The 131696-nt window shown below is 38.9% G+C and overlaps 4 protein-coding genes across 5 annotated transcripts; 1 reads left to right on the top strand and 3 right to left on the bottom strand.

Moving 5' to 3' along the window:
- Window positions 1–32156: 32156 nt before the first annotated feature.
- auh (AU RNA binding protein/enoyl-CoA hydratase) lies at window positions 32157–48386 on the bottom strand. Its single transcript, XM_044144706.1, has 10 exons — window positions 48115–48386; window positions 45475–45542; window positions 44601–44688; window positions 44360–44446; window positions 38357–38449; window positions 38204–38260; window positions 37868–38055; window positions 37715–37765; window positions 35942–35989; window positions 32157–33180 (listed from the first exon to the last, which is right to left on the bottom strand). The coding sequence occupies exons 1-10, from the start codon at window positions 48320–48322 to the stop codon at window positions 33103–33105; spliced, it is 966 nt and encodes a 321-aa protein (XP_044000641.1). The 5' UTR covers window positions 48323–48386; the 3' UTR covers window positions 32157–33102.
- A 1069-nt stretch (window positions 48387–49455) lies between these two features.
- nfil3 (nuclear factor, interleukin 3 regulated) lies at window positions 49456–55690 on the bottom strand. Its single transcript, XM_044095884.1, has 2 exons — window positions 55424–55690; window positions 49456–51077 (listed from the first exon to the last, which is right to left on the bottom strand). Exon 2 carries the CDS (start codon window positions 51000–51002, stop codon window positions 49842–49844), a length of 1161 nt encoding a protein of 386 aa, XP_043951819.1. The 5' UTR covers window positions 51003–51077; window positions 55424–55690; the 3' UTR covers window positions 49456–49841.
- Window positions 55691–61725: 6035 nt separating this feature from the next.
- On the bottom strand, window positions 61726–82813 carry sptlc1 (serine palmitoyltransferase, long chain base subunit 1). 2 transcript variants are annotated; one of them, XM_044144726.1, is made up of 15 exons: window positions 82703–82813; window positions 78016–78123; window positions 77838–77932; window positions 76992–77085; window positions 76825–76897; window positions 74289–74421; window positions 74056–74185; window positions 72483–72572; window positions 68707–68814; window positions 68058–68153; window positions 67543–67639; window positions 67314–67368; window positions 66601–66718; window positions 64158–64231; window positions 61726–62362 (listed from the first exon to the last, which is right to left on the bottom strand). In XM_044144726.1, exons 1-15 carry the CDS (start codon window positions 82754–82756, stop codon window positions 62269–62271), a joined length of 1419 nt encoding a protein of 472 aa, XP_044000661.1. In that variant the 5' UTR covers window positions 82757–82813; the 3' UTR covers window positions 61726–62268. The 2 variants fall into 2 exon arrangements, with proteins under 2 accessions (XP_044000661.1, XP_044000662.1); XM_044144727.1 differs by lacking the exon at window positions 82703–82813 and adding an exon at window positions 82387–82643.
- Window positions 82814–86806: 3993 nt separating this feature from the next.
- On the top strand, window positions 86807–113963 carry lmnb1 (lamin B1). Its single transcript, XM_044144285.1, has 11 exons — window positions 86807–87373; window positions 89102–89258; window positions 89341–89466; window positions 92799–92969; window positions 99388–99513; window positions 104908–105128; window positions 105220–105448; window positions 108853–108957; window positions 109181–109300; window positions 109453–109557; window positions 112792–113963. The coding sequence occupies exons 1-11, from the start codon at window positions 87021–87023 to the stop codon at window positions 112831–112833; spliced, it is 1755 nt and encodes a 584-aa protein (XP_044000220.1). The 5' UTR covers window positions 86807–87020; the 3' UTR covers window positions 112834–113963.
- Window positions 113964–131696: the final 17733 nt, after the last annotated feature.

The raw sequence follows: 131696 nt of genomic DNA, 5'->3' as shown, positions 1-131696 counted from the left end.
TCCCCACTGTAGACAGTGTTGGTGCTGCACTGCTTCCCCCTCCTGAGACTGAGATGCCGGATGTTGGACCAGAATCACCTCGAAGCCGTACGGAAGTCTTTCTCCATGGCCTCTCCAAACTCCTCCCACACCCGAGTTTTTGCCTCAGCAACCACCCGAGCCGCATGCCGCTTCGCTCGCCGGTACCCATCAGCTGCTTCCGGAGTCCCACAGGCCAAAAAGGCCCGATAGGACTCCTTCTTCAGCCTGACGGCTTCCTTCACCGACGGGTTCGAGGGTTGCCGTCGCGATAGGCACTGACAACCTTGCGGCCACAGCTCAGATGAGCCGCCTCGACAATAGAGGCACGGAACACGGTCCACTCAGACTCCATGTCCCCCACTTCCTCTGGGACGTGTTCGAAGTTCTGCCGTAGGTGGGAGTTAAAGCTCCGTCTCACAGGGGATACCGCCAGATGTTCCCAGCAGACCCTCACAACACATTTGGGTCTGCCAGGTCTGACCGGCATCCTCCCCCACCAGCGGAGCCAACTAACCACCAGGTAGTGGTCAGTGGACAGCTCCGCACCTCTCTTCACCCGAGTGTCCAAGACATACGGCCGCAGATCCGATGAAATGATGACAAAGTCAATCATCGAACTGCGGCGTAGGGTGTCCTGGTGCCAAGTGCACATATGGACACTCTTATGCTTGAACATGGTGTTCGTTATGGACAATCCATGACGAGCACAGAAGTCCAACAACAGAACACCACTCGAGTTCAGATTGGGGGGGGCGTTTCTCCCAACCACGCCCCTCCAGGCCTCACTGTCATTGCCCACGTGAGCGTTGAAGTCCCCCAGCAGAACAAGGGAGTCCCCAGGAGGAGCACTCTCCAGTACCCCCTCTAGGGACTCCAAAAAGGGTGGGTAATCTGAGCTGTCGTTCGGCCCGTAAGCACAAACGACAGTCAGGACCCGTCCCCCCACCCGTAGGCGGAGGGAGGCTACCTTCTCGTTCACCGGGGTAAACCCCAACATACAGGCGCCGAGATGGGGAGCAACAAGTATTCCCACTCCTGCCCGACGCCTCTCACCCTGGGCAACTCCAGAGTGGATATATGTTCAGCCCCTCTCAAGAAGACTGGTTCCAGAACCAGAGCCATGCGTCGAGGTGAGACTGACTATTTCTAGCTGGAACCTCTCAACCCCACACACACTAGCTCCGGCTCCTTCCCCACCAGAGAGGTGACATTCCATGTCCCAAGAGCTAGCTTCCGCAACCGAGGATTGGACCGCCAGGGTCCCCTCCTTCGGCCGCCACCCAACACACATTGCACCCGACCCCGTTGGCCCCTCTCATAGGTGGTGGGCCCATGGGAGGGGGGACCCATGTTTCCTCTTCGGGCTGTGCCCGGCCGTGCTCCATGGGTAAAAGCCCGGCCACCAGACGCTCGCCGTCGTGCCCCCCCTCCAGCCTGGCTCCAGAGTGAGGCCCCGGTGATCTGCGTCCGGGCGAGGGAACATGTAGTCCAAAGTTTGTCTCCATCATCGGGGTCTTCGGGCTGCACTTTGTCTGACCCCTCACCTAAATAGAGCTAAATAAATAAATAAATATAAAATCCATATATTTCACCAAGAAATTACCTAAATATTCTACATGGCCAGGACTACATCTGCAAAAATATTGATTTATCGCCATGTCCTTAATTTTACTATTGCCCATGATATTTATATGAGTGTACTAATTTGGAAAAATATTAGTATTATCAAAATATTTTGATGATAATGTATACATGTGGAATCATGTATTTCAATGTTCCTAGTTTCAGTAGTATTTCAATAAAAATGTTAACAGTCATTTTATGTCACACTTAGCCAAGTGAAAAAATTCCATAATTCATCAAAAAATACCAAAATATTCTCAAACGGCCTTGCCTATTTGTGGTATTAAATACTTAAATCTTGATGTCCTTGAGTCAAATGCTTTTTTAATGAAAACTTGTTGAAATCAACCTTGACACCCAGCTAAAACAAACAAAACATTTTTAAAAATTCAAACCTTATCATAAAATTACCCAAATATTCTTACATGACCATGTCTGTATGAGGAATGATATATGTATATGCTTCATAAAATCTCTACACTCAGTAGGGTCTGTACAAAAGTTGTTTACCATCAATGTTCACAAAACTGATATGTAGTCAGAAATTTGTTAAAAATCCATGATGCCTAAAAAAAATCTCAAAATATTCTTAGGTTATTCTTATTCTGTCCAACAACTACCGAAAATTCTCAATCATAGCCTAAAAGATAAAAACTGCCGATGTATACAGTGGATATGAAAAGTTTACACACCTGCTCAAATGTCGGATTTTCATAATCTAAAAACATGACAGCCCAGGATTTTCACCAAAATCTTGTTAAGCCCGGTGATCAGGGTGTCCATTCAGTCAACCAGCGGTCCACTGTGTTTTTGTATTAAAAGATGTTAAATAAACAGGAAATGTAAAAATATTACTGAGTAATTATATGTTATGGGAAGACAGTGTCAGTGAAACAATATCTTAACCCACAACTAGTCTTAAAAACAACTAATCAAAAAATACAATTAAAATGAATGTTAAGTATTTGCACTTCTGTTTAATCCAAATTCAATCAGATGCTCCATCATCTGATTGAATGATGATGGAGCATAAATGCTAATAGCCATAAATGCTAATATTTTAACACAGAGCATAGATACATAATTATAACATTTGTTTATTCAGATTATCAATGGTATTAAATTTGAATCAATGGTTTCAGCATAAATAAATTAAAATATTTACAATTGTTTAACATTTATATGTAAGATTTTTAGGAGCTGGCAAGTTTACTTTGTAAAAGTTCTAAGAACAATATTCATAGTTATACTGTTTTGTTACCATGGCAACAATGAAACTACTCCCCATGTCTCAGATTTCACTAAAACACAGAAGCTGTTAGAGATGCTGATGTTTTTAGCAGCAAGAGGGGCCCCTAATCAAATTCTGTTCAAGGCCTCATATAGCCTTGGACTGGCCCTGTAGGATGAGTAAAATCAGCTGCACTGCGCACAGAGATAAGCAACAAACAGGAGATTTAATTCAATGGTGCTAATGTGGTTTTAATAGCTTTTCTATTTCGTGTCTTTTGATTTCTTAATAAGAGTAAGAAATTGTTCTGGCTGCTCAAGTTATGGGACAACTTTCTCAGATCTGAGGTTAAGTTAAGACATCCAGCTGCTGCAACGCGCAGAGGCAACGCGCAGAGGCAACGCGCAGAGGCGCCAGCTTTGTGATTGGTCCGGCTTTAAATGCGTAAACTACAAATTAATTTTCTATAAACATATCTTTTAGGAATAAATTTGCTCCACCAGTGAAATGCTCAGAACAACAGAGATGCTTCCAATTCGGCTTTAAAGACAAAAAAAAAAAAAAAAAAAAAAAAAAAAAAAAAGGAATTTTTTTAATTATTATTATTTTCCTAACATAAACAAGAAAGGCTTAGCCTGGCTGTGGCGCTAGTAAAGCATGGCGGGCCGCCAGGCCTATAATACACTGGGGGAAACCCTGGAGCAAGACAAATAATTTCACTATGTTTTCCACTTTAATATGATATAAAACCTGTGCAATTCATTTGAAAACAAACTGAAAACTTTATAGAGGAAAAATATAAAATAAAACACTTAAAATAACCTGGTATGATAAATATGCACACCCTAATATGTTGCAGCAACTTTGGCTTTTAAAACAGCATTCAGTCTTTTTGGGTGCCTATCAGAGTGGCACCTCTTGATGTGGCAATATTTTCTCACTCTTTTTTGCAAAACTGCTTCAAATCTGACAGATTGCGAGGGCATCACCTGTACACAACCTTCTTCAGATCATCCCAGATGTTTGATGGTCTGGATGGTCAGGTCTGGACTCTGGCTGGGCCATTCCAAAGCCTCAATCTTATTCCAGTGAAGGCATTCCTTTCTTGATTTAGATTTGTGCTTTGAGACATTGTCATACTGAAAGATAAAGTTCCTATTCAGCTTTCTAAAGGAAGGCTGAAGGCTTTGTGCAACAGTGGCATTTGGAACTGTTCATAATTTCCTCCACTCTGATTAGGCTACTTCCTAAGTGGAACAGATTTTATTCTTATAAAGATTTATATCTGATCCATAGGGACAAAAACACACAACTTCATTATAAAGTTGTGATTTTTTTTTTTTTTTTTTTTTTACAATATACAGTATTATATTAACTGAATTCCATTAGAAGGTGTGTCCAAACTTTTGGTCTGTACTGTACGGAGCCCCCTAGGGGACATGGGGAATTTTTTTTTTTATTATTATTTTTTGCGTTACCTCGCAAAACTGTAGCTACTGATCAGTTGTGCGGCATAATTGAATACTGTAAGACTTTCTTACAGTGGCCGCCGTACTTTCTGATTTAATATAAGGTTATGTAAGGTTTTTCCATGAATGTTAATATCTCGTTGTGAAATATCTGAAGTTTTATATCTTTCTTTAGAATACAAAGGCACCACAAACCTATGATATAAACAGAAACCTTCTGTAAAGAAATATAAATACTGTACATTGAACTATATTCTGAGTTATTATCGCGGCGTAATAAGTCATCTGACAGTTTTGATCGTGTCTCTGTTGTGTTTGTGCCTAAATGGTTTAAAGAGCTGCTTTTATGTTCAGTTCCATCTCAACCCTAACAGACATAAACATGCAGTAAATAAATCGATTTTCAATCAGTTTTTTGCACCAAAGACTTCATAATAATAAACACGTTTTCACTTAGGCTCTGTAAGAGTCATATGAATGAAATAAGTAATTATTGATATGATAGGAGCACGCGACTGTGGTGGGTGTGTCGATGTGGGAGTGACGTCATCAAGTATGAATGGGAAGGTTACTGGCCTGCTGGTTTGTGTGTATGAGGAAACGGTGAGCGGGTTGGTCAGTCCTTGCAAAGTTTGGAGCATAATAATCAAAATGAAATAAATCGATAAATGTGACAGAACAAAGAAGTGGTTTGGAGCTAATTGATACACGGACAGATGAGATTCCCCGAGTTAACCTAATACGGCCCTTTACCATAATTAGTTTGTAGTGTTTTTAATAATAAAACGTGTTTATTATTATGAAGTCTTTGGTGCAAAAACCTGATTGAAAATCGATTCATTCACCGCATATTTATGTCTGTTAAGGTTGAGATGGAACTGAACATAAAAGCAGCTCTTTAAACCATTCAGGCAACGAACACAACAGCGACACAATCAAAACCGTCAGATGAGTTATTACGCCGCGATAATAACTCAGAAATATAGTTTGGATGTACAGTATATATATTTCTTTCCTACTTACGGAAGGTTTCTGTTTATATCATAGGTTTGTGGTGCATTTATATCCTAAAGAAAGATATAAAACTTCAGATATTTCACAACGAGATATTAACATTCATAAAAAAAAACTTACATAACCTTATATTAAATCAGAAAGTACGGCGGCCACCGTAAGAAAGTCTTACAGTATTCAATTATGCCACATAACTGATCAGTACAGTTTTGCGAGGGAACGCAAAAGAAAAAGAATTCCCCATGTCCCCTAAGGGGCTCCGTAGTACTGTATATTTGATCATGTAGAAATAATTGGTTATATGGGCAAACAGAAAAAAATATATTGCTCTTGGAGGCCCCCTGGTGGCCGAGGCAGGTCACCCTTCATTGGTAAATTGAGCTGCTGTGTAATCTGCAGTGTGCATGGAGACCTGCACCAAAACAGCAGCTTTAGCCGACGTTCCTTTTCAACGTGTTGCACAAAATTTGATTAACTGATTGGGAAACTCTCAACTAAGTCTATACAATTTTTAATATTCTTTTAAAAAGAGAGCCTATCCTTTTTGAAGATAAAATGTTTTCTCAAGACAGAAAAAGATATAGCAAAATGGCAAAAACTCAACAGTCACCACCAGCAATAACTTCATGACCATTAGATACAGCTACACTAAGATGGATGAAGACACCATTTATGAAGACTTCCTTCCACTAAATGTTTCGCCAGAAGGGACCCCTTCTAAAGAACTAGCCTGTTAAAAATGTCCCTGTTCCACAAGGTGAAGACAAAAGCAAAAATTTTCCTGACATCATTGTCCAAGACAATCAACTCCCATTAGACACAGCAGAAACGATGGTCAGCGACACTTTAAAAACTGAGGGGCTCAAAACTTCAATTGATTTTGCTGTTGAGGAAATTAATAACGTGAAGAAAAGGATTGACACAATTGAAAACAAGACAAAAAAGACAGTGCGACGCTACCCTCTCCTTGAATCAGAAAAAAGAATAATTGAGTTGGAGAGGTACTGTAGATGTTGGAATCTGAAACTTTATGGTGTACCAGAGGCTGTTTCAAAAGAAGACGTTAAGAAAGAAACCATCAGGAGATTATGTCTTTCTAGAAGAAAAACATAAGTTGCCTGATGTGATTGATATTGTTCACTGAAAAAGAATGAAATTTATTTTATTTAGGTTTTTTTTTTCTTTTGGTGTTTGTTGCACAAATTTAAATATATGAAGGATATCAACCAACAATTCAGTCAGTCAATTTGTGTTTTTTCTTAAATACTCCCTCTCACGGAGACTTGCTTACATCTTCTGACAGCTAGTCCAACTTATGATAACATTGACTAGGTTTGCTATTGGTACAATTTACCTAAAAAATAAAAATTAAACATGCTCATTACACAACCATGCTCCAAGAGTTGATCACAACATGGTGAATTGTTTTGTTACCGTTAAAATATGTACAGTTTTTGTTCCTTGGTCATAATGATGCGTCTGTTCACTAATGTTCACTAACAGACAGTGCACATCTTGTAATTGATAAGCTTATAAATGATCAATGTGAAGCATCAGTATGCATTAAAGAAGATCATATCAGTCAGATTAAGTCAAATTTCATCAAACTCAAAGCAATCAAAATTCTATTTATCTGAAAGGTAATTTCTCCTTTTCAGGGAGTTTAGACTGTATGAAAGGAATCATTGAAATATACTATGAAATATTTAATTTGCAGAATCCCCAAAAAACCTGAATGGCCATTCAGTTTGATAAATATTTACACATTCAATAAATCGATAGAAATCCAGGTACTACAGGGATTTTAGTTATGCAGGCATTTGCAATATCTGCAAAAATTACAGATTTGAACTCTTTATTGTTATATTTTCTTGCCTTCACTCCCCTTTGAAATTGTCAGACCATGTAATTGGATTCTTATTGTGTTCTATATCAATATAGCAACTCAATAAAAGGACTGACCTAATGGCAATAAGAGGGTAAAAGGTAAGCGCAGTTACAAAAATGCTTTTCAGTAAAACATTTTGTTTATTGTAGATTAAACTGTTAAAATACATGAATGAGAGCAGCAGTTTAGATAAAACATTTTAAAATGCAATTTATTTGAGCAAAAACAACATAACGGCTGCGAAGAACTTCTTTGTGAATGGCAGCATGACCTATGGTGTGATTTCTGCTTTATTTTTAGCTTAACGAGCAAGAACTAGTTCAGATTGTAGCTGTGAAACTGGTTCTGTGAACACGAATCAATTCAGGTTTAACTGAATTAAGTAGTTGTTAAGAGTGACCTGACTGAAAATCAAGGTGGGACAACTCAGGCGATATGACTGCTAGTAAATACTACAGGTTCTTATATTCACAGGATTACTCAAGTATGTAAGATAATGGATGAAGGGAAAACATCATTAGGGCCAAGAAACATAGAGCATATAACTCAGAGACAAAAGTAGTGGATAATTTTAAAGGTAAAAAAAAAAAAAAAAAGGAAAAAGAAATAAAAATAATTTCCCATGTTGGAGCAACTCTTGGAACGTGGTTGTGCAATGTAAAAAAAAAAATTTCAACTTTAGGTAAAGCTAAAAGATACATATGAGTAGCTTCACGAAGGCTTGTTTAGTCGCTGTCACATATTCTTCAGAAATAAAATTACAGATGAGGAACTTTTACGGACATGTATCACATTAGCAAGTGTTACAGAAAAAAAAATCTATAAGAGTTTAAAATTTAAGTGATGAAGGAAATCACAAACTCAGTCAGCACTGACTAATCGTGCTACCATAAATAATGCAGTAAAACAGTTAAACTCTAGGTTTTCTTTAGAGGTATATGTTTACTCTTACACAGGGATGCGCATGCGCACAGATTAACACACACGCACACACTCACAGATGGTAGGGGCTGGGGGTCAATCCTTTCTTTCAGAGCCTGGGGGGTCAGCCCTGCCACACGCACACACCTATGGAAGCTGATACATGCTCTAGTTTTATTACCTCTGTTTAAATCTAGAAGTATTAAAGATTCTATTTAAATATACTACACTGTATATTATATATTATCTATCACTTATTGCTTTTTCGTACTTTAATTCCCTCACACATGGTCACATATGCACACACACGCATGGCGGTGTCCAACCAATGTCCAGCCTTATACCCTCTCCAGCGCAAATCATGAGAGCTGATAACCGTTGAGCATAATGACCACAGCCCATCATGATGGTTGAGGTCTGTGAGCTGATAGCTGATAATCAATAAGCATAATGACCACAGCCCATCATGACAGTTAGGGTATGTCCCGCATTCTGTTTTACAACCGGACTCACACGCACAAACACAGATCATCACAGCTATCGATCCTACCCAGACATGATGAGACATCCTGCTGATGTTTTAAGTTGTACTGAAAATTTGTTTTCCGAAATTATTCTCAATTATCTAACACTTATTGTATTACTATTAAAACTCATAATGTGTATTCATTCTTTAATTGTATTATTTTTAAAAGACAGAGGTCAGAAGGTGAAGGAATATCGGTTGGGGGCGGTCCCTGTCACCAGAAGGGGGAGGGGCGGGGGCATCACGTGACCGGATATTATAATCAATTGATTAGGATCTTTAATCCATGTTTAATCCATCAAACTCCGATTAAAATTTGACAGAAGGGTGCCTTTATATCTCTCTAACAGACCCAGAGGAATCATCGTACAGTTCTCTTCCTGAACATAAAGGGATAAGAAAGCTATGAAAAACCCCTTCCTGTAAAGCGCCATCTACTCAGCACACTACAACAGAGCGTTATGTTAGCTCTTAACTTAGCATATGAAATATTTTATAATATTAACAAGACTAAAATTACAAAAATTGGTGCCAGGCACACATCTAGTAAATAGTCATTACACACTATTTGTCTAAGCTAATAAAAATTATGTTTTATTATGTTGCTAACACTTTTCTACTGTGTGCTGAAGAATGCAACTCACCTCTTGTGCAGCTTTCACAGACTGGCACTGAGTACAGGGGCCAGCAACATGTAACCAGCCACACAAAGAGGGGGCACTATTTCCCCATTGCACTGATACAGATAAAGCAAGTGGGACTCTACAACCTAAACCTAAACATTGTTACACAAGCCTGGATTTTAGCATGGGCTTACCGGGGCTCCAGCCCAGCTCCCCGGCTCTTTGGGAGCCTGAAAGATGCTTTGTATTTTTGTGAATGAATAAGGTCAGAATGCCTTAATTTTATCACTGGCTAGGAGGATTTTGCTGTTGCTGTTGAAAAACTGTTTGATTTATTCTGGCAAACCTCCATCATAAATGTTTGATTATTATTGGTCCAAGTCTTAAGCAGCATCAGGAGGAGCATCAGGGGGTAATTTTTCATGATGGCAGACAACAGAATAAATGACAGCAGAGAGCAGGAATGAAAAAAAGAGAGTACCACAAGGAGGTAATAAGGAAAATATTAAAGCTAATAGGGTTTTTAAAACTTCATATTGGACATGGAACAGAACCATTGTCCCGTTGTCAGCCAGGGCCAATCTAAACCCTGCCATCAAAGCAGCAAAACATGCCTACAGTCAAAAGATTCAAGGTTTCTTTCATTATCAGACAACTGTGGCAGGACATCCAATCTGTTACTGATTTTAAAACCACATCTTTATCCTGCCAAGATGACATTAGCTTCCTTAATGAGCTCAATAGTTTCTTTGGAAGATTTAAAGCCCTAAATAAAACCCTTGCAAAGAAAGTTACCCCTTGCCTCAGGCTCGAAACATCTGCTGTGCTAAAATTCCTGAGAAATGCTAACATCCGAAAAGCTGCAGAACCTGACAACATTCCAGCAAGGCTGATCAAAGAGTTTGCAGACCAGCTAGCCCATGTTCTCACGGACATCTTTAATACATCACTGTACCAGACCATTGTCCCGTCATGTTTTAAGTCAGCTATTATTATTCCAGTGCCCAAGAAAGCAATCTTAATGACTTTTGACCTGTTTCATTAACATCTATCATCATGATGTGCCTCAAGAGAATGGTTAAGGGTCATATAATCTCTATACTGCCTCCATCATTTGACCCATTCCAGTTTGTATACAAACCTAATCGCTTGACTGAGGTTGCCATCTCCATGGCTCATCATCTGAGTCTGGTACACTTGGAGAAAAGAAACACCCACGTACAGATGCTGTTGTTGGACTTCAGCTCAGCATTTAGTACAATCCTTCCTCAGACTGAGTTTTGTTGATGAGGAAGTCCAGCAGCCAGTTGCACAGTTTGCATACCAGATCCTGTCTGTGTGAGTAATGACACCTCCAATATCATTTCTTTAAACACTGATTCCCCAAAGTCCTGATCCCCCAGCTGTTTTCCCTGATGACCCACGACTGTCGTCCCAGGTTTAACCCCAATCACATCATGAAGTGTGCATATGACACAACAATTGAGGGACTCATTCAGGACAACAATAAAGTGAACTACAGAAAAGAGGTACAATATCTTGTGGACTGGTGCAGAATAAACAACCTGCTCCTGAACGTCGACAAGAGATAATTGTCAACCTTCTGGAGGTGTCAACTGAACCATGCACCACTCCTCGTTAACGACAAAGCAGTGGAGATCATCAGCAGCATTGAGCTCCTGAGGGTTCACATTACAGACAACCTCAGCTGGACGACTCACATCACTTCCCTGGTGAAACAGGCACAGCAGTGCCTCATCTTTTGAGATGAATGAAAAGAGTTTCGTTCCTCCCTCCCATCCTCTCCATCTTCTACAGAGGAACCAATGAGAGCCTCCTGACCAGCAGTATTTCCATCTGGTCTGGGAGCTGCAACTTGTCAGACTGGAAGTCTCTGTAAAGAGTGGTGAAGACAGCGAAGAGGATCATTGGGGCTCCACTCCCCCCTATCCAGAACATTGCACACAGACTCTGCTCAGCCATAGCAAATCAGATCCTCTCTGATTCCACCCATCTTCTCCATGGTCTGTTCATCCAGTTAGCATCTATCAGAAGATTCCATAGCATCCGCTGCAGAACAGCCAAACTCAGTAATGGGATTGTTGAGCAATCTGATGGCCAGTGGGAGACAACTATTTCTAAGTTATATATATTTAGCAATACATTATTATTTGTGTGCCTGTAATCACATAATTATAGGCACACTCGTGTTTCTGTGTGTGCTCCGGTGGCCAAGTGATGACATTTCATTGCCAATTTCATTTATGTTTCTTTGTACAATGACAATAAAATAAGTCTAAATATCTCTGCTTCTCAAAATATTAGTTTTGCAAACAATGGCTCTATGCCAGAACCTGGTGCTGTGTCTGATCTGGCGCCTGTGGCATTAGAGGCAGTGGAAATGTGATATTCCTGCATGCAACGATGATTGGATAATCCGTACAGTACTGATCCTGCGCTTTGGGTAAAAACTGATGAGTTTGTGTGGACTTACTGGGCTGAGCAAGAATCAGGGAGCTGTCAAAATATGGATGTTAATTTTAAAGTATCAATTTACAAACATCAGAACAGCTCTTCTAGAGCTACAGCTCTGAAAGCCAGCTTGCAAGTGGTGAGTATATCCAAACACAGGCTGATTTGTCCATCGCAGCTGTGTTTTGTATTTTCAACAATGTTAAAAGTCAGTGATACTTTGAAACAGGTATCCGTGACTGGAAACATGCAACAGAACGATTTAAAGACCAAGAAAACAGCAAAAGTCACAGAAAAAATAAAGGACTAATGTCTCAGCCAGATCTAGAGAAACTCATCCATGTGTTTATCTTCAGTCACATTGATTGATTTGTTGGACAGACCTGTGAAGACGCCGTTGCAATAATCAAACAGCTGCAGCTGATCCAGAATGCTGCTGCTCGTGTTCTGACTAAAACCAGGAAGATAGAGCACATAACACCAGTTTTAAAGTCTCTCCACTGGCTCCCTGTAGCTCAAAGAATAGACTTTAAAATACTGTTGTTAGTTTATAAATCACTGAATGGTTTAGCACCACAATACATTAAAGATCTGCTGCTGTTGTATCAACCTTCCAGAACTCTCAGGTCTTCTGGTTCTGGTTCTGCTCTGCATCCCCAGAACCAGAACCAAATGAGGAGAAGCAGCATTCAGCATCTATGCACCACAAATCTGGAACAAACTTCCAGAAAACTGTAAAACAGCTGAAACACTGACTTCCTTTAAATCTTGACTAAAAACCCACTTGTTTAGAGTTGTATTTAAAACGTAATCAATTACAAATTTATTGATTGTAATGTCGTGTTTTGATTATTGATTCTATGCTGCATTGTGTTTCTGTGTTTGATATGATGTAAAGCACTTTGAAATGCTTTGCTGGTGATATGTGCTATACAAATAAAATTTGATTTGATTTGAAAAATAATGTGACTGCTCTGCTCGCACAGGCTCAATGTGAAGTAAAAAAAAAAAATGCAGCTAACTTTAGCCTCCAGGTAGCAGCAGTGGAAGGAACTGTTCTGTTCCTACATTATGGCGAGAGGCTAAGTGTACAAAATAGCTCAACGTAGCTATTGTGTTCTGCCCTGCCCCGACACACAGCTAAAATCCACTCATTATCGAATAAAGGTTTTGAATGGTTTTGTCTGTCAGACTTGAAATACTCACCCCGACTATCTGAACTTGGTAAAGAAATAAACCTGATAATTACAGAGAAATATACAGTTGATAAAAATTGAAAAACACAGGGAGACAGAAAAACATAGAAAAGAAGAATGATAAATAAATAGAGAACATTGTCAAATTTTTCTTCCTTAGGAATGTTGTGTTAAATATACAGACACATTCAAGACGTTCAAGTTTTCTTTAATAACTACTAAATATATTTTGTTTGTAGTAATGGCCTTTACATTGATTACAGCAATCAACTGTTCTACCGACAGATAAAAAAAGAAAGCATCTTTGTTTGCTGCCATCAGTGTTGACTATAAGAGGAGCAGTCTGCCAGCACTTTGGCACCTGAGTGTAAACCTATCTGGGTACCTTGAGCCCCTCTGAGGTTGTCTCTGAGATCACCTAGCAAATCTCTAGCCTTTTTTTGTTCTGTTTCTAGAAATTCCCCTATAGTGTCTTGGACCATTCCCTTCGTGCACTCTGAGCACCTCGGCTTCTGGATCTCCCCTTGTGGCGCCATGGTCATTACCCATTAAGTTGTCCAAGAACCCAACCTCCTCAAGCAGAGTCTCACTGAAGGATCTTCTGGTTTCATCCACTGCTGGCAACAAATTACTCCTCTTCATCCACTGCCTGCTGCTACCTGTCCACCCTCCAATGCAAACCAAAACCTTCTGTCAGCTCTCAGCTCCCTCTCCAGGACCAACCTAACCCTAGTCACCACAGTTTTTCCCCTCCTGGTGGATTCTTCTCCATCAATCCAGTAAGCCACCCAGTCTGTCATCAGATTCCCACTACGCTGTACATATCTCACCTCTGCTTTCATCTCTCCCTAGTTTCCTGGCAAGCCTGGTTTGCTGACCAGTAGTCAAGAACCCCTCTTTCTGTCATTTTTGTTACTTGTATAATAAATCACCTTTATCTGATTTCCAAGTTTCCCTGGTGTTTATCTGGGTCAGGCATCTAGCCCTTAATTTGACAGAATATGCACAGACACCACAGATGCACTTGAGGTTACTATGGTGGAACAAAACACCCTGATTCAGTCCCACAATTCAGCAATAAGAATCCTTGTAGACCATCAGGCTGAGACAAATTAACATCTCAATGAACTAGCTAACCTTTTACAAAGGATCTTTCCACAGGGTGCAGCTCCAGCCCCCGCCCCGGTTCCTGCCCCAGATCCTGCTCCTGCTCTGGCTCCACTGATCCAGTCCAGGTATTCAGAGATTCGCCCACCTACCTCTGACAAATACACAGGTGATGCAGGTTGTTGTGGAAGATTTCTTCTACAGTGTTCACTAGTCTTTAACCATTCCCCTCAAAGCTTCACTCACGATGGTGCCAAAATAGCTTTCATTATCTCCCTCCTGTCCAGCAGAGCCTTAGATTTGGCAGAGGCCAGGTTTCCCAATCCTGCAGACTTTGGACATGAGTTTGTCTGGATTGGGAGGTAAGAAGTAACGCTCATTGTTAGCGCCAATTTGTTGCAATTCTGTTAAATAGTGACTAATTAACTTTTACAGATCTCCCCATATTACCATTGCTGCTCTGTTGATATCCCGGATTCTGCGCATTATCAACCTCGGATTGTGGTGGCGGCTACACGCCCTAATTGAAGGGGTGTTTGGCGTGCGGCATTGGCTTGCGGCACCGGCGCGCTCAATTCACCTCCTGTTGCGGCGTGGCCAGAGGGTCGCACCAGATTCGGACATTTTAATTTGTTTTTCTTTATTTTTGTTCCAGCCTTTTGGTTTTGATATAACTATTTATACAGTTAGGCTGATATTGTTTTCTTTTTGTTGTATATTTTGGATTGTTGTCTTTATTAATTGTTTTTTTCTCTCTGTTGGCAGTGCTGAGGCCCGGCGGCGGTGTTGGTGTGGTGACGGTGTCTTCTTTTTTTGTGTGCCGTGATTCCTGAGTTTGGGTTGTCTCACTGCGTCTGGTGCTTTACAGGGGTTTTGTTTGCTGTGTTTGGGTGGATACCGTCCTATAGTGGCCCCCTTCCGCCGGTAACCTCAGCTACTGTAGTTACTTTTCTTTTTTTTCCCCTTTAGTGTTATAAAGAATTGGTTTTAAAAAGAATATTTTAAGAAGCATCTAATAAAAAGCTGTTTGTACATTTTAAAATTGTCTCAGATGTCTTAATCCACGCATGAGCGAACTTGTGTGTCCTATCAAAAAGGGGAGTAATATTCCTTGGGTGAAATTCCCAAGGTGGCGCTGTGAAGCAATTTTATTTGGGTTCAGAAATTTAAATTTCCCGATTTCAACCTAGTCTCGCCACATACATTTGAGGAATTCTTAAAGGAATTTTAATTGATTTTTCTACAAGGATCAGACAAAATGGTAACATCTAGAAGACTATGGACTTTAAAGCAAGGACAAAGACAGTTTCAGACTTCGCTATAGATTTCAGAATAAAGGCTCTTAAGAGTGTGTTCTTTCAGGCTCTTACTGAAACACTAAAAGACGAGTTGGCAACTCTAGATGAACCTGGAACCCTGGATAAACTCATAACATTGGCCACTAGATTAGACAACTGTTTAAGAGAGTGCAATAAAAAGAAGTCAAAACGAGCCACCTCATCCAGATTTTTGATTCCTTCAGTACCTTCACAATCTCTATCTTCTTCCCCGCAGAGTTTACCTGAGCCAGAACCCATGCAGGTTGGCCACACCTGTTTAATCCCAGAAGAACGGCAAAGAAGAGTGAGATCTAATCAGTGTCTGTATTGTGGTTCTGTGGGTCATTTGTCCCATACGGCCAAAAACCAGGGCCTATCAGTAAGAGTGAGAAGTCTGATAGGTCCAAAAGAAGAAACAAAATCTCCTCAATCATTGCTTCCAGCCGTCCTATTCTTCAACGACGATTCAGTTAACCTCTCCTTATTGATATACTGTGGATGCACACAAAATCTAATCGACTCCATTTTTGTTCAGCAGGAATCCATTGAGACCGTCCAACTTCCTTCACCTTTCCATGTCTCTGCTCTGGATGGTAAAGCCCTGCCACAGATCACCCACACACCAAGACCATTACAATTAATAATTTCTGGAAATTACAGTAAACATATCTCATTCTATGTTTCTTCAAATGCCAACTCTTCAGTTATTCTTGGTTTTGACTGGCTTCAGAGACACAATCCAAATATTAACTGGTCAGAACTTCATATAGAATCTTGGTCACACAATTGTCACTCCACTTGTCTCCAATCAGCAGTTCCTCCAAGTCCACCACCGGCAAAATTACAAGCAGCAGACCCTCCTGATCTATCCTCCATACCTACCAAATATCAGAATCTAGCACCGGTTTTTAGTAAGTCCAAAGCACTTTCCCTTTCACCTCATCGTCCCTATGATCTTCTCCCTGTAGCATCACTACCCACCGGCAGATTATACAATATTTTTCGACTTGAACGAGAGACCCTGGAGAAACACATAAAAGACTCCCTGGCAGCCAGCATCATCCATCTCCCTGGCAGCCTGCATCATCCGTCCCTCTTCAGACAGCTCTTCCCTTCACAGCAGTAAGCTCTACCAAAATCACTTTCCAATGGACACCTGAGGCTGAAGAAGCCTTTTGTCACCTCAAGTCTATCTTCTCCAGTGCCTCGGTTCTCAAGCAACCCAATCCTAGCAAACAGTTCATTATCAAGGTTGATGCCTCAGAAGCTGGTGTTGGTGCCATTCTCTCTCAAGTCTTAAATTCCAACCATAAGGTCCATCTGTGTGTGTTCTTTTCCTGCAGGCTGTCCCCTGCAGAGCATAACTACGACGTGGGCAACAGAGAACTGCTAGCTATAAAACTAGCCTTGGAGGACTGGCGATGCTGCTTGGAGGGTGCAGAGCATCCTATGCTGGTCTGGACAAATCATAAAAACCTCTCCTATCTCCAATCTGCCGAAAGATTAAACCCTCTTCAGTCCCGCTGGTCATTGTTCTTCTCCAGATTCAACCTCTCCATTTCTTTTTTTTCCTCCCCACCAGGGGGTCTTTTTGTGGGCTCCAGTGTCCCTTATATGACAATAGGCTGACAGGAAAAGGGGAGGGAGAGGGGGGAAGACCTGCGGCAAATGTCGCCGGATCTGGGAATCGAACCTGCGACGGCCGCGTCGAGGACTCAAGGCCTCCAAATGTGGGTCGCGCTATCCCCTACACCACCACAGCACGCCCAACCTCTCCATTTCTTATCGCCCCGGATCCAGGAACATCACACCTGATGCCCTGTCTCGACTCCATTCACCTGATGACTCTGAGAAAGAACCTGCCTCTATCTTACCCCCCAGCTGCACCATCACATCTATTACATGGGCGATTGAAGATCTCAACCACCAAGCTCAACAACCCAAACCTGATCCAGGCACCTGCCCCCAAAACAAGATCTATGTACCTACCTCTGTTCGTGCACGTCTCATCCATTGAATCCACAATGCGAAGTTCTCAGCTCACCCTGGTTGCACCATTAGTCTTACTAACTGCAGGTTCTGGTGGCCCTCAGTCCACAAAGATGTGAAGGAGTACATTCTCACCAGGTTGGTCTGCGCTAGGAACAAGTCCTCTCATTAGCCTCTGTCGGGTCTCCTCCAGCCATTAGCCATACCCAAATGCCCCTAGTCCCACATCTTTGTTGACTTTGTCAACGGATTACCCCCCTCTAAAGGTATGATCATCATCATCATTGACCGTTTCTCAAAGTCATGTCATTTGGTCCCTCTCAGGAAACTTGCAACAGCCTTCCAGACAGTCCAGTTACTAATCAAACACATTTTTTGACTACATGAAATCCCTGAAAAGATCTTGTCAGGCCGCAGACCACAATTCACCTCACAAGTCTGGAAACACTTGTGTTCAGCACTTTACACCAAAATCACATTAACATCCGGATACCACCCACAGTCTAACGGCTAAACCAAACACATGAATCAGAAATTAGAATCTACATTCAGCTGCCTCACCTCAACCAATCCCTCAGACCGGAGCTAGTTCCTTCCATGGGTCGAGTGTGCACAAAATATTCACATTTCTGCTGCTACTGGTTTTTCCCTATTTGAAATCACCCTTGGGTATACAGCAGGGGTCTCAAACTTCAGTCCTCGAGGGCCGCTGTCCAGCAGTTTTTAGATGTGCCTTAGGTAAAAAACACTGGAATGAAATGGCTTAATGACCTCCTCCTTGTGTAGATCAGTTCTCCAGAGCCTTAATTATTCTATTCAGGTGGTGCAGCAGAGGCACATCTAAAAGTTGCAGGACTGCAGCCCTTGAGGACTGGAGTTTGAGACCCCTGGTTTACAGTCACTTCTGTTCCCCTCTGATGAGAAGGACATATCAGTCACTTCAATTCAACACCACATCTGCCTCTGCAGAAACATCTGGAGAAGTACCATCACATCTCTCAATAACACCTCTGAACAAAACAAACACCTTGCAGACCACAGAAGAACTCCTGCTCCAGCATACATCCCCGGTCAAAAGGTTTGGTTATCTGCCTGTGACATCCCGTTAAAATCCATGTTTAAAAAACTTTTTCCTAGATTTATCAGCCCATATGAAGTGGAATCTGTCATTAGCCCATCTGCAGTCTGTCTCCGCCACCCAGCCACTCTCCAGATCCACCCTACATTTCACATATCACAGATCAAACTTGTTCAGACCAGCACATTGTTATACACACAAAACATTTTATAAATCTGTCTTTATAGGTTAGGTTCGTTAAATGCCAAAGGTTCAAAAAAATGCCACAAAATGAATAGCTTTATTTCTTTTTTCCAAACTAAGATATAGAGATTTTCTTTTCTTTCAAGAATAACATTCTACTAGTCATGACATAAATTACTAGAAAGGTCAATGAGGTGATAATCATCACCTCATATTCATCACAGTATAGGGGGGGAAGTTATGACAATTCCAACGGCCCCTGACCAACAAGGGCCACACCACAATTTTTTATTTATTTATTGTTTTGTTGTTCATAGAAATTTAAAAAATGGGGCTTTGTCAATTACAAAATTAATTATATTGTGTTTTCTAAAATTGTTTTTAGCAGTAAACATTAAATGTTCCCCCTCCAAGACCAAAAGGCAGACATCCATATTTGTCCTGAACCCCCCTGGATCTGCATGAAATGGTTCGTTGTGCTTGGAGGGCTTGACGGTGACGGTGTTCAGCAGCAGACAGTGGAAAACAAGAACGACTGTGGCAGTTATTATGCTGCTAAGAAAGATAATAAAGTAGGTTTTCAAAAAATAGAGAGACAGAGAAAGAAAACGGTAAAAGTGTCAATTTCTAAGCCAGTTTTTCTCTAAGAGAAAAACTGGCTTAGACTGTGTGTGATTATCAACCATACAGCATAGGTAGCTTAGGTACACACTGTTTGCCTCCATTTCACTAACATTTAATGAACTAAAGAAAGAAATTACCAACGTATTCGTATATTAAACCTGTACTTTTTACCACTTAACAACAGATGAGTCAGTCAGCAGCAGCTCTAACCCTCGTCCCTCCTGACCCGTCTAGTTAGCATAGCTACTACCAATGACAGCAGATAAACATTTTTCCTGTAATGATAAGTTGTTTATCCACCATTCGCACATTTAGCAGTGAGTGAATGAGCTTAATTGACAGCACTAAGACCCTCCTACTGGTTCTGATTGGTTGTTTTGGTCAGAATGTTGCATTACCTTAGCCAGTAATAGCAGCTCAGGAAGCAGGTGGAGGAGATTGTTATGAGACAGATAATCTGTGAAAACAATCAAACTGTCACGACATGGTGACAGCTTTAACAAATATGGAGAAAACATATTTTTTATTAAAGTTATATACTGCGGCTTGAATAAAATTCAACAACATAGCATTTTTGAGAAGTCTGGATTGCTTCATGTATATTTTGCATGTTGCCTATGACTGTTGCTGGTGGGGAGAGACATGTCAGTAATCTAAAACTAATAGAAAATTTAAGCAACCTACTTACATACTGTATGTGGATTGTTGCATGTAAAATTCTTGAGCAGTAAATATTGTGCGAATATCAGTATTGGACCAAAGAAAGCAAGGTTTTAAAATTGTGACGCTTTTGATGGGTCAGATAGACTCAAAAAATTGTAACAGCAGCTGCGTGGGGGGCCCAATCTAATTTCTTGTCATGGGGCCCAAGATTTCTGGTGGCGCTCCTGTCACATCGTAGCCAGCATTTGACTTGTTTTTCATCCATCCATCCATTTTCTATTCACCTTTGTCCCTAATGGGGTCGGGAGGATTGCTGGTGTCTATCCCCAGCTATCGTTCCGGGCGAGAGGCGGGGTCACCCTGGACAGGTCGCCAGTCTGTCGCATGACTTGTTTTTACTTTACAAAACAAATTTGATGGTGAATAAGTGTGATTCACAGGGACACTTTGTATTGCAATATCATGGTATTATTAATACAATTTTGATTGCAGTTAATATTTATGGTTAGAACTCAAAACAGGAAAACTCACAATCTGTCTGCCCTTGATTGCTCCCAGCTGTGTCTTGTGTTCTCTGATTACTCCTTGTGTATTTAATCCCATCTGTGTTCCCTGCTCCTTGTCAGGTCCTTGTTTATACTGTTGTTTGTCATGTGAACCTGTGTCTCCCCAGTGCCTGTTTTTTTTAGTTGTTCCAGTTGCTACCAGTTCTGCAGTCCTGAGCTATAAACCGTTGGTTTCTCTGGTGCTTCTGGTTTTCCATAACGACGCAGCAGAGTCTCCAACGCTGAACCATGGATTCGTCCCGACCGAGCTTACGTGTAGCAGCTATCAATCTACATAAGATTGATAGCGAGCATCAAATATTAATAAGGTGAATCTGTGAGAGGGAGACCAGGTTTATTAACAGAGTTTAAAATCAACCACTGATTATTGGTTATTTGCTGTGATGTATTTATGAACAAAACCAATTCAAACACAAAGATTACATCATATTGTAGCCATGGTAACATAATCAAACTATCAAGATGATTCTTTAAACTTTTACAAAGTAAACGTCCTAATTAAATCCTAAATGTACTTTTTTTTTTTCCTCAGCTGAATGCATTAAATAAAATGCAATAACAATGTCATTCTCTATAAATTATGCTACAGGTTTAGATCTATGGTCTGTGTTGATCAGCTACAGTCTCAGATCAACTCAGACCTCCAGGACTGTCAGCAGCAGAAACAGAAACTTTATACCTGTTGGGGAAAATATAGATTATATTTGCTTTGCATGTCCCTGGATGATGGCAATGATATAGTATGATCCAATTAGATTCTTGATTAATATGGGTTGTTGCTACGTTGTTGTACAGAGTTTTTGTTCAACGTGCCCCTTTTTTAAATTTGAGCCCCTATCCCTACATAGGTCTCTGCACGGCCCTGCCTAACACTCTCTCTGTTATGGTAACGTTTACACCTTTAAAATCCGCCACAAAAACAAATATTTTACTTTCATGAAAATTTTAACTCCCAATAACAACTAATGGGAGCCCTGAGCTTGTTTGCTACCAGACGGCCCATCTGAGAGCGATGAGAGACAACAACACCCGAAGTGTTGCTTATGCACAGGGTGCTTGTTCTCTAGTGGCGAAGCAGTTTGAAGGCTCATTAACGAGCCGGTTACCATATCATGCAGAGCGGGCTTGGAATGTGGGAATCATTCCAAGCTCCAGCATAAATCCATTCTCCTGTCTCTTCTCTGGGCCTTTTCCTTTTCCAAAGAAACTTTCCAAAGACATCTAATCTGTTTCTTACTCATTTTGCTGCTTGTGGGCTCAATGTTGGCAGGCAAGACGTAAGAATAATCAAACCTGACCTGTTGGGCTTAAACTACCTATCTGAGCCAGTTTTCTTTTTCAGTGAGAATGGAAATACTCTGCAAATAACATGCTTTTCATGCTCTTTGACGCATAGGCCGCTGCACAGTTACAGCTATAACAAATAATTTACAATTTATATTTGAGTGAGGTTTTCCTATAATTTTATTTTTACTTTATTTATATATTTGTGTGTTTTCCCTGCATAAGGATAAATGTGGTTATGTTTCATTGTTTAAGTGTAAACAATAAAAGATAAAAATCATGAACAAATGTCAAGTAGCTGTTTGTACAGAGTTGTGAAAAAGGTCAACTAACACGAAGCTTAACATAGTGATTAAATTAACCCCCGCTCAAAGAGGAGGAGAGGGGATCGGTGCGACAATACGTTGATTCAACATTATCGGTTTTTTCCAACCCTGGACCTCACAGTACACTGGCCTCCATGTTTTAGATCAGAGGTGTCCAAAGTGGGTCCTGGAGGACCGGCATCCTGCATGCTTTAGTTCTCTCCCTGGTTTAACGCACCTGGATCCAATGATGTCTCATTAGCTGGCCTAAGAAGAACATTGACTTGATGGAAAGGTTGACACTACCACCAGGAAGAGAATAAAACATGCAGGATGCTGGCTCTTGAGGACCAACTTTAGGCACCACTGTTTTAGATGTTCCCCCTACTTCAGCACACCCCATTCCGATAATTGCAATTGAGCAAAACCTTGATAATCAGCCATAAATTGAAATTATGTGTCCAGAAGCAGGATATGCCTACTTTAAATACTGTTTCAGGCAGTGTGCCTTGAGGACCATGGTTGAAAAACACTGGAGTAGATGTTGCCATTCAATGATTAGAATTCGACCATAAACAACATTGATTCAATGACATCTTTTCACATTAGATAATTGACTGGAATTGGATGTTGTTTGACGGATGATCCATCATCAATTGTCTACCTTAACCATAAATTCAACCTTTTCAACCACAACTCAACATAATTCAAACAAGCCAGCAGCAAAGGGGATGTGTGGCTAGGGGATAGACCGCTCAACTCCCTTTAGTAACTTGTGGATGTTTTTGTGTCAAAACATTGCAAACAGTCTGTAGCGGCTAAAATCCTATATTTTAGGCTACTGGTTGTTATTCTTCAAAGGCGTTGGTCTTACGTGCGCTCAATTTAGATTCAGTTTGACTTGTAATAAAGTCATTTATTGTTAGCACAATGTCCATTGTTTTACTATTTCTATTTATAAACACATTAAATCGACATTAATCCAAACCAAACACAGTAGAAAACTGTTGCCTCTTCCCATTATCAACACCTGAACAGAATCATGGTTGACCTAAATAACCCCATCCCCCATCAGACACACAGAATTCAAAATGAAATTCGCCATTTGAAGGTGATAAATACAAGATGGCTCCGACACAGTCAGTAATAATATTTACAGACAAGTAATAAAATGTGCAGAAAGGAATCACAACCCACTGCCCTCATGATCAAAATGTTAATCAACATTTTGATCATGTCTTTAAAACATGATTAAAGACATGATCAAAATGTTCTCACCCAGAGCTTAAAGAGGAGGAGAAGGGGTGTGACAAATGGCATATATTGATTCAATATTGATCAGAGATTGGCATTTCATTCATTAGAATTCGACCATGAAGCAACTTGGATTCAATGATATCTTTTCAACATACAATAAGTTAATTGACTAGAATTGGATGATTGATGGTTGATCAATCATCGTCAATCATCTAACCCTACTTTAAATACTGTTTCAGCAAGTCACCTTTCTCCAAATAATATGTTTCCTAGATTATTGACTATTTTAAAACTATTTTAAAAGTCTTTATGGTCAGTGATTTTTTAAAAGTATACCTGTAAAACTATGCTGGTGTGCACCTAAGAAAAAAAGTTAGGCTAGAACCCCATATGTATGCATGTATGTATGTATGTGTGAGTGTGTGTATGTAGCACCAATAAAAAGAACTCTGTCTTCTGCTTGGCAACTTTATTTTATGGTTTCTTTTCGGAATTGTTCTTTTTGGAGCAGCCAAGCATGGACATGTGTGTCCCTTTTCTTCTGCTGCTACCCATGGTAATTCAGTCTCTCTAAAATGTATGTGCCCGAATAAAAACAACAACATAAAATGTTAACAACTGAATTGCATAGACAAATAAAATGCTGTTTCATTATTTGACATATTTCCAGTGTATAGCATATACACACACACACACACACACACACACACATATATATATATATATAAAATAAATGATGAAATTTATTGAATGTTTATAGAAACATAAGGTAATACGTCTATATAGCTATAAACGTTCTCAATAAATTTCATCATCTGACAGTTTTTGTCAATATTTTCTCAGCAGCATTTCGAATGATCAAATAGATCTGAAACATTTAAATTACTGTCATTATGATACAATTTGCAGGAAAGGAGTTATGTAGCATTATAACACTGTATCTTTGTGGGTACATGTAATAGGTGTGATAGAAATTATTTTTTAGGTTTTGGCTGATTTAAAATGAGGCACTTAGTACCAAATTGTTGTGACCACATTAGCAGAAAGAGCACATATGTGCCTGAAAACAGGCAGTTGAGGCCCTGGCCAGCTGCTGTTCACATGTCTGCACTGTGGCTTCATGTTGCTGTTGCAGAAAGCTTAACATTAGAATCTTTATCCCCACTGTGGCTGGCCTCTTTCCGGCAGATGTCCCATTTCTAAGCCGGGGGGAATCCGACCACAAGTAAAGGTTGCGTAAAGATTGACGGGTTTCCCATTGCTGGAGGCCTGGACCCCAGTTGTTTCTCATGGGAAATGTATCAAGTGTAACCTTAATCGCATCCTTCACTTAAAAAAAAGTATCTATATATGTTAACTTGGAACGGTTGGTCACCGCAAAACTGTCTTCCTCTCTTAACATGCACAAGAGCTGTTTGTGTTTTAGACAATTCTCAACAGGCGGTTAAGGACCTCAGATGTGGAAAACTGACTTTACTGTGCTTTAAACAGCCTTTTAATGTTCAACGAATACAGAATACAAAATAATGATAATAAATTGGAATTGGAAATTACCTTTGATTAGGTAACACTATTTTTGATATATTCACAAAACCAAACATGTTTTTGAAATAACACGGTAGTGATCTTTTTGTTATTAAACAAATATGAAGCCATAATGAAAATGGGGAAAAGCTAAGTACACTCCTAAAACATCATATGTACAAAATAATAAAACCCTAGAATTTTGTGGTTAAAGAATTTCACTAAAAATATCTCTGATAGACATGGTGGCATGAGACAGACAGACCCAATTTGGCTGCCGCACTCCTCCTAACACTACTTGTATCCCATCAAATAGTACAAAAAGAGACAAGAAACCAAAGCCTGGAAAGGGAGAAAAACAGAGAAGATACAACAAATGTTTTCTCAAGAGCATTTCAAATGATCAAATGGATCTGAAATATTGAAATTACTGGGTCATTATAATGAAGTTTGGGGAAATAGTTATGTAGCATTTCATAGCACTCCAGCATCTTTGTGGGTACATATAACAGTTGTGACAGAAATAATTTTTTAGGTTTAGGCTGATTTGAAATGAGGCACTTAGTACTAATTTCTTGTGACATTAGCAGAAAGTGCACATATGTTCTCTCAAGTTTTGAATTACACTTGTCTTAACATCTATCATTTGGAAAGAGGTTTCACTTTTAGCAGTCTAGTCAGTTTGCAGATAGGGTACAAACGACTTTTAATGAAACTTTGAGTTTGATATATAGCTGTCGTTTTAGGGATCCTCTATCCCTTTGATGAAATTTCTGCTCAATGTGGATTTCAAAATACTAACCAAAAATATTATCTTGTCTTCTTAAAAAGGTTTTATCATCTAGATACATGTTAATCAAGCAGCCATTGTGAAGAATAGATCCTGTTCTGGGAAAATGAAAAATAGAATTAATTTAACGTGGATAGCAAAATCTGAACACCAATGCCTATCTTCCTTGATGCCGAGAAAGACTTTTGAATTAGGTCCTATTTTCTCGGTATGGGTAAAGATAATATATAAAAGCAGCAGTATTAACAACTGGGTTATATCACCCATTCTTTTGTCCTTTGGGTTCCTTATTATTTACAGTATTTCTAGAAACATCTGCCATCAAAATCTGGGAGAATAGAGGAACCATTTCATTACAAGGTTGGGGTTAGGAGCCCAAGATGTTATCTGCAGACGATATCTTGGATATGGTAACAGACCTTGAGACATCACTGCCACATTAATTAAAAAATTGGAGACTATTCAGATTTATTCTGGTTACACCATAAATTGCAACAAATCTAAATGACATCAATGTGTCATGCCTCCATTGTTTGAAATTTTTTAATTTGAGTGGGTCCCTAAAGACCCACTGGATTTGGGAATCCAGTTTAGCCAATATTTGGAGGACCTGATTAATCTGAAATTTAGACCAGCTTAACCCAAAACAGAAAGCACACTTAGGAAAATGGGAGTAAATGAAACTTGCTCGCTGGGGAAATATTAATATTACTAAAATGATATTGAGTCTAAACTTTGCTATGTATCTGTCATGTTACCAATTATTATCACACTCACTATTTGTAAAGATATGACGATTTGATAAACAGGCAAGAATCAAACTAAGTAAACTATGTTTCTCTAAAGAAGGAGGACTCAGTGTATTACACCTAACTACTGAAATGGTTGAAAGGACTCAGGTGACTAAATACTGGAAACAATCAGATAAAAAACAAGATTGGATGGATATTGAGAGCGAGCTGCGATTACCATTAAGTCCAAAGGGAAAGCGCCACCAACCCAGTACTCATTTTCATATAAATTTCAAAGTATATGAAATGTATCAATTACTAAATGTACCTGTGGTTCAAAACCTTGCCATTTGTATTGGAAAAATACCAGTATATTGGACACAAAGGAAATTTTTACTATAGGAGATTTTTACAAAAATGGACCATCTAAATCAGGGGTGTCAAACTCCAGTCCTCGAGGGCCTCTGTCCTGCAGTTTTTAGATGTGCCTTAGGTACAAAACACTGGAATGAAATGGCTTAATTACCTCCACCTTGTGTAGACCAGTTCTCCAGAGCCTTAATTATTCTATTCAGGTGGTGCAGCAGAGGCACATCTAAAAGTTGCAGGACTGCAGCCCTCGAGGACTGGAGTTTGAGGCCCCTGGTTTACAGCCACTTCTGTTCCCCTCTGATGAGAAGGACATATCAGTCACTTCAATTCAACACCACATCTGCCTCTGCAGAAAAAATGCTAATCGAATACTAACTTTTACCAAATCACTCAACCTGACGGAAATTTGTCTCCAGAAGGCAGCCACACTGGGACAATCCCAAGACATGTGCATAAAAGAGCCTGGGGTCTTAAGTGTACAAAGGTCACAAATAGGAGATGTGATCAGTCTCATTGTAAATTTATTCATAGGATGTACCTAACACCTAGGAAACATTATGCTGAGTATAAACTGGTGGTCAGGGTTTTTGGATGAGTTGTGGAGATTCTCCCAAAATATATCCCAACAGATTTCTACATTTCCCAGAAAGGAAAGGTCTCTCCCCCATGTATTTTCTGGCACAAGGATCCGAAATAAATTTATATTATTTAGAAACAATGCCACCTGCGGGCTGCACAGTGGTGCAGTTGGTAGAGCTGTTGCCTTGCAGCAAGAAGGTCCTGGGTTCGATTCCTGGCCCGGGATCTTTCTGCATGGAGTTTGCATGTTCTCCCTGTGCATGGTGGGTTCTCTCCGGGTTCTCCGGCTTCCTCTCACAGTCCAAAAACATGACTGTCAGGTTAATTGGTCTCTCTAAATTCTCCCTAGGTGTGAGTGTGTGTGTGCATGGTTGTTTGTCCTGTCTGTTTTCTGTGTTGCCCTGCGACAGACTGGCGACCTGTCCAGGGTGAACCCGCCTCTCGCCTGGAACATAGCTGGGGAGGAACCAGCAACCCTCCAGACCCCATTAGGGACGAAGGGTGTACAGAAAATGGATGGATGGATGGTACGTGCCTGACCCCACGAGGCAAGAAGTTCTTGTAAAGCAGCGGTGTCACTCCAGTCCTGCCCGCTGTCCGGCAGCTTTTAGATGTGCCACAGCTTCAAAACACTGGAATGAAATGGCTTAATGACCTCCTTCTTGTGTAGATCAGTTCTCCAGAGCTTTGCTAATGACCTAATTATTCTATTCAGGTGTGGTGCACATCTAAAACTTGCAGGGCAGTGGCCCTCCAGGACTGGAGTTTGACACTTGTGTTGTAAGGGATGGGTTGGGAGAGGCACACCCCATGGCACACCGTACGCATTCATGGCAGATCTGAGTTGTAAATAAAAGAAAAATGTGGAACCTGGTAATTTGTAGGTCACTAAAAGAACGCAGGTCATCATCATTCAGGTTTTTGAGGACATTATTATTATGTATTCTATATTAGAATACACTAAGTCCTCCAGCCTATATGGTTTTGATACATTTTCTTCAATTGGGTTCTAAGAAACAGAGGCCTCAGGATTCAACCATATAAGAAAAGGTCGGGGGCTCAGGTCTACCAAATTTCAAGATGTATTTCTGGTCCTTTGAAATTTAGAACACTTCAACGAGATAAAACACTTAGAGTGCAAACGAGGTTTCTTCCCATTCCAAATGAATTTAGAATAGTCAAATCTTCTGATGTCCCTAACCACAAAACTGGAAATAATTAGTCTGGAAATATGATGCAGATTTGATTTCACATATTTTTTCAGTATGTCTTGCCAGGGTACCCAAAATATGTGCTGCAAAAATTGTCTGCATGTTTGGGTCAATCTACCTTTGTTAACAAGTTTTCTTTGTAATAAATATCAATAAAAAATTGTGCTCAGGGCTCACATGTAAACATTTAAATGACATTCTGAGATTGGTGCTGGTCAAGACATGACACTGATACTGAGGCACTTGTGAAAACCAAAAGATGGCAAGTTTCAGGAGCAAAAACAAAGTACTATGAAAATAACTAACTTTAAGAATAAAGTACAATCAGTGTACAATCAGATGTGCTGTTGTTGTAAAATAGTTAAAAATTTACAATTTAATATAACTCAACAGCTTTACTACTGGAGAATTTGGTTAGGGAAACTCTTGTGTGTTCATGCAATGCCGTGTATTTTGTATGCAATGAAGTTCAATACTATGTTTTTGAGTTCCAAATACCTTTTGTTGTGTTTTTGTATTTGTGCAAACTAGGAGTTGCTCCAACCAGATGATTTTACTCATTTACTCTGTAATAATTTTTTACAAGGTCAGTCTACTATTTGCAATCACCTGACAAAACAGATTTTTCCAAAAAATGAATGAAGGTGAGTTTGTCAGACAGCTCAAATTGTATAAAAACAAAAAGAATTTGCCAAAGAGAAACTGAAAATTCCAGCAAAGGCTACCGGAATAAAGGCATTGCATGGCGCAGTGGTCAGCACAGCATCCTGGATATAGAAACTGTAGCACAGGCAATGCAGAGGTGGGATGGAAGAGGCTTGAGCCCCTGCCCCTTTTGTCCTTTATGCCCCTAGTGCCCTTATTGAGTTGTGTTCTTTTTTAGTCTGTGATTGTGGCTAGTATTGGCATGTAAATACTGGGTATAAATATGTATATCTCATATGCTTTACATCGTTTTAACATTAAAAAAAACACACACAAAAAACATTATTTTTAAGGTGTGGGACTTTTATTTTGACATGACGAGGCGCATCCCACTTGAGCAGAGCACAGAATTAGATTAAATAGATTTGGCCCTTATGGATGGGCTCCATTGCCAGATACCAGATATGGAATTTTTTTTTTTCTATATCAAGGCCAATACATATATTGATACCAGACTGGTGTATCTCTAATTTCCATCATGGGAGAAGAAGTGGAGGCGGTTGAGGAATATAAATACCTCAGAAGAAAGTCCAGTCTGTTGTCCAGATGAACACTATCAGTCTGTTGTTGAGAGCTTCATCTCATCTGGTTCTGTTTTGGGGACGACTGTGGAACCTCTGGAGGTAATGACTAACATATTGTTATAAATATTAGGCTTTTTAATCAATTAATGAATTTTATTCGGAAAGCATCCTTCATACTCAAAGCAGCTCTGCTGTACAGATCAATAAAAACAATTATCCACCCCACATGGAAAATCCACAGACTAAGCAGAAATTATTCAATTCAGAAAATGGAGTTAAAAAGTCGGGTCTTGAGCTGCTCTTAAAGACGGTAACATTTTCTGCAGCCCTCAGGTTTCCTGGCAGACCATTCCACAAACTGGGTCCATTATTCTGGGAAGAAGTTTCACCATCAGCATGTTCTGATGGTGAACATGCTGATGGTCTTAGAGTCTTGAGAGGTCTGACTCTAAGACTTGAGAGGTTCTGGAAGGTTGATACAACAGCATCAGATCTTTAATGTATTGTGGTGCTAAACCATTCAGTGATTTATAAACTAACAACAGTATTTTAAAGTTTATTCTTTGAGCTACATGGAGCCAGTGGAGGGACTTTAAAACTGGTGTTATGTGCTCTATCTTCCTGGTTTTAGTCAGAACGCGAGCAGCAGCATTCTGGATCAGCTGCAGCTGTTTGATTGATTTGTTGGACAGACCTGTGAAGACGCCGTTACAATAATCAATGTGACTGAAGATAAACACATGGATGAGTTTCTCTAGATCTGGCTGAGACATTAGTCCTTTAATCCTGGAAATGTTCTTCAGGTGATAGAAGGCCGACTTAGAAACTGTCTTTATGTGGCTCTGAATGTTCAGGTCAGAGTCCATCACTACTCCCAGGTTTCGGCCTGATCGCTGATTTTTAGTTGTAATAACTGAAGCTGTGCACTGACTCTAGATCGTTCCTCTTTAGGTCCAAAAATAATAACTTCAGTTTTGTTTTTGTTCAGCTGGAGGAAGTTTTGGCACATCCACACATTTATCTGTTCTAAGCATCTGTTCAGTGATTGGATGGGTTCTGAGTCACCTGGTGACATCGTAATGTAGAGCTGTGTGTCATCTGCATAGTTATGGTAGCTGATATTATTTCCTGTTATAACCTGAGCCAGTGGGAGCATATAAATATTGAATAAGAGGGGTCCTAGGTTTGAACCTTGGGGTACCCCACATGTGACCTTTGACCTCTTTGATGAGAAGTTTCCAATTGAAACAAAGAAATCCCTGTTCTTTATGTAAGATTCAAACCAGTTAATCTCTGGACCGGAGAGTCCGACCCAACTCTCCAGTCAGTGCAGCTTTTGACACTGTTGACCATGAGATATTACTGAATCGAGGTCCAACAGAACCAGCACTGTGGTTCTCCCACAGTCCGTATTTATATGGATGTCATTGAACACTTTGACTAGGCCACTCTCTATGCTGTGGAGAGACCGGAAACCAGACTGGAAGGAGTCAAAGTGGTTGGTTATCGTTAGGAAGCTATTTAACTGTTTACACACAACTTTTTCAATTTTTATATGACAGTAGGCTGACAGGAAAGGGGGGAAGACATGCGGCAACCCGGGAATCAAACCCGCGACGGCCACGTGGAGGACTGAAGGGTTGTGCTATCCCCTACACCACCACAGCACGCCCACCATAATATGGTTTTAATTACAAATTTCTGATGGAGTCTGTAAGTAATATGTTTTATGAAATTGAGATGAGGGGTAGGTTTAAGTAATACCAAGTGTTCACTTTTTCTTACTCCTTTTCAAACAGAAAAGTGGTAATTATTTGTTCTTGGTTATGCATGCACTCTCTCTCATCCTACTGATTGGTTGTTTTCAAAAACCAATTTGAAATAAAAATATAAAATAAAAATAAAAAACTCAACATTGATATCTTTCTACATGTTCTTGTAATGAATCTGTGGGACAATAAGATAATTCTAGAGCAATAACTTGGTGCAGATCAAATGAAGTATAGAAATATGATTTTGAATAGACAAAAGCTCATTTCCATCATTGTTTTCAGCATGTTGTAGAATTTTATGATGTCCAAAAATCTCATGACATTCTAGATTAGTTAGTGATTAAATTATATAAGCAATGTTAGGAGCTTGGTAAGGAAATGCTGCGGTAATGGTTACCAAACAGTGTCTTCCTAGACTATGAAGATTTTATTATTTTAGTGAAATATTAAAATATTTAATATTTTAACACTGAAGATATTAAGATATTAATATTAATAATATAAACTACACAATAATCTTACCATAAAGAGACCACACATTTAGACAAATCGTTTCTTTGTAACAAAAAAGTGAAAGTGATAAAAAGGATCAGGCATTTCTTTTAGACTTTATTGCAGCTGCTTGACATGGCCAATCTTCACACAGCATGTGACTCAATAATTCAAAGGTTTAGCAAAAGCAGTTTCAGACTAAAACAACAAAACAAACAATACCAAGAAATAATAGAAAAGAAAAACAAAAGTTCTAAATTACATGGGTTGTTTCATGACAAACATCCACAACCTCTGTTATTACATTAGGCATTTTCAAAACACAATTTTGAAAAAATGTGGTTATTATATGGCATTATATTTTTGGCACTAAATAGGAGAGAGAATTTAATTATATTCAAATCATTTCCAGCAAACTGAAGCAACAGCTCTGCTTGAAAGACCCAACATGTACATACATATATGGTTCATACATAAAGAAAACAATGAAACCTTGTGAGCTTTAAAAGCCTCATGCGTTAGTACAGCCATGGAAAACAGAAGGTCCAGCATTTATCAGTTCCAACATTACAATACAGAAATAATCTGGTCTTTGCCAGGTTCTAAACAATTCATATCTAGCCTAAAATGTCCAAAACAGTGAACTCCAGATGGCAGCTCATCAGTTCTGTGAAAAACCATGTACTAAGTTTGCAATAAAAACTTACATATCAAAGATGTGTACTTTCTATTTACCATTTCTGTATGCCATGAGTTCCCAACTGTCTAAAGGTAGACATGTAATTTGTTGAAGGAAAACAAATATCAAATTCTATTTTTTTAATAATGTACTAAATGTTTCCAAGAAAATAAAATAAGGTAAACCTACTGTTGAACTCAGACTTGAAAGAGTGCAGTAATTACAATAATAACTTTTTGTTATCATAACACATGCCATACATGTCCTCCATTCTAAGTCTTTGCAGTGAAATAGTTTGGTTGTTCAAAGCTGTGGGAATTCATCAACCTTTGGAGCAGAATTTCTTGAAATGACTCGTATGACCTCACTCCCCCTTGTAATGAGGACGCCTCTTCTCCTTAAAAGCAGCCAAACCTTCCAAACGGTCTTTTGTTGGGATCACCTATAAAATTGAAAAAAAGTACAAGAAGCAGTTTTCATTTCTGAGGTTTGTCTGTCATCTGGTTTTACAGTCTAAATTTTTTTGTATATGGTTAGTTGTGTAGCTTAAAATGCCCGGTTTTGTTTTTGCTTGTATGGAAAAGGCCTAAGAAACCAAAAAGGTGAAAGCTAATAGCTATATGCTATATGTATGCAGAATTCACTCATATAAAGCAACCCAAAATGAAAATGCTAAAATGTTTAGATATGTTAACAGATAATATATTACAAGACACTGTTGTGCTTGGTGCCATTTTGTTTAGTTGAAGAATGATCATGTCTCTATGTGATGTTGCATTGATTGAGCACTGACTGTATCAATCCACCAGATCCAACCCCGTTGTCCTGGCAACCGCTAAACTCGTCCATCAGATTGCCAGACGGAGAAGCGCAATTTGTCACTCGAGAAAACGTGCCTCCATTTCTCTAGAGTCCAGTGGGGGCAGTTTAACACCACAGCATCTGACGCTGTGCATTGCACTTGGTGATGTATGGCTTGGATGCAGCTGGTTACCATGGAAACCCATTCCATGAAGCTCTCTGTGCACTGTTCTTGAGCTTATCTGAAGGCCACATGAAAGTTTGGAGGTCTATAGTGATTGATTCTGCAGAAAGTTGTTGACCTCTTCACACAACATCCACTGACCACGCTCTGTCAGTTTATGTGGCCTACCAATTCATGGCTGAATTGCTGTTGTTCCCAAACAGTTTCTTATAATACAGCCAACAGTTGACTGTGGAATATTTAGGAGTAGGCCTGTCACGATAACAAATTTTGCTGAGCGATTAATTGTCTCAAAAATTATTGTGATAAACGATATTGTTTGTACACTGATTTTTTTTTCTCCCTTCCAGGGGGTCTTTTTGTGGGCTCTAGTGTCTCTTATATATGACAGGAAAGGGGGAAGGAGAGGGGGGAAGACATGCGGAAAATGTCGCTGGATCTGGAATCGAACCTGCGACGGCTGCATCGAGGACTCAAGGCCTCCAAATGTGGGTCGTGCTATCCCCTACGCCACCACAGCACGCCCTTTTTACACTGATTTAACGGAAATGACATAACACATGCAATTTTCTGCAAAAAATAGATACACTTCATTTTCAAAAGAACATTTAACACTGGTGTTTTTATTCAAGTACATTTTTGTTAATAGAGACTGAGGATCCATTTTATTTTTGTTTTTGGTTGTTTTGTTTATTTTATCAGTTCCAAAGTGTAAATAAATACTGCATTCAACCAAAAGAGTGCAGATTATGAAATCTGTTTACCATATTGCCCTTCAGTGATCATCAGATTTAAATAGAGAAGATGGAACATCGACTACCTGATGCAATAGTTCACAATACATGTTATTTCACAACTACATTTTTCCCTTATGACAATCTTAGAACTTTGATCGTTCTAAGATTGTCGCTTGTGATTTCATAACAGATCATCCTGTAGTGTGTGATGTGTTACAGTAGATCGTTGTGGCCGCTCTGATCTAAATCAGGGGTTTTCCCCAACTGGCAGCTTAATGCAGCCTGTTGAATGTGACAGGTAGCCAATCAGAAAGCACAGATTCTGCTCCTCGCTTTCTGAGGGGAAATTACAGAGGGGAATCCCAAACAGCTGAGCAACCCGAAGTCCAGCGGACATTGGAGATGATATGTGGAAACATTAATGTTTAAAAAACATTTTGTGCAAAGAATATAGAAATGATGAGGGGAGGAGTTGGAGTGAAATTGTTACACAGTTGATGAACCCGGTAACTTTTCAGCTGTTCTTTGTTAACATGACATAAATAGGTTACAATGATTTTCATTCATTACACTGACAGTAGAGCCACATGGGTTGCAGGTAGATTGTAGTAAATAATTGATTAATGCCTGGTTTTAAAATTAGTTAACTGGACTTGTAGCCATTATTTTGTGCCCATTGTTGGACACCACACGGCAGGATGGAACCCGATGGAACCGTTTAACTAGGATTTCTGTCGGCTGATGTGTGATCTCTCAGGATTTGAAAATGGGCCGACAATCGGCTGACAACTCTAAGATGGTGTATTGTGAACTGGACATTACACTGAGGATATGAGGCAGAGAGGGTCAGTGGAGAGCAGCGGAGTTGAGCCTTTTTTCATTCAGTGTCATCAACATAAAGAGAAAAAGGCTGGAAGAGACGATAAAGGCAATAATTAAAATGACGTCAATAGTTTTAATTTATCGTATGATTAATTGATTTATCGTTTATCGCGACAGGCCTATTGAGGAGCGAAGAAATTTCAAGACTGGATTTATTGCATGATTGGGATCCTATCACAGTTCCACGCTGGAATTCACTGAGCTTCTAAAAACGACCCAGTCTTTCACAAATGTTTGTAAAAACTGTCTGCATGACTAGATGCTTCATTTTATACACCTGTGGCCATGGAAGTGATTGGAACACCTGATTGCGATAATTTGGATGGGTGACCAAATACTTTTGGCAATACAGTGTATGTTTTCTGTGCTCTTGTTTCAGAAAGCAAGGTTAACAAGCTCTGAGTAGAAGACACTCTCTCTAAATAGACCTACCCTGCTCACATCACCAGGTTTGGCAACTTTTCTGGGGGAAGTCCTGTATACTTTTCTAGAAAGCTCACAATAATATCACATCTTCATACTACAGTTAAGGGAACTACAGAAACTCAACTGAAGAAAAATCAAAACTGGCTGTTTAAAGCCATTTATCTAACACTCACCTGAGCATAGCATGCCTCTTCAATTGCCAAACCTGTAGATAAATCCACCTGAAAGTGAATAAGGCATTTGTGAGTGAAGTACACAAGAAACTTAAAACCATTTTGTTTCAAATGTTGTCCTGGGTTGATGTTAGAACAAATACTACAAAAATGTACGGCAGAATCTAAGCAATCTCTTCGGACACACAATGACCTGATGTGTGTCATCAGGTCATAATAATTCATAGTAATTTTAGCACTATCATCCCTTGATTGTTAGGTCAATCAAGGGATTGACCTAACAATCCCTTGATTATAAAATGTTGAAAGGATATTCTATTTCAACTGATACCAACATATTGTTTCAATTTGACACCTGTTCTGGGTAAATTCGATAAATTTAAACAAATTTAACTCCCTATTAAAATTCTCAAAAAAAAATAATTATCAAAGGACATGTGGTGTGTTTCCTCTGTAGTATGAAGTTTGAACAACATATTTTGGGTTGTGTTCAAAATGTAGTTTAAGTTTACTATGCATCTTAATCAGCCATTATCCAGGGTCGGGTTGCGGGGTAGCAGCCTAAGAAGGGAGGCCCAGACTTCCTTCTCCCCAGCCACTTGGGCCAGCTTCTCTGGGGGGATCCCAAGCCCATAGATGAGAGTAGGAACATAGATCGACTGGTAAATCAAGAGCTTTGCTTTTTGACTGGGCTCTGTCTTCACCTCAACAGACTGGTGCAGCGCCCACTTCACTGCAAACGCTGCACTAATTTGTCTGTTGATCTCCCACTCCATTTTTCTCTCATTTGTGAACAAGATCCTGAGATACGTAAACTCCACCACTTGGGCCCCTTTCCTCCTCCCCCGACCTGGAGAAGGCACTCTACCCTTTTCATGCTCAAAAGCATAATAATCTTCACTTCTGATTTGCATTGTGAACTGGTTGATTGAATAAATGACATGTCAAGAAGCCAAGACTTGTTCTTCCAAGACCAGACTGTCTGAGACAAGACCGAGTGCCTAGAACTTCAACAAATATTTCAGGACATTGTGTTTTGTGTTCTACAAAATGCAAAGATAAATCTAAAAACAGTTGATTACTCAATCAAAACTATTTCTTGGCATAACACTTAATGGTCATAATAAACTAACATTTAAGTTATTAAATTCAGCCACAAACCGAAGCACTTTCTCTAAACTGCGTAAAAACCAACTTACATTGCGCAACAGTGATATGAGAAATTTAAAAATGGGGGCATAATTTTCTGCTGTCAGATTACAGGCGTTTGCTCAGCAAAAGATGAACCACACACCACATGTGAACACACAGATGTGCTCTTTTTACTTTAAGAACCCAATGCCATCTGTAAACATCCCCATGCCATCATTAGCAAAAATAACACTGAACTGTTTCTGAGACAGCGGGACACGGCTGCACTGTGATCACTTCTGTTTCTTTTAATTCACTTTCATTTTGTTGTGCGTCTGCGGGTGAGGATAAACGTTTTTGTAATTTTGACAAAAACTAGTCTTGAACCGACCTCAACTCATTTTATCGAATGAGACAAAGAGCAAGACCAAGGTGCAACAATCCAAGTCCATGAAAGAAACAGACGGTCCTGAGGCCTCTGTCCCTGATTGTGTTTGATCAGAGATGGAGATTATTCTTAATTGGTTTACAGCTAAAATCTGACCTCTAACTATTTTTCCCAATACAAACTTTGGTCATTAAGTATACATATTTATACTGGACTTTGATAACGTTAGTCCGTAAGCAATTACTATAACTCACCTCTATTCCTTGGTTGATTGCTAGTTTTGCCATCCTAACTGCAATTGGACCCTGTAAAGTCAAAATTCATTTAAAATGACAACCTTTTCACTTAGTCATGCATCTGATTCTTTTCCAATTAAACATACAAGGTTTAACTCATTGCTTGAGTACCTGAGGGTTGATCTGACGAGCAAGTTCAAGAGCGTAGAGATAGGCAGCATCTCCACTGTCATTCTGCTCTACAGAATGATTGACTAGCCCCAGACGACCTGCCTCTTTTCCATCCACTATTCTAGCAGTAAATATGAGTTCCTTGGCTAGAGACACACCAATAATCCTTGGGAGACGTTGTGTTCCACCTACAAAAAGTACATATAAAAAATGGAGCCTCAATATGACACGATCAAAACGGCAGCTAATTTTATTTTATTTTATTTTTTTAAGATTTCACGTCCTCTTTACTTTAGGAAAAACAGAAAAACTAATAAAGTAGAAATTTAACCTCACCTGCTCCAGGAATAATTGCAAGCTTTGTCTCAACTAGTCCCATTTTTGCACTGCTGGCTACAGAAATAAAAGAGAAGAAACCAACATGTATTTTGAAACATGTACACCCTTTTTTGATTATGTGTCTTTATAGCTTCAATGTAAAAGTCTTACAAGCAATTCTTATGTCACAAGCAAGGGCCATTTCCAAACCTCCTCCTAAGGCAGCCCCATCAATCGCAGCAATAGTAGGTACTGAAAGATTATCTGAAAAATAAATAAAACAAATGAATAAACCTGAAAAAACTGACTGATGTACAAATAACTCAGCATAAGAATTCCATAGGTTGATTAACCATAACACCAATATTATTTTTAACAATATATTGTCCATTCATGGGAAGTGACACCACAGAAACTAACAAGGGAAGCATGATGCATAACAGTGCACAGTTTTCACACTAAGACTTCACATACGGAAAAATATAGAAAAGCGTGGGGCGTGCTGTGGTGACGCAGGGCAGGGGGTTAGCACGCCCCAAGCGTGGAAACGTCCGCGTCGCAGGTTCGACTCCCGGCCCTGACGACCTTTGCCATATGTCTTCCCCCCTCTTTCCTGTCTGCCTACTGTCGCAAAAATACGAGCCACTAGCCCCACAAAAACTCTTCGGAGAAAAAAAAAAGTGCAGCGCACAAAAAAATTCTGATGTATAAAAACGTGCACACACACGTGGCGGCGCACATTTCCTTTTTAAATCCTAATTTGCGGGAAATAGAGCAGCAGCTGGTCCACCTGTCGCCATCATAAATACATCTTAATGGAAATGAGTAAAAAACACCCGGAAGTCTGCCACCACAAGAAACAGTAACCATGGCAACATCCTTGTTTATAGCAATACGGGTATTTATAATAATAATAATTCTGTATTTTCTGGAACATGTGGTTTCAGGGCAAAAGGTCACCTCACAAAAACAAACATAATACATTTCAAAGAAAAAGAATGAAATTAAAAATAAATAAATAAATAATCGTGCAAATGCCTGTTTGAAGTGCGTAGTGCGTTCAGCAGGGATTTAAAGACAGACACTGTGACAGAATCCTTTGAGTGGGTAACATGGACGTTTATTCTAAATAGTGGAATCATCTGCATATTTTCTACATTTACAGAATAAAGATGCTTTCTGTCCATAAGATACATTCACAAAGCAGGCCTGGCTCCACTGAAAGATGACTGCAGCTGGATCGGTACCAGTACCACCAGTACCACCAGTACCACATGGCTCCTTCTTTAAGTCCTGCTCAGAGCTCCAGGATGATCAGCCTGAATTCATCTAAACACTAATAAACCATCATCAACATTTCCCAGCAGATCATTGGATCTCTGATCAATGGCTCCCTCTGAATCCTTCTCTTGGTGATGTTCTCCATCAGAGCCAAAGCTCTGTGCCACAATTATGTTGTGCCCCTTTGTGCAGCTACTTATGTGCGTGTGACTGTGTACACACCTTGTTGGGAGTCAATCGGCTGATCCAACCCCGTTTTCTTTTTTTAGTGAGAATAAAATTATCCCATATATGCATTTCATGTGCTTTGGCGCACAGACTAATACACTATATCTTTATGAGACAAAAACTGAGGAAAAGTGCTATTTACATTAGAGTGAAGTTTTCAAGTCCTTTGACTTTTATTTTCTTTATTATGTGTGCGTGTTACCTTATTGTCTGAGGATAAATGTGGTTCAGTTTCATCGTTTACGTTTAAACAATAAAATACTAAAACCATGAAAAAAACATCAGGTTTGGTGCTTCTTGGTCTAAATAACTGAATGTCGTCAGATTTCACTGGATTTAAGTGAGTTTTGTAGTTTGTTACCCGCACATTTTCATGCCAGTGAAAAAGTGTATGTACAGTATATTTACGCAAACTTTGATGCAAAGTTCTTTATATACACGCTGACTTGTGCGTAAAATATGGCACCACACATTTTTTGTGCACGTCAGCTTTATGCATGAGGCCCCAGAACTTCACCAAAGCCCCCTTCTGACTGCAGTGCTCAGTGCATTAGCTCTTCCAGCCCGGCTTCCAGTGGCTCCACCCACTCCCTGAAATACTCTGTGGTTCCAACTGGGCCAGCCAGAACCAGGTTGGTTTGAAGTTGACTGATGCATTGGCAGTGGCAGCGGATAAAGTGATGAGTCATCATCCAGATCTCTCCGTCAGAGGAGTGTTAGCCAACTTTCATGATGTCTGTCATTTTGACAGTCTGTGTCAAAAATTCCTGTCATAATCCATTCTTACCCAAAAGTTTTAAATTATATTAATGTCATATTGAATGGCACTGTACAGGTCCTTCTCAAAATATTCGCATATTGTGATAAAGTTCATTATTTTCCATAATGCAATGATAAAAATTGAACATTCAAATACTTTAGATTCATTGCACACTAACTGAAATATTTCAGGTCTTTTATTGTCTTAAAACGGATCATTTTGGCATACAGCTCATAAAAACCCAAAAATTCCTATCTCACAAAATTAGCATATCATGAAAAGGGTCTCTAAACGAGCTATGAACCTAATCATCTGAATCAACAAATTAACTCTAAACACCTGCAAAAGATTCCTGAGGCCTTTAAAACTCCCAGCCTGGTTCATCAATCAAAACCCCAACCATGGGTAAGACTGCTGACCTGACTGCTGTCCAGAAGGCCATCATTGACACCCTCAAGCAAGAGGGTATGACAGGAAAGATATTTCTGAACGAATAGGCTGTTCCCAGAGTTCTGTATCAAGGCACCTCAGTGGGACGTCTGTGGGAAGGAAAAAGTGTGGCAGAAAACGCTGCACAATGAGAAGAGGTGACCGGACCCTGAGGAAGATTGTGGAAAAGGGCTGATTCCAGACCTTGGGGGACCTGTGGAAGCAGTGGACTGAGTCTGGAGTAGAAACATCCAGAGCCACCGTGCACAGGCGTGTGCAGGAAATGGCCTACAGGTGCCGCATTCCACAGGTCAAGACACTTTTGAACCAGAAACATTGGCAGAGGCGCCTGACCTGGGCTACAGAGAAGCAGCACTGGACTGTTGTCAGTGGTTCAAAGTACGTTTTTCAGATGAAAGCAAATTTTGCATGTCATTCGGAAATCAAGGTGCCAGAGTCTGGAGGAAGACTGGGGAGAAGGAAATGCCAAAATGCCAGAAGTCCAGTGTCAAGTACCCACAGTCAGTGATGGTCTGGGTTGCCATGTCAGCTGTGGGTGTTGGTCCACTGTGTTTTATCAAGGGCAGGGTCAATGCAGCTAGCTATCAGGAGATTTTAGAGCACTTCATGCTTCCATCTGCTGAAAAGCTTTATAGAGATGAAGATTTAATTTTTCAGCACGACCTGGCACCTGCTCACAGTGCCAAAACCACTGGTAAATGGTTTACTGACCATGGTATCACTGAGCTCTATTGGCCTGCCAACTCTCCTGACCTGAACCCCATAGACAATCTGTGGGATATTGTGAAGAGAAAGTTGAGAGACGCAAGACCCAACACTCTGGATGAGCTAAAGGCCGTTATCGAAGCATCCTGGGCCTCCATAACACCTCAGCAGACCACAGGCTGTTTGCCTCCATGCCACGCCGCATTGAAGCAGTTATTTCTGCAAAAGGATTCCCGGCTAATTATTGAGTGCATAACTGTACATAATTATTTGAAGGTTGACTTTTTTGTATTAAAAACACTTTTCTTTCATTGGTCAGATGAAATATGCTAATTTTGTGAGATAAGAATTTTTGGGTTTTTATGAGCTGAATGCCAAAATCATCGTTATTAAGACAATAAAAGACCTGAAATATTTCAGTTAGTGTGCAATGAATCTAAAATATATGAATGTTCAATTTTTATCATTACATTATGGAAAATAATGAACTTTATCACAATATGCTAATATTTTGAGAAGGACCTGTATTTCATTATGTCTAAAAAGTTTTCAACAAATTGAATGGAGAATCCACATCCTGCCATCACACATCAAGCAGAAAAATGCCTAACTGTGGTCCCAATAACTACATACAAATAATGAAATTATATGATTGCATTTAAATTATGAGCTATTCATCTACAGTGGCTTGAATGTATATAATCTCACAACTTCCTTTTAATTGAATTTTAATTCATTATTGTGTCACCCCACACACTTTGCAGATAACATTCCTGGTTTGATTATCTGAACTAGGTTCAGATAATCAGTTTTTGCTCCTGTCTTTTTGCTCCTCCCTTACACTCTCTGCCATGCTGCTTCCTGCTAGCTCTCCGATTGTGCTATTGTTTGAAGACAGCTGATTGCATCATCAACAAGCATTACTGCGGTTAGCTGGGAGAACACAGATCTCCATCCAGCCATCTTCTTCCGCTTATCCGGGGTCGGGTCGCGAGGGTAGCAGCTTCAGAAGGGAGGCCCAGACTTCCCTCTCCCCAGCCACTTCTTCCAGCTCCTCCAGAGGAATCCCAAGGCGTTCCCAGGCCAGCCGAGAGACATAGTCCCTCCAGCGTGTCCTGGGTCTTCCCCGGGGCCTCCTTCCAGTGGGACGTGCGTCCAGGAGGCATCCAATTGGCTCCTCTCGATGTGAAGGAGCAGCAGCTCTACTCTGAGTCCCTCCCTAATAACTGAGCTTCTCACCCTATCTCTAAGGAAGATGACCCAAAGCTCATGACTATAGATGAGGGTGGGAATGTAGATCGACCAGAGCTTCGCTTTTTGGCTCAGCTCTCTCTTCACCACGACGGAACAGTACAACCCCCGCTTGACGGCAGACGCTGCACCAATCCGCCTGTCGATCTCCTGCTCTCTTCTTCTCTCATTCGTGAACAAGATCCCGAGATACTTGAACTCCTCCACTTGGGGCAGGACACCTCAAGACAGATCTCCATCATAGGCCAAATTTCTATAGTTCCTACTATATATGGTATACAATAATTTGTTCAGATTCAACCATATTTAAACATTTCTCCAACTGAAGTGATCTGAAGTCAGCAGTTCTCCCGTTCCAGTGGGAGAATTTTCACAATTTGCAGCGGTAGTTCAACTGGATGAGACGGGAGTCCAGGTTGGAGACTAATGAGAATTTTGGGAACAATTTACTTAAAAGGTAAAGCTGATTTAATTATTTTCCTCTCAGACAAGCAGATACAAAAGGAGCTTGATAGGACAATGAGTAACAAATATCTAGATTGATGGCCTTGGCAGCTTCAGCAGGAAATTCATTGATAAGACGATTCTCACATTCCACAAATACAACCTGGGCCAGTTATTATTTAAAATAATGTATTTTCTGAACAAAGGATACTGCTTTTCTGTTCTACATTTGAATTCATAAAATGCTGTGCTGTGGTGGCGTAGTGGATAGCGCAACCCACGTTTGGAGGCCTTGAGTCCTGGATGCGGCCGTTGCGGGTTCGATGCCCGGACCCGACCGACATTTGCCACATGTCTTCCCCCCTCTTCCTTCCCCTGTCCTGTCCTGTCGTGTCAGTGTACTGTCATATAAGGCAGTGGTCCCTAACCACCGGGCTGCAGACCGGTACCGGTCCGTGGACCAATTGGTACCGGGCCGCGCAAGAAATAATTAAATATGTCCGTTTTATGTATTGAGTCTGGAGGAGCTTTTATTTTGAAAATACCAAACCGGAAGCTGTCGGTTACGGCAGAATGAGTAATAAACAACGGCATCGGTCTCGATCCTTACGGCGCCCACTATTGGGGACCACTGATATAAGGGACACTAGAGCCCACAAAAGACCCCGGGAGGGGAGAAAGAAAAATGGTGCTGTATTTGGTGGCACTCTGGGGAAAATGGTTTGTGTGCCATTAAAAACTTAATTGGTTGTGGTTTTTCCCATGAGCTGGATTTCTTGGTTTCAATAAAGCATTATTGATATAATTAAAAGAGTAACTCACCGTCCAAACAAAAAAATTGCTCTTAGAAAAAAAAAACAACAACCATGGAATGGCTCATCCTATCATTGATGGTCAATAAATTCCTGCAGTCACCAAACTTTGTCCAATATAATTTCTTCTGAAAATTTCTAGTTCATCTAGTTCTACTATATTTATGATAGAACATTGGTGCCAAAGCGTAGCATGAAGAGGAGCAAATAAACTGCCTTTAATGGACTCTATGAAGTTCTTACCCAGCTCTGTGATTAGGGCTCTTGCTTTTGAAACAAACGGTCCCACCTCACTTTGATGCATCTTTGCTCTTTCTTTCAGATCTGCACCTATACACAGAAACAAAATCACAGCACCAAGTTTGTGTCTTAGCCTCCAGTTGCAGGATGAACTATTCAGGGCCATCTGCTGTGGTTTCTGAACATAACATTTAAACAAAACTTTCCATCTAAAGGTAAAACAGCAAAGTCCCCAAGAGCATACCTGCACAGAAAATACCAGGAACCAAGCTGGATAAAATAACACTGCGCACTTTGTTATTCTTCTTAATATCCTCTACAGCCTCAAACATCTGGAAGAAAAGGTTCAACAACATAACTACAAAGACAATAAAATAAAAGCTGATGTATTACAGAGGATGTGTTCTGTTGTCCAAGTCTGTAAACCTGAGACACAAGATGAGACAGAGCAAAAACAGTCCATGTTCCACATTAACAGTAACATTAACACTGTTAATGTTGCATCACCATGTAATGTCATTACATGTAATGATGTAATTATTGTACATGTAACAATAATTACATGTAATGATGTTACATGTGTAGGTCTGATTTACAGACATGCAAAGCAAAATGAACATTTTAGATGGAAAAATAATTATTTCTATACTTTATTTTCTGTCTCATTAATGTATTCATCCATTTGATTGATTTTTTTTTATACTTTCATATTAAATGTAATGATGTAACGTCACATCATTACATTTTTTGCATAGGATACAAATGCATATCCAAATCAGTAGATGAAATGTCTCCCACATCGACTGAGGAAAATGAGTATCAAGAAATCTGTTGGAATTTTAAATCCAGTTTGCTTCTGTTTTCCAAGCCTTTTTGATTATATTTAGTCAAAGTTTTACACTCAATTTCAACAAGGCATCAAATGAACATTAGCAAGGAAAGACCAAATATCGCTTTGTGAAAACCCCAACAATGGATGCCTTCATATTTCAAAAGTAGCCTTAAAGCACAAATCCATAAAAATATTAAACATTTAGAAGTTGATCAAAGTCATTTAGAAATTATTTAATGAGAGTCAAGTTATTTAAACAAGAAAGGTAATAAAAAAAAATACATACCATGTTGACAAGATTTTTGCTTATGGAGTTTTTGGCTTTTGGTCGATTTATCCCAACTACAACAATTCCTGAAAATAGAGATGCATTATATTGATATAGTTAAGGATGGACCAATATATAAATTTCATTCAGAAATTGATCTTTGATATTCATATTACTGTAATGGAAGATAACTCATAATTACCCCGTTCAACAACATAAAAAAACAACAACACACGCATTGCTTCTCTGCTTCAGTAAAACAAAAAGCAACAAAACCCCCACAAAATCCAGAGGTGCATCACCGTCTGCTAACCAAACAGACCACTGAAACACAAATGGCAACCAGATGGAAAAACAGTGGTTGTTAAAATCAGCCCAGTTTAACCAAACGAGCCAAGATGTTAAAAACAGACCAACATCGGCCAATACCAATATTATTTATGTATCATGCTTCCCTATTACTATTTTTAACATGCGAGATACTCAACAAGATGATGTTATCAGGGCTGATGGTGGAAAGAAATCCTGAGTCTGAACTTTTTTCCATGTTCAGGACGCAGTGTGTCATGTATGCAACACATCTTTAACAAATAACATAATAATAAGGGGCAGTTTATGGAATAGGGGACATACAAAAGTATTCAACCTCCTGGAACTTTTCAACCTTTTGTTGCTTTTCAGGCTTCAAACATAAAGATCTAAATTTTTATTATTTTGTAAAGAATACAATTGTGAAGTGGAATGAAATTTATTGGATATTTTCACCTTTTTTGACAAATAAAAAACTGCAAAGTGGGCCGTACAATATTATTTGGTCTCCTTGCATTAATACTTTGTAAGTGCCACCTTTTGCTGCGATTACAGCTACAAGTCACTTGGTTTTGTCTCTATCAGTTTTGCACATCAAGAGACTGAAATTTTTGCCCAAACAGCTGGAGCTCAGTGAGGTTGGATGAAGAGTGCTGGTGAACAGCAGTTTTCAGCTCTTTCCATAGATCCTCGATTGGATTCAAGTCTGGACTTTGACTTGGCCATATCTTTCTAAGTAATTTTCCAATAAAATATCTGAAAATTACAATTTAAAAGATGTGATTGCTACCTCCCAGAAAGTGGGTGGTACAAACTCTGGCATTGTCAGTTTCTGCACCTCCTGCAGAATCGGCCCAAGGCATAAGCAAACTAAGCAGCCACTTAGGGTGAAGCTGAATTTGTTTGTTTTACGATTTTGTAATGTTTTCTATGTCATTATTACAAAAACACACAATCTCATTATCAAGTGATTTGTTTTTACAATAACATATATTTGATAATGTATGTAGAAATCTTTATTTTTTATGGACAAAAGGTCATGCTTCACCAGTAATATGAGCTGCAATGTGCAGAGCATCCAAACGTCCAAAGCTCCGGTAGAAGATGAGTTAGCAAAACAATGTTGTAAAAAAGGACTTATCCTTCAGGGAGGGAGAACAGAAAGAAGAAGAATAGAAAACAGCCAAGATAAAAGTTTGATTTAATGTGTCTTGGTAATGTAATATTTATCAAAAAGATTTGTGCTTGATAGCGATCTGCAACAGTTCAGTTCAACAGCCAAACATGTGTGCAGCCAGTCCACATTAGAGGGTCATAGAGGGCCACAAAACCAAATTTTGCTTAGGGCCCCATGGAGGCTTGGGCTGACAATAAAGAGCAGAGATGTGAAAAACCAGCCCCATGAAAAACCCGTCTGTTTCATGGCTCAACAGTCACAAAACACAAAAGCTTGGTCTGCAGGTCTGTCCTTGCTGCTGCCTCCTTAATGAATTCATCTCCCTATTGGTCTCTTGCAACCAGCAGAGAGATGAGCAACGCAGCAGAGTGGCTCTCTTCACGCAGGGCTGGCCCAAGGTAAAGGGGACTTTGTTAGTGAGGCTGATGTTCTTAGTAGGCAGAGAGGCTATAAATCATATTCTACCTGTGTTTAAATATAGATTTAGTTAAGTCTGTGAGAGGGGCCAGGTTAATTAAGCTTTCAAATCAGATTATTGGCTGTGATGTATTTGTGAACAAACCCAGCTCAAACACAAAGATTACAGATAGCATCATATTGTAGCCATGGTAACACAACAATCAGGGTTTCCCCCAGAGTGTGATCTGGCACCAGACCACCAGGCTTCACGTGCCTGGTGGAACATCAAATACTTATTTTCTCCACTTGACACAGGAGGTCAAAAGGGAAAACTCTAGTAGGAGGTAAGGTGATGTAACTTTTCCCTAAGTTAGAAAGCATGTTTTGTAGATACCTTGGGTTTAAAAAAGTCATTTTTGTAATTAAATCACTTTCTCTTCCAGAAATAAAACAAAATCTTTTGAAAGACCTTAATATTTAATGATGTGTGCTTATTTTCCTCATGACTATATATGTACCGGTATATATATAGTTGTTTTTTGGAGGGTGGACACAAAATATAAACTACTGCCTTTAAAATAGGATCATCCTGTCACCAGGAGGTGTTGCTCCGGCGGACTGATGAAATCTGTTTTTAGTCTTCAGGATTCAGTTTTTCATTCGGGAAGGAAGGATCTATTGGATGTACTTCATATATTCGTTGTGTCAAAACTGAATAATGTGAAACATTCAATACTATTACCACCAAGCAGCAGCACCGGGGGAAAACCTACCCGCGTCTTCCCCATCCAGATATCGGACCTTCAGGTCATCCCTGGAGTCAGAACTGTATTGCCGGGTTGCAGTTATGGAGCGATTGAAACAGCAACCTCTCTGCTGTCGGCAGCAAAGGTATGAGGCTGTCACCCTGCGCGCTCTGTCTCGATCCACGAACAGTCTGGAGGTTAACCACAGGGACGAACGTCCCACTGCAGCAGCCATGACCGTCAACTACAGAGGTCTTCTTCTTCTTCTTCTGCTTCTTCTTCTTGTTTTTGTTCTTGATTTTTATTGGCGGTTGGCAGAAAAAAAAAAAAAAGTTAAGCAGCACTACTGTCACCTACTGGTATGGAGTGTGGTTTCATGAGATAAAGAGAGTAGAGTTTCCAATCAATCATTTTCCATTCCCACATATTCCAACTTCTGGTTATGCAAGATAAAATTAGACTTTGTCTTTCCAAACAATATATATTTGTATTATTCTAAAATGTTGTTATCCAGTTCACATTCATCATAGAATTCAACTAAAGAATTCTATAGTTTTTTTCAAAGGGAGGTTTTGTTTATGAGTAATAGTTCCTTTACTTGGGGTGCAAACGCCAAAATGGTTAGAAAACAAGTCTATGAAATCAAGTCTAATTTGTTTAACCAAGTATCCTAAATTTGGAACAAGATCTGATATAAGTTGATTCAAAAACGGATTGAAATCGCCTTTTAAAAATCCATAATAATGTAAAGAATCATTAAGGAAAGAAACATGTTTACCAAAGCTGCATTCCTCTTACACGTCACCTTGACATGCGTCTTGATAACTTTCTCTCACTTTTTTTTAAGAACCTTTATATTTGTGCATTTTGTTGTACCACTTTATTTTGAGTAAACTGATCAAATATATGCCCTAAAAGTAAAGAGATAATACGGAAGTCTGAATTGCGTTTTATTCTTCGTTCCTTTTATATACATCAGAGATGTCAAATCACAGAAGCTCACACAAAACTTAAGAATTCAATTAATCCTTGGAATGGAGTTGGAGTTCTATGATAACTATGTAATCATAGAACAAATAACATTTAGTCTCACAACACATCAATACGTCTGAAGTAATATTGTTTACCCAATCTGTGTGTTTCTATGTGAAGTCATGTGGAGTGAGAAAGAGTTGTATCAGCCAACCTCTCAGTGCAACATGCTGCTCTTCTCTACTCCAGTTCAGCCAATAACTAAGAACATTTTGGGTTTGCACCGGTTGAGCAACAGGAACGTCAGGTTCTTGTTTATGTCAAATAAACAAGAATACAAGGCAAATAATTTAACTCTAAGTGTAGTATTGAATAAACCCTTCAAACCTGAACAGATATCGTCTCCTAGCATACTTTAATGAACTGTGTTTTCAAAAAAAATCACAAGTCTGGGAAAAATGTAACATTTTCTTTTTTAAAATTTACTCAATATCAGTGTTAACAATGCCACAAGTAATACTTAAAATCCAAAGTACAATAAGATAATATGAAGATTCCTTTTATTCAATGTGATATGAACATCAGCGTCTCTTTATGAGAAAGTCTACACATTGATGCTTTTGGCTAACTTTGTTTTAGAATCTTTCTCTGTTGTGGTTAATTCTGTCAAAGAAGTCAGTTTTGTTGACACGGTGCCAACACTTACGGTTAAATATCCTCAGTATATGAGTGTGCATAGGAATTTACAATGGTTTTGAACTAGTATTGAGCTTCAGACTTGTTTATTCTGGCAGCCACTGTGTAGAAACACTGCTTTCAGACCCACGGCTCCAGCCTTGCATGTTGGACACCTGTACCGACAAAGGACAGTGGGAAGGCTGCATGTATGCTGAGGAGTTCTGGGTGGTCTGGAAACACACTCCTTCTAAAACGCTGGCAGAAGACGTCTTTCCAAAGGACTCATATTCAGGGTCAGTTGGCTCCATTTTAATTTGGATGGTTCTTGATTTGATTCGTAGTTTATGTGGCAAAGCTGAAGAACTGACATCTGGCACTTTGTGAGTAGAAACAATAACGCTTCTTTGGTCAGCTACAGAAGGCACCAACCCCTTAGGGACTTGCTGCTCATCCTCACCATCTGATGCTTTGCATAAAGAATTTTCATCTGAGTTCCTGGGCGAGTTACTGGATGACCTGGCAGTCTGCATAAATGATGCTGCTTGTGAATAGACATCAGACAAATGGCTAACCTTACAATTTTTGTAGAGTTTATATGCTGCACTAGTTTCCTGCCAGGTGGAATTTTCTTCTGGTTCTTGTTTAAAATCTGCTGTCCTATAGTCAGTAAAGCTTGCTCGACTTGCAGTCCATGTTTCAGGCATGAGAGGTAAGTGTTTGATAGCTGATGCACAGCTTTTGGTGAGCTCTACATGTACAACATCTCTTTTGAATAAATTCTGGACAGCAGTGGGAGATATCAACTCTTCATGGGGGTTTACTGTGGGGGGACTACATACATTTTGAACTTCTTGGGTATATGCTGATGCGCTAACTAAGCCAAACTTCATTTTTAATGACAGCAGTTCTGCCTTGAGGGAGGCATTTTCCTCTCCAAGTGCCATCAGCTTGTTTTCAAGGACCATGTCATTAATGCGTCTCTTCTCTCTTGAGCGCTTGGCAGCTTCATTGTTTTTGCGTCTTCTCTCCCAGTAAATGGTGTCTTTCTTTTCCTCTGGGATGAACTCGCGTTTTTTGCGGCACATAGATTTAGTCTTAAAAGGAAATGATGAAATTTTGTGAGGTACAAGATTTCTGTTAGATCTGTGTAAAGCCACAGCAAGCACTAAGGCATCATCCCCACTGTATGACTCACTGGAGTCAGTGTCTTGCTTGACTGATTGCATATTCTTAATGTCAGAAACAGTCAGTATATTCAAAGGCATTAACTGTGAGCCATATTGATGTTCTGGAACAGCAGTAACCTCTACACCGAGTCAGTCCACTTGAACAGAAGAAATCTGTGAACAGACAATTAAAAAAAATTATTTATCAATATGAAGCTCCTTCCATCACACAAATATATACACTTTACAAATCCTGACAGTTTTTGAGCTTTTTTTTTGGTCTTCATATGTTAGGAATAAAGGTCAATAACTTAAAAAGGTGAATTTATATTCTCTCTGCTCACTTTTGGAAATGTCTTTTGTCACAGTCACTCTCTCAGCCAATAGAATGAAAGTGTTGTAGTGGGTGCATTTGTTTCCTTCTAGCAGGTGTGTCTGTGTGGCTACTATCGATTGTAGCAGCCTGCGCCACCCACTGATTATGGGTGGCGCACCATGATGGCCTATCATGAGGATTAAGCTGTTAACATGCTGGCTCGGGTCGGACAACAACTTCAAAATTGTAAGCTATGCTCCAACCATTAGCATCCATGTTACACTGAGCATTTCTTCTTTTAATGGCGGTTGGCAGAACACTGAGAACGCTGATGTTACTGCGCAACTCTACTGCCCACACAGGACACTTTTAGCCCATTCAGACTGCAGAACACATACAGGTTGCATTTATTTGTAAGTGTGAATGGCCATGCCAAAAAAATGCGATTTGACAAAAAGTCGGAATTGGGTCATTTCAAGCTGCAGTGTGAACGCAGCTAAGTGTGAGCAGGAGGAGAAGTTTTGAGTACAAGCTTTACAAGTTTTGAGAAGAAAGACATGTAGTCGTGCTTTCAAAGTGAAAATGTAAGCAAAAGTATTAAAAGTTTTGAGAACCAAAGACATGAAATCCTGCTTTCAGACTGAAAATATGTGCTCTTGGTTTATGGCAGGAAAATTCCCCCATACTTGCTGCAATATTTGCTGGTCCATTTTGTAAATTGACTCACAAATGTCAATTTAAAATTTCAAATGTGTACACATAAAGAGCCTCAGTGAAAATGTATTTATTATTAACTCTTTGGTGCTAAAAGCTGATTGAATGGTTTAAAGAGCCGTTTTCCTATGCAGTTCCATCTCAGCCTTACACAAGCAGACAAACGTGGTAAATAAATCCATTTTCAGACTACTAATACAAAACAGACAATCAAAACTGTCAGATGACTCATTATCCTGTGATAATAACTTAGAAATAGTCCAAATAGTTTAAATGTTTTTTTTATTTCATTCCTTTTTATGTAAAATTTCTGTTTATTTCATATATTTGTGGTGCATTTCTATACTAAAGAAAAAGATGTAAAACTTCAGATATTTCACAAGATATTAATGTACATGGAAATACTTTACAAAAACCTTATATTATAGCAGAAAGTGCCATGGCCACCCTAAGAAAGGCTTATAGCATTAAATTATGCCGCAAGAACTGATCAGTACATTATTGTGAGAGAACGCAAAACCTATTGTGAGGTAATGCAATACTTTTGCAAAAGAAAAAAATCCTTCATGTCCCTTTGGGGACTCTGTAATATGCAACTTTGTAAAGTTAAACAAGTCGATTTTACATAGTCCTTTCCCACTGCCCTTTGCCTATTCAATTTTGTCTATCCAAGGAGCCCTGCAAATTTTAAACAGAGTTTGTTATTACAGTAAACATATGACTGATTTCATGTTGGTGTTACCTAGAAATCAGCATTATTTGTACACTGAGAAATTTGCTGTTTTTATAATCATCTGTTTGAATTAGACATCCAGAGGGGTCATTTTATGATGTTCCCACCAATTTGTCTTACACTTTTTTTCCTTTATGTGTCTTCCTCTATTTCCAGATAGTAACTCAGCAGCAGCTACTCACTCCGCTCAAAGCATTAACAGCCAGTGCACGCCTGCTTTTTAAATTCCCTTTGTAAAACATACCGTAAATGACAAGTTCGCTCAGTGATTAGTAGATTTGAACATCACCTGACTTACATGTGTCATGGGGCCATTTCTTTGCATTGAGTCAAGAATATCGGTTCTCAGGAAAATGACACTATCAAGCAAAGAATCTGAAAAGGGGACGCAATGTTTTGCTATTTGTCTGCGAAAACAAGATAACAAGGTTCATGGGAATAACATTTCACAGTTCAGTAAAAGGTTGTAATTAATAAAAATATTAATAATGCAGGGAGTAAGTTATTTATGCTACAGCTTGACTTTGACAACCTTATTATGTGCATGTTCTGCACAGTTTGGTGTGTTTAGGTTCAGTTAACACAAAATAAGGCGACCCACATATATTTTCTGACAGATAATTAGTAGAATAAGTTTTTTAAATTAGCTAATCAACCACCACTAACATCAGGTGATCACTTCTTAATGATGGCAATGTTAACATTAAGCCTGAAAAATCAAAAAACATACAACTGTGAGAGTCTGAATGTTTTGTTTTGGTGTTTTTACATATTTCTTTTGTTTGGGAAATGCTTTTGTGTTTTTTAATGTTGATCCCTGATACACTTGAATGTAACTTCTGCTCTGTAAAGTTATTGGTTATTGGTTGCTATAGTAACAGGTTCACAAGTGATGGTGGCTGACTGAGAAAAAAAGAATATAACCACCAGTTTTTCTATGTTTTTTTCCCCACGGGACTAATTATATCATTTGTTCATAGAACCTGGCTGTATTCAGAGCAATGAAATATTTCATAAAGCATAGGAGCCAAAGTTTGTTCATTTTTAAACAATAGTTGCTAGAGCAGCAATTAGGTCAAATTAAATTATTAGCTAATATAAAAGAGAAATTTGTTTAGTCATCTCTTGCATCTTGACAGAACTAACGGACACCAAACTATTTATAAATTTATATGCAGAGAGAATGCATATTTTACATATCCAACAGAACCTTTCTCAGATTCCTCATTATTCTGTTTTTTGAATTCTGTAATCACATTTTGATTGCTACAGAATCTAATCTTGGTATTTTTTAGCACTTGATAAAATCTGATAATAAAAGGCAACAATATTATTATGATAGTTCTTCACAAAAAATATTACTGAGTTGTGTAACTGTTTTCAACTGTAGGCAAGCATTGAGCAAATATGCACTCATTCCATAAATTACAATGTGAAGGAAATGTTCCTTTCTTATGTTCCATCACCAAGTGAAAAATATTAGACTACTGATGTTTTGCATCTTCATATCGTTTAGTATGTCTAAAATCTGCTAAAAGGTTATTATTAAACAGTTAGTTTCAAAAGTTTATTAAATTCACATTAAACAGTTGCAAAAGTGTATTAAATTTTTACAAGGTCTGTAACACTGGTGAACTTCAAATCAGTTTAGAGAATTTTGTACAAAATAGACAAGGCAGTAGGCAAGTACACTAAAGTTACTACTGTACATTTCATCTGTAACATTTCTTAGTAACATCTTGTGTGATGTTACTAAGATGCCCAGTTAGAATCAGTACACGTTCTCCAGCTTGTGTGAAACTCACCTCATGCCAAAACTGTTATATTTCACGTTTTGTCACCCATAAAACATTTGAGGAAATTCTTACATCTGCGCAGCTCAGTCTAAGTGGCCACAGTCACCCTCTATGCTTTCTAAAGGATACTAATACTCTACTTAGGCTCGTTGTCTTATTATAGCAACAACGTAGCAATATTAGTTTAATATGCCAGAGTTTAAACTAGAGCAGCAGATGAGGGTTTCCTATTGTATATTTATCCTTCCAGCAATTTTAGCCACAGGCCGTCAGCTGACCTTATTGCTCCAGATTCCTTCATTGTGTCGCCTGTATTACAGAATAACACAGGCCTGCTTCGGCCTCCTGTTAGCGATTTCTCTTGTAGTCATGTGGCTCTTATTCAGTGTCTATAACTATATAAAAAAAACTGTCTTAGTTGCCGGCGTATTGATTTAATGATTCGAAATTAGTCACATGCAGCAGAAAGACTAAAGTAAGATTTCACTCTGTTGTATGAAATCAGAACCTCTTTCTCATGTCGCGCCTGGTTCACATACGCCCTTAAACGTAACAGCACAAAAGAAATCACTCATCCCCACAGAATAACCAGGACCTGTAACCATCTGACTCATCATGCTTTTATATGGCTATCCTTTTTACCTCTGCCACACCAAATTCTATAACAACAACGTACCTACATTTGTGACAATTAACGTCAAGCCTACGACTCTGCATACAATACCTGGACAAACACGAATCCACAGTAATGTAATGGATTTTTTTTAAAATAGTCACGAAATGAGTCAATTCCCGACATTCTCGTCTTAAGGAGGCGTTTCTTCAGCTCTCCTGTTTAGTTTACCAAGGGGCAAGTGAAACGTAAGCTAACATATGAGCTGTTGGAACTCTTTCAAGTTCGCAAATATCATCAGACAGCGTTTTCAGACTAAAAATCAACATCGAATAGTAAGATGTCTACCTTTTCCACCTCGATGAGTTTGGTCTTAGTTCCTGTCACACAGTTCAAGATATGTGCGAACCTTTCCATTGGCTTAGGATCTTGATGAAATTCCTACAAGTGACTGTCTTCCTTGGTACCTTGGTTATATTCTTAATGTGGCTAGTGACTCAGATCTGTGTTAGTAGGTCAGTTGGGAAGCGTAGGTCCAGCGTAAGCTGAATGACAGCTAAATTACCCAACCAGAACTGTTTCCCTCCGCTATTTCCCAGCCCCTTTGGCACTTACACAGGAAGTTGTTGCTCTTCTTCTTGCTTTATTGCTATGTTTACATTTACAAATAACAAGCACGGGAAAGAGACAAACAATGAAAATATAATACAAAACAGTTGATAAAGTATATCAGGGCTGGCGAACCTGCGGCTCTTTAACGGATCCGGTGCGCCTCTTTGATGGTGAAATGTCCCACACCCCTTGAAGGCAACACTGACAAAAGTGTTGCCTTTATTAAAATGTTTTGTTAATTAAATATTTTTTGAACAATTGTACAGAATCGCGTGACATGTATATACAAGAAGATATCAAATCTTACAAGTTTAAGGCACATATAAAGATATGAGATGTAAGAAAAAATGTGACATTAAACAGAGAAAAAGGAAAAACAAACAGTACAGTAGGGGCAGTATTTTTCATCAAATTAATTGAGCTCATTACATGCATCATATAGATGTTTTCTATGCTTCCTTTTCACCAGTTTAAAGGCTCTTGAGGGGTTGTCCATCAGAAGGCTTTTAAAGGTTGAAAAGTCTGGTTTTCTACTTCCCCAATGGATGAAGCATTTGGTGAGGATCAGCAGGTTGTTAAATATGAGGTCATTTCTTTTGTCTCTGAGGGTGGTTCCAAATATTACATCTTCTCTTTTTAAAGGAAGAGATAGAAAAAGTTTTTTGTTGAGATCCAGTTTCCCCAAAATGTTCCAGTGAGCACAGAAAAGGAGATTATTTGTTGTTTCAATATCCTTGTTGCAAAAGCCACAGCTGTTAGTATCAAAGTTGAATCTTTGTCTTAATAGTTCCCTGGATGGACAAACATTATTGAGAATTTTAAAATGTACTTCTTTAGCTTTCAAGGCTATCTAAGGTAAGCAGTTTTCTCATTAACTTCTGAATGAGAAAACAATTTTAAAAAATGGAGTTTCTATTTGGTCCTACAGAAAATATAAAATTTGTTAGATGCTGACACATCTGATTGTTGGAATTATGTCCATTGTTTCTACATTGTTTCACTGTTGGCATATATATCATTTGATAACCGTAGTACATGTCCAATGCATTGCTGAACATTCAGACAGGATGTTAAAAAGCATTCACTGCCCAGCATAATACCAGAAAACCATAATTTTCTCTAAATTATTTTGCTTTTTCACATTACATAAGTGAGAGCAGCTACATTACTGTTGCTGCATTTTCAATATATACTCACAAAAAATAATTTTCAACCAAATATATTCTGTAGAAGATGTAGCACACATTTTTCAATGCTGATATGTTATAAATTATGAAGAATATATTACAAATAAGGCTAATACACAAAACTTTCTCATACTCAGGATTACAAATAATTGACTCAGGTGCAAATATTGTATATATTTTTAGATCATCATACACTGTCAGATTATTATACACTTAGCACAAACTGATGGCTGTATCTGTCAGACAAGTTATATGCTGTCATTATGACATGCTTTTATTTAATCAGTAACATAACATCATGATGTTATGTTATCATGTTAGATCGTCATACACTTTGTTATTAACAGCTGTAGGACATCCCGACTTAGCAGTTAACCATTCAGACCATCATCAAGAAACAGGGAGGTTGATTAGTTGACTGCAGCTCTACTCTCTGCTCTTAATACATTTTGAAATTGCAACAATGCATGTATATACATGTAGTTATCATTTAGAATAACTGGCCTTAACTTTGTTGCATCTTGTCACATATGCTGAACTGACAGCTCCTCTAAATGCTGCAGATCTCTTAATGCGCATTTGTGCTCACTGCATGTCTTCTATTATAACTGCATATGATGATCTGACAGAGCATCTTTGTTCTATCATTTCTACCTCATCAGATTTTCTTACCATAGCATAGCTAGATAGCTAAGTCAACTTGTCAGTGTTACCTGTCTAAAACTGATACTGTCATGTTTACAAACCAAAAACTATAACGGGTTGTGTTAATATTAAAAATCATGATTGGATAGCATTCATTGAGAGATGGGACTGAAATGGAAGCTTAGAAGTTATGCTTAGCATAGCATTGGAACAATTTATATTCACGACGAAACCAAAAGAATTTCACTTCCTTCATCAGAATATCCTACCCGTTTAAAATAAAAAACTATTGCAGATGTATACACTAATCCTGGTATTAGAATATACTACCATTTAAAAATACAGCAGTTGATGTTGTTAGTAATTGTGCTAAAATCCTTAGTCGGTATGTTCTACTTGTATACAGGATAGCACATTCATCAACCTACCTTTACCTCAAATCTACCTTTAGAAAATATAGTGGTAGCATTTGTTAATGCACTTAAAGTTTGGCATTGTGATGAAACGATTAACAAAATACTTAGATAGCACATTTTGTTGCTACATTCCCTTTATTTGAATTTCCTACGTTTCATGAAATACAGAGGTATATATTGATTAATTAAATTCCTTTCATCAGAATATCCTACCTTTTAAAAAATATTTAAAAGACAGAGGTGTTTGTAAGAAGTGTTTGCAAGAGTATATGTATACTGAATCAAACAGTGTCAGACAGGGGAAACAAGTTTTATTTAAATTAAATTTAACACAGACCTCTACAAATACAGATCCACACAAACCGTTTATTGCACATTAATAAGTTGCATATTACACCATAGACATACACAGCATCTATCCCACATAATACTGCTACCAACATGCTCAATTTAGTATGGTTTAATAAAAAAGGTGTTATTAAACTGAAGTATTTTAAAGTATATGGACAAAATAGCCCACAAAAACAACATAATATTGTCCTGATTCACGTGGTTGATGCCAAGCAATTCTTGTTTAGTTTAGTCGTTACTATATTGTATACTGTAATTACCTGCCTGTCATGTAAACTAAAAACATAAAGTAATACAGCAGCTTAATGAAAGCAAGGTATGAAATAAATTAAATAAAGCTTATCATAATCTTTAACAAAATAAAACAGACAAAACAGAACTTCCACAGGTAGGATGTATGGATAAGAAATCTGCTGAGTAAGCAGTATGTAACTTAGCATCAACATGCACATGCATTTCCACAAGGTAGGACAGATTGATGGGTAGCACAGGTAGAACACCTGTTCCAAGCATCAAGCTACAAAGTAATATTAAATTTGTGCCATCACCAGTGATACTGTAACCATATTAAAAATAAAGCAAATCAAGCAGATACCTTTTTGTCTAGCAGAGAAAGATGTGGCTAATCCTGGTTCGGTTTGGAATCCTTTAAGACCTTAACAATTTGCCACAGTTTCAACAAATTGATCATGCAGAGAAACTGGAGCCACTTTGAGGTCTTATTTAGGTCGTCATTTAATTTCTCCACCTCCTTACAAAAATGAAAAATTAATGAAAAATAAAGACGTTGTTGTATTCTCATTTAGTAATGTAATTATTAACTGTGTTACCACCCCCACGCCACTACAGGCAGTAATAGACCCGAAAAGATGCAACAGAAGAGCAAATTTAGAAGTATGACAAAAGCTACAGAATTTGTAAAAAACTGAGCTGCGCTGAAGGAAAAAAGAGATAGAAGTTCAAATACTGAGAGTGAAACTCATTCCCAAAGGTGAAGATATATCACAGATTTCAAAAGAAAATAAACACGGGAGACTACAGTTAATATAGCAAATAGCGCCCCCTTCCCTTCCGGATAGCAATGGTCCCATTTCCAAATAAGGTATGAGACTGACAGCGGTCAGTCCCCGCCCCTTTCTGTTTGACGCAGCGAGGTCCTTAACTAGACAAAGAAAAGTATAAAAGTAATTTTATTAAAGAATTACATGTTTGTTGTAGCACAAATGATTTAACACCTCAAGATAAAATTAAACTTTCTGAGTTACAATCCGTGGATCACTGTACTGGACAGAGTGCAGAGATTACATTAGAACCAGGGGCGCCACCAGAAATCTTGGGCCCCATGACAAGAAATTAGATTGGGCCCCCCACGCAGCTGCTGTTACAATTTTTTGAGTCTATCTGACCCATCAAAAGCGTCACAATTTTAAAACCTTGCTTTCTTTGGTCCAATACTGATATTCGCACAATATTTACTGCTCAAGAATTTTACATGCAACAATCCACATACAGTATGTAAGTAGGTTGCTTAAATTTTCTATTAGTTTTAGATTACTGACATGTCTCTCCCCACCAGCAACAGTCATAGGCAACATGCAAAATATACATGAAGCAATCCAGACTTCTCAAAAATGCTATGTTGTTGAATTTTATTCAAGCCGCAGTATATAACTTTAATAAAAAATATGTTTTCTCCATATTTGTTAAAGCTGTCACCATGTCGTGACAGTTTGATTGTTTTCACAGATTATCTGTCTCATAACAATCTCCTCCACCTGCTTCCTGAGCTGCTATTACTGGCTAAGGTAATGCAACATTCTGACCAAAACAACCAATCAGAACCAGTAGGAGGGTCTTAGTGCTGTCAATTAAGCTCATTCACTCACTGCTAAATGTGCGAATGGTGGATAAACAACTTATCATTACAGGAAAAATGTTTATCTGCTGTCATTGGTAGTAGCTATGCTAACTAGACGGGTCAGGAGGGACGAGGGTTAGAGCTGCTGCTGACTGACTCATCTGTTGTTAAGTGGTAAAAAGTACAGGTTTAATATACGAATACGTTGGTAATTTCTTTCTTTAGTTCATTAAATGTTAGTGAAATGGAGGCAAACAGTGTGTACCTAAGCTACCTATGCTGTATGGTTGATAATCACACACAGTCTAAGCCAGTTTTTCTCTTAGAGAAAAACTGGCTTAGAAATTGACACTTTTACCGTTTTCTTTCTCTGTCTCTCTATTTTTTGAAAACCTACTTTATTATCTTTCTTAGCAGCATAGTAACTGCCACAGTCGTTCTTGTTTTCCACTGTCTGCTGCTGAACACCGTCACCGTCAAGCCCTCCAAGCACAACGAACCATTTCATGCAGATCCAGGGGGGTTCAGGACAAATATGGATGTCTGCCTTTTGGTCTTGGAGGGGGAACATTTAATGTTTACTGCTAAAAACAATTTTAGAAAATACAATATAATTAATTTTGTAATTGACAAGGTCCCATTTTAAATAATTTCTATAAAAATTGTGGAGGTTGGTCAGGGGCCACAGGGGTGGGGCTTCGGGAGGGCTGGGGGGGCCCTGCCCGGGCCTTGAGGGGGCCCTGATGGGAGGCAGAATATGACTTCAGGGATCCATTTCATTCACCTCTCATCACGTCTGATGAGAGGTGGAGAAGGCGGGCCCTCTCCTGTTGAGTATGCTGTATGTAGGATTATATAGTATGGTGCCCCAGTCATTGACCCCTGGTTGCTAAAAACTTCACAAGGCCGTGTGGCATATACAATGTATATGTTTCACACCCGAATGTATAGACTTATGGTGAAGGAGAGAGGGTGAGGTGAGAAGACATCAACGGTTGTACTACATTCTATTTTTGGTTTTGATTGGAAGACATTGAGAATAAAACAAGACTCAAATAATTTTTTCGTCTTTTTCTGCTGACTTCCACATTGGTGACCCCGAACATTTGCGAACATCTGAACATGTTTCTTAATAAGAACTCACCAGATGCTGCTGCCGTTTCTCCGCCACCTGTGGTTTTGGACCCAGTTTCTTGCCAGGCAGCCGTTGCTCCAGCCGCCGCTTCTGTTTTTGCTGCCATTATCAAGCTTCCAGAGTTCTGGCAGCACGATCCAGAACCATGGTCCCAGCATGTGGAAACCCAGTTCGATCTCTGTGGGATAACCACAGAGGAGACCAACTACTTCCATATAGTTGCTGCGTTGGATTCCGTTTCCACCCGCCGTCTGATGGGTCCCACCAAATGCTCTACCAACTGTCAGAGGCAGAGCAGGCCGATCGCTTGCTCTCTCTGAATGGCTTGGGGAATATATATATATATATATATATATATATATATATATATATATATATATATATACACACATATATATGTCTGTGTGTGTGTGTGTGTGAAAAAGGAAAGATGAGTCAAGAGATAATACATTTTACATTATATATTTTAATAAAAATCATAGCTGCAGTAACCCCTCACAAAGTACATGTATCAAAAATGAACATGTGATTCCAAAGGAACAATCATGTATTTCTAGTTAATTTTAGTGGCATTCAAACTCAGTCAGAGGACATGTTTATGTTCCAGTAGCCTGCTGACAGGTTAAACAAAAAGCAAGGTGTCCTTTTGGTCATTAGATAAAAAAGTACATCACCCGTTTGTGATAAGCAGTGGACAGACTGAAACAATTTTGTTTTAAATGCTGGGGGCCCTCATTTTCTTTTAGCCTAAAGGCCAGAAAAGTTCCATATTGATATTCATGGCAATAAACAACAATTATTGCTCTATATATGAATTAATCTCTTATGATGACATGGTTTTAAGACATGAAATAAAAATGACAGATCTTACTGTTACACTGAGTGTGGAGACTTTAGAGTTTGAATTGGAGCTTTCAGTGTTTCTCAATGTTCCCCCCAGATCTGCTTCCCAGTAAACTTGTAATTACAAGTTTGTGAAAGGTTTGCTGCTATTTGAGGAGAACTGAGGCAGCTTCTCTGATACAGGACACAGCCTTCTGAATGTCGTCATCCTTCTGTTCGACGGTGACCACTACCCTGATGCTGGGGATAAACAAGACAAGGTGATGGGTAATGTAAACACCTTTTGCTTCATACAATTATAAGCATTTTCTGAAGAGCTGATGGTAAATTAACTTCTAAAATACTTTCCCCAAACCATCTCAACTACCACAATTTTGATGTGGAAGGGCCTTCTCTTGGTAATGGATCACCTCACCTCATTTTCAAGCATGATGCCAGCTATCCTATGGAAGAAGTTAATTTCAGCCATGAGCTGAACATCTCAGTCATTTTCTCCAAGCACTTTCGTCTTTACAACTGTACCCTGAGGTCTTGATCAGGGTCAATGGGCAGCCATGAACTCAGCTTTTGCTTTGTAGCTGGGATAGCATTTAAAAGCATCTCCAGCACTCCTGGACATGGTCATAAGCTTTCTCCAGGTGCACAAAACACACCTAGACCAAAGGACTGAAATCCTATCACCGTCTCAGGAGATTTACCAGGGAAAGATCTGATCCACTGTTTCATAGGTAAATGACGGTTACAGTTCAACTATAGCAAGCATCCTTTACATCTCTGGCATATCACCCAGTTGCTAAAAGCTTTTTTTTTAGCTACAAAGTGCACCTCTGCCATGTCAATGGACTCATTTTCACAAGTTCTAAGACTGCGCCTGTAGCAAAAAACATGGAGATCTTGGGTCTCCTTTACAAAACCCTGCACAAAGTCTATGCTAAAATTGTATGTACATGTAAAATCAAAAATGACAAGCCAAAAAATACATGCATGAGCACACAGCAAAAATCAATTTCCCCTTTATAAACCGCAGCAGGCCCTGAAAGCGCTCTTCTCTGTTCAGGGGTTTTGCTGATGGGGCAGCTACTGTCCCCTTCAGGCTACAGCAGAAAAGTGCATCAGTACTTCAGGCTCCAGTAGTTCAAATTTCCTTCTTGATTTTTCCATTTACAAGGTCTTCCAGTAGTGTCGATGCATAATGTACTCATTATGCACGAGTGTCACTACAGTTTATACATGCTGACAATCAGTTTGATCACTTCACATTTTGTCACATTTTATGTGTTTACTTGTGGTTCACAATCACCCTGGTAATCTTCCAGGGAGAGGAAGGTGATGTTGAGAAAATTAATGAAATGTTGTGCAGACATTGATACAAGATTTAAAACTTATAGTCCTTTATTCAAAAGGTCCTTATGTATAGTTATGGCTGTTTAGCTGAAGTCTAAAGAGTACTGCTGGTTTGAATGCTTATGATAAAGTGCATGATAAAAATTAAATGTCTGAGTAATCATGATTATCCACCTCAACATGTGTCACGAGTTTCCCTTGTCTCCAAAGTCAGCATACGTATTGTCAAAGTTTGCATGAGGAACTGAACATTCTCACACCAAGTTGGGTGTTTTTTATAGATCACAACCATTGTATAAAAGATTTTGTATGCAAGCTTCAGGCTCTGTTCCATACATATGACATATTTATAAATGACCACAAATCTTATTCCAACATGCCCAGCAGAGTGCCACCACACATAAACTGACCCTAGGTGCGAGACAGCTGCTTCCCTTGGCCTAGCGCCAATAGAATGACCTCTTCCATCAATTCCAGGCAAGCTTTCATGCTTGTCTTTGAATTGTAGACCATGACAGGGGCCAACGTCCCAGATAACCTTTGCCTAGGTTCAGAGGAAAACAAACCCTTCTACCAAATTAAGGTGACAATTCTGTTTCATTGTCATTTTGTAATAACTGTCTTAGTCCTATTACACCTAGACACAACATACAAATTAGAGCTACACTAAATACTGTAATAGTTTCCTTACCTGGGAGGGGTAAGGAATCGCTCTTCTTTTTCCAGATACTGAGCAAGAGTCAAAGCAACTTTTCGTTCCAAACACTAAAAGAGAGAACAATGAAACTCATTGTTCAATGCATGCAAACATTAATTGGTTAATTGGATGTTTCAGTCTTAAAACAATGTGGCTAAAAAGATCTACCACAAACAGAATTCAAAGCATAAAATGAAGCTTGCAAAGTCAAAGTGATCAAAGTTTTTACTCTTATTCCTTTTTTCTTTTGCTTATGTAAGCATCTGGGTACAGGTGGAAACTGCAATGCATTTTTAAGCAGCTGCTGGGATTAAATTATAAAAACCAAAGAGGTAACAGGCCCTCGTGGCACCTGTTTTCAATGCTAAAAGGTCATTATTTAGTCCACAGGACCCCAAAGCACTTCACACATTCAGTCAATCACCCATTCATACCCAGATGGTGGTAAAGTCCTATATAGCTAGGGAAGACAGAGAAGCTAGGCTGCCATTTAACCACACCACTGGACCCTCTGAACACCTCCACCAGACAAGGCAGGGGAAGTGTCTTGCCAGGGCCGTGCAGAGACCTTTGGAGGAGCAGAGGCTCAAACTTCAGATTTATTCATATCCCAACTTGGCCGATTGATGTTGCAGCAAGTGTAAAAACTAAAAGACAAAGTATCAAAGATTTAAAAATAAAAAACATAACAAGAAGACATGAAATACAAATCAACACATAATGGAAAGAATACAGCAGTGTATTTCATTATTGACCAACAGTTGCTACAACCACTAAGTCAGGTGCAAGTCCCCCTACCTTGTCCTGCATTAAAAAGAGATATTGCTGTAGGAACCAAAAAGAGAACTTGTTCCTGTTACTTTTTATACAAGGAAGTCTGAGCCTGATGCCAGAAGGTAGAAACTGGAACTCGGCATGTAAAGGATGAGAAGTATCAGCAATAATGACTTTAGTTTTCCTAATGTTTTGTTTTTTTACACAGATTTGTAAGTGAGCATTGTTCAACCCCTAAGACCTTATTGCTAGTATATATTACTCTGCCAAGGGCATTTTTTGATCTAAATCTAAGATTTCCAAACCAACAGAGGAGGGAAAAGGTCAACACAGACTCAATATATTATCTATAAAATAGGATCATCAATGACTTATCAACTTGAAACTTTGCGAGCCTCCTTAGACAAAATAATCTTTGCTGGCCCTTTTTTTGTAGGTTGTCTGAATGGCAGGTAAATTTTTACTTAATATCCAAATTAGTCCCAAGATGTTTGTAGTTTTCTACTGTCTCCACTGTCTGACCATTAATTACCGTTCAATTTGTGTTATGGGGCTTCTGTCTAAAATCAATGCACATGTCCTTTGTTTTCTGTACATTTAATGAAAATAAAAAAGCTTTATCACACCAGTCAATTTGTCACATCATGAACACGTCACATGATGACATGTTCATCATCATGTAGAAGGCTAACTATCACGGAGTCATCTGCAAATTTTAATTTTAACCTGTTATCATGACGACTGCAACAGTCGTCTGTGTACAAAATGTAAAGAAGAGGGGAAAGGACGCCGCCTTGATGGGACCTGGTAGACAGTGACATCTCTCTAGACATACATCCATTCAACCCTAACCCTACCCTACCCATCAGCAGCTGTGCAAACCGCCTGGTAGTAACCCTAGGTCAGTGCTTCTCAAGTCCAGTCCTCTGCATGTTTTAGATGTGTCTCTATTCCAGAACAGCTGATTCTAATCATTGCATGACCATCAAGTGCTGTAGAAACCTGTTAATCTCCCATAGATTCAATCCAGGTGTGTAGCAGAAGGGAAACACCTAAAACATGCAGGGCAGGGGGGCCTGAGGTCCGGAATTAAGAAACGCTGCGCTAGGTTAACGTGAAGCAGAGAGCGAACAGTGAGCTGGTGGTAACGGGGCTTTGAGCTGCGTCACAGTGACAGTCGCGGTACCATTTCTTCAGATCAGGATTTCTGATATAAAGACTGACATTTCTTATATCTGTTGGTGGGAGAGACTCAGGCTGTCTGTAGTGAACTGGGCATTCAGTCCAGCACTGGGGCAGCCTGATAAAGTTAATGTCAGAAGTTTTCTTCGCAGCTGAAATATTTCTGTGTTTAGAGGTGAGGAGGCTTTTTCCGCGATTGAGAGGACATGAAAAATAAATAGAAACAGCTTTTCTAACTTCAACATCAGACCTACGTTTTTATTCACAAACATGTCTTGCCAAGGACAATGACTGAGACAGACAAAGCGGGTCTTGAACGTAAGAGTTCATCCTGGAAAAAAACCTTACCTCCTGAGCCACCTTACAGTGTTTTAAATTCAATGTTACTGACATTCATTTCTATAATATTGGTACTTATAGTGTGTGTCCCAAATATGATCCAGTGGACCAGAAATGGTTATAACTAAAACACAAGACTTACATAATCTACAATGGAGCGGAGCAGCTGCATGTCAGAGCTTCTGGAGCCGGAACTCTTTTCTAGTTGTAGATGAAGAGCTGGGGCAAATGGTTCTCCTACCAACTTCAGACCTGGAATTCTGTTAAACATTAACCAAAAAGAGCATTAAATACAGTAGTTTAACTGTAACAACTAGAGTTAAGGCAGATTATAGTTTTCAGTCTATGTTTTTACCATGTCTACCTCTCTGGGAGACAAGCAGAAGAATAACCCCATAGCTTAAAAACTACTGCAGAGGAAAATAACTGTAATAAACTTGTGTTTTACTGTCAAATGACATAATTACATAATGAGGTTTTTATTAAGGAAATCTCATTGATAAGTCACCTATTATTATCTGCTCTCCATTTAAAATGATGCAATTGCCTTATAGCCATGCTCAAATATAACATGTGGAGAACATGGTATAACCTTTGCCTGTTCTATAACCAAAATTGAAAATTATTCCTGCTTAATTCCTATTAAAGCTATTTGCAGAAGGAGTATTTTGTTTCTAAATTTATTACTGAGTTTAGCTACTAGCACAACTACCTGTGAGAATTTTTATATTTATATCTTAAAGATGTTTTTTTCTTAACAGTGATCTATTGATGCTGCAAATATTTGACATTCAGAACAATGACATTTTGGTGCCACTCAAAAACAAAACAAGAAAAAAAAACTGTATTACTTACCCTTGTAAAGCTTTATAAACAAGTTTGCATTTTTCTCTTAGAACAATGAAAATACCTACAAAACAAGACAAAGAACAAAATCTTAAAACACGACATCTGAAAAATTATTTTAATTAACAGGAGGCACAAATACAGAGCACTTTATTGGAGTCATTTGTTTCATGAACATCTACAACTGGGACCAAGAAATGGTGCACTGAGACAAAATTAGCTAAATAAAATCTTCTACCTGGATCCTCCTCCATGATGTTCAGAGCCTCAATGGCAGCTGCAGCCAGCATTGGTGGCAGGGAGGCAGAAAAACAATAGCCCTGTCCTGACAGACGCTAAAAGAAAAAAAAAAAAATCAAGGTAGAAGGCTAAATATGAGGTTGTTTGATGTCAAAATTAACATTAATAATTAAAATGTCTGGATGGAGGCCTTCTGCAGAAACTTGTAGCGCTCTCTCTGTGACTGTTTTGTTAAAACAAATGAGGGGGTGCAGGTAGGGAGTAGCTATATCTTAGCATGAATTGATATTTCAAGTTTAAAAAATTTGAGACTTTAGACCGGGGTAGATCATGATTAAAGCAAAAATAATCATGAATACTAGTTTTAATTCAAATTTTAAATCACATCGTGGCCCCAAAAATCAGAATTAAATTGTGAAATAGTACTCAATTTCTACTCTTGTTGTCCAGGTAAATATACCAATTCATCCTATGTGACCCACAGGCACCTCAATAAACATGTATCCTACTTACTTGATGATCAATGACAAAGGAACGGCCACAGCAGAATCCTCCAATGGAGGCCACAGCATTCTCCATGTTAGCGCTGATCAGATCGATGTCATCAATCTTTGAAGAGCAAAAATGGGTCAGATTATTATTCTACTTCAGAATCACTTTTATTTACCAAGTATGTACATAAAACAAGGAATTTTACCTCGGATCACCTTTGCTCTCAGATATTTGAGATGCAAATACATAAAAACAAACAAAAATTAAAAAAATATTTTTTGTCTTCTTATAAGCAGGCAGACAGATCGAAAGAGGAAGAGAAGGGTGAATAATCTGGGCCCTGACAGTTCAATGTTCAAATAAAAGTTTTAGCACTTTGTGTTCAGGATGTGTGGGGTCTGCAAATATTTTGGCTGCCATTTTCCTCGCCTTGGTCCTGTGCTTTGATTTAAAAAAAAAAAAAAAAAACTTGGAAATTTAGGATAATGATCAAGACAACTGACTAATACCTCTCATAAGAAGAACACAAGTTGGATTGCTGTAGATGAGAAAATGTAGGAAGCACTTTGATTTGGTGTAATTGAACAGGTAACATTGACAAAGTAAAAAAATAAGTTTACAATACAAGTTTTTAAAGTTATTTTGTTTTCTTAGATACGGATATACTCACATTCACGCCAAAGTGTTCTGTGACACCTTTGCCATGTTCACCCAACACACCAAAAGACATGCTTTCCTCCAAAAAGATCCGCACCTTGTATCTATACTTGAGCTTGACCTGGAAAATTAGACAGATAGTAGAGATCATAAAAATAAACATTCCTGGTGCCTCACATGCTTTGATTACATTTTTTATGTCTAGTTAGTTAGCTAGTTAGCAATGACACATCGATGTACAATTCAGGGTATTAGTTGGCTGGACGGACTACAGCAGTATTTGAGTTGTAAAGTCAGGAAAGAACTCAATCAGAAGATTTGAGTGGAGTTTTTCTTTTCTTACTTTTTTTATCTTACAAGAGGAAGGTTCATCAAAAAAGTAGAACATATATTCTCGTCTTTAAAATTTTTATGTATATAAAACTGCCAAAAACTGGAGATTTGTCTGCACCAATCTGAGGTTTGCTTCATTAGGCCCAAGCAGTGAAGCGCTGCAAAGGCGCTTTGCTTTTTGCAGGATTTCTTCTTATTTTTCTAATGTGCGTGGCTTTTTGGAGGGTTTAATAAATTCAAAAATTCACCAACTTCCAACTAAAAGATAGATAATAGTGGAATCGAAAATGTGTGTGGCCAAACTGCTCTACAGCGCCCCCTAACGTGAGATAGGACAACCCGTAGGTCGCAGAGATCTGAAATTTGGTATGTAGGTAGAGCCCCCAAATCAAGGAAAAAAGGGTATCTTGGAAGTAAAATTTACGGGGCACTTTTGGGTCAAAGGGCAAATTTTGGAAATTTTTCACTTTTATACAACTCGAACTTTAACAAACTCCTCCTAGGGCAGGGGTGTCCAAAGTGGGTCCTGGAGGGCCGGCATCCTGCATGTTTTAGTCTCTCCCTGGTTTAACGCATCTGCATCAGATGATGGCTCGTTAGAGGCCCAAGAAGAACATTGACATGCTGAAAAGGTTGTTGGTACCACCAGGGAGAGAACTAAAACGTGCAGGATGGCGGCCCTCGAGGACCGACTTTGGGCAACCCTGTCCTAGGGATTTCAAGCTACTGACTTCATTTTGGGTCAGTGTGCAGTTAAGAGATGGAGCATTAAAGGTTATCAAAAAAAAAAAAAAACTAACAAAAAAAACAAAACAGAGTTTTTGTATATGTTCAGGTGCCGTGGCCAAGCATCGAACTTGGCGTACTTGCAAACAAAAAAGCTATAACTTCCATATAAAAAAGTAAATTGGTAACAAACGTGGAATGAGCATAAGTGTATAAACCGGGGGGACGGGTGGGAAGTATTGGAGACAGGTGTATTCATTCCACCCAATAATTTCAATGCAGTTGAGAACATTTTTTAAATTTTCTACTCACGTGCTTTTATTTTGAAGGCGCAACACAGCATCTCTCTCTCTCTCTCTCTATATATATATATATATATATATATATATATTCATTCAGGAGAGTAGCAGTGCTAGGATAGTGAAGAAAGGTGAAGAGACTGAAGAAGCTCAGGTGAGGTCTTCAAATAGTTTATTGAAATATGTATTAACCAGCTTTAATTTTTAAATAAACTAAACTAGTTTATTATGAAAATAGCAGGTCAGGCAAAAGATAGGAGAGCCAAGCTGAGCTTCAGGGTGTGAAGATATAAAAATTATATAAATTATAATAGAACCAGAAAGGAGAACAGGCGGGGACGAATGTCAGGTTGACTTTTTTTTTTAACTTGTCAATATTTTTTTTGATTATTCCTTATGCACTATTTATAAGGCTAATTGTTAGGAGGCATGAGCAGCGGTTTAAAAATAAATGAGTGAAAACTTTTGCTATAAGAAATGGGCTACCCAGTAAACAGAGTTGAGCTGTATATAATTAGTTGGCTCCGCTGGTGGGGGAGGATGCCGGTCAGACCTGGCAGGCCCAAATGTGTTGTGAGGGTCTGCTGGGAACGTCTGGCGGAATCCCCTGTGAGACGGAGTTTTAACTCCCATCTCCAACAGAACTTCGAACACGTCCCGGGAGAGGTGGGGGAGATGGAGTCTGAGTGGACCGTGTTCCGTGCCTCCATTGTCAAGGTGGCCTATCGGAGCTGTGGCCGCAAGGTTGTCGGTGCCTATCACGGCAGCAGCCCTCGAACCCGTTGGTGGACACCTTCGGTGAGGGATGCCGTCAGGCTGAAGAAGGAGTACTAACGGGCCTTTATGGCATGCGGAACAGCTGATAGGTACTGGCCGGCGAAGCGGCTTGCAGCCCAGGAGGTTGCTCAGGTAAAGACTCGGGCGTGGGAGGAGTTTGGAGAGGCCACGGAGAAATACTTCCCTACAGCTTCGAGGCAATTCTGGTCCACCATCCGGCGTCTCAGGAGAGGGAAGCAGTACAGCACCAACACTGTTTACAGTGGAGATGGTGTGCTGCTAACCTCAACTCGGGATGTTGTGGGCCGGTGGGCAGAGTACTTCAAAGACCTCCTCAATCCCACCAACATGCCTTCCATTGAGGAAGCCGAGTCTGGGGACTCTGGGTCGGGCTCTCATATCTCTGGGGTCGAGGTCGCCGAGGTGGTCAAAAAGCTCCTCGTTGGCAGGGCCCCGGGGGAGGATGAGATCCGCCTGGAGTTCCTTAAGGCTCTGGATGTTGTAGGGTTGTGTTGGCTGCAATATCGCATGGACATCGGGGGCAGTTCCCCTGGATTGGCAGACTGGGGTGGTGGTCCCCCTGTTCAAAAAGGGGGACCGGAGGGTGTGCTCCAATTACAAGGGGCTCACACTCTTAAGCCTCCCTGGAACCTCGGATTCAGGAAGAGCAGTGTGGTTTTCGTCCTGGTCGTGGAAAACTGGACCAGCTCTTCACCCTCAGCAGGGTCCTGGAGGGTGCATGGGAGTTCGCCCAACCAGTCTAGATGTGTTTTGTGGACTTGGAGAAGGCGTTGGACCGTGTCCTTCGGGGAACCCTGTGGGGGGTTCTCCGAGAGTAAGGGGTACCGGGCTCCTTGATACGGGCTCTCAGGACCCTATATGACTGGTGTCAGAGTCTGGTCCGCATTGCCGGCAGTAAGTCGGGCTCGTTTCCGGTGACAGTTGGACTCCGCCAGGGCTGCCCTTTGTCACGATTCTGTTCATTACATTTATGGACAGAATTTCTAGGCGCAGCCAGGGTGTTGAGGGGATCCATTTTGGTGGCCCCTCAACACCCTGTAATTTGACTCCACTGTGTCCCTAGATTATTCCATCAGGAATATCTTCTTAATACATCAACCAATCTGCACCAGATTTTTTTGTGCACCATCAGTGAGCACTGCTGAACACGTAAATGTGTATCGCCTACTGGACAGGTGTGTGGGAGCATTAATGGTGGTGAGAGGGTGGCGTTGCTGGACATTTAGTTCCTTCACGCAGCTTTATTTTTATATTTTTTCTGTTTTAGTTAGCCAATCCAACTGAAAATGGCCATACTGTCAGACAGTGCATAAGGTGATGTCAATGCTAAGTAAATATTTGTCAGGAGTCAGGTTAAGAAGTGTTTCTAAACCCTGCCTCTATACCAAACACTTAACACTATTTTTAACAGCCTATAGGTCCAATAGTGCATTTTGTTTTTTTGAGCAAACAAGACCTAGTTTTGTTCTCAGAACAATTTCCATTTTACAAACTAATAGCAAGTTCTCAAACCAAGACTGAAAAAATTTTGTGGATCCTGCCAAAGGACCCTTCCCCATAATTCTGAAGCAGTGTTTCATTTAGGGGTTTATCAAGTTTATAGTACTTGAAATTTATTACTTGTGAACCTTACCAGTTCAGGGAGAGGACAAATATCTGCAGTGTTGATGTACATTCCCTCAACCACAATGAACTTCCGCGTCACTCGAGCTTTACGAGGATTCTGTAACAAAAACATTACAATTTTAAAAATGTGAAGGCAAAAAACCTCAGAATAAAAAAATTGACAAAACAGGTTTACCGTATTTTCCGCACTATAAGGCGCACCTAAAAACCTTCAATTTTCTCAAAAGCCAACAGTGCGCCTTATAATCCGGTGCGCCTTATATATGGGCCAATATTGAGCCACAACAGGTCTCACAACTACGGTAAGCAGCTGCCGACTTCAATTTACCCCATAGAAGAAGAAGAACTCCAGCCGCTAGATATTGGTGTCACAGGGCATTCAAAGCTAGACTGTGAACTGCGCGGGAACAGTGGATGACAGAAGGCAAACACACGTTCACCAAGACGGGGAGACAGAGCCGACGACATACGCCACAATCTGCCAGTGGATCGTAAATGCCTGAGCTGATAGATCATTCTCAACTGTGGTCCGAGCTTTCAGGAAGGCAGGAATTGTCACTGAACTGCTGGACAACAGCAGCAACACTGACTCCATTAATGACGACTTTGACGAGACGGAGCCGGGCATGTTGGATCCCGTATTCGCCCAACTGCTTAATTCAGACACTGAAGAAGACGAATTCGAGGGATTCGTGGATGAGGAATAAATTAATAAAATGAGCTTTACATGTTTATTTTGTGTGTTTACAGCTGAACAAGGTTGGTCATATTGTGAATATGGACATTAACATTTGAACAACGTTGACTTATTGATATATTGTTATTGCTTTGCACTATTTAGAGCAGGGGTCTCAAACTCCAGTCCTCGAGGGCCGCAGTCCTGCAGTTTTTAGATATACCACAGGTACAAAACACTGGAATGAAATGGCTTAATTACCTCCTCCTTGTGTAGATCAGTTCTCCAGAGCCTTAATTATTCTATTCAGGTGTGGTCCAGCAGAGGCACATCTAAATGTTGCAGGACTGCAGCCCTCGAGGACTGGAGTTTGAGACCCCTGATTTAGAGTGTTACTACATTGTGATTGCACTAACGTTTGATTTACCCTAACAGTATCAGACTGTTCTTTACGTGTTTATAGAATCGAGGAAAAGTTCCCCTCTACTATGTGATATAAATGTTGCACTACATGTTACCACGTCACTGACTTTACCTCGGGGAAAATAATAAAACAGTTGTTTATTCATTTTGGGAGCGGAGTTGTCAGAACGCTGGTTTGTAATCTATTAATAAAGTTTGACTGACCTATCTGACTGTTTTGTTGACATTCCCTTTAGTGCAGCTCCATTTAATGGATTCATAATGTAACCCCAGCCTCTAATGTAGCGTCTATTCTATCATATATAAGGCGCACCGCCGTATATATGAAAAAGTTTTAAAATAGGCCATTCATTGAAGGTGCGCCTTATAATGCGGAAAATACGGTACATGTGTACATTCTGCAGCTCCAAAATTATTTGACAGCTGACAGCATAATATGACACTTAAAAGTTAGAATGAAACTACCTAAACTGGTACTAACCTTCTGGTCCTCCACCTCTTGTTCCTTTAGCAGCCTCTCCAGATCCTCCATGTCATTGTGTTTGAAGTATTTGATGAAGCTGCGGGATGCCTGAAGGCCTTTCTGGATGGAGAAACAGGCAGCTTCATCCCTGGACACCAAAAACAAAACCAACAATATGAGAGTTTAAATTGAAATAAGGAACCCACATTCATATTTTAAATGTCTCTTTGAATTAAGTAAACATGACTCACACAAAGATCATGTCCCCTCTTTTTGAGTAGGCCGGAATCGCACTAGCCATAGTTGCAAAGCCATATGAATAGATAATGGCCTCCTCTGTTTTCATGAATTTGGCAAGGCGATTCTCCAGTTCTAAATGGACATCTGGGGAAAAGGGTGGTATGGAACAGGAAGAACAAGGGAAGTAGTGAAAGGAACAACACTGAGTAGATAAGATCAGGAAAAGTACTAAGATTTATAGAACTATAAATGTATGAAATGGACAAAATAAATAGAACTGGACAATAATGCCAGCCTAACCATAAGAGATACACTGCCACAGACATAGTGTACCCATTGTAAATCAAGATATTTTAACACTAATATGAAAATGAGTAGTGTTGTTGGTATACAGAAATGTCGATGTAAAATACAGCTGCAGCTAGTTTTAGATCAGAAATTGAAAATCTTTCAGTTTTGTTCAGAAGAAATAAAAAAATGCTCCATCAGTACAGATAATAAAATACTTATGGAATAGTAGTTGTGAAGTTCTCAGACAAGAGCCTTGAAGATATTTTATGCATTTGCTCAATTGCTCTCTCAATCTTGAATACTTACTAACAAAGGTATTATCTGTACTAGTGGTGAAGGTCCTTCTGGTCCTTAGCAGGAAAATCATATCGAGCGCAGATTTTTTGTTTAATCATTAAAATAATTGCAGCAATTAGGCCTGTCTCAATAAACGATAAATCAATTAATCATACGATAAATTAAAACTATTGACGTCATTTTAATTATTGCCTTTTTCGTCTCTTCCAGCCTTTTTCTCTTTATGTTGATGACACTGAATGAAAAAAGGCTCAACTCCGCTGCTCTCCACTGACTCTCCCTTCCTCATATCCTTAGTGTAATGTCCAGTTCACACTACACCATCTTAGAGCCGATTGTCGACCCATTTTCAAATCCTGAGAGATCACACATTAGCCAACAGAAATCCTAGGTATAACGGTTCCATCGGGTTCCTTCGTGCCGTGTGGTGTCCAACAATGGGCACAAAATAATGGCTACAAGTCCAGTTAACTAATTTTAAAACCAGGCATTAATCAATTATTTACTACAATCTACCTGCAACCCATGTGGCTCTACTGTCAGTGTAATGAATGAAAATCATTGTAATCTATTTATGTCACCTTAACAAAGAACAGCTGAAAAGTTACCGGGTTCATCAACTGTGTAACAATTTCACTCCAACTCCTCCCCTCATCATTTCTATATTCTTTGCACAAAATATTTTATAAACATTAATGTTTCCACATATCATCTCCAATGTCGGCTGGACTTCGGGTTGCTCAGCTGTTTGGGATTCCCCTCTGTAATTTCCCTTCAGAACGCGAGGAGCAGAATCTGTGCTTTCTGATTGGCTACCTGTCACATTCAACAGGCTGCCTTAATGGCTCCCAGTCGGGGAAAACCCCTGATTTAGATCAGAGCGGCCACAACGATCTACTGTAACACATCAGACACTACAGGATGATCTGTTATGAAATCACAAGCGACAATCTTAGAACAATCAGCGTTCTAAGATTGTCATAAGGGAAAAATGTAGGTGTGAAATAACATGTATTGTGAACTATTGCATCAGGTAGTCGATGTTCCATCTTCTCTATTTAAATCTAATGATCACTGAAGGGCAATATGGTAAACAGATTTCATAATCTGCACTCTTATAGTTGAATGCAGTATTTATTTACACTTTGGTGTTTTTATTCAAGTACATTTTTGTTAATAGAGACTGAGGATCCATTTTATTTTTGTTTTTGGTTGTTTTGTTTATTTTATCAGTTCCAGTGTTAAGTGTTCTTTTGAAAATAAAGTATCTATTTTTTGCAGGAAATCGCATGCATTATTATGTCATTTCCATTAAATCAGTGTAAAAAGGTCTTCAGACAATATTATCGTCTATCGCAATAGTTTTTTGAGACAATTAATCACTTAGCAAAATTTGCTATTGTGACAGGCCTAGCAGCAATGGATATAAACAGTTTCATGAGAAATCTTATATTCAGCATTTTCAAAAAATTGTAGTTGATGATTTAACAGAAGAACGATGGATTCAGCATGATCCGATGACGCACAACTTTTTATGAACAGTGTGATGCTGTGAGAGCTCTGGTAGAGTCAGTTTTACATTGTTGGAAAAAAACAAAAACAAACCATGAAGATTAGTCCATGTTGTCTTCTTTATGGCTTTCACTAACATCTGACTGTTGGTCCCATGACTTATGCACTTTCAACTGCTTTGTTGCTGAAATTGTGCTACATAAATAAAATTACTTTACCTTGTGTGATGCAAAAAAAATTTAAAAAAAGATTCTATTGCAGTGTCTATTTTGATACGACTGAAAAACCATTTTATCCCAGCGCAACAACTTTTTAATCGAAAAACTGTCTTTGATTAAAAGCATATTTAATGCTTAATAAATATTAAGCATATTTATTTTTGTAGTTTCAAATTGTGTAGTTACTTCTCCAGAAGACTAAAGACAACAAGCAGCACTGTTCACTTACCAAATGTTCCATAAAAGCCTCTTGGACCACATGTGCCAACACCGTATTTTTTTAGTGACATCAAAGCCTTTTCCTGTTATTAGCAAACAAAACAATGAAAAATAAAATCACAGTTGATTAATTTGAAATTCAAACTAATAAAAGTGAAGAAAAAATATTTTAATTACCTTTACACGTTCATTGTCAAGGAGTCCCAAAAAGTTAAAAGAGGCAAAATTAATGCACTCTTTTCCATTGACTATGATTTTATGGCTGGGTGGTCTAAAAATGAATAACAAGTCACATACGTAAGACACAGGCAATTTGAAGTACTAACAACACACAGAACAAGAGTTTTTCATACCTAAAAGTGTTGTGGAATGTCTGTTCTCCTTTAATTTAGGCTCTATATGCCTGAAGCATGTAGAGCAGTAATAGAAGGGCCTTTCAGAAGGCTCACTGATAACCATTTGGTTATCAGTCAACCACCAACACCCCCATCACTGTAACTCACATCCTACAGGTTGGGAATATCCTGGGCTTGTGTACCTTCAGGACATGACAGTCATGGTCTTTGAGCCTGCACCAGTTCTACAGTTATTGTAGGACTGATGTTAGCGTACACATTGTGAATAATAATGCACAGTATGTGTATTATTATTTGGAAGGTAAATAATGCATTTTGTGGCTCAACTCTTAAGCTCCAAGTCCAAATGCAAAAAACAGAACCATCCCGTGAAATGATACATCCCGTCTAAGAGTGGTGGGACACAACATTTAAAGAAGACTAACAAGTCCCAACAGTTTCCAAATCATAATTATGAAATCACTTTTGCTACACAAATAGTTGATTTATGTACAAAGTGTGATAAGCACAGAACATGAAGCAAACGTTTAAGGGTAAAACAACACTTCCAAAAAAGTTCCAATGTGCAACATAATCTATCTTGACTGACGCATATTGGAATGTTTTCTTGTCTACGGTAATTATGTGAAATTAAAGAAGAAAGAAAAGGGATAAAACATTGTTTTACCCTGAAACAATGTTGTATTTAAGGGAAGGATGGTCTTTTGAGATTAGAGGGACAAGAAGATCTGGCTGCCATTCTTCTATCAGGTCCTCTTTTTCCTGTAACAGAAATCCAGGTAATAACTGTTTGGTGTAGAACTTCAGAAACTTTAGTAATCTGGCTTTTACTGTGCTATGTTCACCCTTTCTGTCAGTTTGTAAGTCTCATGAAGTTTGTAGGTCTTGGAGAATAAAAGTCTGATTATCCATAATATCAAGATGCCCTCCAGAATTAGGTGATATGCAGGAGCCTGGGGAAGACCAGCACAAAGATTAATTTAAGGCTGATGATTAGTTCAAAGACTTAAAATTTAGAAATCAGTGGATTCAGAAAACACAATATATAGTCAAAGAATCCTGAACAATGGAGCAAGCGCTTCCCTATTTTTAAAAGTGCATGTTAAATAGTTAGTCTCTGGGGTTTTTTAATTTAATTTCACAATTTAATTTAAATTAAATTTTTTGTACAACACACAGTAGATTCCACAATGTAAAACACAATAAAACCGAAATGGGAAAGGTTTGCCTGGAAAAAATGAGTTTGTCCTTTCTGATTTCCAAGCAAGATAGCAGCCAGAGGCTGATCATCTTGATATAAATATGTTCCAGACATATTTTATTCACCACAAGGTAAACCCAAATTAGCAGGGGGATAAAAAAAAGGAACATTTACTTAGGATTTTGAGGAGTTTAAACACAGACATATAATTTGAAAATATTTCTATGACATATCAGGGTCTTTCCTCACTTTTGTAGAAACAGTCACGAACGGTATAAGTATCCTTTTGAATTTGTTTTGTTCCCAAGTAAATATATTTTAAGAAGGAAGGCAGCAGATCACATTAAATACTGAGTTTTATGTAATTATTTAACTCCCCTGCGCCTTTCGTTGACACGGATACAAAAACACTTCACCAAGAATAGCTACATCAAAAAAGATAAGTAGAGATTAAAGCTGCAAGCAGCATTGGCAGCCCTCGCAGCTCCAGCCTCATAGGGACCACCAACGTCACCCACTCACTGTCGTCACTGATCTTGCACAGTTCCCACACCAGTCTATTCCAGGGCTATCAAACTCCAGTCCTCAAGGGCCGCTGTCCTGCAGTTTTTAGATGTGCCACAGGTACAAAACACTGGAATGAAATGGCTCAATTACCTCCTTCTTGAGTAGATCAGTTCTCCAGAGCCTTAATGACCTAATTATTCTATTCAAATGATGCAGCAGCAGCACATCTAAAAGTTTCAGGGCAGTGGCCCTCCAGGACTGAAGTTTGACACCTGTGCATTAGGCTAGTGCTTTTCAATTCCAGTGCTCGGCCCCTGCTCTGCATGTTTTAGATGTGCCTCTACACCAGAACAGCTGGTTCAAATGATTGCATGACATCTTCTGCAGCCACCAAGTACTGCAGGGGCCTGTTAATCACCCAAAGATTCAATCCAGGTGTGTGGCAGAAGGAAACACCTAAAACATGCAGGGCAGGGGGCCCCGAGGACTGGAATTGAGAAACACTGCATTACGCAATGCACATCACTATTTAGGGGGCGCTGTGGAGGAATTAGGCCACACCCAATCTGTCCATTTTAGTGGAGAGTTGATCATAATAATAATGTGTGATCTTACTGTACAGGCCAGTAAATAATGTCAGAGTTTAAACAACTATTTTTCATAGTTCTACCACCACTTCACTACAATCTGTGAGTCTTTATATTAATTGGGGCCTGCCCATAGCAATGCATAAGGAGAGCAGTGACTGACTTGCGAAGCAAGTCAGTCACTGCCTCCATGCATTGCATGGCAGGCACCTATTGTTCTACACCCAATAGAACGCCTCTTTATTATTATTATTCTTAACTTATTCTTCCGTCACCGTGAATGCGGCTCGTACCGCTGCGAGCCCACCCACAAAAGTGGTATCAAAACGTGCGGCTCGATCCCGGGAGGTGTGCTATTACTTATGGTGGGATTTGGAGTTTCCATGGCGACGTAAAAAGCAAAAAACGACCCCAAAATCACTAACGAGCTCACCAGGTGCAAGTCTCGTCGTCAAGGGGACGAGGCAACCAGTAAATCCTGAAAATACCCTATTTTTGAGGATTTTCTGTGTAAATCATAACCTTATGTAGAAACGCCATTCAAACTTCATTTTGTAGATATCGTCCGTGATCTCTTTTAAAGTGAAGACAACCGTCAATATGTATTATGGTTTGTCCACAACTTCTTTCTAAGCGACCCAAAGTTTTTGATTTTGGAAAAATCAGAGTGTGAAGGCAGCTCCGCTAGAGTGAGAGTCAGAGCGACATTTTGACCCCAAATCATTTTTTAACTTCGCCCTCACGCTCACAAATATTGCATGATTGGTATCAAACTTGGTCATGACATTGATACGCTGCGTGCCTGCTCCGGTCAAATGTTTTCAAAAATTATCTAACGCTTACAGTTTTCTCTCCAGGTGCTTCAGAGCAAAGTCATGCGCCAGGGTAGCAGACAGATCTCACTGATTCACTTCCATGTATTTCTGAAAAATTTCAGACCTTGGCACACACTTTTTTTTATCTCATCGCTGTTAATACTGTGAGTGAGGTAGAGATATGAATGGCGGGACTATGTGAGCGACAAATAGCCCTCTCATATGCTTCAAGCGGTTTTCGAATATGTATTACGGTTCCCGACGGGAAACAGTTTTTTGCAATGCTTTTTTTAGTCAAACTGGCTGGCTCAAACAGAGAATTGTCTCCCCCTGGATGTCTCACTCACAGCTGGCAGAGAGGATTATTTACCATGGCAACGGAACCCAGAGCAGGGAAAGCTGCTGAGGACTACAAATACGCATCACTGTAGTTCTAACTAGTAGTTCAGTTAAAACAGAGGAGGACTGAGCTGGCCTTTAGAAAAACTTGCTGCTATGGGCTGTATATAACTAATTTAACCCTGTCACTGTTACACATGGGATGAGTTTGGCCCTTTGAAATGAAGCTTACTGAAAATTTCAAAATAAAAGCCCTTGAAAATTTTACATCAGGTCATTGCTTTTTTGAGCGTTATATGACTGATTTAATCCAATGACTGTTACACATGGGATGACTTTGACCCTTTCAAATGAAGCTTAACAAAAATTTCAAAATAAAAGCCTTGGGAATTTTTACATCATGTAATTGCTCTTTTTGGCTTTATGTGACTGGTTTATCCAAAAGCACTCTTACACATTGGATTAGTGTGGGCATTTAATATGACTTACTGCAAATTTCAAATAAAACCCTCAAAATGCCCCTCTGGACAGTGCACCGCCAGAGGCGGTGCAGTGATATCATTCTGCATTATCTGTTTATCCCAGGTTAGGGAACTGCCTTGCGCAGCAAGGCAGTTGATTAGCATTAGCCTTTTAGCTTAAATAAGCTATTTTCTATTTTTCAGACTTATTAGCCATGTTTAGTATACTTAATGGAGTAAGTAAATGACAGTAAACATTCTAATGATACCCCACATGCTACTGAAAGTATTTATGCTTACATTAGCATATTTGCTCATTTTAGCTAATACACTTACTTTATCATACTGAATGTTGCATGTCCAGCTTACTTAACATTCTTGTGATTCTCCACATGCTATTGATTACATTGCAGCTTTCTTTAGCATTGATGCTAATTCTTAGCATCAGAACGCTGGGTCCAAACCGACGGGCACACTTTGGCAGGCCCCAGTTAAATTTCTTCAGGAATTTTCTAGTATTTTACCCTCAAATTGCCAGGATCACACTGGTCGCAGATTATGATGGCCAGTGTGATCCTGGCTATTTGAGGGTAAAATTTTATTTTAAGTGTAATGTTGTGGAAAGTGCCTCCACTGTATGTGATGATAGCTCAGTAAGTCGTGCATATGTTGAGTGTGGGTCAGTGAGATGTGTGGTAGCCGTCCTCCGGTCAGAAGGGGCGCGCTGCATGCTAAAAAAAGGACTGGGATGCTGAGCTGAGGGAGCGAGGAAGAGACTGCATGGGTAGCGTGAGAGCGTAGCTGACGACCGGAGCAGCAGCTAAGGAAAAAGTCTGTGCAGTTTTCTACTGTTAGCTGGCGCTATTAAAAGTTAACTTCCAGCCACCGTGTGGTTCATGTCCAAGGCATATGACGGAGTTAACCCCGAAGTAGATTTCACTTCGACCCCGGAAAAAGAACTCCCCTGTGTCTCCCGACCACTGTCAGAAGACTGAGCAGGAACGGTTAACAGTAATATGACTGTAATGAAGAGGTGGCAGAGACTGTGTTAAAAACTACCAGAGCACCTGGAGTCATTTCTTGATCGCTTAATGATTTATTTATCGGCCACAGTTGGTTTACATATTTTAACGACAGCACAAAGGCATTCAGGACCGTGAATTTTCAAAGTCAAATACAAAGCAATACATTACATTTTCGCCCTCAATGTGACGGTGATAAAGGAGCCGTGAAGTTTACAATCCCATATGTATCAGTATTTACGCAGTTTACGTAAATACTCTTCCCGCTGATATTCAAGACATACCTGCGTTCTATCGCTCCCTGCGGTCTCAGAAAATGATGGGTCACAGATACCTGTTTGTGTACCCCGCTCTCACGTTAGTTGCTTTCCCAGGACTTACGGTATGGTATACAATTCCTCACCCCCGCTCTTACGTTAGTCCCCCGGTCCTATCGCGTTACTCTATGTTTTCCGGGGTAAGAAGATTCAGGCCTACTCAGTTAACAAATCAGAAAGTGCCAAAATATTTTAAACCGGAAGATGTGAATTAAATATCACGAATCTGTATGTGCATGCCATAAATTCTAGCCCATATGCTGGTTAAAAAGACTAACATTACCTCATAAAAAGCTTGTACCATTTCTACCAACACCCATTGCTGCCCGGAAGCCATATTCTGGTTCTGCTAATGTTTCTTCTTCTTTGACTATTGGCATCATTGAGTTTCTGTACTGCCACCCTCTGGTTCACAGTTATATTACAAACTCACCGACACAGAGACAATAATGATTTTGGCAAACCTGTAGTGTAGTCTCTTAGTTGTTGTTTTTAAATTATTATTATTATTTTTGAAACTTTATATAATAATTGAAATACTTAAATAATTCTTAAATAATTCTAAAATATTAACAGGGATGTCCAAGAAGTTGATCTCCAACTTCTTGAATGTGTTTCTTTCATTTTCCAATTTCTTGACCTCTATAAGCAGTAAATATACTTCTGTCTATTCAGCTTTACATCACTTAGATTAGACTAATCTTTATGCTATGCCGCAACAAAAAAGACAGTCAGAAAATAAAATAAAAAAAATCTGACATTTTTTTAGAGTACATCTTTCAGATATTTAATTTTTTGCTATTCTTGAATACTTTTTAGGTAGAAATGTCTAAATCTGGATGAACAAAAATCTATGGAACAATAAATGAAAATGAGACGTCTAAGTAGAACTACCTTCAAACATGTACATTCGGCTCCTGTATTTCTCAGACAAACAGGAGAAGAAGTGACGCTAATTGTGTTCTTGTACAGAGGAGTGCTGTCATAACAACAATTAAATTGGGCCCCGACTGTGCAGGTGCTGTTACATTTTTTTATATATCTGACCCATCAAAAGCATTACAATTTTACAGGCTTGCAACTGCTTTGCTTTCTTTGGTCCAACACAGTACACAATATTTACTGCTCATGAATTTTACATGCAACAGTCCGCATACTGCATGCTAATAGGTTGCTTACGTTTTTATTACTAATTTTAGCTTACTGAAAGGTCTCTCCCCACCAGCAATAGTCAGCAGCAACATGCAAAATACATATAAGGTAATCTAGACTTCTCAAAAATGCTATGTAGTAGCATTTTGTTCAAGCTGCAATATATAACTTTAATTAAAAAAAATTACATGTTATTTTCCATAACTGTTAAAGCTGTCACCATGTTGTGAGATAATTATTATTATTTCACAACATGTCAGATTATCTGACTAATTATTATTAGTCACGAATCTGTATGTGCAGATCTGACAAATTATTATTAGTCAGATAATCTGTGAAAAGATCAATCTCCTCCACATCCTCCCTGAGTTTACAAAATATTCAGATGGTTCCAAGAACACAAAAGGATGTGTGGGTCAGAATAGAAATATGTATTTCAGAGTTTAAAATATATATTTCCAAATGCTTAGCAAACCAACTATCTGTTTTTACAGCTGAAATGGAGACAGTCATAGTAAGCTTACAGTGGGTAGAGGAAGTTTGACTAGACAGGATAGTGGTATGCAGAGATTCCAAAGCACTAATAGAGAGTATTCAGGGAAGAGAAATAATAGAAAAGATTTAATATTAAAAATTCAACACAATTTATTTAGATTATACTGAGGTGTCATTGATGTTTGGTTCTGTTGGGTACCAGTGCATGAAGGTGTAAAAGGCAACAAAAAGACAGATAAATTAACTAAAAGGGCTTTAGAGGGGCAATAACAATTACAATTTCTTTTGGGGATGGGAAAGAGAATTCAGTTTTTAAGAGTAAAGAAATAGAATTATGCCAAAATATAAAAAATAAATTGGAATGAAAATAATAAAAAAATGAGTTTATATCAAAATACAAATGTCAGTGTCAGTTACAAATATTAGTGAGAGAAACAGAAGGGAATAAATAATAATGATGAGATTAAGAGTAGGTCATACCTACATAACAGACATGTTATGTCTAATTGGGAGAAAAAGATGATGATAAATTTGAAGGATGTGGAGAGAAAGAAAATGTAGAACATCTATCTTTGAAAGGTTAAAAAGTATGAGCCTGAAAGGGAGAGATTGAGAAAAACAGTAAGGGCAGAAAAATAATGGAGTTTAAAATGAATATTAGGAAGAGAAGAAAAATGGTGGATATAAATTAACTTCATTTATCTTAATACAAAATAAAAAAATAGAATTTAATGGATGTAGTGTTGCTGCTCACTCATGTAAAGTAGGTGGCGGTAGGCAACTAAAAGTTGTTTGTGAGCCGCCATAATACAAAAGAAGAAGAAGATCTAAAAGAAAAAAGAAGAAGAAACGTCGCGATACAAGTTTTCAGTTGAAAAGACAAAAGTAATGATATTCACAAAAAAAATAAACAAGGAAATAAAATTAAAATTATATAATCAAGAATTAGAACAAGTAAAGTGTATAAAATTTTTAGAAATATGGTTTGATGAAAAACTAAAATGGAATATACATATTCAAAAAGTGGTTGATAAGTGTAAGAAAATCTTAAATATTTTAAGATGCTTGGCTGGCAGTGACTGGGGAGCAGATAGAAAATCAATGAAGCAGATTTATAATGGAATGATAAGATCTAACATAGACTTTGGGTGCATAGTTTACGGTTCAGCAGCTAAAACACATCTGAATAAATTAGACATAATTCAACATCAGGCATTAAGATTATGTACTGGAGCATTTAAAACCACACCAACAGCTGCAATAGAAGTAGAAATGGGAGAAATGCCATTAAACTTAAGAAGAACAAAACTAGAAATAAATTACTGGTTAAATTTACAAAGCAATAAAATTGATCATCCAACTCGGGAAATTTTAGGTCCATGTTGGGAAAAAGAAAAGAAAGAAATGAGGAGTTTTGGATGGAATATTGGAAATAAAATAAAAGAATTTAAGATTGATAGTTTAGAAATAAGTCAACCACCAATGTCAATAATACCGCCATGGATTTTACCAGAAGCAAATGTAGACATGTCAATAATAGAAAAGAAACAAGATAAATCATACACGGTAGATAGATATTCAGTACAGATACATATAAACAAATATTACAAATATATTCAAATTTATACAGATGCGTCAAAGATAAATGGGAAGATAGGAGTAGCTTTTGTGGTGCCAGAATTCGATGTAAAAATAGGAAAACGGAGCACAGATGGGTTATCAGTTTACACAGGAGAAATGTTGGCAATATTGTTAGCTTTACAATGGATAGAAGAAATAAAACCATTAAAAACAGTGATATGTTCAGATTCAAGCTCAGCATTATTAAGTTTAAAAAAATTTCAATCAGATAGTAGGATGGATATATTATTAGAAATATTTTATACATTGTATAGAATACAGAATATGGGGCTGGTAGTTGTATTTGTATGGATTCCAGCGCATATAGGGGTAGAAGGAAATGAGAGGGCAGATAATATGGCAAAAAGGGCAATTCATAATAATATTAGTTTTAAAGTTAAAACAAGTAAATATGAGGGAAATAGTATGGTTAAAGACAAACTGATGGAAAAATGGCAAAAAAGGTGGGATGAAGAAAAAACAGGAAGATGGTTTTATAAAATACAGAAGAAAGTAGGAGAGAAAATAAATGAAAGAAGAAATAGAAAGGAGGGAAGGGTGATAACAAGATTAAGATTAGGGCATACAGGTCTTAATTATACACTTTTTAAAATACAAAAGCATAATAATGGAAAATGTGATTATTGTGACAGATATGAAACGATAGAACATGTTATGTTAGAATGCCATAAGTATGAAAGAGAAAGAAGGTGTATGAAAGGAGAGTTTGAATGTATTAAGGAAAAGATTAATTTGATAGATATTTTGAGGAAGAATTCGGGGAGTAAACATATACAAATAATTATTAAATATTTAAAGAAAACTAAATTATTTCAAAGAATATGATTAAAATAGGTGTGTGTGTGTGAATGGGTGCATGATCTAGGGGGGTGGATTATAAAGATATATATAAAAATGGATGAGAGTATGTAGGTATATATAAATAGGAAATTCATTTAGTTAAATTATATATTAAAGGTAGGAGTAGGAAGATACAAATACTTATATAAGTTGATAGTCCATTTCGAACCACACTCCATACCAGTAGGTGGCGGTAATGCTGCTTAAAGTTTGTTGCCAACCGCCAATAAAATCAAGAAGAAGAAGAACGTCGCGATACTTCATTGGCCAGCAGGATGATACGTAACATTTTCAACGAGCCGCCATGTTAGAAAGCCAACCCCTTCTTTCATTCGGTCAGGAAGAGACTGCATGTATTTTAAAGAAAGAAGTGGTAGTTTAGAGTTTGAATCTGACCCACCACACATTTACAGACGGCATATTTGTTTTGCCAGGGTTCTTTATCGCTAACAGTGACGTAGCCGCTCTCCACAATGGCGACTGCAACTCCCACCGCCCATAGAGGCACGTGCGGCGGCAGCGCCACACCGCTAAGTCCGACCAGAATAACCAGGCTGCAGGAAAAACAACTGCTCAGAGACCTCAACGACCGCCTTGCTGTTTACATCGATAAAGTGCGTAGCTTAGAGTCTGAGAATGAAGTACTTCACCTCCAGATTAGCGAAAAAGAGGAAACTAGGAGTCGGGAACTCGGTGGACTGAAAGCACTGTATGAGACGGAGCTAGCCGACGCCAGGAGGAGTTTGGATGACTCCTCCAAGGAGCGGGCCTGGCTGCAGATTGAGTTGGGAAAAGTCAAATCCGATCATGAGCATCTTCAACAGAAGTAAGCTTTCAATTCATGTTGTCATTCTGTATAACACTTAACGCAACTCCGCAAATGCTTCACAAAACGCATTACTCAAACTTTCGAGCCACTTTTGAAACATTACACGGGCAAGTGGATCTGGAGTTACAGTTGATTTTTGCACTGTTCACCCCATGATAAAATTGGTTTAGATTTGATTGACTTTTAGTTAAAAGGCGTGGAGCTAACTTCAGCTTCATGCTATGGCGGACGCAAACTAAATTACCGTAGTGAAGTTAGTTTGAAGTTTGATATTGGATATTCGCGCTCCGAGGGGTAAGCGGTGTCCAGCCTAAGCCTGATCCGATTCATGGAAGCTAATTTCGGCCAGCCGTTCTCGACCGTTCCACCCTCAGATTATGTACTGAGGGTGGAACGGTCAGTACATAATCTGACCGTTCATTTAGGTTCATTTAGGAACCGTCAACAAATTAAGTCATTGAAATATTACAAAATATATTTTTCTTCAATAACTTGCAAATCTAGGGGACATGGGGAATTTTTTTTTCTTTTGCGTTCCCTCGCAAAACTGTACTGATCAGTTATGTGGCATAATTGAATACTGTAAGTCTTTCTTACGGTGGCCGCCGTACTTTCTGATTTAATATAAGGTTATGTAAGGTTTTTCCATGAATGTTAATATCTCGTTGTGAAATATCTGAAGTTTTATATCTTTCTTTAGGATACAAAGGCACCACAAACCTATGATATAAACAGAAACCTTCTGTAAGTAGGAAAGAAATATAAATGGAATAGAATAGATGTACTTTATTTATCCCAGCAGGGAAATTACTTCGCAGTTGCAGCATAGAGACAGTACATCCAAACTATATTTCTGAGTTATTATCGCGGCGTAATAAGTCATCTGACAGTTTTGATCGTGTCTCTGTTGTGTTTGTGCCTAAATGGTTTAAAGAGCTGCTTTTATGTTCAGTTCCATCTCAACCCTAACAGACATAAACATGCAGTAAATAAATCGATTTTCAATCAGTTTTTTGCACCAAAGACTTCATAATAATAAACACGTTTTATTATTAAAAACACGACAAAGTAATTATGGTAAAGACAACACAACACAAAAACAAGCAATGCTTAGTGTCGTGGAAAAAATTCTATTTCCAAGCACTGTTCAGGTAAAATCACACAATCAGGTTTATTCATATATATATTGCGCACAATACAGAGAGCTCAGACAATCAGTAATGAAGCAGGTCTAGATTAAACCTCACCAAGCTCTGCCAGGCAGAGACAACACATGAGTTTTATACCAGCGATAAAGAATTAAACAAAGGGAGAGATAGTCTGGTTCTGACGCAGTAGTGGAAAAACAACTTTTAATCTTCTACGTGAAACCCAAATAATTCTTTTGGTGATAGTTCATAAGCATATCATATGACATGACCAGCAAATGTGACCTTATAGTAATTTTTCCATGACACTTAGCCAGGGGCGAGGGGCATATGGCCTGGCTTATAATACAATTGAGGAAAGCCTGGTTACTGGTTTCACAGCTTTCCTAATGATGAAGAGATTTCTTATAAGGCAGTGAGTTTCTGCACTTTTTTGTTTTTTTGGGTTAGTTTTTATTGCTGTTAATGCAAAATATTTTTAATTTCATCATCTCGTTAATAACCAGGTGCACTGTGATCACACATGGACATTAGGGAGAAAAATTACTCTCTAATTTCACCTGTCTCTCTCTACCAGCTACACTAAAAAGGACACAGAGGCTGCAGCAGCCCTGGCCAGACTGAAGGAATTGGAGGCTCAACTCAATGGCAAAGACGCAATGCTGGCTACTACACTGTCTGAGAAAAGGGGGCTGGAAAATACTCTAGCTGAGCTGCAGGAACAACTGCAGGAGGTAAACGCATGAAATATTTTGAATGTGGATTTTTTTTTTTTACTCCAATATAATGACACACTCCTCATGGTGTTCTTTTCAGATGGAAACCGGTCTTTCTCAGACCAAGAAGGAGCTCTCTGATGAGATGCTTATGCGTATTGACTTGGAAAACCGTTGCCAGAGTCTGGCAGAAGAGATGAACTTCCGAAAGAGTATGCATGAAGAGGTGAGGATACCATTTGTCATGTTTGTATAGCTTTGTTATGCGCGTCTGGGGTTAGTGGAATTCAACTAATTTATTCATTCTAGAACTGAGCTGTTCAGATGAACCTCTGGAGGTGATGGACAACCTTGACCACTTTCTTAATGAGACTAAGAGTGCAGAGGCTGCTTCCAATTTGCTGTAACACAGATCACTACAGAAGGTCTTTCCTGTCCACAGCCTTTACCATCTATAGCAAGTCTTTGAAGAATCTTGAATTATTTGAGTTATAACATGAACTCAAACTAATATATGGGTATAACCAGTGCAGCTGCACTGCTGTTAAATTCAAATTCAGGAAGACTTAGTCATATTTAGAGTTGATGTCCTAATTATGACACTTAAACAATTCAAATGTCCCTTTGTTTTATCCTATATTAAGATATAGCTCAGTAAAAAAAATAGGTATTTTACTTTTATTTATACTGATTTGGCAGTATATGAGATATCTGATATCTCAGTGATATCAGATATCTCAATGAGGGTCACATTTACAAGAGAGTCATATTTGGACAAACCCATAAAATTACGAATAGAACGGACAATTAAAAGGAGCAAGTTTCATAAGAAAATGTCTTTTTTGACTTAAAGGATATTTGAATTATCCCAAAGGAATCAAAGTGGAAAACTTCAGTTCTTGCTGTGGAGTGTTCCATGTTGATGGAGCAGAGTAATAAATAACTAGAAAATTCCTGAAGAAATTTAACTGGGGCCTGCCAAAGTGTGCCCGTTGGTTTGGACCCAGCGTTCTGATGCTAAAAATTACCATCAATGCTAAGCTTAGCGCAAAAATTCCAAAGTAGCATGTGGAGAATCACAAGAATGTTGACTAACATGGACTTGCACCATTCAGCATGATAAACTAAGTGTATCAGCTAAAATTAGCCAAAAGGCTAATGTTGGTGTGAATGCTGTCAGTAGCATGTGGGGCATCATTAGCATGTTGTCTATACTACTTGACTTACTCCATTCAGTATACTAAACATGGCTAATAAGTCAGAAAAATAGCTAATAGCTTATTTAAGTTAAAATCCTAATGCCCTAACCTGAGAGAAAAAGATAATGCACCTGCGGCGGTGCACTAACCTGAGGGGGATAATGAGGCTTTTATTTTGAAAAGAAACGCAAGCTTCATATTAAATGGCCACAGTAATCCAATGTCTAACAGTGGTTTCTTTAAACCAGTCACATAAAGCCCCAAATTGCAATTACTTGATGTAAAAATTGTCGAGGCTTTTATTTGGAAATTTTTACTAAGCTACATTTCAAAGGGCCAAACTAGTCCCATGTGTAACAGTGATTGGGTTGAATCAGTTCTATAATGCTCAAAACACAAGTAGTTTTAAAGGCCAGTTCAGTGTTTATATAAACATCACAGTAAAAGGGCAGGAATGTTATTAAAGCAAGAGGTTTCTAATCTATTTCTAAAGAAAAGGTCTAGTTTAATCTTTTAACTTCTTTTCAACATTTTTAATGCAACTTAAATGAAAGCAAATTTTGCTGAGCGATTAATTGTCTCAAATTATTGCGATAAACGATAATTTTGTCTGAAGACCTTTGTACACTGATTTAATGGAAATGACATAATGCATGCCATTTCCTGCCAAAGATAGATACACTTTATTTTCAAAAGAACACTTAACACTGGAACTGATTTAATAAACAAAACAACCAAAAATAAAAATAAAATGGATCCTCAGTCTCCATTAACAAAAATGTACTTGAATAAAAACACCAAAGTGTAAATAAATACTGCATTCAACCAAAAGAGTGCAGATTATGAAATCTGTTTACCATATTGCCCTTCAGTGATCATTAGATTTAAATAGAGAAGATGGAACATCGACTACCTGATGCAATAGTTCACAATACATGTTATTTCACAACTACATTTTTCCCTTATGACAATCTTAGAACGCTGATCGTTCTAAGATTGTTGCTTGTGATTTCATAACAGATCATCCTGTAGTGTGTGGTGTGTTACAGTAGATCATTGTGGCGCTCTGATCTAAATCAGGGGTTTTCCCTGACTGGGAGCCATTAAGGCAGCCTGTTGAATGTGACAGGTAGCCAATCAGAAAGAGGGGATGCTTTCTGAGGGGAAATTACAGAGGGGAATCCCAAACAGCTGAGCAACCCGAAGTCCAGCGGACATTGGAGATGATATGTGGAAACAACATTAATATTTATAAAACATTTCGTACAAAGAATATAGAAATGATGAGGGGAGGAGTTGGAGTGAAATTGTTACGCAGTTGATGAACCCGGTAACTTTTCAGCTGTTCTTTGTTAACATGACATAAATAGATTACAATGATTTTCATTCATTACACTGACAGTAGAGCCACATGGGTTGCAGGTAGATTGTAGTAAATAATTGATTAATGCCTGGTTTTAAAATTAGTTAACTGGACTTGTAGCCATTATTTTGTGCCCATTGTTGGACACCACACGGCACGAAGGAACCCGATGGAACCGTTATACCTAGGATTTCTGTCGGCTAATGTGTGATCTCTCAGGATTTGAAAATGGGCCGACAATCGGCTCTAAGATGGTGTAGTGTGAACTGGAGGGTCAGTGGAGAGCAGCGGAGTTGAGCCTTTTTTCATTCAGTGTCATCAACAGAAAGAGAATAAGGCCGGAAGAGATGGTAAAGGCAATAATTAAAATGATGTCGATAGTTTTGATTTATCGTACAATTAATTGATTTATCGCTACAGGCCTACTTGTTAATTTCTATACTAACATACTTGTGTATCTCAACAAAGTCAAATGATATTCCCGTCATTGTTTTTAAGAAGGATTTGAGGAAATTTCTTCTTGTTAGCAAACATAATGATCTTTGTCTTAATATTTAGGACTAGTCTCAGCTGAGGCTAGTCAGTTTTAATGAGACTGAGGGTCAAATGTAGGTGCCCAAGCACAGCAGTAACAGTTTTTGCATGGATATAAACAGTGTCATCAGTTTTTCACCAACACCTTTTCATAAATTGAAAACAGAGTAGGACTTAAAATAGAACCTGGTGGTACTCCTTTAGTGTTAAAGAGTACCACCGGGTGCATGAATTGTCTACAGTTTGACAGATAATTAGTCACATTCAGAGGTCATGCCCCTCTAAGGGTGAATTGCCATGAGTTGTGTGCCACCTTTCACTCAAACTGGACAATATGGAGGAGGGCCTTGATATCTACTATTGGCAACCTCTAATGGTAACTTGTGTCATTGCGGTGTTGTAAAAAAGAAAATCTCTATCACAACTCTTCTAACACCAAGTCACTACTGCTCTGTGTTTTAGGAAGTGAAGGAGGCTCGTCACAGGTATGAAACCCGACTGGTGGAGGTAGACTCTGGTCAGAAGGAAGAATATGAATTTAAACTGACTCAGGCCCTGGCTGACATGAGGACACAGAATGAAGAGCAGATCCAGATCTACAAGGACAACATGGAGAGTACCTACAAGGCTAAAGTATGAAAACACACAAGCACACACATCTTATCAAGGCAAGTTAACATCTTAATTCCTCAAGAACACGTTGAACAAAAGACAAACATGCTGTTGATATTTACAAACTCATTATCACAACATTATTGGATGCTATTATTTAGTTGCTCTCCTGCCTGCATGAAACACTGCCTCTTTATGAACATTTACACTCCTTCTTACTTTATAAAGCCACTGAATCACTAATTCTCCCTCCTTCTCTGCTGCTGAATCTGCTCCAGTGGTAAAGTTTGCATGGTGAACATATGGGTCAATTGAGACGTTTTTGAATGGACTCAAGTGCAGCCCCTGATCCAGACTAGTTAGCAAGGAGAGCATCGGCTTATCATGGGGGGCAGGGTAAATGAGCTTTTACTATAATACATAAACAATCCTTTATGTAGCTTTTCAAACAAAAATAACCATGTTTATTAGTACGAAATAAACAATAAGGATGAAAAGAGTGATATGTATAAAATGTAATTATGTTCAAATTTGCATCAACATTAGCTCATATATAAGAATCTAGTGTTTCCAGTCTCTGAAGTCCATTTCTTTAAATGCCAAATCAATCTAATCCAAGAGAGTAGCAATAATATTACTTAAGTAAAAAAAAAGTACAGTAAAATAAAGGTACACTTAAAAGTTACTCAAGTAAATGTAACAAGCACAACCCACTTTTGAACATAGGTATCAGTAGCCTATACTTGTTAACAAAACGTTATATGTTGGCATCAGCTAGACATTATTTAGCTAAGATCTGCATCTCACAGCATTACTCAACTCACTTGGTTAGTTTGGGGGCAAAAATTGTGCATGGTCTGTTGCCTTTTGCTGGTTTGCTGCCATGATTCACACCTGAGCTACTCTGCACAGCGGCAGCATGTCTACGTATCTGCTGCACAGATGTAAATCCATATGAACATCTTGGCACTCATGTTGCATTTGAAGGCCACTTGGAAAAACACATTAAAAAGTGTTAACAATGGATTAAACAGTTGTTATGGCTGAAAAAAAGTGACGGAGGGCACAAATATGGGAAGTGCGGGAGGCCCTACTGCATCAAATCAATATAAGAATAACAGAGAGTTGGCCACTCTGAGGTAAAAAATAATAATAAAAAATAGCTTCCAGACCTGGGTGGTCACGGTTGATTCTGTGGGCGGGCAATGATCCCCAATGCCTGATCACGCACATTGATCAGGTATTGATCAGAAAGAGAAAAAGGCCAGAAGAGATAATAAAGGCGATAATTAAAATGACGTCAATAGTTTTATTTTATCATGTGATTAATTTACTTATTGTTTAATTTAATATACTTTTTTTGTAAAATTATGACAGTCTAGGGCCACCCCACATATGTACATCAGTCTATTTTCCAGACGGCCGGTCCTACTCAATACAGAAGTTCAAACTAATGCAGCTTTTTTTCCCGCTCTGTTCAAATTGTCAACCAGCCAAGGTGGCGGGTGCATTGCTCCAATTTACATGCCATTTCATAGTGTTACCCACATTTGGCCAGTGGCAGGTGCTAATTTCCACCCCTACCCTCAACATTTGTTAGCTTTATATGTTCTCTTTTATTAGGGCAGACTTTTGCCCAGTGATAACAGCTTTGGCATATTGCAAATTTATTTGTTCTCCCATATTTGTCCAGTGGATTAGTCCCTGCAGCTATTCTTGGGCTTTGCTCTGTGTTTCCACTCTGTTCATGCTTGCCTGTGTATTTGGAAAAAAAGGCCTAGTAACCCTCTTACGGCAGATAGACGTTGTTTCCGAAACTCATTTCGAGGTCAATTTTATGTTTGCAAGAGACGTTGAAAGAGGCAGTAAGAACTAGCTGTTTGTCTTTAGCATTTGGCCCTGACGTGTCTAGGAACTTCAATGTTAACACTGCATTGAGCAGTTCCATTTTGTAGGTACGTCACTTGTTTTATCGTTCAAATTTTATAATGTCTGAGATATGTCCATGTCTGCAGATCTGAACAAGATCTGCGTGACCTTCGTTCCATCGATTCTTTTAAAAATTCCAGCTTCTTCAAAGAGCTGTCATTACTGTATCATTAAGTTCTGCAATAATTTCCAGCGCGCTTTCTCTTGCTCTTCTTGATAGCAGCGGGGTAACCACTAGCGCCTGCTTCTTTGTAAATTGTAGAGCTGGGCGGATTGATGTTAATATTGATACATACGCTGGTATTGATATTGGATAATACTTGTATAAAAAGATTGATACTCAAACGTTTTTGTCTCATTCACTCACTGACTGCTGTGCACATGGATTCATCAAAGTCTACTCTCGGTCTGTAAGTGTAGCTCTGCACTGCGCCACACAGAGCAGTAAATCTCTCCCCAAGTCATCCTTTGTCGTTGCACTGTCATGTGGCTCGGCAGCGCCAGCCAAATAGTCATTCAGGTAGGTTCAGCCTGAGCCGCCCACTCGGCGCTCTCCTCAAGTCGACAAGTCACACTACAGAGAGACACCAGAGTATTCCAATATCTGAGAGGAAGAGAAGCACAGTTTGGGTTTATTTTATTGCAGAAAATGAAACTACAGCAAGCTGTATAGTTTACAACAGCGCTGTTAAATGCAGTTGAAATACAACAAACTTCCACAAGCACATGAAAAACCATGCAGCAGAAAACACTGAGCTGCAGAAATGGAGAGAAGATGAGACATCCCCCATTCCCTGGTCCCGACAGACCCAGACACTTGACAGAGACTGAAGTTTTAAGTTGTGTTTAGTGATATTTTTTTTACACAAAATTGAAAAACAGAAAAAAAATTAATTTTTTTTTGTTTTGCCAAAGAATAGTTCTATTTGAAAAAAAGAGACAAAGACAGAGAACTAGAAAAGAGTTCTCTGTGAGACGAGAATTATTGTTTTTATTTTTGTATTGTGGTTCACCCTTAGAGGGGCATGACCTCTGAATGTAATCGTACGATAAATCAAAACTATCGACATCATTTTAATTATTGCCTTTACCATCTCTTCCGGCCTTATTCTCTTTCTGTTGTTGACACTGAATGAAAAAAGGCTCAACTCCGCTGCTCTCCACTGACCCTCCAGTTCACACTACACCATCTTAGAGCCGATTGTCGGCCCATTTTTAAATCCTGAGAGACCACACATTAACCGACAGAAATCCTAGGTATAACGGTTCCATCGTGCCGTGTGGTATCCAACAATGGGCACAAAATAATGGCTACAAGTCCAGTTAACTAATTTTAAAACCAGGCATTAATCAATGCTTTACTGCAATTTCAAAGTGCTTTACATCATATCAAACACAGAAACACAATGCAGCATAGAATCAATAATCAAAACACAACATTACCATCAATAAATTTGTAATTGATTACGTTTTAAATACAACTCTAAACAAGTGGGTTTTTAGTCGAGATTTAAAGGAAGTCAGTGTTTCAGCTGTTTTGCAGTTTTCAGGAAGTTTGTTCCAGATTTGTGGTGCATAGATGCTCAATGCTGCTTCTCCTCGTTTGGTTCTGGTTCTAGAGATGCAGAGCAGAACCAGAAGACCTGAGAGGTTCTGGAAGGTTGATACAACAGCATCAGATCTTTAATGTATTGTGGTGCTAAACCATTCAGTGATTTATAAACTAACAACAGTATTTTAAAGTTTATTCTTTGAGCTACAGGGAGCCAGTGGAGAGACTTTAAAACTGGTGTTATGTGCTCTATCTTCCTGGTTTTAGTCAGAACGCGAGCAGCAGCATTCTGGATCAGCTGCAGCTGTTTGATTGATTTGTTGGACAGACCTGTGAAGACGCCGTTACAATAATCAATACGACTGAAGATAAACGCATGGATGAGTTTCTCTAGATCTGGCTGAGACATTAGTCCTTTAATCCTGGAAATGTTCTTCAGGTGATAGAAGGCTGACTTAGAAACTGTCTTTATGTGGCTCTGAAAGTTCAGGTCAGAGTCCATCACTACTCCCAGGTTTCGGCCTGATCGCTGATTTTTAGTTGTAATAACTGAAGCTGTGCACTGACTCTAGATCGTTCCTCTTTAGGTCCAAAAATAATAACTTCAGTTTTGTTTTTGTTCAGCTGGAGGAAGTTTTGGCACATCCACACATTTATCTGTTCTAAGCATCTGTTCAGTGATTGGATGGGTTCTGAGTCACCTGGTGACATCGTAATGTAGAGCTGTGTGTCATCTGCATAGTTATGGTAGCTGATATTATTTCCTGTTATAACCTGAGCTAGTGGGAGCATATAGATATTGAATAAGAGGGGTCCTAGGATTGAACCTTGGGGTACCCCACATGTGACCTTTGACCTTTTTGATTAGAAGTTTCCAATTGAAACATAGAAATCCCTGTTCTTTATGTAAGATTCAAACCAGTTAAGCACTGGACCGGAGAGTCCGACCCAACTCTCCAGTCGATTCAGTAGTATGTCATGGTCAACACTGAGGTCCAACAGAACCAGCACTGTGGTTCTCCCACAGTCCGTATTTATATGGATGTCATTGAACATTTGACTAGGCCAGTTTCTGTGCTGTGGTGAGGCAGGAAACCAGACTGGAAGGAGTCAATGTAGTTGGTGATCATTAGGAAGCTATTTAACTGTTTAAACAGCTTTTTCAATAACTTTGGTGATGAATGGGAGGTCAGAGGTCAGAGGTTGGCCTGTAATTCTGCAGTAGTGATTTGTCCAGATTTGTTCTGTTTTATCAGTGGTTTGATTATTGCTGTTTTCAAAGCCTGGGGGAAAACACCTGATGAGAGCGATGAGTTTACTATTTGGATCAGATCAATAGCAACAACAGGCAGAACTTTCTTAAAGAAATGTGAGGGTAGAACATCCAGACAGCAGGAACTGGAGCTTGACTTGACTTATAATTTCCTCTAGGGTTTTATAATTAAGTAGTTGAAATTGGGTCTTTTTTCCTGTATTTGTTTTGTTTTGGTTCAGCATTGGTACTGGCTTTATAGCAGATGTGCAGCAGTGCACGTTGAACCGGGTACGCAGAGGCATGCGCCTCGTGTCGCAGCACCTTGTACATCTCTGGATGTTTGTAATGCGGCGCGGATTGCGGGCGCCGCCGTTAACACAATCTGGACGATCTTTCAGGCAGCTCCAATTAAACTTTAACTATAAACGCCATCTGTTGCCAAGTGACTGATGATGATGTTGGTGGATAGCTGGTGACAAGCTTTACCCAGAATACACTTGAAGGCAATATGGACGATCCACTTGTCATTTTGTATGTCATAAAGTTAAATGTAAGTATGACCCCTCCATTTAAACAGTAGATTAAAAAAAAACATAGGGCTCTCTTTAATTTTCTCTTTTCTTTATGTACTGTAGGCTTGTTAAACACAGCACTTCAGCCAAAGTGTGGAATGCACTCTTTAGCCAGATGTGCGCACAATAACAGGTGTCCTGCCCTTAATTCTTCAACACGCTTTCAGCTCCTGGTCAGCAAGATGCATTTAGTAAAGTGTTCATGTGGGAGATGATATGGAGAAGGGATTTTTTTTGATTGATGTTTTTAGTTACCACAAATGTAGTCATTCTGTGCATAAACTTGAAAGTGTCCTGCACGCCTGCAACAAGTATGGTCAGCAGGGGTGTGACAAGTATAATCACTGAGAAGCTCTCACGCTTTCCTCAAACCACTGTCTCTGCTCTGTTCCTATCTGGCAAATCTGAGCACGCAGCTGCATAGTCGACCTGTAACACATGGACAAGCGTTACAGGGCCAGCCAGATGACAAGAGTGGAAATCAGGAAAAACTTGTCTCCTGGCAAATAAAACAAATAGTCTCTTGTGCATTTATTCTGCTATTTCTTGCATTAGCTTTTTTTCTACTTTTTCTGATTTCAGCTTTCTCTCAGGTCTCCTTAACATTTTTGAGGTGGGCTGCTGGTGGACCACCCTGGTGCGCCATACCGCAAGTTATCATGGTTCTGGGGGAAACCATGATGAAAAAGATCATTTACACAACACTAATCCGAAATGATCAGCGGAGCACTGTGTTATTCTTTCAGTTATTTCCATGATTAGAACTGATAAGGTCACTTTAAGATTTGATGACAGAATAAGGACTTGTTTTTAGTAGTAAAGTCTTAACTGCTTTGAGGATGAACATTGTAGATAAACACTATTTGCTAATACTTACTTTTGGTGTGCTTTTTAAAGTATACAGAAAAACAGTTTAATTCCTCCTCACATAATGCATTTCTATACAGATTCATATGAAGTAAAACTGAAAGTTTCTTTAGAATAACAAACTAAATGGCACAAACTTCCTGCTTATCAGGAAGTGGCTGATAAGCCACTAAGACTTCCTGATAAGAATGTCTTAGTTCCTCTTTCACATTGACAAGTTAACATTAGACTGTTTCAGCTCTCCATTTGTATTTCTTTCTTTAGCTTGAAGACTTGCATCATCTGACAGAGATGAATGGAGCATCAGCTATCATGGCCCGAGAGGAGCTCAGAGAATCTGCCCTGAGGATCGAGAGCTTAAGTGCTCAACTGACAGGACTACAAAAAGAGGTTGATTTTTTATTTTTTTTTTTCAATTATTTTTCTCAAATGATGTTTCTTGACCACCACTGTTTTCAGAGACATACTTACCTTTTATTTTGAGCTGATATAATAACTGATGTTTCTCATTAAACCGTGTAAACATTAGAGATGCAGCTCTTTGGCCCAATACTCGCACTGCATATTGCACAGTCCTCTATCAAGTGTGGACTCAGTTAAAGTGCGCATAAGGGTTTGAGTGTGCAGGTTATAACCATGCAAGTGTTTAAATGTACAATATAAATATTTTTGCTTGACAAAGTCACTACTTGGCTTTTCAAATATGTTTTATTACTAGATAAAAACAGGGCAAAATTTGATATATTCACAAATATTAGAGTGAAGCAAAAATTATTACAGTTTTTGGGTTTTTTGTGACAGCTTTTTCGGTGAGCATTGCCTCTGTACAGGCTCTGCCATTTATCAGGCTAATGGAGAGTGGTGCAAATGAATGTTTCAGACGGTTATTTACACAAAGGAAACCTGAACCTTCTCCTTGATTCATGAGAACATATTCTGATGCGAGCAGGTCACCTGTCCAACAAGATGTTCTGAGCTCTCCTGATGGTAGCCTGCTCAAACAAATGTTGTGGAGAGGATAGGGCTGTCGTGTTAATGATCTTACTTGCCATCTTCACCAGACTTTGAATTTGGGTTTTTAATTTAACAGTGCAGTTTCCAAACCATTCAGTAATGTTAGTTCATTATCTTGGCTTAAATACGTTGCAATTTTCCCATTACCTAAAAAATTGCTGTTTGTGATACGCCAAAATTCATAATTACTTCAAAAATGTACATCTTCTGTTGTATTTTTCACCCATGGAGGTCACCATTTTTTCTCCAATGGGTGAAAAAACGCGTTTTGGTCCATTCTGTACTGGAGTCTACAGAGGAAACACTGGAAGGCTGACTTTCCCTGAGTAAATGTTTATCATATTACGTTTGACAGGTGTAATTTTAGATAATGCCACACTGTGTCACTATCAGATATGATAAAAAAAAAAATAATAATAAAAATTGAGGTGAATCTGGATAATTTTCCACATGAAAGAAAGGAGAGTGCAGTGGGAGAGCTGGAGTGGAACATAACGAAGGACCTAATCTGTCCCCTGGACATTTCTCCACAACATTTTGAGTCATTTACACCAGCAGAACTAACGAAGGCTCTAACAGGTGATTGTTACCTTTACGAGCTAAAAATAAATGCAGTGCTACCGTGCTGAGACAGGCAGAGCTGGACACTCTGAGATGCTAACAGGAGCTATACTGCCTGCGGTACTGAAACCACCGATCCGTCCAGACCCATGGAGGTGTGGTGTCGGTGGTAACAAAGTCTGGTATCGCTGTTAACATCACACCGGACTCTATACAGCACAGATGTTGCCGAACCGGACACAGCGCTACAGATGCAGGGAGAAACGTCAAAGACAAGCAGCGCTAATGGAGTTTTCACTACTGGAAATGCTAATGGAGCTAGTACTACACCAGTACTGTGAAACCACTACCAACATCGAACACAGTTTGGACCCTACACAGTTGTTGCCTAACTGGACACAGAGCTATAGAAGTGCTTACCGGATCACGCAGTCTGACCAGAGTTATGTCTCATTCATTGTTTTATTTATGAAGCTGAAGGCAGCAATAGCAGCTCCTATGGCCATCTCTGTCCTCTTCCTCTGTTTGGTTTTCCTCATCATCATCACCTCTTGTTATTTCTATGTTCTCATCTATTTCAGTGTGCTCTGGGTCAAATAAAAAAGGCTTAATAACCTTGCACTTCACTGTTTTGGCTGGAGGAGCCAGGCAGTTGGACCATTGCAAGTCATTTACACAGAATGCACTGCAGCATGAAAAACATGGCAACATTTCCGTCAAAATATTTTATTAAAATTTATAAAAAACTAAATAACCTATAGTATTGCTGTGTTTTTAAATATTTCCCAAATAAGGTCTATTTTTATAACTAATCATGGTTCCCTTTAAGGAGCTGGCAACTTGACTTTCTAAAAGTTCAAAGAACAATTTTCATACATAGATTTTGTTACTATAGATTGAACCACAACAGGGTGCGCGAAGTGGCCAACAGATGGAGGCGTCAGCGGTCTGATTGGTGCACGCTCCCTGTTCAATGCATCAACTAATAAAACTATTAAAAGTATAAACCCATCTTTCTTTCAGGAATAATTCTGCCCTGCCAGTGAAATGCTCAGTGCAGAAGATGTGCTTTCAGTCCAGCTTATTTAAAAGAAAAACATTATTTAAATTTTTATTTTTTTATTTTTAATGAAAACAAAGACACTTAGCCTATTGAGGGGGCACAGAAAGCATGGCTGCCCGCCACGCCTATAGTGCACTGGGGGAAACCCTGTATATTTAAATGCATCCTTATTTGCAAATTAATTTGAATATGCTTCAACAAGAACCAGAAGCTGCCCATATTTGTGACATACAGTCAACAGTTTCTTTTACCACAATTTTGTTTGGCTCTTAAAGCAGATAAAACTGATGTATTTATAAAAGTTATAAAGTATTTTAAAAATACATCAGTTAAAGTTAAATACTACAGCTTTAAAGCTACATTATTCAACTTCTGTAAATACTGCAGGTATCAAGCTGCAGTAAAGTATTCATCTTTAGCCCTGAGAACTGGGAAAGTCCTTCACCCAATTAAGTTACATACTGCAGCTTTAAATTTGCAGTATGTAACTAACAAAACATGTTTGTTTACATTTTTGTTGAAACTGTCACCATGTAATGACAGTATGGTATGAGACAGATACGTTAAAGAATTGAGCTGCTCTGCCTTCTCCTAGTGCAAACTAGAAACAACCAATCAGAGCAGTGTGGTGCTGCTCTTCCCTCCCATTTGCCTCCCTCTCATCCTTTCTGCTGTGCTGCAACTTCTCCCTGATTGGCCAGGCAAATTAGCATGGCCACTGATAAACAATTTTTCAGTAATGGTAAGTTGTTTCGCCATTAGCACATTTAGCACAGCGTACACAAAGTTGATCAACAGCGCTGAGGTTCTCCTGGCTCTGGTTGGTTGTTTTTGACCAGACTGGTGCATTTCTTCAGACAGCAGTAGCTCAGGCCGGAGGTGGAGGAGGTCAATCTTTTTACTTATCTATCTCATATTATGTGACGGTTTAAAGAAATATGTAAAAAAAAAAAAAAAAAAAAACAATACAAAAAATACATGCTGCAGCTTTAATGAGACATTTGTTCTCCTTAAAGTGTTCTCAGACACAATCAGATCCAGTCTGGGTGGAATGGGGGAACGACTCTCTGAATAGTCTCCAGTACAGTTCTCAGTCAGTTTCGGGCTTTGGGCTTCATTGTAGTCACAATAAGGAGTCTGGATTCACACAGGTATTTTGCTGTTAGTGGGAGGAGGAGGCTCAGTCCTCAGCACTAGAGATGGAATCTCCTATGAGACGGCAATCTAGAAGGAGCCATGGTCCAATTTGCCCCACTTGAGCTTTAAAATGAGGACACTTCTAGAAGCTGGGAATCCAGATGTGAAGGCAAAACAGCATCATTTTCAGAGGGAGCTGCAGAAAATGGGTGCAAAATCCACATGTCCTCTTTTGTCCATAAAGCAAGTTTCTTCTTGGAATGTTTATTCCTTCCTCTGCTTGGTCTTCCTCATCTTCATTATCTCTTGTGATTTCTACATTCCCATCGATTTCAACATGCTCCGGTTTAAAAGCCTTAAAGATCTTACTCATTGTTTTGGAGGGAGGAAGGGAGGGAGCTAGCGCCCAGAATGCATTGCAGCATGAACAACATGGCAATGTTTGTGTGACAATATTTTCTTTAAATTGATCAAAATTAACCCCTTAACTGGCGGTAGCTATTTGTAACACAAAAGAAATTGAAAAATTTTGCTTCACCCAGAAGCAAAATTACCCTAATTCATTCACCCAGATTTTTTATTTTTATTTCCTGTAAATACACATTGAGTGTTGAATGTATGGATGGGAAAATTAAATAAATCTGTAGAATAAAGTATTCTACGGGATTCAAGACTGGTCAAGATACCACAAAAAGAAATGACATTTTGGACATGTTTATTTTTGAGGATGTACAGGTGTTGTCCAAATGCGCCATTCAGTCTCCAAATGGCACACTTGGACAACACCTGATCTACAAACTTCAAAAGACTAACTCCTCAGTGCTTCAAAATAAAATCATCAATGAGGCTCTAATGAAAGATAATGGCCATAGGAATCCTCTGGTAGTCACATTATTACTGAAAGTGGAAATTACTCATAATTATATAAATAGAATAGCATATCTGTCAAGTTTTGGATTTGAGAATACGGGAAACTTTTAGCAAGTTGTCATCGCCATTAGAGCGGGTAAGGGACGGACGGAGAAGTGATTAATGTACAGTCAGACCTCCTCCCCCCTCTTGCGATACGCTACTACCCTCTTCCCCCGCTTACAGTACGCTAACCCTAACCCCAGCAGAACGATGACCCCCCTCCCCGCCCTCTATTGCCCTACCCCCTGCACTCTAGCGGTACTGTAACCCCCTTCAAATGCGGAGTCAATCAAAAGGTGGTGCTCTAGGCTGCCCAATAAAAGTGTCATAATGGACACTGGCAGAGTTTAAAGAGGAAAAAAAGGCAGAGAATTCAGACGACCTAGATTTGTCCCATGGATGGGATGCTGCCAGTTAAGGGGTTAAACAGCCTGGGCAGGACATCCTCCCCTACCTGGAGAAAGCACTCTATTCTTTGACAGCTTATTTATTTATGCATTTATTTATATAGCTGTGAATTTTTATTTTATTTATTGAGATGATGAAAGAACCTTGAACACATTGATCAATAGGTTTTGTATGTCATTCAACACATTCTCTCTTTTGGTTTTCTCATCCTGGGTGTCAGACACACATAGATACGCACACACAAATAATACAAATGCACAATAAAATATAGGCAGTAATGTTAGCTAACTTTGAAGAAGACTAATATGTTGACTTGTGACAGTAACACTGTCATAGTACTCATGATTAAGACAGACATTTTGTGTGGTAAAAAATAAAGCTGATACTTGTATATAAGAGTTGTTGCTCTGTAAAATATTATTACTCAGGGCTGACACTTAGAACTCTGTGCATATGGTTCACAAAAAAATGTTTGGCACATGGTAACAGTGGGTAAGAGACAAAGAGCCCCATTAAATTCCAGAGGCATGTGGTAATCACGGCTTATACCTGTCTGAGAGGGAGCAATCAGTTTGTGCTAAGAATATGGCGATCATTACCAAGTGTATAGGATAAGGACAGGGCAGGAAACTTCCTGTGCTTGGATAAAGTGTTTGCCCTGGTCTAATACTGGTAATCTACCCCTTTAGACGCGTGGCTCGAGGGATCGTATAGCGGAACTTGAGGCAGCTTTAGCACAGGAGAGAGACACAAGCCGTAAACTACTGGGAGACAAAGACCGTGAAATGGCAGAAATCCAAGCCAAAATGCAGCAGCAGCTGAATGACTATGAACAACTGCTGGATGTGAAACTGGCCCTGGACATGGAGATCAATGCCTACCGGAAGCTTCTGGAGGGAGAGGAGGAAAGGTGGTAAACTATAAAGTTATGATGGCTTTGTGAGGTTAATTTTTCTCACATGGACACGTCTACATCTAAATGGTGTATCTCTATCCCCCAGGCTGAAGCTGTCTCCCAGTCCTTCATCCCGTGTCACAGTGTCTCGAGCATCATCCAGCAGTCGCAGTGTGCGGACCACTCAAGGAAAGAGGAAGCGCATTGATGTGGAGGAACAGGAAGCCAGCAGTTCGGTCTCCATTGCCCACTCTGCTTCTGCTACAGGACCCATTTGCATTGATGAGATTGACACTGACGGCAAGTTTGTGTGCCTCCTCAACAATGGAGACGAGGTGAGCTCCAGAGACCTTTAATGATTTGTTGATTCTTCTTTTACTGAACATCTTTACATGGAAGAACCTGGTCCTTCAGTCGGTGGGTAGATGGTTTATTTCCCGCCATGCCCACCTCCACTATCATGATTTTTGGACAAAACACTTCACCCACCTTGCTTTTTGGTGGTGGTCAGAAGGTCCAACAAGTGGCGCTGCTGCATGTAGTGTGAAGTGGTTTTTGGTCCTCTGGACTAGATAAAGTGCTATACAAGTACAGACCATTTACCATTTTACCACACATCTAAATATACTGTCATACTGCCAGTGACAGTATGTTTATTACCATCTTTGGCCGTTTTTTTTTTTTTTTTTTTGTCAAGATTTGGCAGAATAATCTTGGCAAAACACATTCTTGTTGCCAGTGACTCTTTACCAGTTTTCTAAAAGCTCCCCATTCTTCATCTGAACCTGAACAGTTGAAATGGGGTTATGAAATTTCTCTGCACACACCCTTGACACCCAGTGCAGACCGCCTGAGGACACCCTTCCTGCTTTAGCATTCATCATGCATTGTTTCCCTCGCTGTTCCTTCGTTCTCAATTTTGCTTTAAAGGAAAACTGAGAAATGTTTATAAACTAACATGACATAACATTTACAGAAATTGAACCAGGCCAGTTGAATAATTCTGGTTTGAACATATTTACAGACAAAGGGTTTTTTTTTCATCTTAAATACATGTATTAATTTTTTGTCCATGTTTGGTGTAATGACTGGTTGTTCTATCAGCAAATAGCATGTTTCAGTGTCTGTATCATCCAGTTATTGATTATTCCATTACTAAATTAGTTGATGATTATTTCAATAATCAGTCACAATTAACCCCATTAAATATTTCAGCCCTAGTTAATACTGGTATGGTTTTACATGATTTACTTCCATAAAGCTCTCTGACATTTCTAGTTCTACAAAAAAATTACCCCACATTGACATTTAGTGACAAAAACACTAAAAATAAGTTTTAGGTCAGACGTTGGGCCAATGGAATGTTTTGCGAAAATGTTTCACTAAATGAAATTCATGTAATAACATTTTGAGTTTTGATTTCACTTCTCTTTTAATAAACAGTCAGAGAGAGAGCACCGTACCTTTGTGCACACAGCCTCCACTGTGGACAATCACATTTCAATTTTCATTCATGAGCTTTCTTAGCCATTTGACAAACTTTGTAGGTATTTTGTGAAGAATTGTAGAAATGTATGCTATTCCTCACAGCGTCTGATAAATACTTAAAGGTATTCAATTTGCAGATGCAAAAACCAGATAATGGGTGTTGATTAGTTGAAACAAACCATCTACTTATGTCTAGTGTCGAGAAGGGGAGGAAGAAGCCTCGCTATGCGATTACTTCAATGATGGCCAGTTTTGACGCTTCAGATGAAGAATGAGCCTTAAGCCCAGTAGACACAGCATCCATTATAGCAGTGTTTCCCAACCCTGGTCCTCAAGGCACACTGTCCTACATGTTTTAGAGGTTTCCCTGCTTTAATGTGCCTGATTCAACTGATTGCAGTTCAACAAACGCCTGTTAATCAGTCATCAATTGAAATCAGCTGCACTGAAGCAAGGAAATACCTAAAACATGCAGGGCAGTGTGCCTTGAGGACCAGGGTTGGGAAACACTGCATTATAGCATACAAACTGACAAAAAACGGGGTTGGATGATGCACTGTTATGGGCCAAGCAGGAAAAGGAGAGTCAGGCACAGGTTTAAATTCAAAAACAATTGTTTATTTAACCCAAAACAAAAACTTGGGTAAATGATGAAAAGTGACAAAGTAGGGCCCATGAAAGAGGTAACAAATGTTACATTAATATATCTGTGGTCGGCGTTAAAATATTAGCATTTATGGGGGCTCCTGAAGGCCTGGGGGCCTTATGGAGCTGATGACTTAATTTGGATTAAACAAGTGTAAATAATTGCTATTCATTTTAATTGTATTTTTCGATTTGTTGTTTTAAAGTCTAGTTTCACTGGTGATGTTTTCCTGTAACATACAATTATCCAGTAATATTCTTACTTTTCCTGTCTACTTAACATCTTTTAACACAAAAACATGGTGGACCGTCTCGACCACCGGGCTTATCAAGATTTCTGGGGGAAACCCTGTATATGATATTTGTATATATGATGACCACCTAGTCTTTTGGTGAACAAAATCCTGTTGGGAGTTGTTTAATTGGCAGAATTTAAAATCAATCATTAGTAATTGTAACTTACTGAGCTGTATAAGATTGAACTCGTAGCATCATATTATTGCTATGATAACAAAACAACTATGAAGATTGTTTTTTTGTCTTTACAAGGTAAACTTCCCGGTTCCTTAAAATCTTAACATTAAATGTTAAACAATTTAAAATCTTATCTATGCTGAAACCATTAAATAAAATGTAACAGCATTGACATTCTCAATAAACAAATATTAAATTTCCATATCTGTGGTTCTTTGTTAAAATATTAGAATTTATGTCCCCTGAAGGTCCAAGGGGCCTGCCTTAGTTTGTTTCAACAGAAGTGTAAATAGATGTTTAATAGTATTTTTATTTGTTGTTTTTAAGACTATAATTGTTACTTTAAATAGCATTTCACTGACCACATCTTCCAGTAACATATATAATTACCAAATAGTGTTTTTACATTTCCTGTCTACTTAGCATTTTTTAATACAAAAACAAGGCAGGCCGCTGTAGACTGCCTCTGCACCCCAACCATCAGGCTCAGTGAGTTTTCTAGGGGAAACCCTGGGTGAATTGTCCTTCACCTGAAGCACAACCAGCTTATCATCTAGTTTTTAATCTGATTAATTTTTTAATCGACTGACTGCACTAGTATTTATCTCATGGTAGGAGCTCAGAAGCATACCTGTCAAGTCTCCTGTTTTGGCTGGGTGACTACAGTTTTTTGCCCCTTTTGCAACCATACTCCCGTATTAGTATTTTTCTGTAAATACCCTGTATTGCCACACTCCTCCTCCATCTTCATGCTCCCCCTCCTTCTCCCAGCCCCCTGGTCTTAAGTGTTTTTCAACCCCTACTCCAAATGGCAACATTTCCCGTATTCTCAAACCCAAAACTTGACAGGTATGCACAGATGTATAGAAAGACAAGGACAAAGTGAAATGGCAATCCTTTTTCAGGCAGCTTTGAGTTCACTGTTGAAACGGCTTGTGTTAATACTGGCAGACTCGCCCACTGTTGATAGAGCATCGAGACGAAGACTGTATGTCAGACAAAAATTATATCGGAGTAAGTAGTGTCTTGCATAGAAAATAAGCATTTAAAACAAGTGTACAAGAGACAATTTAAAATCTTGTAAATGTTTGGTTTTATTATTGTCATCTAAGTGTAAATAATTGTGTATCAGGACCAGGCCATGGTGGGTTACGAGATGGTCAAGAATGTTGGAAATGTTGCGTCTTCTTACAAGTTCACACCCAAATATGTCCTGAAGGCTGGGCATAAAGTCACGGTAAGATCTGTTATTAAAATTACTTTAAAGTTCTTTGTTTGTTTGGAAGGGTAGTTTGAAACATTTGTTCAATTTACATATATTGATATCAATATAAAAAAAAACAACTTTATCAAAGCATAGTTTGTAATGTCAATAAGATAAAGACTTCTAATGTTCTGCTGATCTGTGTAAATTTGGATTTAGTGCATGAATTTTAGTGGTGTTTATACATTCTGCGCAGATCTGGGCGTCTGATGCTGGCGTGAGCTCCAGACCTCCCTCTGACTTAGTGTGGAAGAACCAGCCTTCCTGGGGGTCCGGAGAAGATGTTAGTATGGTGCTGATGAACCCAGAAGGAGAGGTAAAGTTTTAATTACGTACTGCCATTAAGTTGTTGCCTTGCACTATTGTTTTTATATAGTATTTTCACAAACACAAGGTAAAGATGTCAAATTTACTCATATAATGATGTTAATATTCTGAATTCTACTTGACACTGATTTTTTTTGACAGGAAGTGGCAAAGAGAATGACCAAATACAAGATAGCAGACGAAGATGATCAGGGAGATGAAGATGATTATGGTATAGAAGCCATTGAGAAAGACCTCCAACAGCAGGTTGGGTCCTAGTTTTTTTGTTTCAAATATTTAAAATTATTGAAGCCTTTTTTAGGGAATACATCTCCTCTTAGTGGAGACTTTTCTTGGGTCCTATTGCTTCTACTGCTTTGAATTCGAATGTGAGTGTGCAAACATCAGGTTTTTCTGATGTACAATTTAAATGGTCCGGAGTGAAATTTAAATTTAAAGATTAACTAGCTGTAAAGAACCGTTTGTCCCTCTCACATAGGCCTGTCGCAATAAACAATAAATGATTAATCATGCGATAAATTAAAACTATCGACGCCATTTTAATTAGCGGCTTTTTCGTCTCTTCTGGCCTTTTTCTCTTTCTGTTGATGATACTCAATGAAAAAAGGCTCAACTCCGCTGCTCTCCACTGACCCTCTCTGCCTCATATCCTTAGTATAAAGCCCAGAGCACACTATACAATCTTAAAGCTGTCAACCAATTTTCAAATCCTGAGAGATCACACATCAGCCGACAGAAATCCTAGTTAAACGGTTCCATCGGGTTCCTTCGTGCCGTGTGGTGTCCAACAATGGGCACAAAATAATGGCTACAAGTCCAGTTAACTAATTTTAAAACCAGGCATTAATCAATTATTTATTAAAATCTACCTGCAACCCATGTGGTTCTACTGTCAGTGTAATGAATGAAAATCATTGTAACCTATTTATGTCACGTTAACAAAGAACAGCTGAAAAGTTACCGGGTTCATCAACTGTGTAACAATTTCACTCCAACTCCTCCCCTCATCATTTCTATATTCTTAGTACAAAATGTTTTATAAACATTAATGTTGTTTCTCCCATGTCCGCTGGACTTCGGGTTGTGCCGTGTCAGCTGTTAAGAATTCCCCTCTGTAATTTCCCCTCAGAAAGCGAGGAGCAGAATCTGTGCTTTCTGATTGGCTACCTGTCACATTCAACAGGCTGCATTAACGCTCACAGTTGAGGAAAACCCCTGATTTAGATCAGAGCGCCACAACGATCTACTGTAACACACCACACACTACAGGTGATCTGTTATAAAATCACAAGCGACAATCTTAGAACGATCAAAGTTCTAAGATTGTCATAAGGGAAAAATGTAGTTGTGAAATAACATGTATTGTGAACTATTGCATCAGGTAGTCGATGTTCCATCTTCTCTATTTAAATCTAATGATCACTGAAGGGCAATATGGTAAACAGATTTCATAATCTGCACTCTTTTGGTTGAATGCAGTATTTATTTACACTTTGGTGTTTTTATTCAAGTACATTTTTGTTAATGGAGACTGAGGATCCATTTTATTTTTGTTTTTGGTTGTTTTGTTTATTTTATCAGTTCCAGTGTTAAGTGTTCTTTTGAAAATAAAGTGTATCTATCTTTGGCAGGAAATCACATGCATTATTACGTCATTTCCATTAAATCAGTGTAAAAAGGTCTTCAGACAAAATTATCGTTTATCACAATAATGTTTGAGACAATCGCTAAGCAAAATTTGTTATCGTGACAGGCCTACTCTCACATGGTTAGGGTCATATGATTTCCGTGATGCGGAAAACATGGACGGAATCGTGGAAAAATAACGTTCACATCACAAGTTAATATTATGTAGCTACAGTTTCACACAGTTGAAGCAAAACTAAAGCTCTGTCAGAAAGCTGACAACAGCTGCACCATTTCTCTTTTTTTCGGAGAAACGAGCTGCAATGACCGCTGCTAATTCACGGTCATTGTCCTGCAAAAGGTACTGCATGTGTTCCTGCTGCTGCTCCTGATTGCTCTCATAATCATACCATCTGCTGTCGGAAAGCTGTATGCAGGAGTTTGTCTGCGGTCCACAGCTAAAGTTAAATTCTAAAGGCTAAAGGTTGTTTTGGAGTTGTCAGTGTCGTAAATCACGAGCCAACACATTAATGTGGTCAGCTGTCAATCAAATGGTTTCGGTGCTATACCTCGACCAGTCCTAGGTACTAAATAGGTACTAAAATCTGAGATCAGCCAGGCAGAGCTGCGGCAGATTTGCTCATGGAAAACAAATCTGGCTGAGGCGGACCGAGACCATACTGGTTAGAGGTGGGCTTGTGGAAATGCGCTTTAAGCTACCTGAGCTTCCTGGACACCTAATGTCATTAACATCTGATGCAGTGAGTCATGCAAATGAAGAACCAGCCAACTCTTGGCTGCATAGAAATGAACATACTTATGTTTAAATTATCCTTTTTATTCCTGTTTATAACAAGCAAATTAAAATGAGAAAACAAGCTTGGAATGTCCTGGGAAAAGCATTTACCTGGTCATACCCCCCCCCAAGACATAGAAGCCCACCCCAGTCATCTGTAGCATATTGTGAGTTTTCACAATGGGAGCTCATCAAAACTGACAAACGTACTTCAGACATCACCAAATTTGATCTTTCAAAGATCTCCTTAATTTTTCATCAATAATTTGTGATGATTTTGCTTATTCAGCAATTCTGAAATGGCGCAGATGTTGAGGTCAAGAGGTCCTGAATATTTTCAAGGAAGTCCAACACACATAGAATCCTTACATAAATCAAGGACAGTATTGCTATTGGTCGAAACTTTCCAACTCACATCAATAAAGATGAGATTGTATAAAAAAGGGTGATGTTAAGAATACGGAAGATTTTTGGATTTTGTACCGATGAAGCTGTAAGACGAATCCGTGGAAGAGTGTAATAAATCTCCCAAACCCGTTGAGGCTAGCAGTAAGAAATTACGTCTCCATGCATTATTTATTTACCTATATGTTTAAGAGTTTAGGCACCTTTCAATTCTCCAACCCCTGGCAGTCATTTATGATTATATATTTTCATATATGCATACATACTGCTGACCAGTCTTTGGGGTCTACCTGTAGCTGTTTGAAGGACAAGAGAATTAGCATCATGTTTCACACACCGACATATTGTGCTATTAAAAACAGTCAACATCAATTTCTTTGACTCTTGTTTTTTTAATCACTGCAGCAAGATTTCTTTTTTACCAAGTGATATGATGCACAGTTCTTACTTTCTTTGTAGCAAGACATTATTACCAAATAAATCTGGTTCCAAGTCATTAAAATTTCTGGGCCAAATTAGAGCAGTTCAGGGCCCCTCACCATAGCTGTTAAATCCATTCCACAATTTTTATTTATTCAAACTTCTTGGAATTCCAAACTGATTGTTTGTTGATAAGGTTTTTAAAAACATTTTTAATGTTTGTTACTCTGCAGAAAGATGCTCACGCTGCCAAAAGAGGATGCTCCATCATGTGATCTTGGTCACAGACCAGTCACCTCTGTGCCCAGCCAGTCGTCTGCCAATTTTGATAGTGATATTTTTCTATATTTTGTAGTGTTTCAGTAGGATATATATCTCTGTTTTGTTTTTTGTTATAAAAAAGACATTTTGTAAATGTTTTTTTTTTTGAAAACCAAAGCATTGAGTTAAACTGTAGTTCAAAATCTTGAGACCAAATAGCTTAACTCAAGATGTCACAATGAGATGTTTTTTGGGGGGGTTTTTGTTACTTTTTCTCACATATTTTCTGTTGTTTTTGAGATATTGTAGGGTTTCAAAGATGAAAAGCAACAAGAAGTGATTGGGTGGTATAGAGCTACTGTAATTTTTCATTTGCTAAAGTTCTACATGTGACTACCTTACACAGTCTCAGTTCTGTGATAGTGACTGTGTTTCAACAGAATTTTTGTTTAGATACCCAAATTCTCTCCCATGCCATTTCTGTACTCAGTAGTCTTAAGGTGTAAGTTTGAAGTTTAACATGACTCTAGTTTTCTATGGTATGATGTTTTATTAAGAAATTTGACAAACACTACCAAATTGGCAAGTGCAGGTTTTCAACAGTGTCTTTTTTTTTATGAGAAATGTTAATATTCACACACTCCCTAATGTGATATGTAACACCTAGTCTGTTTTTTTTGTTGTTTTTTTTGCTTACACTGCAACATTTGCAGTATTGATTGTATTAACTTTTGATATCTGAAGAGCTTAAACTACTGTTTTTATTATGATGCATGCTTTAGCGGTCTTTAATCATAGTTGAATTTAAACATCTGTATTTGGTTTTATTTAAGGCCATTAAAATCGTGCTCTGAGGAAAGTAGATTGAGAAAAGATGAACTCCCGTAGAGATCGGTAGAGCAGTGTAGTTTTACTGGTTTCTGGCCATTTGGACTCTGTTTTCCATCCATTTGCTTGCTTAGCTACCATTTATTCTTGTCAGTTAACAAATTAATGTGAAGTTCTTTACTTTTGTACTTCATTGAATTTTATTTTAGCTACATAATGATATTTTTAACATTGCAAACCTTTCCCATCCAGTGTATGTATAATTGCATGCTTGACTTTTTCCAGTGTCGATTAAAAAGTGAAATTAAATTAAAATTTGGGTCTGCATTTCATTTTAAACCATATTGCCCATGTTAGTGTTTAAAGAGGACATACAGCCTAAATGACATCCATCCTGACAGTATTTTTGACTTTTTATAAAAAGAAATATGTAAACATTTATTTAGAAAAAAAAATCCAATGTGAAATGTTATGCATTATGGTGCATACTATGCAAAATGCATGTTCTCTTTGTAATATTTGTATAAATTAGTTAAGTCATTCATTGTTGTTAGGCCTACTTTCTATTCAGTTTAAATGTGCCCAACATTATGCTGCAGCCTTTGACTAATGGTATTTCATTTTAATTTCACAAAACTGAATCCCATAAAGAATAGATGTCAGAGATCTGCATCGCTGCTCTTGCAAAATTTTTTATTTATTTCTATTTTTGGGAGGGTTTATTTTACACTACAAAACTACAGAAAAGTTGATGTCTGTTTTCAGGTGACCATTTTCAGATTTCTGGGATCTGAGTCACTGCATGTGGTGTTGAAGCCTATTAAGTAATTTATTATTTACTAAATGATGTTGTTGATCCAAAGTTATGCAAGCGGTAGATCTATTATTTATTGTTTAGACCAGGTGTCTCAAACTCCAGTCCTCCAGTTGCTGTCCTGTAGTTTTTAGATGTGCCACAGGTACAAAACACTGGAATGAAATGGCTTAATGACCTCATTATTTTGTTCAGGTGTGGTGCAGCAGAAGACATCTAAAAGTTGCAGGACAGCGGCCCTTGAAGACTGGAGTTTGACACCACTGGTTTAGACCCTCCTCCTTGTCAGTCAGCTTCCTGCTGTGATTAACAAGCAAAAGCAGCTGCTATGGTTGATCTGATTGTTTGGTGAATGAGTGAGGAGTCAAACAATTTTTCTACCACAAAATTGTTTATATTTTAATTTTTGTATGAAGTCAGCTTGGAGAATATTTCTGTTATTTTAATAAGTTAAAAAAACGCTCTCTTTTTTTTGAAACCAGAAAACGGTACTTTTTATTTTTGAGAATCTCCTCATCAAAAACTACTCTGGCATTCATGTTCTTAAAGCTGCTTATATGTAAGAGTAGCCATGTGGTGGCCTCTGAAATACTATCGTTAGAGGAGAACAGCATTCTGTTGCACAGGTTCATGAACTATACTTGTCTATGGTTAAAGAAGTCAGACATGCATTTACAAAATGTATCTGCCATAATCAACTTTTCTTTTCAGTTTGCCTAATAAGTTCACCATTGTTGTATTTGTTGAGCTTACTATTTTGTTACAGTAATGTAGATGAAATATTTACCACCTGACAGTCTGTTCCATCCATCCATCCATTTTCTGAACACCCTTCTTTCGTCCCTAATGGGGTCTGGAGGGTTGCTGGTGTCTATCTCCAGCTACGTTCCGGGCAAGAGGCGGGGTCACCCTGGACAGGTTGCCAGTCTGTCGCAGGGCAACACAAAGACAAACAGGACACACAAACATTCACACACACACTCACACCTCGGGTGAATTTAGAGAGACCAATTAACCTGACAGTCATGTTTTTGGACTGTGGGAGGAAGCCGGAGAACCCGGAGAGAACCCACCATGCACAGGGAGAACATGCAAACTCCATGCAGAAAGACTCTGGGCCAGGAATTGAACCCAGGACCTTCTTGCTGCAAGGCAACAGTTCTACCAACTGTGACACTGTGCAGCCCAGTCTGTTCCTTTAATAGTAAATAAATGATTCCTTGTGGCTAAAATCAACCAGGACCATTTAGATTTTCTGGACATGATTGTGTTAAGCACCACTTTGAATATCATGAGTAAGGGTTGGGCTCTTTGTATGTACGCGCTGACGCCATTCCGCACAAGCGAATTGCGGCTCATTTCCTTCCACTTTGAGTGACCATGACCACAAGGAAAGACAGAATCGTATTTCAAAAGCAATTTAAGCAATACAATGAACACTGTTATGTTCCACGCTGCACAGCGCCTTCCAAATATAATGGCTTTTTAAGTTTTCATGGATTTCCAGGTGATCTTGACTTAAAAAGACCATGGCTTGTAAATATTTGTCATGACAAATTCAAGCTAACGCCGCATAACAAGGTTTGGCAGCCTTCACTCCGGATCAGCTTCTTCAGCCTAAATCTGCTAGTGGGTGAAGAATGGTAAATAAAGGAGCTGTTCCTGGGTCATTTCAATGGAACAACTTCTGTGTTCAGCCTGAAAGAGGAGTTTATGGGAACGAGTAATCAGACCAGAGCTGGACAGCCGAGCAACTGATCCGCCTGTGCGATGCACTTCTGTAGATCACGATTATTGCTCTGTCCCAGAACCAGTTGGCCTGGACATGGCAATAAATTAAAACGAGCAATTAAAAGAAGAAATAAAAGCCCTAACAAACTAGGGTGACCAGACGTCCTCTTTTTCCTGGACATGTCCTACTTTTCAGACCTAAAAAAATGTCCGGGGGGAATTTAAAAATCGTCCGGGATTTTGGTCAACTGCCTCAAAACACATTACATAGCTTACAGTGCATTGTGATTACATTGCCACTCCGTTCCACTACTCCATTCCAGGTTTCTTTGTATGGCAAAGAAATCGGTAGCGCATGTGTCCGCCGATTAGTGATTTGTATTTGCTGGACTTGCTGCAGCTACGCTATGTATGTATGTATGTATGTACATAGCTACGCTATGTACGCTCCGTACTACGGAGCCCCCTAGGGGACATGGGGAATTTTTTTTCTTTTGCGTTACCTCGCAAAACTTTTTTCCTCAATACTTTTATGCCCTAAAACTGTACTGATCAGTTATGTGGCATAATTGAATACTGTAAGACTTTCTTACGGTGGCCGCTGTACTTTCTGATTTAATATAAGGTTATGTAAGGTTTTTCCATGAATGTTAATATCTCGTTGTGAAATATATTAAGTTTTATATCTTTCTTTAGAATACAAAGGTACGGTACGGAGCCCCCTAGGGGACATGGGGAATTTTTTTTCTTTTGCGTTCCCTCGCAATACTTTTGCGTTACCTCGCAAAACCTTTTGTGTTCCCTCGCAAAAAATTTTGCGTTCCCTCGCAAAACTGTACTGATCTACGGTACGGAGCCCCCTAGGGGACATGGGGAATTTTTTTTCTTTTGCGTTACCTCGCAAAACTTTTGCGTTCCCTCGCAATACTTTTGCGTTCCCTCGCAAAACTGTACTGATCAGTTATGCGGCATAATTGAATACTGTAAGTCTTTCTTACGGTGGCCGCCGTACTTTCTGATTTAATATAAGGTTATGTAAGGTTTTTCCATGAATGTTAATATCTCGTTGTGAAATATATTAAGTTTTATATCTTTCTTTAGAATACAAAGGCACCACAAACCTATTATATAAACAGAAACCTTCCGTAAGTAGGAAATAAATATAAATACTGTACATCCAAACTATATTTCTGAGTTATTATCGCGGCGTAATAAGTCATCTGACAGTTTTGATTGTGTCGCTGTTGTGTTGGTTGCCTGAATGGTTTAAAGAGCTGCTTTTATGTTCAGTTCCATCTCAACCTTAACAGACATAAATATGCGGTGAATGAATCGATTTTCAATCAGTTTTTTGCACCAAAGACTTCATAATAATAAACACGTTTTATTATTAAAAACACTACAAACTAATTATGGTAAAGGGCCGTATTAGGTTAACTCGGGGAATCTCATCTGTCCGTGTATCAATTAGCTCCAAACCACTTCTTTGTTCTGTCACATTTATCGATTTATTCCATTTTGATTATTATGCTCAAGACTTTGCAAGGACTGACCAACCCGCTCACCGTTTCCTCATACACACAAACCAGCAGGCCAGTAACCTTCCCATTCATACTTGATGACGTCACTCCCACATCGGCACACCCACCACCTAAGTGTCGAAGTCGCGTGCTCCTATCATATCAATAATTACTTATTTCATTCATATGGCTCTTATAGAGCCTAAGTGAAAACGTGTTTATTATTATGAAGTCTTTGATTGAAAATCAAAGACTGATTGAAAATCGATTTATTTACTGCATATTTATGTCTGTTAAGGTTGAGATGGAACTGAACATAAAAGCAGCTCTTTAAACCATTCAGGCAACCAACACAACAGAGACACAATCAAAACTGTCAGATGACTTATTACGCCGCGATAATAACTCAGAAATATAGTTTTGATGTACAGTATTTATATTTCTTTACGGAAGGTTTCTGTTTATATAACAGGTTTGTGGTGCCTTTGTATCCTAAGGAAAGATATAAAACTTAATATATTTCACAACGAGATATTAACATTCATGGAAAAACCTTACATAACCTTATATTAAATCAGAAAGTACGGCGGCCACCGTAAGAAAGACTTACAGTATTCAATTATGCCGCATAACTGATCAGTACAGTTTTGCGAGGGAACGCAAAAATGTTTGCGAGGTAACGCAAAAGTTTTGCGAGGTAACGCAAAAGTATTGCGAGGGAACGCAAAAGTTTTGCGAGGTAACGCAAACGAAAAAAAATTCCCCATGTCCCCTAGGGGGCTCCGTACTACGCGGATATCACGTGAAAATAAAAAGTATGTAATGTTGCTGAAAGTATTTTGTATGGAAGCCCATTTCCGCCATGAAAAAAAAAAAAAGACCAACAGGAAGTCATAATTTCGACTTTCAAAGTCATAATTTCGAGATTCAAAGTCATAATTTCGACTTTGAATCTCATAATTATGACTTTCAAAGTCGAAATTATGACTGAATCTCGAAATTATGACTTTGAAAGTCGAAATTATGACTTTCTGTTGGTCTTTTTTGTCATGGCGGAAATGGGCTTCCATAATTTTGCAATTTTTACAACATAAAATGCAAGAATTAATACAATCTACTTCTGTAGTTTCAAAAGATTTGTAACTTTAAAAGGACGACCTCCAAACACCCAATAAATGAAATTTAAAGTATTTCTATTCTTCAATAAGTAAAAGTTGTGGTTACTTTATTCACTTTTGTTTTATTGAAAATAATTTGCAGTGTTACTGTGTTGTGTACCAACAGATTTGCAAGTTGTGGTTTACTTCATGATGTTTTGGGGACTCATGATCTGGAGCCGGAGCTGTTGAGGGAAGCGGTGAAGCAGTAACTGCCGTCAGAGCAGCACACAGTTTGGATCTGCAGCTTCCCCAAGTACACATTGTGTATACAATAAGAACTTTATACTACAGATTATAAAGGAATATGTTATATTAAGAAAGTGCTGCTTGCATATCATTATCACAAATTTCTGATAACTATTGAGTCGGTATGTAATATATTTTATTAAACTGGGGGTTAAATAAGTGAAAATGAGTAGGAAGAAATTAACAAACAGAAAAGTAGTGGCAAGCTAATTATTTTGTTCTTGGTTATGTATATATGCATTTTCTCTTGTTCTACTGGTTACTTTTGTTTATAAAAACCTGTTTGAAATAAATAACTAAATATGGCTCTTTATATATTTTGAATGTATTTTTGCTTTTTCTTTTATCAGAGACATTCCATGCAACCCATTGATGAGCTGCTCCTATTCCAGATGTACCTGGCTGCAGGTCATAAGGAAAGAGACCTAGGAAATTGGTTTAATATTCACCTTTCTACCGTAAACCGCATTATTTGCTCATGGACCAATTATTTGTGCACTCTTTTGGGTTCTCTATGTATCTGGATTGATACAGAGGACATCTGAGCTCAACTCCCTAATGACTTCAGATATTTTCCTGATATTCAAGTGATAGGAGAAGCAGGAGTTTCACATTTGAGCTCAGTACAATCTACTCTCCTCCAAAGTGAGATGTTCTCCAAATCCAAATCTCACTGCACAGTGAAAGGTCTGATCGGAATGGCTCTCCATGGTGCAGTGACCTTTGTCTCTTCACTCCAATAGGGGTCAATAAGTGACATAAGCGTAATAATAATTCTGTGATCTTGTATAATTCAAGTGTCTATGTAGAGTTTTGGTTTCAGTTGAATATTTTGTAGTTAGAGATGTTTTTATCTGATTAATGTCATTTACATGACTTTGATAAATTACCTAAAGCCAGGTTCAGATGTTTCCTTGCTCTTGCTTGTGTCATTGTTTTTAATTAAGCTCATCAAATCTTTTCTGTAATGAGGTCAGGCTTGGCTAATTTTCTCACTGAGGATATGGCCATAATGGTAGATAAAGGATTCCTCATCTCTGACTATGTGAAGTGAAAGGTATACTGTCGAACTTTTCTCAGCAAAAAAAAAAAAAAAAAGTGTTTCTGTGTCCTTCAGACACAGAAAATCACACATCTGCTTGTGGCCATTGAGCTGGTAAGCCAAAGAGTTAAAGAGAACAAACTCTTTGATTCAGTTATCCCTTTATCTATTGTTGTCACCATTAATGGACTTTTTGCAGTGGCCTTCCTGCTAATCAATTATCAAAACAAACCTCTGGTCAGAGCATGGGCTAAATAAAGTGAATGAATGTGTAGTTCACTTTAGGTGTTTCCCAACCCTTGTCCTAAAGGCATATTGCCCTGATTGCAGTTCAGGAAATGCCTGTTATTCATCAAAATCAGAAAATCTGCAAGCAGATGATAAATTGGAGAAACAACTAAAACATTTGGTAACACTTTATTTGATGGGGTGTGCATAAGACTGAAATAACATCGGTCACGAACATAAAGGAGTTTTTATGAATGTTTATGAATGTTGTCATGAAGTGTCAATCGGTAAATAATGAAACTTTTAATGCAAAGTTTCTGTGAAAGGGTAGAGTGCCTTCTCTGTATTGGGGGGGATGTCCTGCAGTAGAGGAGTTCAAGTATCTCGGGATCTTGTTCACGAATGAGGGAAGAAGAGAGCGTGAGATGGACAGGCAGATTGGTGCAGCGTCTGCCGACAAGCGGGTGCTGTACCGGTCAGTCGTGGTGAAGAGAGAGCTGAGCCAAAAAGTGAAGTTCTCGATTTACCGGTCAATCTACATTCCCACCCTCATCTATGGTAATGAGCTTTGGGTCATGACCGAAAGAAAGAGATCACGGATACAAGCGGCCGAAATGGGTTTTCTCCGTAGGGTGTCTGGGCTCTCCCTTAGAATAGGGTGAGAAGCTCAGTCATTAGGGAGGGACTCAGAGTAGAGCCGCTGCTCCTTCATGTTGAGAGGAGCCAGTTGAGGTGGCTCAGGCATCTGGTTAGGATGCCTCCTGGACGCCTCCCTGGTGAGGTGTTCCGGGCATGTCCCACCGGAAGGAGGCCCCGGGGAAGACCCAGGACACGCTGGAGGGACTATGTCTCTTGGCTGGCCTGGGAAAGCCTTGGGATTCCTCTGGAGGAGCGGGAAGAGGTTGCTGGGGAGAGGGAAGTCTGGGCCTCCCTTCTAAAGCTGCTACCCTCGCGACCCGACCCCGGATAAGCGGAAGAAGATGGATGGAGGGATGGATGGATGTGCTGACTGAGTTTGAAGCCTGGATCTCGAAAGATGTAGGACAAGTCCGCTCAGATACGACGTCAATAAAAAAAGACAAAATGGTGGCTTTGATTCAAAGTCGCTGACTTCCTGTTTGGTTTGGACCATGGCTCCAAGAGACTAGGTCCTGACAAGATACATATGTGTACCAAGTTTCATAATTCTGGGATAAAGCATGGCTTGGGGCTGATTTTTTAAAATATTGTAGGGGACGCTGTGGAGGAATTAGGCCACGCCCATCAAATATTGGACTGCACCCTTACAAAAAAATCCCACGAAAATCACATGTGGAAATGTGTGATTCACATGTGAATCACATGCGATTTTACCACGAAACGTTCCAAAGTCACACGTATTCATGTGCTTTCACATGTGATTCACATGTAAAATTTGTGTGAACCACATGTGATCCACATATGATTGTCGTGGGATTTTTTTGAAAGGGCAGACTTGTCGGGGGTGAATAAGGATCGATCTCAGTGAGTTTGGTACAGCTCGGTCGAAACATGAGGAATCTGGAGCCAAACCTAAGGCAGCAGTGTGACCTGTCACTTTGCCGCGCCGCCACGACCACACCCTCCACTCAAAACAAGATCATCTTGCTTAGGGAAATAGAGCTAGAGACGGAACTTTCCAAGTAAAAAAAAAGTCACTTTCTGTTTTGAGGGTGCGGGGCTTAGAAGATGTCAGACAATGACTTAGGATTGTCAGGGATCCAACTTGGATCACTAGTGCCAATTGACCTTCTTATGTGAAAGTTATAGCGTTTCGTTTGTTTTGGTTAGTACGCCAAGTTCACTGGTCTGCCACACCCCCTGAACATAAATGAAAAGTCAATTTTTTTCAATAACGTTTCAAGCCCCTTGCCTTAACGGCATTCCTAACGAAGAATGAAGCCGATAAGTTGAAGTCTCTAGGAGAAGTTTGTTAAAGCTTGATGTGAGGAAAAATGAAAAATGGCCAAAATTTTACCTTTGACCCAAAAAGGCTGAATTAACCTTTGGCAAGAGGTCTTTATTGTTGATAATTAGTGTAATATATGTAAGTGAATCCTTCCTACCAATATAATTGTTCATATCTCTCCAACGTTTCACTGTATTTTACAGAATTGGATTATCCTCCCTCTTCAAATGGGATTTCTTCCTGCTTGTAAACTCCAACAAATTATAAATAGATTACACATCCATTTTTCGAAAGGCGCATCCTGGCCTTTAACATAATTATGAAACTATTCAATTCTTTCATGACAAGCCCAGTTATAATGTCAAACAACCTTTAGCAGCTGCACAGTTCTCATACTCACCCTTGGTCTTTTGCCTTTGTCATGTTCTGTGTTTTCCTGTGTGTTTATTTCTAGTTTCCTGTGTGTCTGAGTCTCTGTGTTGTCCTGTCTCCCCTTGATTAGTTCCCAGGTGTGTCTCGTTCCCTGATTACCCTCTGTGTATTTAGTGTCACCTGTGTCTCTGTGTCTTGTCGGATCCTCGTCACACTTCGTCGTCCTGTTCGCTGTGTTCTGGGGTTTGTCATTAAATTCATTATTTTACACTCAATCCGGTTCATCTGCATTTCTGCCTCACCTCCACCACCGTAAATCATGACAGCCTTACCATAATAATTTAGAAAAGTCCCTTCCAATCCCTTTAGCTATCTTTTCAGAAATATGGATTGGTATCAGTTGCACTGGATAAAGTAATCTTGGCAGGATGTTTATCTTTATGAAGCTTATACTACCATTCATGAAATTAGCAGACTTATCCATCTTGTAAGGTATCTTTGAATTTCTTTTTGTACTTTAGTCAAATTACTTCTCAGCAATACCCCAAACTAAGCTTTAAATCAATCAATCCCAGATATTCAGATCTTGAATCAGACAAAGGAAATGGGGAGGGAGATGGATAAGGGATTACATCATTAAAACTAATTGGAATTGCTCGTGATTTATCCAAGTTAATTTTATAGCCTGAGGCTGCAGTGAGCCACAATCCTTAAAAATAGACATCAAAGCTAGTAAGGATTTTTCCGGTTTGCCAACACAAATATTAAAGCGGACAATCGGTGTCCTTGTCAGGTAAATCTTTACAATGAAAATTCCAAAGAGATGGAGTCATTAATCAACACACAGGCCTTAGGAGAAAGATAAATAAGTGTGACCTTGGGTATAGTTTTGGTTATGTTTAGAGAACTTTAAATTGTCTTTTTACCAGATCACACAGATAAGTTTGTAAAAATTTTCAGGGGCACTTTTGCAAATTAAGTACAGTTTATTGGATTCACAAGTTCCTTTGGACAAAGATAGTCAGTTTATTTTATTATACAAAAATGACCACATTAAAAATAAAAGTCTATGCTGGCCCTGGAAACCTTATAGCTGGGAGACATAGTTAAAACCCTATTAAATACAGTTAGACAGTTTGGGGGAGGAATAATAATAAAGAAAATACAAATACAACTAAATTCACCTACGTGTTCCCCAACAAAAACACACTCACACTAAAAGCCCTGGTGATACAGCAAAGGAAAGAAAAACTCCCCTTCCTCTAGTCTCCTCAATCCAAATAAAACAGATTGGGACCCAGAGACTGCATCGGTCCTTTTTGTTGTTTAAAACACACCAGAGGGCTAGACAATAAAATCTCCCCTTCCTTCAACAAAACCAGCAAAAAGAAAATACTTCTGATCAATAATAACCATCCCCAAAAAAAGAAAGAAATTCCAAACAAAAACAAAAACTGAAACAGTAGCAGGCCAACTTACACAAAAAAGAGATCAAATAAGACAAGCACCTTAAGTAGCCAGACAATGCTAAGAAACTGCCTTTACATTCTTTAAAGCAAAACCAGTCAAAAGCACTCTGTACAGTACAGACCAAAAGTTTGGACACACCTTCTAATTGAATTCAGTTTAATTCAATTACAAGGTGTGCCTCTGTACGAATCAACAGCCTGGGATCTGAGCTCCTCAGCGATTTAGCTGCTTTTAAATATAACTGCTGATTACCTGTCTTGCTAACAAACCAGCTGCACTCTGTCACAGCGTCTTCCAAATATGTGCAAGAGGAAGAATGTGCAGCACCATACTTCCGGGACAAGATGCCCCGGCTACATAAGTTTAACAAACTTTTTAAAAGCCTCTCTCACAAATTTACTTTAGACCTAAAATAAATGAGGCCACTCAGGGTTCAGGAAAGCTCAGTATCTCAGACCAGCAGCAACAACATAACAAGTCAAGTACAAAAAAACTGCAACATGCCATTAAACAAAGTAACACCCAATAATCAACTTGACAGCTCTGATTGTTGGATTCAGATTGAACGTAATCCTCCTTTTCTTTGACTTTTAAATCTAGAAACCAGTGTTACTGGAAGGAAACAGCAAAAAAACACTTCCACTGTTTAAACTGAAACAAGAAATAGTTTTAACTATGAGCAGAGTGCCCAGTTTGGGGAGCAGCAGAACAGATGTCTTTAATGTTGCAGAACAGAACTGCCATTGTGAGCAACGGCACACCGATCCACACATTCTATGTAATCCACATACTCACAGGGCTTTATCCATTGCCTGGAGGACCTTAGCTGCTGCTTCGGCTGTGTTGAAAGAGAACCCTTTATTATTGTGAGAAAAGCACAGAATGGCTGGGTATTCCATCAGGAACCCAACAATTTTTGCGATCAACTCCTGGCGTACCGAGTTGAAACCTCTGCTTTGTTGGATGGTATTTTATGGAATTTCGTGGTGAATAACAATTTTGTTACATTTGTATTCTACTCTTTGCTTCTCATTATATGTCAGTATCTTAATTTTGTCAGTTGGGTAGTGCAGTCTCAAAATGACAAAAGGCCTCTGTGACATCTGTCCAGCCGAATTCTGTCCTTTGTAGTTTTGAGATTCAGGAGCTCAGGTAGCCATGTTTCAAAAACATCCAGTACATTCTTTCCTTTAGTACCTTCAGTACTAAGGTACTGAAGATCAGTATGTTGTCTCAGTATGAGCGTGTCTCTTGGTCATCCAACTGGGCCAATGTAGTGGCTAAATTGTTCTCTATAGCCAGCAATCTGTTCTGCAGCTCAGCTATATTGTCCGCAGCAAGAAATCACTCTCTGCTTCTTCCAGTCTTTGTGCATCACTCTAGTTTTGCAGCAATAGTGTCCAACCTATCTGAGAACTTCAAAAATGTATATTCCATAATAGCTGCAACCTTTACAGTAATCTCAGTGGCCAGCACAGCGATATCCACTGCTACACTCGCATTAGCTTCCTTTATGTTTTCATCATCAGCTGCCTTGTTGTTGGCTTGCCTTCGGGTATTTCTGTGGGGTCTTGGTTTATCAGTTCTTTCCATCACTGTATTATTGTAGTTTGGGAGGGAAACGGGTACCGGACCAAACAGCAAGATTGGTTCTAAAAATTAAAGTCAATTATATAATTAGGGGAGAGTTGTCCTCGGCCTCAATCCTATCAGTGAGATGTCATTGCCGGAACCAACCATGTTTGATGTTTAGTTGTTGATGAGGTCAGTCTTAAGATGGCGACCAATCGGAGGTTTTGTGAGGAGCTCCAAGACTGTAAGTTGTACCTCGTCAACAGAGACAACTAAACCAAATATTATTATCACTGTTAATCAAGGCATCTTTTATGCATAGATGAGAGGGGAAGATTGAATGAAAAACAGTCGGTGTGAAAATAAATTGTTACTGGAAGACTATCTAGCCACTAGCTTCTAACTAGCTAGCTTGCTTAGCATTGTCTCAATTCTGTGCCTCAGTAGCAAAAAGAGAAGCGAAAAATGTCAGAGATGGAACTTCTTTGTTGCAACAAGGACTCTAACACTTCGAGAACACATTGAAGTCTGCTTATTACACCCATAAAGAGTCTTGAATAAAAAAAAAAACTAAGGTCAGCTAATATCTCAATTAGGACAGTTTGAAAGCTGTACTGGGGCTGCACAGTGGTGCAGTTGGTAGAGCTGTTGCCTTGCAGCAAGAAGGTCTTGGGTTCGATTCCCGGGCCAGGGTCTTTCTGCATGGAGTTTGCATGTTCTCCTTGTGCATGGTGGGTTCTCTCCGGGTTCTCCGGCTTCCTCCCACAGTCCAAAACATGACTGTTAGGTTAATTGGTTTCTCTAAATTCTCCCTAGGTGTGAGTGTGAATGGTTGTGTGTCCTGTATGTCTTTGTGTTGCCCTGCAACAGACTGGTGACCTGTCCAGGGTGACCCCGCCTCTCGCCCGGGACGCAGCTGGAGAGGAACCAGCAACCCTCCCGACCCCATTAGGGACAAGAATGAACAGAAAATGGATGGATGGATGAATGAAAGTTGTACTGGAACTATCTGGTTGCTTCACAGCTTTAGAGCAAAAAATTTACAAAAACACAGAAGTTATCATCAATGTCTGTGGTCAGCTGAAAGTAGTGGAAATCCATGTGCAAAAGAATGAAAATGTGATAAAGGACATATCGGAGCAGATTGTTAAAATCCAGCAAGGAATTGATGATGGCAGTGCACTACAGCAGATGATGGAACCTACAGCTGTAAGACAAGAAGGAAACACCTGTGGCAAACATCAGAGCAGAGGTAATGGATGTGCTTGCATCCGAGGATAAAGAAAAGATGGACTTCCTCGTTGACACCGTGCACAGGGTTGGTGTGCCCTGGGAAAATTCCACTAGGCCTGTTATCATCAGTCAGTTCACTATGCAAACTTCAGAAACAAGATCCGAAAGATCTCCCGAGACAACAACAAAATACTTAAAGAGCAGAAAGAAGTCGGTTATGGCCAAAGGAGGAAAGAAAATGACTGATTAAATAAATGTTGCGTTGCGTTATGCAACAGTGGATGACAAGTGATAGTGTTTCAGTTAATATTTGAAAAAGGTTTTAAAATGCACTTAGAAATTGCTAATGTGTTATATCACTCACAAATACTAGAGAAGAAAGAAAAAAGTAGTTGTTTTTTAACCTTTATCCTTAACTATAAGTACCGTTTCTTTCTAACACATTTGTCAAGTAAATATAAAACTACCATTCTCGGTAGATGCACAAAATGCGTTTGACAAAGTAAATTGGACATTTCTCATAAAAACACTTGGTAAATTTGGTTTTTGACAGTCATTTATTCAATGGACAAAAACATTGTGTAATAAACCAAAAGCAGCCGTTGTAACAATTTAATCTCAACAAATTTCACATTCACACTCAGACAACAGCGCCCACTGTCACCCTCATTACTTACACTTTTCATTGAACCATTAGCAGCAGCAATGCGTCAATACACTAATAGTGAAGGAATTCATACCAATAAAATCATAAAATCCGCTTATATGCAGATGATGTATTATTCCTACAGAACCCAAACAATAATAAATTCTTTAATCCTAATAAAAAATGTATCAAAGTTATTAATAATATTCCAAAACTTCAGACGACACAATAAACTGGAAGAAATCTACCACATTTATGTTAAATGGAGACACCAGTTTTCACAGATCCCTCACCTACCACCATCTTCTGGCCAGATCACTAAGGCATAAAATTCTCCCACAAGCTGTGTTGCACCTTAATTTTACCCCACTATTGGAAACAATAAAAAATGTCTTGAAACAATAAAAAATAGTGTTTTTTCTCTCTTTTTTGAAGTTATCCTTTATTTATTTATTTACTCTTAAGTTCTGTAATATACATTTATTATTATAAAATTATTATTATTTATCTTTTTTTTGTCTTTTTTTCTCCCTCTCTTTTTCACTTTTACCCAAAACATCTGTGATGCTAGGGTTAATTCAGCAACTGTTGGAGCCTTTAAAGAATTAGATTAATTTATTTTTGCTAATGTATTAATGTTACAGATCTGAAGTTATGTGAATGGTAGATCTATTGTTATTTTTTTATTTGTTTTTTGTGCTTGGACCCTCCTCCTTGTCAGTCAGCCTCCTGCTCTGATTAACAGTAGATGCAGCAGCTGAGGTTGTTCTGATTGTTTGGTTAAGGAGTGAGGAGTGAAATAGTTTCTCTACCGCCAAAATAAGGTTTATCTTTCACATCTTATGAAAGTCAACTCTGAGAATATTTCTGTTCTTTTTTATACATAAAGTAAGCTTATATTTTTCAACCAGAAAACTCTCTGTGAGTGCTTTTTGTTTTGGGGTCCCAGAGTAGTTTCCAGGAGGAGGTTTCCGTTTTCTAATGTTGCTGTTACGGCTACTCTGGCTTGCTAACAAGCCTCCAAAAATCAATCATTCAAATTAGAAAATAACTGCAATGGTTAAAAGAAAAAAATCATGTCCTAATCCACATACGTTTAACAAATTCGTTGTTTTTTTTGTGACAACAATAGATTATGTTCTGTGTTTTGTCTTTGTTTTGAATGCATCCGTTTTATGTATACCTCCTGGTTTGTTTTTTGTTTACCTGGTTAATTTATTTTTATTACTGTTATTTGTTCTATAATCCAGTTAATTATTTTATAGATCATTCCCCCTCTCTGCTGTTTGTCAGTCTGTAATATTTGTTATATGTGTACTAATTGGTGAATAATAAACAAAAACACCTGCTGCTACTGAAAACAAATTGACAAGTTCTAGTATTAAGGCACTAAATTTATGTTCTCTTATTGTAAGGGATGTATGGGATGGCACAAAAAAAGGCTGTTCTTTTACCCAAGCATTTAAAAAGTCAAACACTCAACTATTGTCTAGTACACAATTTATATTTGGCCAACTCCAAGACCACTAAGTCTTCTTAAAATATAGTCTCTGTGAACATTTCTTAAAATATAGTCAGTCGGGGCGTGGTGTAGGGGATAGCGCAACCCACATTTGGAGGCCTATAGGCCTCGACGTGGCTGTCGCGGGTTCGATTCCCAGACCCGGCCAACATTTGCCGCAGTCTTGGGACATTTGCACAAAAGGGACACTAGAGCCCATAAAAGATCCCCTGGAGGGGTATATATATATATATATATATATGTATAGTCAGTGATTTTAGCAAAGTTGAGCTGACTGTCCAGGATTGACCCAAGGTATTTCAAATTTGCCACAGTTTCAACAGGTAGCCAGTGGTCTTGTTAAGGTCATATAATTAGCTCTATATGGTTAGTAAAATGAAGAAAGTACAGGATTTTGTTAGTTATTAATTCTGGCATTACTCCCACAGTTAAAGATATATTCTCTAAGGAATTTGTGGTATCTTGATTTAAATATATGTTTGTTATTGTGCCACTAGAGGCAGTAGCAGATGTCAACGGATACGAATAAAGAACACATTTAGAAATAGTCAGAAAGGTAGGGAATATATTAAAGGTCCACTATTATGCAAAATTCCGTTTTTGCATGTTTCCATACTAAGTATCTCCCATACTATGGGAGATACTTCATATGTAGTACACATAGATACATAGTATGAAGTATCTCCCGTTTTTGGGGAATGAGTAAATGATCTACTGGTGACTGCAAAACAGCCCGTTTCAAGAACCTCTAAATTGTTGCATCACAATCTGTTACCTAGAAACATCAAGCCAAGTCCAGCCCCTCACCTGGCAACCCAGGCGCAACTCCACCTATTTTATTTCCTTGTTTTCAGCCTTTTAGTGGCTACCTGATCTTCCTCTTTTGTTATTTTTGATGTGAGCCTTTAATTTTGAGTGTCAGTGACCGCACGTATAATGGGGACAAAAAAATTTTAGTGTTTTGAAGAGTATTTCCAGAAACTTCATTTCGCCCAACTGTGGCAGAAAATAACCACACAGTTTTTTTTATCTCTTCAGTTATCAGTTTTCTAATTTAGCTTAATGCATTATTTGCTTGGGCTGGACAGTGGCGCAGTTGGTAGAGCTGTTGCCTTGCAGCAAAAAGGTCCTGGGTTTGATTCCGGCCCGGGGTCTTTCTGCATGGAGTTTGCATGTCCGGGTTCTCCAGCTTCCTCCCACAGTCCAAAAACATGACTGACCAATTAATCTAAGCTTTAGTGTGCATGTGGGTGGGTGTGTGTGTGTGAGTCCGCATGGTTGTCTGCAACAGAGTGGCCATCTGTCCAGGGGACCTTGCCTCTCGCTCGAAACGTTTGCTGGAGATAGACACCAGCAGCCCTCCTGACCCCACTAGGGACAAGGGTGTAAGAAAATCTGTATGAGAATAGTTTCAGTACTTTTCCCTCAATATCATAATACTGTATATTTATATTTATATTTATTTCGCCTATTTCGTTTAAATCATTTAAATGGCTCTAAAAGGTAGATCTAAGGTTGTTTGTCTGAAGTAAACAAGATTATGATCCAAGATTTGGTAGATCTAAGAAGGTTGTTTTAAAAATATAAAAGTAATCAGGAGGAGTATACATTATGGGCAAGTGAGTGAGGTGTGAAGTCTCAGCCTGTAGGGTTCAATTTTCTTCATGTGTCCACCATTCCCAGTTCATTCATTTATAAATTTATTCTATTACCTATATTTTAGTTGTCTGCTCTCCCATTGGATGAGTCTATTCTTGGATCTAATCTCATGATGAAGTCACACACACACATATTAACATTTTGTAGCTTTTAGGACAATGTCAAAAGGTGTTTGTAGACTCAACATTTACTTCCAGGTGGTATATAAACATTAAGTAGACTAGCTCAGACCCTATTTATTTTCCCAGGTACCATAAAATATCTGCCTGCATTGTCTTTATGACAAAAATATATTCAAAATTGACTGTTCTGGATAGCAGAACAGTCATCTTCCTTTTGCTGTCCTGAACAGTGCAAGAAGAAATTTATCTATTGATTTATAGATTAATAGTTTTTTTTTTTTTTTTCATTCCCCACCAGGGGGTCCTTTTTGTGGGCTCTAGTGTCCCTTTTATCATAGTAGGCTGACAGGAGAGGGGGGAAGACATGCGGCAAATGTCGTCGGGTCCGGGAATCGAACCCGCGACGGCCGCGTCGAGGACTGGGGGCCTCCAAGCGTGGGGCGCGCTGCCCTCTACGCCACCGGAGCACGCCCCATAGATTAATAGTTTTACTGGACAGAAATTACACAGAACAAAACTGGTTTTTAGTCAAATCCTAATGAGTCAAACTGAAAGTGTAATAAATATATAAAATAAAATCTAATTAAAAATATAAATACTGTTATTGTCTGAAAAATATATTTCTTCTTAGTACTAGATCTGGTCCCAACAAACCCATGGCACTTCAACAATGTTATTTTACCTTTTAACTGAAAACAATGTGTTTATTTTTGCCATATATTCCAGTGTATTAATTATTGTTCAAAACGTCTTGCCATATAGGTTTATTCCTCTGTATTTACTTT

The sequence above is a fragment of the Gambusia affinis genome, linkage group LG17, assembly GCF_019740435.1.
Source record: "Gambusia affinis linkage group LG17, SWU_Gaff_1.0, whole genome shotgun sequence".
Classification (NCBI taxonomy): Eukaryota; Metazoa; Chordata; class Actinopteri; order Cyprinodontiformes; family Poeciliidae; genus Gambusia; species Gambusia affinis.
This window is presented reverse-complemented; position numbering and strand designations above follow the sequence as displayed.

Excerpts from the sequence above, each read along its gene's own strand:
- lmnb1 (XM_044144285.1), top strand. The coding sequence starts at position 87,021 with ATGGCGACTGCAACTCCCACCGCCCATAGAGGCACGTGCGGCGGCAGC. Across the intron at positions 105,449-108,852 it reads TCCTCAACAATGGAGACGAG|GACCAGGCCATGGTGGGTTA; the intron begins GTGAGCTCCAGA and ends ATTGTGTATCAG. Across the intron at positions 109,558-112,791 it reads AGAAAGACCTCCAACAGCAG|AAAGATGCTCACGCTGCCAA; the intron begins GTTGGGTCCTAG and ends GTTACTCTGCAG.
- auh (XM_044144706.1), bottom strand. The coding sequence starts at position 48,322 with ATGGCTGCTGCAGTGGGACGTTCGTCCCTGTGGTTAACCTCCAGACTG. Across the intron at positions 38,056-38,203 it reads TGCAATTATTCCTGGAGCAG|GTGGAACACAACGTCTCCCA; the intron begins GTGAGGTTAAAT and ends TACTTTTTGTAG. Across the intron at positions 35,990-37,714 it reads CAATCAACCAAGGAATAGAG|GTGGATTTATCTACAGGTTT; the intron begins GTGAGTTATAGT and ends ATTCACTTTCAG.
- nfil3 (XM_044095884.1), bottom strand. The coding sequence starts at position 51,002 with ATGCCTTTGAATATACTGACTGTTTCTGACATTAAGAATATGCAATCA.
- sptlc1 (XM_044144726.1), bottom strand. The coding sequence starts at position 82,756 with ATGGCTTCCGGGCAGCAATGGGTGTTGGTAGAAATGGTACAAGCTTTT. Across the intron at positions 77,086-77,837 it reads AAATACAACATTGTTTCAGG|ACCACCCAGCCATAAAATCA; the intron begins GTAAAACAATGT and ends ATTCATTTTTAG. Across the intron at positions 67,369-67,542 it reads CATCATGGAGGAGGATCCAG|GTATTTTCATTGTTCTAAGA; the intron begins GTAGAAGATTTT and ends CTTGTTTTGTAG.